Below are 115,079 nucleotides of genomic sequence, written 5' to 3'. Positions count from 1 at the left end.
AATTTTTCATTTTTTTAATGTTTATATTATTTTCATAACAAACCTGCCGCTAATATTTGTGATTCTTCAAGTTTTTCCAGTGATGAGGGGGAAATATAGATGAATATATAAGAAATATATATATGAAAGATGAAAGTTTTGATGTAGCAGTGCTATTGTTGTTAATTTCATGTTTTTGTAAAGTTTTGTAATGTTGCTGTTTTCTAAATTTACTTAATGTTTTAAAATCATAAGATATGTTTTTATTTTATTCAGTGTTACTATCAACAAACACTAACAGGTACATTAGTGTTAGTATTTTGAAGAATTAACTGTTCATACATTGCACTTTAAAAAGAATCTGTTGAGGCTCTTGTTGGTTAATAGAATATATTTTTCTTTGTATCCGTCAAAATAGTACAAGATTATCCTACAATGTGAGATATCAAATAAGGGTTAGCATTAAGTAATCTAAATGTAATCCAAAAGTAGTCAGATTATGTTACCAAACCTGCAATCTAAAAGATGATATTACGGATTACAAATTTTGTCATGTAATTTGTAATCAGTAACTGATTACAATTCATAAATAATCTACCCAGCTCTGGTTATAATGTAGATTCAGATTAGAAAAACAAGATGATCTTCTCTAACCTGTATGAATTCAGGCTACTATTTAGTGACACCTGGTGGATTAATCTTCAACATGTCAACAGATTCAGTCATTATTATTGATCAAACAAATCATTTTACGTAACTTAACTCACTGGTTACTTAATCCAAATAATTACACAACCTTGCATCAAAATCTTTCTCTCTGACCTCCAAAAACCACGAGGTTATGACGTAACACACATAAATCTTACACAAGCAGAATTGAGACAAAACAACTAGCAATAATATCAATGAGTGAAATATTTATTTAAAAACTGAAAAATTAAACAAACCCACACACAGTTTTAGTATATATCATACAAAGATATTCTCCAAAATGTTATTGAGCGGTCTTGTTTTTTTCCATTAACAAAAGTGAGAGGCAGTTTAGAGGCTGGCTGAGCTGGTAAGACTAGACAACCGAATCTAAATGGTGGATAAACCATTACTGGAGGTGATGATGACACTCCAAAAAACGGAAATTAAATACCCAGTGTCGCAACTTAACATAACAGCCGAAGCAGTGCAACAAGTGAAACAATATGAGGGTATTAAGACATAACAACATAAGGGATATACAGTATATATCATATCTCAGTCACACAGCATCCACACAAACACACACACATTATATTAGTATTAAAGAACACACACACACTCTCTCAAAGCATGTTCATACGGAGTCTACAGGACCCTAATGCAATCATTTTCTCTGTTGTAGTTGCTGACTGGTAGTTTGTGGAGAAGTTGAGGTAACCATGGTTTGTAGATGACTACAAGACTGCATGTCCCTGTGTCCGGCTGAGCGGAGGTTCAGCCGAGCCCTGTTGAGAGCTGTGCTGCTGGCAGACAGTGGTGGTCTACAAGGCTATGTGGTCTACATTGCTTTGACGGAGGTGGACAGGCCTCTTGAACCAAATACAATTTACTTCACATTTTTCATGCATCTCCATTTTGGTCTTATGAAAACTTTTTCAGAGCCCCTAGAGGAACATGGTGATAGGAAAAAATATATATTAAAACTTTGCATCCCCTCACAAAATGTTGGGTCCCCTTTGCGTTTGTTCATAAAACTTTTACTTCCCTGAAGAAACTTATGAGTTCACACAAAACTTTGGCGTCCCCAGAGAAACTTTGCATTTGCTCGCAAAACTTTTGTGATGGAAATAACATTTCAATGCCTCGTGAATGCAAAGTTTCTCAGGGGAACACAATACTCGTGCAAGATAATGCAACAAATTTGTGAGCAACTACAACGTTTCCTGTGGGAGCGCAACTCTATTGCGAAAAATCTCGTACTTTTTCCATCATCATGTTCTCTAAGGGCTTTCTTGTTTTCTTGTCATTTCTTGTTTCTTTTCGATATCCACCAAGTTGTAAAAGGGGAGCTCAAAAAACCAAACGAAACACACCAGAGTTGAACACAGGGATGGATATATCTGTTCTCACACCACACAGTTCTCTACTGATTTCATGATTTCAGTTCGCAATACCAAACTACAACTTTAAAACACTGTCCTAATGCTACTCAGATCACGATTTTAAAGGTCTCTTTGAGGGAATGTGATCCTTGACCCTTTTTTCCCTTTTGGAAGGCACGGATGTCTCTCCTCGCCTCGGTGTGAAGGGGTGCGCGTATGTGGAGCTAGAAGAAGACAACAGGAATTAACAGATACTGTCGTATTAACAGCGTGTAAACCGTACGGGACCGTTTTATGGACCGTTACTAATACAATACGGTGCATTATCTATCTGTGCTCAGGAAACCTAAATAGAGCTAATAAAACAAAACGATGAGCTCTAGCCCGACGTGAGGTCTCACAAAAACAGTCAGTTCATAGTCAGTCATGGACTTGAAATTGGTGAAACACATCAGGACACAGTTTTGTCGAAATATCATACGTTAGATGAGCTATTTAGCGGCTTGTTCCTAAAAGTGAACATGGTGAAACAATAAAAAGCCTGTGGATTAAATCTATTTAGGGTTTCTTATAAAATCAATGCCTCGGGAACATAAAAGAAAAAACTACATACAGAAAAAGCGAGTCTCTGTTGAGTTCGTTAGTGTTTTCAGCTGTTAGTCCACAGTGGTCATCATCTACTACATCCAATGCTCTCGTTTTAGTTCAGAGACCACTGCTAAGGGGACTGGGGAAGGGTGGACCCAGACGAGGGCGATCCTACACGACATTAAGGAATGCGTTTTATAGGTGGAAATCACACAGCTGCTGTTTGTAAAAGTTGAGTCAGGAAGGGTCACAGAACAGTGCTATTTCCTGCAAAATGGGGTGACTCGCCCTTGTGCAATGCATCATGGTATATTTCACGAGGAGACGGGATTGTTCTAAATGGTCGGGGGTGGGAGAAGATTCTCCATTCCATATGAGGAGGAAGAGGAAATGAAATACTCAGACAGTTCAGCGAGCCTGCACTTCCCTCTCTGTCCACTAGGTGGTGCCATCCACTTCCTGCCTTCCCCTCCCTCCCCCTTCGTCACACACTATCGTCACGCTCCTCACGTCTCCTGACTCCACGGGCAGGGGAGGGAGCAGGTTAGAAAAAAAGCACCTTTTATTTGGCTTAAAATATACAATAAAAGAAATCAGAAGAGTTAAAAAGTACAATAAAAAGGGAGAAGGGAAAGATAGTGTGTATATAAAGATGTCAAGCGCCCCGTCTGTAGGGCCGCTGCACAGAACACCACAAGTCTCAACCCGTTCCTGAAGAAAAACACAAAAGAAAGAGCGAATTATGAACAAGCAAACAAACCACACCCTTTACACCACCAATTAGCTTGTCACTCCACCCTAAAAATCTCCATCCACCCCACTTGCTAGGGAATTCTGGGATGTTTGAGGAATAAGCAGTTTTGGCTGATGGTCAGAGGGTATTGTGTTTTCATGTTTGTGGTGTTATTGGGGGTCTTACCCTCATCCTCCCCTCCCCAGCCCTCTGCGACGCCAGCGAGGGCGTAATGCTTCTTCCGCAGTTCACCCAGTCGCTCCCTCTCTTTCTGCAGCCGGGTCTCCAGCTCCAACACCAGCACCTGAGACACAATAAACGGTCAGATTTGTTCACATAATTGCACAAAGACCTGTACAACAGGATAACACTCGCTCACCTGTGCATCCATCTCTTGCCTCTTGATCTGAATGAGTGTCATCGCGGAAAAGTCCATAGTTTCTGAAATAAAAAGAGAATTCAGCATTAAATACCTATCAAATTTTATGACTTTCTAGTGCTGTCAAATCGAATCAATTAATTGCATCTAACATAAAAGTTTGTTTATCTGTGTATAATATTTACACATATGTGTACATACACACATAACAGACCTTCCTAATATTGTGTTGGTCCCCCTTTTTTGCTGCCAAAACAGCCCTGACCCGTCGAGGCATGGACTCCACTAGACCCCTGAAGGTGTGCTGTGGTATCTGGCACCAAGATGTTAGCAGCAGATCCTTTAAGTCCTGTAAGTTGTGAGGTGGAGCTTCCATGGATCGGACTTGTTTATCCAGCACATCCCACAGATGCTCGATTGGATTGAGATCTGGGGAATTTGGAGGCCAAGTCAACACCTCAAACTCATTGTTGTGCTCCTCAAACCATTCCTAAACCATTTTTCCTTTGTGGGAGGGCGCATTATCCTGCTGTAAGAGGCCACAGCCAGCAGGGAATACCGTTTTTATGAAGGGGTGTACAATGTCTGCAACAATGCTTAGGTTGTTGGTATGTGTCAAAGTAACATCCACATGGATTGCAGGACCCAAGGTTTCCCAGCAGAACATTGCCCAAAGCATCACACTGCCTCCACCGGCTTGCCTTCTTCCCATAGTGCATCCTGGTGCCATGTGTTCCCCAGGTAAGTGACGCACAGACCCAGCCATCCACGTGATTTAAAAAAAAAAAAAAAAAGTGATTCACCAGACCAGGCTAGTTCTGATGCTCACATGCCCACTGTGACAGGGGTCATCATGGGCACCCTGACTGGTCTGCGGCTATCCATCCCCATACACAACAAACTGTGATGCACTGTGTATTCTGACATCTTTCTATTAGAATCAGCATTAACTTCTTGAGCAATTTGAGCTACAGTAGCTCGTTGGATCGGACCACACAGGCCAGCCTTCACTCCCCACGTGCATCAATGAGCCTTGTCCACCCATGACCCTGTCGCCGGTTCACCGCTGCTCCTTCCTTGGACAACTTTTGATAGATACCGACCACTGCAGACCGGGAACACCCCACAAGAGCTGCAGTTTTGGAGATGCTCTGACCCAGTCGTCTAGCCATCACAATTTGGCTCTTGTCAAACTTGCTCAAATCCTTGTGCTTGCTCATTTTTCCTGCTTCTAACACATCAACTATGAGGACAAAATGTTCACTTGCTGCCTAATATATCCCACCCACTAACAGGTGCCGTGATGAGATATAAAATCGTGATTAATCTATTTGACAGCACTACTTTCAACTCATGTCTAACAGCTTTCAGGCTATTGAGAGTTTTTCTTGTTCACCTGTTTTTTGGCCAATAAAATTCTCTTTAGGATGAGAGTATGAATGTCTCTCAATTTTAAGAAAAAAAAAAAACATGATTTCACCAGGCTGTTATGTGAATTAAAGGCTACTGGCTATCAATATAGCATAGTATTTCAATATTTTGTGTGGGGATATTGTATTGATACACAGACGCCAAGTATCGTTCTTTTCAGGGCCTGAATTTCAGCTCGTGTTCACAAGTATTGTGCATAAATTTACCGTAAGCTCTGCACTTATAATGTAGGAAATGACAGTCATAATTCAAAATCTTTCTTTCAGACTGTAATTTCACAAACCGTGCAAATAAATCAACGCTGCTGCATCTCTCTTCATTCCATGTTTATATTAGCAAGGAGCTTCCAGTTATTATTTTGGAATTACATTTTGACTTTCAAAGAAAAAAAAAAAAAAAAAAAAAAAAAATAGCCAAGTGCATTGCCGTGTACTATAGTTGCATATTGTACATTTTAGTAAATGTATTAGGTTATCCATGTAGTCCATGCAAACAGAAAATTTGCAAACTGTACATTGAGTAGTATGTCATTTTGGACATAATGATCAATGAATCAAAAGCTTTTAATGAATCAAATGACACACAATGTCACTGACTCCATGTGACTGGTCAATGTTGTTTAAAAGTCTTTGCCTCCAGAGAAGAGCATCAGCACAAGAGCTTGTATGGAGAAAAGCCTGACTGTGTGTAGACTTGCTCATTCCTGTATCTCTGGAGAGCAGAGATAGTTTCCATGGCTAAAGTTAAATGTGAAATGGGGCAATGTGACTGTGGAGGTCAATGAGAAGCAAAATGAGGCTGCTGCCACTGTTAATACTTACTTTTAGCCCTTATTTAATGAATAATGGAGAAAGGACAAGAAATTGAGGAAATGTTGCAAGCTAGATTTGAACCTGAATTGCCCACATGAGCATCAAAATGTTGAGCCACTTAAACACAGGAGGATGTGCCTAACATGATCTCACCTGTATCCTCGATCTGAGACTTGCCGGACTTGGTTGATGCCACGACCCCTGCGGTGGCCTGGGTGACCCCTTTGGAGGCCTGCTGGAGGCGGGAAAGGTTTGTACTGCCCTTGTCTGCTTTTACCTGAAAAGATAAAAACAGATAATGTATCATTACATTGCTTTAAAGTTAATTCAAGTGAAAATGTTGCTGGCGATTTGTTGGCGCTGTACCTTAGATGCTGCAACTAGCTGAGCCGTGCTGGCAGCGATCTCGTGTGAACACACCATCAGCTCCTCAAACTTGCCTTTGCCTTGCACCACCTGATCAGCTGCATCACTGCAAGAAAAAAGAAATACTTTACTGGAGGCTGCACAATGGTGATGGTTCATATATCAGTCCACATATGATTCAAACCTTAGGGCACCTGGACACTACACGGACAGAATCATGGAATCTAGTCATTAAAATGGAATTTACGGTATAATGCAGAATCTCACGGAATTTGGCAAATTTTGAATTACGAATAGGGCTGTACACTTAATCAAATTCAAATTGCAATATGGACTAGTGTCTGCAATTATTAAACCGCAAAAAGAAATATGAAGTCTACACGTTCTGTGAGTCTCGGAGTGAATGAGTTTTGTCTACCTCACATACTCAAGCACGCGTGACACTGATGGTGTTTTCAATGCTATTTCTATTGTATTATAAAATGTACTTCTCAAAGTAATAATAAGCCCATTTACAAGAACATATGTTTTAATTTATACAGAAAAACTGTTGTACAGCACTTTATTTGACAAAAATGCAATGTTTTGTTGTAAAGGGATTGTTTTTTCAGTTGATAAGTTTTATGAATTCATTTGATTACCACAGTTTTGATGACAAATCTGTATTAAATCTTAAAACACAGATTATATAAAAGGTAAAAGCAAAATTTGTGAAATGCATAGGGCCCTATTATTGTTCAAATGTTTAAAAATATATTACAATTTTAAAGTTTTATGGATTCAATTGATTAGATATGCTATTGATTATTAAAATCTAATCAAACCATTAAAATGGAAAACACAGAAACTTGGAAAAAAACACAATGCATTTCATTGGGCCACTACACCACAGTATCCCCCAAAAATGACGAAAATCTTTATTTTCTCACTGTCTGCATTACTCACACCAACATGGTGGCACCCCAGCCCACAGCCTTAGAGGCAGAAATGAGACCTTCCGTCCATCTGGAATTCTTAGCGTAGAACTCCTTCATAGATGCTGCCCCCTGTGAACACAACAGAAACTCCATTAACATCTGTTTCTATCATTTTAAACTCTACAAAAGCAAGTTTTCAAAAAAACGTTCACTCACCCTGCCGCTCTCTACAATGTCCCTCTGCAGGTCTTTGGAGGACAACACCAGCACTTTGATGGCCTGCATAAGATCTGTACAGGACGCCAAGATCCTGCAGGGGGCGACAGAGAGCAACATTTAAATACTTCCAGACCTATTTTGTATGCACAGGTTGGTTGGCTAATGCATCTGGGTGATTGTAAACGTGCAATGCTATCCAAGGCAAATAAACTCCGCATTAAGACACTCACCCCCAGTTTCACAGACAAGGCTTAAGCTAGTCCAAGACTAAAATGCATGTTTGAGCTGTTTTAACTGAAAGCAACTTGTACTGACATATCTTAAAATATGTCAGTGCCATTGTTTTGTCTTAAGATGCACACCAGTAATGCTTTTTGTAGGGTACGTTTATAAAAACTACTTAAAGCTGCAGTTCGCAACTTTTTTTGTGTTAAAAATTTACAAATATTATATAATGATAATAATACAACATGAATCCATTTTCCAAACCGTGTTTTTGTCTTATCCTGAATCATTATGGTACACTTATAATAAGTGTTTATATTCAGACTATTTCAGACCGGACTGGTAGGACTCGCCGCAGAGTATCACAGTAACTGCGTGACTCGCCATAGACATACATGGAGAAAAGTAGCTCCGGCTAGAATGTTCCTCCGCAAGACACGTGCAGTTCTGTTTATTAACCGCTAGAGGGCCAAAAATCGCGGACAGCAGCTTTAAATATCCTAATTGAACTAAGGCCTAATCCCGACTTAATCTAAGCCCTGTCTGTGAAACCGGGCCTCAAATCCACTAAGGAATATCAACAAAATAAATTCAGTAAACTTTTTTTGTAACTGTAACAGTAATCATGAAAACATTATATGCATTACATGCGTAACACATGTGGCTCAGTCAGTCTGACCTTTCATTGACTTCCATTTTGATTCCCGTGTCAACCGCCCTGGACTTATTGAGCATTTCCTGTTGGAGAGCAAAGGGGAAAAACATTAGACAAGTAGACTGGAGCGCTTCATGTTTTATTAAGCATCTGTCTGTATAGAAGAAAAATCATACAGACTGATCACCTCAATCCTGGCGGCAGCCGACTCCACAGCTGCTGATGTGGCTGCCATCTCCTGCTCCACCAAATCTCCCAGCTCCCCTTGCTTCAGTTCCAGACCCCGAGGACGCAACTTCTGCTCGGAGAAAATAGAGGAATTAACTAAGAGGTTGCGTTCAAAATAACATAAGAACATACCACTCATCTATTTCTGAATAATGTATATGCATACTGGAACACCTGGATGACCTACATTTTGCCAAAATGTGCAGTATATATATATAAATTGAACACTGTGACCTTCTGTATTTATTTAGCATGACAAAAGAAGTAATATTAGCTGTGATATTCAGTATATATCTTTTTCAACTCTTAATTGATCAGATTGCCAAATATTACATTATTTAAAAAAAAGAAGCAAAATAACCATTTTAAACAAGTCGACTTGCGCCTCAAGAGTAACCCCTGATGCAATGTATGACGCAGGATGTAGGAGTATCGCAAGCTTAGACACCTCTTGCGGTTTAAACAAACAGGGCTGGGCAACAAACTCAAGCTCATCTTCGCTTATATCAAAATCCTCGGACATTTCTCTTTAAAATTTCTCGTTTTAGTCTTCTAATTCATGACCGGTGTTTTGTTTTGCTCTATCCTTGCGCTTCAGCGTTCCTCCTTGTATCATGCATAGGGTCAGAGGTCACTCTTCTGCCGCAAATCAATGACCGTCTGCCAGAAGCTAGTTATTTTAATATATAGTTTTAAATATGGATTTTTCTTACACAAACCCATCGCTTCCCTTCAGAAGGCCCTTATTAACCCCCTGGAGCTGTATGGATTATTCTTATGATGGATGGATGGATGCATTTTTTTGGGTTCAAAATCTCGACCCCCATTCACTACCATTATAAAGCTTGGAAGAGCCAGGTTAGTTATATATATATATATATGATTTTGTTTGTCTAAAAGAAGATAGTCATATATAAGTAACTCATGAGATGATTTTCATTTTTGGGTGAACTATCCCTTTAAATACCCCCTTCCTTGACTTTGATTGGATGGCCATTTGCAGAATAAGCAACAATGCAGCATGCTTCTCTTACAGATGTTTATTTTTGGTGCAGTTAACTGAAAGTACAACTATGACATTTTTTTTTGTTAACAAATAGTTGAAATAAAATAAATATCAGATAAAGAAACCCCCCCTTAAACTCAAAAAAAAAAACTTGCCTAAATTACTAAACCTAATATATATATATATATATAGAGAGAGAGAGAGAGAGAGAGAGAGAGAGAGAATACAAAAAAGAAAAAAAAAGGAAAGATAATAAAAAATATTAATAAATACTATAATAACCGATAAATAATATTAAAACAACACTAGGCATGCAGTATGCAGTTCCATACTACTCCATACTAGTCTTGGGATTATATAAATCATTCAAGAAAAGTGCTAAAAATGATTCTCTCTACCAATTACAAGCTGCTAATTTTTCAATCCACTGATTTACTATGCTAAAACAAGGGCTGACTCTCTGTGGCACACTCACCTCGCCCAAGGCCATTACGGTATCCAGTGCTGACGTCAGCTGGCTGCAGTCTGCCGTCCCCATAGACTTCTGCTCCTGAAGCTGGCAAAGCAGCGCCAGGGCCTCCGCGCCACACGCCTTCACATTGTCTGCCAAAGCTGCCCACAGACAGACAAAGACAGAAACCAGAGAGCAGTCAGACGAGCCATCTGTCACCTGCAGACTCTCCACATACGCTCGGGAAGACACACATTTGCTGCCATGAACAGTCATGACGTGATCGCTTGTGCACGTGGGAACTGCACATTAGCCGTTTTGAGTTATGTCATGTTCCTTCCTCTCCTGAAACAACCAGACCTCCGGCGACAGAGTTATTAACAGAACCGCACTGACACTAATGACCTTCATGATGTATGGAGACTGACTCAAACAGAAAAGTAATTTTCTTGGAGGTCTCTATATGTGGATACAGCGGTAATGTAAAATATTTAGCAGTTTATTAATAGAAATTACATTTATGCTGCCAAGATCAAACAGATAGCTCTGGTTCTGGATGCTGATTGGCCGATACAGTGTATTAAAGAACAATGAATGTTTCCTTAAGAAAGAATTTGCATAGAAATGCAACAGTTGTGCTGATGTGATTACAGAAGCTCATTTGAATATATTTTCATGGTGTCTGGGTGACTGACGTCTCATGCTCACCGTCAGCTTGTTCCACTGGCACCATGTGGGAGGTGGCGCTACCCTGCACGATGACATCGCCACCAGGTGAGCAAACTGAGTCACTGCCCGCACCAGTCCAGACACATCTAATACACAAATACATGAAAATCAGTGTGAAACAGTTACAACATGATCATACGAGTGCCTCTTATCTCAACAGACTAATTGAGTGTCATAAAAGTGATGAAATGCTGTCTGAATGCATTCATGGAGCACTGAAATCATTTTTAGTAATGGATTTATATAGGCATATCATTACTTGCATATTTTTTAAGCTTGTGTATGCTGAGTGGAGAAGAGTGATGGGGAGTAACAAAAGTTTTCAGTAGTGTGAAAGCAGCTCAACCGTCAATACTGAGAAATTTTCCAAAAGGTAGCAGCGTAGTATGACAAATCACTACATCACAGATGTGTCACAATGTATTGCACAGCTTTACTAGCAAGTGAGCCGGACAGAATGTTCTCCTCTGTCTCAAGTATTGCTGGGAAGGGATTCATGTCAAAGTTGATTCAGAGAGTTTGTTTCAGTAATAATAATAATACTGCTTGCCAATGCTTTTTTTTTTTTTTTACTTTAATTGTATTATTTTTTTAATTGCTTAAGTTTGATCAAGTCAAACTAAATGAGATAACTGTTTGTTTTTTTTATCTGAAAATTAAAAATTACATGTATATAATCCGAAAAAAAAAAAAAATGTTTTTTTTTAAACAAAATTTATACTTTTATTCACCAAGTATGTATTAAATTGATCAAAGGTGACATATAATATAAATTTAAGCAGCACAACAGCTGTCAACATTGATAATAATAAATGTTTCTTGAGCAGTGAATTATCATATTAAAATGATTTCTGAAGGATCATGTGACACTGAAGACTGAAGTAATGATGCTGATCATTCAGCTTTGCCATCACAGGAATAAATTAAATTTAAAATATATTTAAATAGAAAAAAGTAAATTGTAATAATATTTCACAATAATGTGGTTTTTACTGTATTTTTGATCAAATAAATGCAGCCTTGGTGAGCATAATAGACTTCTTTCAAAAACATTAAAAAATCTTACCAACCACAAAGTTTTAAACAGTAGTGTACAATGAGAATTATCTAAAAGACATTTGTCTCTTACCGCAGCTTAAAGGTAGCTAATTACCTTTTAGCAAATTACTATTTCAGTAAAGACTAACTTTACTGTTATTTAACGACTTTAAATGCTGTGTAACTTGTAACTTGGCAAGCTAAAGTTTCAAAGCAACTTTCCCAACACTACTGGAGTGAAGAGTACATTAATGAATGCTAGTTGAGAAGGAAAATGAGAGTGTATGTACATGTAATTTACCTGTGTTATCTGATACAAAGCCGTCTTTGGCCAACTGCAGCCGCTCCACACAGTCTAGAGCCACCTGGCACCTGGACACCAGGTAATCTACACACACAAGAAGGTCCTTTAATATTTATTACGCTCTCGTAGGGCAATTCCAGCTGTATGGTATAATCAGTGTGGGTTGTCAAGGTAATTTGAGCTAGTCACTGACCGGCTGAACTGGTGCAGCTGATGTGTGCGGGGTCCTCCAGCTGATTCAGGCTGTCCTGTACAATCCTCCCAGCCTCCTCTAGAGCTGCCCGAAGAGCCGCCCAGCGCAGAGACACCAACTCGCTCTCCAAAGCCTGCTCACGACTCTCCTACAGATAGAAAGACAATCAAAACAATTAGATAAAATCAGTTAATCCTTTTCTGTTATCTTTGAGACTAAGTCTATATGCTTGTGAGCTCCTAAAAGCTTCTGGTATAATGAATCTGAACTATTACAAAGCCACAATTATAACTGAACAAATAAAATCAATAGTAAACATACAATATCCCACCTTCTCATTGAGTTGGTTTTGCAGGGCCTCAGCAGCTTTCACACCACTCTCTCTCTCATTGGTCAGACTGCTCTGTACACGCTCTAACTCCACCCCCAAACCTGCCAACTCCGCCTCCTTCTGAGATACAGTCTCCAAAAGCCCCGCCTTCTCAGCCTCTAAAGTAGACAGCTGAGTACTGAGCTGCTCATTTGACTACATGAAGAGAGAGAATAAAGTTCAGTGAGAGCCGTCTATCATTACATGAATTACAAGATCTAAGGCCCTATTTTAACAATCTAAAGTGCCTGAATTTAGACCAGGGGCCCGTTTCAGAAAGGAGGTTCAACCAACTCTGAGTTAAAACTTGAACTCTGAGTTGACTTACTCTGAGATGGGAAACTGAGTTTTCTGTTTCAGAACAATTTAATTGAGTTAGTTCAGTCGACTCTAAGTAGGTTGACTCTGAGTTAAGCGCGTGCACCCCAACTATGAAAAGCCATCATCAATGGAGCTCCGATATTATGATTCACCACGGCAACAGCATGTGACAAAATGACGTCCGCATACTTCTGGGTCAATGCAAGTTTAATTCTTATCACTGTTATAATATCAAAGGTGAAAACTGGCAGAACGGTAAGTTATTGAACCAATATTCATCTTCATGGTATCCCACATGCAAAAAAGGAGGAGAAAATAATAATAATTTAACAGGATGCAATAATAAGAGTGTAAATTATTTTATTATTATTATTAAACAATCGTTAGGCAATTTACTTCCACTTTTAGAACATTTTCTTCATTTTCATTGAAATTAAATGCCAATGAAACGTGAGCCAATTTTAACCTGGTCTGACATTGGTGGGCGGAGCTACTGTAAATTTGTACTTAGTAATAGACACTCCGAATGATCTTGTTTTCCGTTTGCATTAAGATTATTTTTATTACCAAACTGGTAGATATTGATCATTGTACTTAAGTAAAATGCACTTAATTTAGATCCCCCAGGAAACAAGACTAAATATTTTATATCATTTTCATATATGCAAAATCCAATTTTTAGATATTTGTACTTGAAATAGGACAAAAATATACTCAGTAAGAAAAGCATTTTTGCAGTGTGAATGAATGAATGAACTAGTTAAACATCACTTGCACTTAAAAAAGGGGCAGGAGACCGAAGGAAACTCTGGGTTTACTGAAGAAAACCTGCTCCTGACCAGGTTAGGTTCACAGAATAAGTTACCATGGTAACTGACTCTGAGTATAAGTTACCTCTCTTTCAGAAACAGGCTTGACTTACCCTGCTTTCTCGGGTTTGACATACCTCCCATTCTGAAACGGAAAACCCAGAGTTTCCCTCATTTCAGGGTTAACATACTCAGAGTTTTCACTTAACCTCCTTTCTGAAACAGGCCCCAGGTTTCAGTTGCCTAAAAAAATAGCAACACGCCAACAATGCGCCTGAACACACCTTTTCAGACCAGCACACCCATGGCCGCACAAATGGGAGCGAGTGCATTTGCTATTTAAAAAACGAGGCACAGGACGTGAAAATGATAACTGCGTCGGGCTGAAACTAGCAAAAAACACTTGCCTCGCACCTGGCACCGCATTGCGCTGGGTGTATGATAGGGCTCCTAACAAGGATCTCAAAAAAAGTGTTTTTTGTTGTTAGCACCGGAAGTGAACAAGAAGTTAGAACATGAGGTGCTAAAATGCTAACTCGTTTCTGAGTTTTGGTTTACAAATAAAGCATTAATTATAAAGTGAACTGATACAGTCATGATAAAGATGTTAAATGTATCTTAATACATATTTGTCTTTAGTCGAGTCAACTGCCAGAGGCAGTGAGGCAGCTGTGGAGGTGCTGCAGCAGGTATGCAGGAGACAGAAGGAAGTAGGATGGGAGGGGGAAGCAGGGTGGCATATCAACTCCCACATGCAGTCTGGACATATCAACTTGGGTAATTCAGACCCCACATGCTAACACAGAATCACTATGTCAACCTGCGCTGGACTAATTGCAGAGACAGTGATATATGGATCCTGTGGTGGGTCGAGAGATAAACAGGGCTGTATGGAAGAGCGTGAAGTAGGGCTGCACGATATATCTAAATAAAAATCTATATGACAGTGCAATTTTCATCTTTATTTTTATAACTTTATGAATGATTATTTTAGGTTTAAATGGTGTGTGTAAGAAAAGCTACAGTTTCTAAAGCACATAGTTTTTAACAGCATATGGCACTAAGCTCAGAATCGATTCAAGAGAGGATCGTGAATCATTGTATCGTGAATCAAGAATCAATTTATTGTCCCAGCCCTAAGATGTACCATGAAGTTACTTTTATTAAATACTCGTATTATTAAATAATCTTGTACAGTACAAGAGTTACAAATCTTATTTTGTTTAATACAGTATATTCAATTATTTTATTTGTTTTTACTCTGTTCAATTCATGGTTACTGAAAGAGGTCTGTATTAGTTCCTGTAAAGAGTAAAATTAAAGTGTAAACACCCAAATTTCAAGAAAAAAAATATTCCCAAAATGTTTAGCCCAAAAAGGATGGTTCATACTCTTCACAAGTATATAAAAAAAAAAAAAAAAAAAAAAAAAAAATCGCATTTTTCAGCTTTTTAAATTGTTTTATTTACAAAATTACCCACTCATTCTAGAATGATTTATTTTTTCCCAAACAGAGCCATTCAAGTCATCTGGTGGATATTCCTGTAATTCTTCGATTCACGATATACGTTGCAGAAAAATTAAAAATCGCAACGTCAGTTTTTTCCAATTTTGTGCAGCTAAAGCATTAAGATGTGTCAAGAACTGCTTGACATTTTATTATGTTTCTTTAATTTTGGACAAGGAATGGAGAAAGGTTCATGACAGAGGTGAAGAGGAAGAGAACGATGGGTGAAGGAAGGTGAGGTCCCACCTGTTGGGAGGAGGTGACGGTACTCTTCAGGGTCTCTAGTTCTGTTCTGCTGGACATGAGCTCGGCTTGTAGAGCTTGAAGCTGCTCTAACTGAGCCTTTTCCTACTCGTGCACATACATAGGGAAGTGTAAGACAAGCATACTACAGATACATCGGGCAGAGGGAGTGTGTCTACGAAGAGGGTGTGCGTGTGGTTTGTGTCCAACCTGCTGATTGACAGAGTCCTGAGCGGCTTTCAATTTGTCCTGCATCTCTTTCTTCACATTCTCCACCTCGTCCTGGGCGGCACGGGCCACCGTCATCTGACGCGTCACCTCTGCGTTCTGAGAAACACATAGACATGTACAGTTTAGCACAGTCAAAACGCTTGACTGAACCAGTTCCTTTCCCAAGGACATGGCATGCACTGTTGGATGGCACTGCGGTGGGTTTAGAGCATGCTGCTGTATGAGAGCGAGAGTGATGACAGCTTAAGTGTGGCAGAGGAACACAGTGCCAAGTTTCATCTGAAATGGAGTCTGCTGGGAAAGGATTCTGGTGTAGGAGCAAAAACCACCTGCAGGTTTACTGACAGGCCTGATGCTGGAGCTTAAGCAAGCAGTATGCAGTGTGCACACTATGTGTGCAGTATGCAAATTCTCCATCTACATAGAAAACACAGATTATACAGATATTTTACTGTATTTATAATCAAATAACTGCAGCCTTGGTGAGCAAGAGACTTCTTTCAAAAACAAAATCCTACTGACCCCAAACTTTTGAACAATTTTATAAAACTTAATGTTAATGTGATTATTTAGCCCTATAAAAAATTAAATGCATCCATATACAGCCAGTGTGTGATCTGAATGGAGATGTAAGGACATTAATTTACCTTCCTCAGCAGGTCAGCGTGACTCTGGACCAGCTCTGTGTATTTCTCCTTCAGCTTGGTGTAGCGTTGCTCATTTGCTTGTGCTTTTCCTGCAAAAAACACAAACACAATAATTACTTAATATATCAAGTATCAAAAACACAAGCCACAGACTTTACTCTGTTTCTCAGAACAGTTGGCAGTTCGCACCACTGAGAGAGTCAACACAGGCCTTTGTATGTTTGTCTGCTGGTGAATTGGACTGTTGACTACATGGTTTATTAGCGTTTGATCAGTGGCTGCTGTGGACTTGAGTCCCTTCTGGCTGTGTTCCTCAGCTCCAGAGAGTAAACAGACTGTCTAAAAGGACATCCATCTCGGTCCTGCATTTGTACGGACTCAGAACGGCCCTTTAATATCCTGTAACACGGTGTTCAGTGGTGCTGAGGGTTCAGTCCATAAAATGTCCCACTTCTGTATATAGTGATTTTAAAAGAATTACTGACGTTCCAAAAAAAAAAAGCAACATTTTGGGGTAAACCAGTTACTGTAAATAAACCGAAGAGGAAGGAAAGCTTTTTTTTTTAACGAAAGAGGAACAGAACAATGGTTTGTGTTGAAGCCTTAAATTACTGATGACAGTCCAAGACCTTTGAATACTAACAGGGTCATTTAATAAAAATGTCTCATTTCAAGTACAATATTTGAAATAAATGTAATTTTTTCAGACAAAAATATTGTAACTTGAAGCATATGGTAACGGACACCAAACTCTTACTCTCGATTTCGCTCAGGCTGCGCTGCTCTTTCTCGGTGTCCTCTTTGACCCTGCGCAGGTCATCTAGCTCCGCCCTCAGGAACTCGCTCTCACCCAGCGCCTGCTGCTTCAGGTGAGTCTGCTCTGCAAGCTCCGCCTCCAGCTCGTTCACACGCCCACGTAGTGCTTGACAAAGACGGCCACTCTGAGAAAGACCAAAAGAATCATTATTGACACATCTCTCTCACTTTCATTTTCACTTCTCTTTGTACAATAGTGTACAGTCTTTAACTGTACACTACATTTACACTGATTTTTGTAAGAAAAATATCTATATTTAAAACTAAAATAACTAGCTTTCGGCAGACAGCAGTACGCATCGATTTGCAGCAGAAGAGTGACCTCTGACCCAATGCATGCAGGGTTCACACACATTTCTACCAATAAATTTCCATGACTTTTAGGCAAATATTCATGACCTAACGTATACCTAATGTATAAATTTAATATATCCTTGCTGAAAAAAAATATCTGACTGACCCTGAAACCTTAGAACGGTAATGTGTGGGTGTATATATTTTATTACATCCTCTCCTCTCATCTCCTGCTCATTACCTCCAATCTGAAGGACTCCAGCTCCTCTTTCAGGGCCTGTAGCTCTGCTGTGAGCTGCTCAATCAAACGGTCTCTAAGGTGAGAGATACGGATTCATATCATCAAAATCTGTATCATGTCATCATGGTCTTATAAACTCAAAGAGCTTCTTATAACTTATTATATTCCAGTATCTTCAAGTCTTACTTCTCATCTTTGCGCATGCCGTTCTGACTGTTGAAGTTGAACGGGTCGGTGGCAGCCGAGGTGCCGAAAAGGTCATCGAATTTGCTGTCCACAGCGCTCTAATGGAGATAAATCTTTAGATGCTCAAGTTTAAAGAAAGTATACATGAGAGCTTTCAATACTGAGATTGCGTGTGGTACCGGTAAAGGCGGGATGTCTGTGTCAACCAGGTCTTCTGTCTCTACTACATGTTCACTTTCAGGGGACGAAGACTCCACTGGAATCACCACCACTGGACTGATGTGCTCGGACAGGGCTGACGCCCGCAGGAAGTTTGGTGGATTCTGAAGAGAAAGGGAGAGCAATTGTAAGAAAGGAAGCCAGCTCCAGTTTGGATTAGGGTTGGGCAAAAAAACAGATATTTCGATTAATCGTTTTTTAAAATGTGGTCGATTCAATATTGATTCTCAAAAGCCAAGAATCATTTTTTTTTTTTCATAGCCTATTTATTTCCGCAATCACTGAACATTATATCTGATTGACGTTAATCTTATTACTAGTCTTCTCCACTAGATGTCATCTTCTTATTTACCTTGTGTGATGTTACAGCGGGTCGGGGACTCTCATTCATTCAGTGCTACTGCTAAACATGGCGGATTGTTTTCTCTTTTTACAGGTGCGCCCTTCAGCGTGAAAGACATTCCGGACAGTTGAAGGAACTGTGAGTGTCCCGATCGGGCAAGCGCTGCACGATCACGAAAGTTTATCATTTGCACGCATTTTCAAGCCTTGTCAATTTAAGCATTCAAGTGAAAGAGAACTCGCGTGTGCTGTGTGAGAAGTTTTGTGTGCGCGTCACACACACCCGAAGAGCTCAGTGAATCGAATCAGAAAATCGAATCAAGAATCGAGACATCTGAATCGATACCCAGCCCTAGTTTGGATCAAGCCTTTGCAAAGATTTCAGATAATGTCAACTCAGGATTGACATACAAAACTTTCAAATATTATCCTTAGATTGTAAAAGAGCTGTAACCACCATAGACATTGAGACATAGACAAATAATTAGAAATGGCCAAATCGTCCCGCCCAATATCTGAAATTCTTGCACTGCTCTGCAGCTATCTGTACAATATTGCAATATGTTGTTAGGATGACAAAAAGGTTTAAAAGTTACATTTTTAGTCTGGTGACTGGTCTGCCTCAGCAGTATAACAGTGCTCATCAATGTCAAAATGATTGAGAAGGCCAATCAAATCAAAGTAGGCGGGGTTTACAGTTCACATAAGCAGAGTGAATTCCGTGAAGCATCAGTTTAACTCTGAAAGAGAGTGAGGTAAGATGTAAATAGTGAAACATTTAGTACGTCAATAGATAGATAGATAGATAGAGCGATAAAAATGTTAAAAGATGGACATTAACATCCAGTGATGAAAACTACTCAACTTCTCTTTCTCAAATATATCCGTTTTGAATTGAAAATATGCATTTAGGATACATGATTCATGTAATTCCTAACGGAGTGTGACAAGACAAACATTTTGCGTTTATCAAAACTTGACAAATTAGGCATCAAATAAAAGTACATGCATGCATATTTTGATGCATGCATAGAGATAGATAGATAGATAGATAGATAGATAGATAGATAGATAGATAGATAGATAGATAGATAGATAGATAGATAGATAGATAGATAGATAGATAGATAGATAGATAGATAGATAGATAGATAGATAGATAGATAGATAGATAGATAGATAGATAGATTTTGCGATAGAAATGTTAAATTATGGACATGATTCATGTAATTCCTAACGGAGTGTGACAAGACAAACGTTTTACGTTTATCGTAATTTGACAAATTAGGCATCAAATAAAAGTACATGCATGCATATTTTAATGCAAATTAAAGCAAATATTATTTGCAAATAGTTCAAAAATGGTTATTTCCCAACTAGAATTAGACCTAGAATTTCCTTCACTGCTCTGTTTCTTTATGCTTTATTTAAAAAAAAAAAAAAAACATGGTTACGCCTTGAATTGTAATTCTTACACTCACAAGCTGTAATCATAGCCTAACATGTTCATTATGTCTGCTTAACTGAATATATGATGTTTCCTAACCACTAGGGCTGCACGATATATTGAAATTATCGAAATAGTGCAAATGTACATATCGTGATATGCATATCGCAGCGGCTTATGATAACTGAATGATTTTAATACTTTAAAAGATTATGAAAAGTTTTAGGTCGTCACAGACAGCAGGGAATAAGCATATCACAGGTATGTAACAGTCATGTGTCCAGTCTAATGTTATTAGGCGCAATAAGAGATGTACTCACGCACACAGGAAGCCGCCTCTCAGACAGCACGTAATTCCAATTTCAGTTCTCTTCTGCAGCTTATATGGCCAAATACACACAAAATTGTGTCAAAATGCTCGTCTTAGTGAGTATTCACGTAAACACAGTCAGTTATGTCTTAAGTGGACTAAACAGTTGAGAAAAAAAGCGCGCGTGTAACAATATATTGGATCCGTGCAGCTCTTAAAGTGACAGCAGCCAAATAAACCTGCTTCCGTCTGTGTGCTTAATGTTAATCAAACAACAATACACAGAGTAAATCACTCACTGCTCTTGACTGAATAACTTTTGTAGCTTTAATAAGAATCAGTATATTTAATTCATACTGTGAAGCCTAATCAGTGTGTTTTTTTTTTACATTTGATTATTCAATTTCTCTTGTTAAATAAACAATGGCCTATCTGAAACCCTAACGTTTACAATGACGCTAAAATGACACTTAATTTTTTATGAAATGCTACAGTAAAACACTGCTGTTCACTTTCAGAAGTTTTAGGGATGCCCTCTTCTCACAAAAAGAATGTGAAGCATGCAGGTTGGTTATATTATTTTCAGTATTTAAGTATATTTAAATATAATTTAAATTTAACACACTTAAAGCATTATCATATCGCAATGTAAACGAGTTATCGCATATCACATTTATCTTCAATATCGTGCAGCCCTACTAACCACATAACTTCTATTATCTTTAGGCTGTATATTGCTGCCAAATGGACATAATTTTCATAATTTTAGTTGAGCCAATGTCATTATGTAGGGCTGGTCAAAATGCTGAATGAAAAAAAAAGCTCACATTTTCTTCAATGTTACTTTAAATCATGAAAATTGTCATGAAAATTGAAGAAAACTCTATATACTGTTTTACAGGACCACCCGAAGCATTTTCATGGACTCCAGTTGAAACTAAGCAGGAAGATATGCAAATGAGTTACATAATTTCTTTCCACTAGCTGTATTTCTGGACTCAGGTCAGGCAGGAATCTGTTTGGTATGCAGGAGTCTCACCTCAGGAAGTTGTGGGATCTGAATCAGTCTCTTGAAATACTGCAGGTTACTGGAGCGATAGAACAGACTCTTCAGCCTGGAGAGAGAGAGAAACAGAGCGAGAGGAAAGATTGAGAGAGAGTGAGAAATGACAAAAGAATAAAATAGCGGCAGTCTGTGTGAAGTCAACTCAGCTGTATGATTGAATAGTGACTGATAGACTCACTTCTTAAACTGCTCCTGGAAGCGATCCCTGTGGCCCTGCAGAGTATCTGCTGGCAGACCTGGAGGACACAAGAGAGCGCTCAATGTCCAACACAACAAGAAAAAGCAAAAGAAAATTACCCTCCATTAAGTCCTACCCCATTAGTTACTAACTTGGTCACTTGGTTTTTCTATTTTTTATTAAATTCCGTTAATTAAAACTTTCAAACCCCAACATATTTAATAATTAAAATAAGAGAAAGATGTGGTTTATGGACTCACAGGAGTGGAGTTTGAAGAGCAGTTTGACGGTGTAGTCGTATAGATGACTAGAGTCCAGAATGACCTGTATAAGAGGGGCCAGACGACACTGACCCGCTGCCGTCACAGACACGGAACGAGACATATCCAACGAGCTGAACACTGAGAAGAAACAAACAAACTCCAATCATTTCACTGATACAAATTTTTTTTTTTTTTTAATAGAATAATTACCTTTCTCTCACTCTCAAACAATTATTATCATAAATTCTTTATACATACAGAATTTATTATTATTTATATCTTATTTTTTGGTTCTTTATGGTTTCACAGACAGGGTTTAGGATTAAGTCAGGATTAGGCCTCAGGATAAAGTATCTTTTAAAAACATGCCTTAGAAAAAAACATTACCGATGTGCATCCTTAGACAAAACAATTTGCACTGACAGATTTTAAGATATATGTCAGTGCAAGTTGCTTTCACTTAAAACAACTCAAACATGCATTTTAGTCCAGGACTAGGCTTAAGCCTTGTCTGTGAAACCAGGGGATACCCTACTACCTTAAAGTGCCAATTTTATGCTGTTTTACAGGTTCCTAATTTTGTTTTGGAGGCCTTCTACAATACGTTTACATGCATCCAAGGTCAAAAAAAAAAAAAAATGTAAACGCTGTTGATACTTGAAATCACCAAAACAAACACGCCTACCCAAAAGGATCACACTTCTATCTTGATGCCTCCATCCCCACATTTACATACACGCAATTCAACACAGGCAACATCTATGGAGGAATCTGCTGTGCCTGATGGCCGAGGGTATTATGTCATCAATAAGTAAAAGCAATTTCCTGCTCCATCATGAGTGTATACGCCCCTTACTGCTGATTGGCTACAAGTGTGTTTTGGTGCTCGGTCGGATCCACTTTTCAACAGCATTTTTCAAAAATCGCTAAATGCACATTTAATTTTCACATAATATACATTGCACACCACCTCATTTCTCAAAAAGCCTGAAAATGGTTCGTTCGAAGATTCTGTCCCTCTAATCCCCTCCTTTCAGCGAGCCTGCTCTGCTCTGATTGGTCAAATGGCCCAGTCAGTTGTAATTGGTCTACCACAAGGGTTCCCAAACACATTCCTGAAGCCTCCCCAGCACTGCACATTTTGCATGTCTCCTTTGTCTGACATATCCATTTCAGGTCTGAAGTCTCGACTAATAAGCTGCTGATCTGAATCAGGTGTGTTTGATTAAGGAGACATAGAAAACATGGTGTTGGGGAGGCTCCAGGAATGTGTGGGAACCCCTGGTCTACCACTTACAGCGTGAGCCAGAAACTAAACGCCTATTACCATATCTGAATTTCAGCTCCGGAGGATTCCTCAGCACTTGATACACAGTGATACGAACAGTAACGATGGTGTTGGTTTTACTGTACAATTCCAGAGCGAGTCCTCATCCTTTTTAAGTGCATGCAAAGTGGATTCACAGTGCAGAAAACGCCATCTACTTGACCTGTCGACAAAATGAACCAAACTCTTCCATGCCTCAGCTACAACTACAGTGTTTTAGGGCAGGTCAAACTAGACGTTGTTCGCGGGCAGGTGATGAAGACCATAAGCTGGCATTATATTGTTACATTGTAGTGCAGATATGTAACAGGAAGTGAGACTGGTATTGCTGATGACTCGTTTAGTCGTTTTCGTCAGTTCAGAATTGATTCTTTCTTTTAGAAAGTTGTTTTGCACTTTGACTTTTAAAACTTTGCAGATATTTTACATTCACAAACAGCGATTTTACACACTACAAGAAAGGTAATATTAAAAAAAAATAGGGGCAGTTTAAAACTACATTCAAAATACTCTAAACAGCCTCCATTCTCATTTGGTAAGTTACATTCTTTCATTTTATGAAATTTCATTCACTCCATTCCCTTCAACATGCTGTTTTTCTCAATTTATCCCTCTCATTGCCCATTTCCTCATTCACATTCATCCCCATGCTCCCTCCCTCCCTCCATCCATCTCTCTGGTGATCAGTGATGCAGGCTCCTGTGAGACCCTGTCTTCTCAGCACACAGAGGTGTGGTTTCCTGTGCCAGCGAGCTATGCAATTCAGCCAACAATACTCCCTAATGCTTCCAGCAGAGTACACTGACATCTATCAGTGTTCCAGCTAGATTTTACTGCATTTTCAGCAGATATATCTATACCAACAGAGATGTCACCCCTTTTTTTACTTTATTAGTGTGATCTAAAGGCTAGATTAAAAAAAAAGTCTAATTTTATTGCTTACTTGGCATGTTATTCAAACATAATCTTGACAGAGATTTCAGTCTTTCTCTATTCAAGTAGATTGAAGCTGTATTTGCCTGCCTACAACCTTCTCAGAAAATAGCCAAGTGAAAGGACTTTGCTGATGTTCAAACACCTGCTCTCCACCTTAAACTTACCGCCGAGGAAAAGATTCAGCTCACACTCCAAGTAATCAAACATCTCCACCGTCAATTGGAAGCTACACGTGTTGAGAGGAAAGGGAAACATGATTAAGTCCCATTCCATAATCAGACAGAGCAATTTTGGAGCTTTATTTAATAAAACAGACTGAGAGAACACAAAGCTTGTGAGAAACAAAACAATGCTCACAAATTATTGACGTCGTTCTCGCCTGCCTCATCAAGCTGTCTGTTTGACATCTGAAGGTTGCCTGGGAAACGAGGATTCTGGGAAAGCAAGTGGGATAAATGTAATATTTGTGAGAGTCTGACAGCATAGAGTTTTTATAATACCCAAGATATGGCTTGACAAATACAATTTTATTTCCTGCATTCCTGTAATGACACTGTATTGTATTGTTTTTGTGACATATCAGGACACAAATTTGTATAATGACATGGGTATGACATAGGTATTACAAGGAAAGGGTGACTTAAGAGGACATTACCCCATGTCCCCATTTTTCAAAAGGCTTATAAATCATACAGAATAAGTTTTTGTGAGAAAGTAAAAATGTGCAGTTTTCTGTGATGGGTAGGTTTTGGTGTAGGGCGATAGAAAATACGGTTTGTACAGTATAAAAACCATTACGCCTATGGAATGTCCCCACAATTCACAAAAACAAACCTGTGTGTGTGTGTAAGACTGAAATTATTAAAAATAATTTGTCATGGAGGCACAAAATATCTGTGAACTCTGAATAAAGACTTGAAATAGTCTGGGAATTAAAGAGAGGACATGTGAGCAGGAGAGTTGTTCTGCTGAAATCAACTTCAAGGCTTCAGTCACTCACTTTGATGTGAAACTCCATTTTGGTGATGAGCAGTTTGAGGTAGATGCTGCACAACTTCCCATAGCCTTCACTCAGATGACCCTGAGAAGTGAGAATGAAGTGTGAGAGCAAGAAAAACACTGACTGAACGCTTTAAAAGAAAATGATGTCATTGCCTTTCCAAAAAAGCAGTAGCAGCTAATGAGTCCTTGTCTCATTCTGAGCTCATCAGCTCACTTCACAACTCAAAGTATGAGTCATATGAGGCAGATTAAGGTCAGGATGTGTGTTTGTCTACATGTTTGGTGTACACACCATAATGCGGCCAGCTGCAAGTCAAGATAATGATCTCATTCTTTCACTTCCTGTTCCCTTCACCACTTACTGTGACATCATAACAGGAAGGGGACAGAGTTGTTCACAGGAAATGTTTCTCCTGAGTAATCCTGCAGTGTTTTATCAGAGGGATGCAACTAAAGGTCTTTCCAGTAAACAAAAGATGCTTCTCAGCATGTTCCATCTGACCCTTCCCGTTGGCTGGTGATACACAGCTGATCGTAAACTGCATCAGAAACACTTACATTGCTGACAATCAAGTTAAAATTATCATGAAACGGCATTCACAACCCACTGTATTAGGGATGCACAATTAATCGGAAAAAAGCTTTCAGAGTCTCAAAGCTGCTCGGTTCGCAGTACATGCAGCTCAACATGAACTTCATCTCTGCATCTGGGACATTTATAATGTGCATTTGGGAAAGCAAAATACTTCAACTATCTTCCCAAATTTGTAATAAGAAGTGCCTATAAACCAGCTGTTGTCAATAAAAGAGAAGCTTTAAGGGTCAGAATTGCGAGTTTACATCTCACAATTGGGAGTTGCAATGTCAGAATTGAGATATAAACTCACAATAGTGAAAAATAAAGCCAGAATCGTAAAGTTATAAACTAACAATAGCGCATTATAAACTTGCAATTCTGACTTTTTTTTCCTCTCGCAATTCTGACTTTATTCTCACAATTGCGAGATATAACCTTGCAATTCCGGCTTCTTTTCTCACAATTGTGGGATATAAACTCGCAATGGCAAGTTATAAAGTCCAATTATGAGGAAAAAAAAGATTTTTTTGAGTTTATATCTCACAATTCTGACTTTATATCCCGCAATTCTGAGTTTATAACTCGCAACTGTGACTTTATTCACACAATTCTGACTTTATATCGCAATTCTGACTTTATATCTCGGAATTCTGACTTTATTTCACGCAATTGTGCACTATAAAGTCAGAATTTAGAAATATAAACTCACAATTATGAGAAAAAAAGTCAGAAAATTTATCAGAAAAATTGCATTTAGATTTTCCACCAAATCATGCATCCCAACACGATATATCATATATCTGTAATGTGACAGCTTTTTTTATGCTATGTGAGAGAAATGGTAAACTGCTTAAATATATATTGGATTAAACGGAAAGAAAGATTTGGCATATATTGTCAGATCTATTAGATATAAACTTGAAGTGAGCTTTGCAAGATATCAGGAATGTTTGACTACCAGTCAAACATTCCTGATATCTTCCAAAGCTCACTTCACACTCACAACAAGTAAAGCTCTGTAAGCGTTCCTCCAGAGTGACAAATACGTGCTCGCGTCATCGTTAGCTAATTACAGATCATCTCTGTGCTGAGTTTATTGTGTCTGACTCATACACAGAATGCCAGCTATTCAGCTGTCAATCAGCAATAACGAAACGGCTTGCCGACCAACCCGCTGACAGTTTCCACAATGAGATGGAAACTCAAGGGAACTCGACAAGGCCACATTCAATAATGACAGAGAGTTATATTGAGCGAGCTTCTGTTTTAGAGGGGAATCATTAAAACCAGCAGCCACAACTTGTGTTCATGCACTTACCCACATCCTGCTCATGTCGTTCAGGTCCGCCTTGTGCCGCATGGAGTCCTTAATGACCTGAGGTGACAAAAATAGAGACAGGAAGAGTTGAGACAGCATTTTAAAAAAATAATTAAATAAATAAAATAAACCCCAAGATATTACCCTGAAATGAGATACCTCGAAATAACAGAAAAGAAAAAATAGATACCTCATGAAATTACCCTCAAATTAGATACCTAAAATAAAATAAAAGCAAGTTTAAAATTTCTTCAAGTTTAAAATAAAAAAGATGCCTCATGATATTACCCTCAAAATAATAAAATAAAATAAAATAAAATAAAATAAAATAAAATAAAATAAAATAAAATAAAATAAAATAAAATAAAATAAAATAAAATAAAATAAAATAAAAAACTGCTATTGGTATTTCCAAAAACCTCAAAGTAAACAGATTAATTTTTCTGTCTGACATATTGGTGCCTTAGATCTTAACCAATTTAATTTTACCAGGTTTAAATCCATTCTGCAGAGTTTTCCCAAAACTTAACACAAAAAACATGCGGAAAATCATCATATTCTGTCTGGCCTACTAATATGTAACTGAATTGGAACGCTTTATATACAGCTGCCAGACCTCCTCATGTGAGGTGCAAGGGAGACTTGACTTACAATTGATTCCAAGAATAGAGTTTGAAGTTAGCATGTTGCAAAGCTAACAGCGCAATAAACTAATAAACATACAAATACACAGCACACACAAATATTGGGTAAAACACTGTCTTTTTAATTAGACTGAACTATTTTTTTTAATAGTTCTCAGTATGAAAATTAGTTCTCAATATGAAAATTAAATATCACAATGCATTTTGGTGCTAACTACTTTGCATAGGTTATGTGCAGTGCTGCTTTGAAATTTGCCTGCTTTGAAATGGTCACACGATGTTGCTGCCTACCTTTTTGAACAGACTTTGAATCAGGGATGTGCCTATTATGCCTTAAAATGCTGTCTAAGACAGCTGATTAAATTTTTTGTAACAGAGCTGTGAGAGTCAATGTGGGATAGCTCAATATGGATTACACACACACATCACGTGTCACTGATGCATTCTGCATTTACTCTGGGGAGCTGTTTTGAGTGTGTGAGAAAAATAAATTAATCAAAGGGAGAGGCAGATATCAAGAGACTAACAGACTGAGAGAAAGTGAGAGTGAGGTGGAATTAGATGTGTAAGAGATAATAGGGCTGTATGTACTAGGGGTGGGACAGAATATCGATATGGCGATATATCGTCATCCTTCTCTGTGCGATACGAGAATCGTATCGCTGCGCCAAATATCGATATTTTAATTTAAAAAAAAATAAAGCGCTATATATAGATTTCTTTGCTCAAAGCGTCCTACTTCAAGGCGGCGCTCGACACATGAATGAGGGAAACGTGAACTTAAGTTAACTAACCTAAGAAAAAGAGGTTATTAACAGGATGGCGGACAGCAGTGTGAGTAAAATAGATGCCCCAGCCACGTTTAAGTTCAAAGTCTTGACGCACTTTTATACCATTGATGTGACAGTCGTAGACATCTTTGACGTTCTTCACCGAGCGCTTAGATATACACAGGAGCATTTGAAAGCATATATTAGGGATCCTCTGATAGACGCCTGCTTTCGAACGCTCCCGTGTATATCTAAGCGCTTGAAGAACGTCAAAGGGTCTGTTTGGACCTGGTGACTTCATGCATTTTCTCTGATCGGATAGCTATCCGATCGTGAAAAGACCAGGTCTAAATGCCTAAATACGCATTTGAGACGGATTTAAATCCGATCGCTCAAACCACTTCAGGAGATGGTCTGGGACGCATTCCAGTCAAAACTGTCTATGCTCAGTCTAAAGGCATCTGGTTGTTGAAACTACATATGTAAATTTTACTTCTCCCAAAAATACTAAAACTGAAACATGTGAGAGTCAGATATGACAACGCTACTGCATCACACATCGCCGCAGATCTCTTCAGCAAGCTGACGCGCAAACTGCCGCATGTGAAAGTGAAAGTAAGTCGCAGACGCATAACACACAATTATCTTCATTAAAAGTAATGAGACCTTATACCAGTGCTGTTGCCGCTCTCTCCTATTGCAGTCTTTGATTTTGAAATTAACTGATGGTCAATAAAATGCACCTCATATTTCTTGCTTTCGGTGACGTGAACTCTATTAAATGTACATATAAGATCGGATTTATCCGTTAACCTGCACTTAACCTTTTCACGTGCATTTTGTTTTCATATTAAGACCAATATCGCGATGTATCATTATAGGATTGTCTAGCGATATATCGATTATCGCAGAATCGCTGACTCGCGATATTATCGTTATCGTGAGCCATTTATCGTGATCGTATCGTATCGTGAGGTACCCTCCGATTCCCACCCCTAGTATGTACTCACGTTTGGATGGCCGTCCCTCAGCAGCTTGTGGAAGACGTGGCAAAATTTCCAGCAGAGCACTGCATTGCTGGAAAGGGGCAGGCGGTTGACTGCAAGCCAGAATGTGTGAGCCCCCTTCTCATGATGCGTGCCCAATATGCATGGTGAATACAGCAGTCAAGGACAAAAAGTCTGCATCTCTGAATCATCTTAATCAAATGCTTATAACCTCAAAGTGGCCAAATATTGGCAGATTAATTGGTCTGTCCAGTATACTGGTAGCAAATAAAATAAAATAAAATAAAATAAAATAAAAATAAAAATGAATAGGTCTGCTAGGTATATTTGTACCTAGCATCTTAGTATCTAAAAAGTAGGGAGTCCAATGTCCAAAAAATTATTAAATTAAATTAAATTAAATTAAATTAAATTAAATTAAATTAAATTAAATTAAATTAAAATGACCTCATATTACCCTCAAATTAGACACATTGAATAAAATAAAATAAACAATAAAATAAAATATATAAAATAAAAATACCTCATATTATTCTCAAATTAGACACTAAATTAAAATAAAATAATAACTATAAAGATTAATAGGTCTGCCAGGTATATTGGTATCTAGTATCATAGCTTGAGGTATCTAAAAAGTAGGGAGTTAAATTAAATTAATTGATAATAAAATAAAATACCTCATATTACTATCAAATCAGAGACCAAAATAAAATAAATAAAATAAATATATAGATTAATAGGTCTGCCAGGTATATTGGTACCTAGTATCTTAACTTGAGGTATCAAAAAATAGGGAGTTCTATGTCTTAAAAAATGTAGTTACATTAAAATAAAATAAAAATAATAAAAAAATATACCTCATATTACCCTCAAATTAGACCCCTTAAAATAAAATAAGTTTAAATGATCTTCAAGTTTATAAAATAAAATGCCTCATAGTAACCTCAAATTAGATAACTACAAATAAAATAATATTACATATAAAACATATAAAATAAAATTAATGAATTAAACTAAACAAAAGCAAGTTAAAATCCCTTCAAAATTATAAAATAAAATAAAATATATAAAAATGAGGTACCTCAAAATAAAATAATCAAATAAAAAAACATTAATTAAATTAAGAAACAAAAAAGGCTAGTTTAAAAAAAAAAGTTAAGTTTTCAGGTATATTGGTACCTATATCTTAGCTTGAGGTATCTAAACAGTAGGGCATTCAATGGACTAAATAAAATTATGGTTATTTGGTGATGCAGATAACCAATATATTGCGATTTGGCAATTTTGAGGTGGTGCTACCTGCTTATTCATCGTAAAACAAGCATTAATTCTCTTTTACCTCACATTCCTTAATACAGTATTTCTCTTTCAGGGTAACACAAACAAAAGGATATTCCTGGCATGCTTCTCTTTGACAGCAACCTCCTGTGTGTTGATGGCTTTGTTGATGCTCACTGCCTGTGGAAGAGAAAGAGAGAAGGAAATTTCATTTTTGGGCCTTTCGTTCAGGGTTAAAGATTAAAAACCAACTCATGGCAGAAGAGTGTTCCTGTGTACCGAGGGAAACAGTGAGTTTTAGTGTCTCACTAGAGCCTTATTGAGCAACTTTAACCACCGCTGCGCAACTGCCACTGAATACTAATGAAGTTCAGCTCAAGGAGGGTTTAACAGGCAGCATGACCTAAAACACCATTACCGCTTGGACTACATCCTCATAGTTTATGATTCATCTCTCAACCATATATACATGCTCACGTTGTTGAGAGCTCAGCAGCAGAACAAACTTGAGAGAGGTATTGAAATCACTCGCCATATGTTCCCTATGTAACTGTCATAGATGCCAAACCACCATCAGTTCTAGGTACCTTCACAACGTAAACAGTGTTCCTGTTTAAACAAGCATCACATATTCATCATGGTCAGCTGAATGTAATGAACCCTTATCGGCCCATCAGATAATGCACATGGTTGCACAAGCCAATTTAAGGTGTGGCAGTTAAGTCTCTCAGTCTTACTTCCTCTAACTGCCAGAATCTTTTTTTTAGAATTGAACAAATACTTTACTTCTAAAATAACAGTTCTTAAAGGCAGCACCAGTGTACTTTCAATGCAAAAGCTCTCTAAAAAGTATTTTGGCCAATTCTAATCGCATCACGTGTATCTGTGCATTGAGTTACCAGCACCAAGTCCAAGCCTATTCATGTACACCCCCAATATAATACCAAATTTAGAATTTTAATTAACTACATTTTTTGTTAAATATTATTGGAGTATGTCAATAGTAGTATCGTGATATGTATTGAATCGTGACATGAGGGTATCGTTACACCCCTAGTTTTTACTGTTAATAACATTTCTAGTACCGACCCCAAACTTTTGAAAGGGAGCATAGGTTTTGAAACAGAGAAATACTGTTATATTTATTGAAATACTGCATATTATGCTTTGGAGCAAAAATAAACCTAAAAAGTTTTTGTTGAAGAGGCCAGAGATCATCCTGACAGGAAAATTTGGCAAGGATGCTGAGAGAATGCTGTTGTAGTGCATATAAAAGTGGCGTCGTACACACACAGCGTTCAGTCTTCATCCCCTGTGCCGGCTTCTGCTGCCAGACACACTGTTATAGGTGACAAGGCATGGCTTTGTGTAGACAAGATGGATCTGTGGGATGAGCGTCTCATTAAGTCACAGCTGTGATCTCAAACATGAGGAAAAAGGATGAAGAAAAGACAGAAGGTTGGAAAAATCCTTCCAGGTTTCTCAAGGACCACCCCAGGGTGCGAATTACACAATGACCTTCGGGGGGGGTCAGAGAGTTGGGGGGGCTCTTTAATAATTTAAATTTAAGAGGGCAAATGATAAGCATTTTAAACACATTGGCTGCATTCAAAAATCGCATACTTCCCAACTATATAGTAGGCGAAAATCAGCATATGACAAAAGAAGTATGTCCGAATTCACAGTACTCATAAAAGTGGCAAAGAGTACCCGGATGACCTACTATTCCAGCGAGATTCTGAAGAGTGCATAGCATACGATGGACACTTTACTATCCCATGAGGCCACGGGAGAGGATCTGTGAATGGCAGAAGCGACATAACTGATCAATTATATGTCACATGATAATGATAGCATTATGTTCTTCATCCATGAAGCTACTCAAGTAATGTTAATGGTATGTCCCATTTAAGGGGTGGCCAAAATTATGATTTATAATCAGTCAGAGCTAGAAATGTGTCTTCATATTTAAAGGTAAAGCTTCATATTACGGGTAGACTACTTTCTTTGACGCCCTTACATTTTGTTTTGATGTCCATCAGGGCGGAACAAGCCTTCTTTAGGGCTTGATTTCCTCATAATTCGCTTCCTGGACCAACCCAACAGAAAGTTTTAGGCAATGCTTTTATGCTAAAAAGGCACTAGGTTTTTTCCATCCATCTCCAACAACCAATGATGCATTCAGAGCAGATAAACATATGACTAAAACGGTCCATGAGCCATGAAGTCTATAAAAAGGTGATCCGTAGAAATTACATCAACAAATTTCCATTAAAACCTTTAAAAATAAAGGATTAGATAAACATAACAGCTAAAGAGTCTAAGAGATGTAATGCTGCTAGTGTGAGGAGAGGTGTGACCTAATTTGTTCACACTGAGACTTTGTAGTCTGTGTGAATGAGTTGTGCCAGCTGCCCAGGCCTCTTGGCACTGGTGAGTGAATTTACTGGCATCCCGGACCCATTATCTCTCTCACAGGCACGGGCGAATGATAAGATGAAGTGATAACCACTTACTAACTAAAGTAACAGGGCTCAATGCTAAGGATTGTTTGGGCCATTGGTTCAAATTTTTACGTGCCCTACAAAAATTTACACTGGGCCAACCAAAAAAATTATAAATAAATAAATAAAAAGTTGTTGTTGTTGTTTTGACCCATGTAATGTCGTATTCTAACAAATAAGCAACCAAAATTCTAGATACTGGTGAAATTTCACAATTCTCGATTGATTCCAATTTCGATACCACTGCAAAAACTACTAGCCTATAACTAAAATAAAGTTCAAAAATGATTGAAGACAAGACAGTCTTCACTAATAAAATAAGAACAAGTTACAAGTAACAGCTCAAATAAATACAACAGAACAGAGGTACAACCATACAAATGAAATAAACAGTGTTACAGTCTAACAGTATTCAGGTAGCTTACAGAAATTGAATAATCAAATGTAAAATAACACTGCATAGTCTTCACAGTATAAATTTAATATAGATTAATCCTTGTTAAGGCTACAAAAGTTGTTCAGTCAATAATCACTGAGTATTTTCTTTCTTTTGTTGTTTGATTAACATTAATGACAGCAGAAATAGAAGGCTGCTAAGACCGATATTAGGTCACTAAGACAGAATGCACATGCGTTTTCTTTCTCATCTACTTACGTTCATATATAACCATCAATGTTTATGTTAATACTTGCCAAGAAGGGCATTTTGACATACTTTTGTTGTGTGTGTTTTTCCGTTCAAGCGAAAGAAGGTGCAAAAAAACTCAATTCAGTACTCGCCAGCTGTTTTCTGTGCACGTGCACACAGAGAGGTCTCAGAGAAAAGAGCGTGAGTACTGAATTGAGTTCTCTTTCATGTCTTCTTCTAGTCCTTAATGTCGGACACTGAGTAAGAAAAGAGAAATAATTTGGGAAATATTAAAAGGATAGATGAGCGTCATTTTATGTGATATTTAACCCTGTAAAGACTGACATGAAATAATAGTCCAAAAATACTAATAATTTAAATGGAAAAGTTTATTGAACCTTTAAACAAAATCTAAAAAAAAAGTATTTTTTTTGTTGAGTATCATATTTGATACATCAGCCTTTTATGGCTCATATAGTATGACAAAGTGACAATGGAGTTCATACTCAAGGAAAAAAAGCCAACCGATGACTTTTGCGTGAGGCTGCCTCCTTGTCATTTCTGACTTATAACAAAAAACAGAACAATGTCTAAACACTGCTATGTGACAGGGTGTACAGCAAATAACCTAAAAAACCCAGAGCTAAGTTTTTATAATCTACCGAACTATAAAAGCCAGCCTTTAAGGAGACGGATACAGTGGATACAGGCAATAAGACATGAAGCATCAGAAGGAAGAATGGGTACATTTTGGGATCCTGACACTCAGTATGCCTACATGTGCAGTAAACATTTTGTCACTGGTAAGTAAAATATCCAAAAGTCAGTTTTATATATTATACTTCCTGTTGCCGATTACGTTTCCCTGCAGTGGGCATAGTTCTCAGAGTAATATGACATGTTGCGCTCTGTCTCAATTGCCTGTATCCACTTTTGTGTCCTTAAACGCTCATTATTTGGGTCGCCAGCTTATAAAAACTTCAGTGTTTTTGGTTCTGGGTTTCTTAGCTTGTTTGCTGTACACCCTGTCACATAGCAGCTTTTAAACATTATTCTGTTTTTCGTTATAAGTAGGGGTGTGACGAGACGAGTATCTCACGAGACGAGACGAGACTCGAGATTGAGTTCACGAGACGAGACGAGACAAGATTTTTACACACTATTTTTAAGAAATCCTCAATGGCGAAATACATATTCTGCAGGTGTATTTGAAATGTTTTAACTAATCATCTTATAATGAATGTCATTCAGTTCTACTTTCTGAGACTGAATTATCATATGCAGTAAAAGACAACAATACTCAAGTACTGTAAAAGGTTTTGCCACAAACTCAACTGACTGACTTCTCTTCTGTATGATTTCAGTCTCTTCAGACCTCACTGTACATGATTTATGAGCTTCTACAACTTTTGACCTCCTAACTGAACTCCTTTCCACAAACTGATCATAAAAGCAGTATAAATAAAAATGGTAACACTTTACAATTAACCAACATCAACTAACAATGAGCAATATATTTGCTACAGTATTTATTTATCTTTGTTTATGTTAGTTAATAAAAATAGTCATTCATTGTTAGTTCATGATAGTTCACAGTGCATTAACTAATGTTAACAAATGAAACCTTACTGTTTGTGCTTAATAAGATTAAGAGAAAACTGTTATTCGTTTTTATAGTAACACTTTACAATAAGTGCAACCATAATCGCACTCTCAATATTCAAAGTGCAAATAAGACCAACTTTTTCTTTGATACAGAGCTAAGAGATGGTTACAACTACACTGCCCAGCCTAAAATAGCTTTCATATTGAGAGATATTTGCATGCATCAGGGAGCCGCTTTGAAAATGCGGGGTATTCGCGTTTGAATGCGCGCGCGCGCGTTTAGTTTCACTTTCAGCGATCGCGCGTACTCTTTAAATATGGAGCGGCGGCGACCGTTATCCAACTGAATTAAATGTTTTTTTTTTATTTAACACAAAGCAAAAGGACAGTGGAGGCGTAATGTAAACGTAGCGATGGCATATTCTTTCCTAATCATCCTAACACTCTGTCATGGCAACATCACGAGACTACTTTTCGCCTCGACGAGAAATCTCGTCACACTTTAGTCTCGCGAGATCTCGTGACACGACACCCCTAGTTATAAGTCAAGGAGGCTTGCTTCATGCATAATTGTATAATGACAAGGAGGCAGCTTCATGCAATACAAAGTCAATGGAGACGGTTGGATTGCTTCTGTAAGATACAGAGTGACAATTGATATTTATGCGCATTTTGAGTTTTTCTCAGAATCGTGATAAAAAAACAATTGTGAGGTATAAAGTCCAGTTCTGAGAAAAAAAGTCAGCTCAAAATTCTGACATTGTCTCATGATATCTCGCCATTCTGAGAAAAGTCAGAATTGTGAGAAAAAGTTGCAATGACCTTTTTTTTTCTCAGTGGCGGAAACAAGCATCCATAGTATCTTCCAATAATACATCTGATATTTAAATGGTTAGTTTTATGATCAAAAGCTCTGTAATTTTTATTTTAGGGGCAAAACATAATGTAGTCCAATGATGATTTATAGATGTACAAATAAACATTCCTCACAAGTCTAATGTATCATATTTGATACTCCCATTTTAACAAGACTTTACTAAAAAATGATGTATGGATAATTAGTAGACTTAAGTTGCTCCAGTGCATTAAGTGTTCATCTGGAAATATTAAAAGGTGCCGTAGAACGTCTTTTCAAAAGATGTAATATAAGTCTAAGGTGTCTCCTGAATGTGTCTGTGAAGTTTCAGCTCAAAATACCCCATAGATTTTTTTTTTTTATTAATTTTTTTAACTGCCTATTTTGGGGCATCATTAACTATGCACCGATTCAGGCTGCGGCCCCTTTAAATCTCTCGCTCCCTGCCCTCCCGAGCTCTAGACTATATGTGCAGTTATACAGTGCATAAACAAAGTTCACACAGCTAATATAACCCTCAAATGGATCTTTACATGATGTTCGTCATTCATGCTGCATGCATGCATCAGATCATGTGAGTATAGTATTTATTTGGATGTTTACATTTGATTCTGAATGAGTTTGAGGCTATATGCTCTGTAGCTAACAGGCTAATGCTACACTGTTGGAGAGATTTATAAAGAATGAAGTTGTGTTTATGAATTATACAGACTGCAAGGGTTTAAAAATGAAAATAGCGACGGCTCCTGTCTTCGTGAATACAGTAAGAAACGATGGTAACTTTAACCACATTTAACAGTACATTAGCAACATGCTAACTAAACATTTAGAAATACAATTTACAAATATCACTAAAAATATCATGATATCATGGATCATGTCAGTTATTATTGCTCCATCTGCCATTTTTCGCTATTGTCCTTGCTTGCTTACCTAGTCTGTTGATTCTGCTGTGCACATCCAGACGTTAATACTGGCTGCCAGGGCTTGACATTAACACCCGCCAACCCGCCAAATGCGGGTAGATTTCAGCTGTGGCGGGTAAGACAGCCACTCCCACTAGCCACTTTGGCGGGTTGAATATAATTTCAGCCTACAGCCAAATGAAAGGTAGCCAAGCTCTTCGTATCACAAAATTACAATTCAATCACAATTCTCTATTGATTAACTTGCAGTGAAGGCGGATAGGCGGAATTGCGCTGAACAGAAGCGATCTCTCGCGTGCGCACTCTCTCTGTTGCGCGCACTCAGTATTCCTTGCACCTGAATAGTCAAATATCCGCACACACAGATGTCAAAATGCACATCGTGTGGAGTATCTTGCGTGGATATAGTCGGTTATGACTTAAGTGGACGTAAACAGGTGGGTAAAAAACTGAATATATGTCAGTTTATTACGTACATGCATTCAGCAGCCCCCAAATAAATACCTGTCTGTCATTAATGTTATTTAACATCTTTTGTGATTAAATGTATACATGTTAAATAAACCTATGTATCTGAAAAAAGATTTTTTAAATTACTATTTGTAATTTGCTTTGTTGTTTTTATATAGCCAAACAAAAATAACTGTACATACCAGCTGATATACAATGTAGTCTTGATTTTGGTGGTCAATCTTTATTTGAAAGTTTAAAAGGGTTTTAAATCTTGTAAATCAAGTAAAATGACTCAAAATCAAGTAATTTAAGCATGCCAAAGTCAACTTTAATCATATAAAATGTAATTTTCCCAACAGCAAAATTGTGGCCAGTGAAAATGTTGAGTGGCTAGTAATTTTGGAAAAACACTAGCCACAGTGGCTGGTGAGCAAAAAAGTTAATGTCAAGCCCTGCTGGCTGCCCTTGTGTAATGCTTGAACATGAGCTGGCATATGCAAATATTGGGGTCATACATATTAATGATCCCGACTGTTACGTAACAGTCGGTGTTATGTTGAGATTCGCCTGTTTTCCGGAGGTCTTTTAAACAAATGAGATTTATATAAGAAGGAGGAAGCAATGGAGTTTGAAACTCAATGTATGTCTTTTCCATGTACTGAACTCTTGTTATTCAACTATGCCAAGGTAAATTAAATGTTTGATTCTAGGGCACCTTTAATATTAAGAATATAAAATTTATACTGTTTACTTATATTTTATATTACATTATATTTATACTACGTTTACAGCACAAAAACACGTGTGCCACGACCTGAAGAGGGAAGTTTTTACAATTATACTGAAAAAGACTTTTACTTGCTAAAGTATAAACGTTCACTCAGACAACAGAAGGCATGTAGAAGATTGTGTACAGAAAGTTTTTCATGTATTGATAATGTTGATAATTTAAAAGCCTTAGAAATGTGCATATCAAATATGATTCTGTACGACAGTTCAAAAAAAAAATCTGTCATAATTTACCTACACTTGTGCCATTCTGTATTACTTTCTTTATTCATTTTAAGTGGAAAGAAGAAAAACAATCATTTTGGGACACATGGGGGCCTGGCAGGTCCTTTATCATCTTTATATGACACTCAGATTTGCATTCAGAAATGCATCGTCATCCTACACAAAACGATCCAACCGCTTTATTATTTCTTCCCTTGAAACCAAACCATAATAACTAAATATCCTGCTTTTGCATTTCCAATCAAGCTCTCCAAACAGCCCGTTATGCCACAAGTAGTTTATTCAATTCCTCGCCTACAGCAATATCAACCCATTAGACACTTAATTACTGTAGCACTATTTCTATATGGAGAAGAAGCAAGCTTGTTAAGCAAAGCATGTGTGGCGGATGATCTGCAAACATCTGTGTTGTGGACCATTCTGACAGTCATATTGCACAGAACTGCCAAATGCACAATATCAATCAAATCAATAGGATCTTAGACAGGAGTAATGCACTACAGGGACATTAAGGCCAGCTGTCCTCACGTGACCCATCTGCCTGGATAGGAGACTGTAACGAAATAGCTCTCCTCATATTGAGCTTTATCCTTTAACCCATGATGCTCCACGATTATACAGGCTGGGATGTCATGAGAAATAAATTAGTGGATAACTAGTTTATTGATACAACAAATTGTGCAACTGAAATATTTGGGTCTGGGTGATAGTATGCTTGAATGTGAATAAGTGGTAATTAAGAGTGCCCAGAATTAAGAAAAGGAAATATGGTAAAAATAAATAAATGTAAAAAAAAAAAAAAAAAAAAAAAAAAAGTCATATGGTGCATCAGACATTTTCATTATTACACTCCTTCTTGAATAGATGTGAGTGTACACAATTTTATTATTTTCAAAAAAGTTTTTAAATATACACTACCATTCAAAAGTTTGGGGCGAGTAGGATTTTGTTTTGTTTTTTAAAAGAAATTAATATTATTCAGCAATGATGCATTAATTGACCAAAAGTGACAGTAAAGACATTTGTGTTACAAAATGTTCCAAAAGATTAACCGTATCGCGGTTTCCACAAAAGTATTAAGCAGCACAACTGTTTTCAATATTGATAATAATAAGAAATGTTTTTTGAGCAGCAAATCAGCATAGTAGAATAATTTCTGAAGGATCATGTGACACTGAAGAATGGAGTAATGATGCTGAAAATTCAGCTTTGCCGTCGGGAAGAAACTACATTTTAAAATTAAAATAGAAACAGGTATCTTAAACTGCAAAAAAATGTTATTTATTCTTTCTAATGTTATATCAGAGAATGTCCTCAAGCACTAATCAAATAAATATCATACCTTCTGTTCTCTTTATAAAGAAAGTCAAAAAAAAAAAAAAAATCTTTAAAATTAAATAATATATTAAAAGCTTAAAGTATACTTAAAGTAGTGCTGTATGACAGATGTATCGCTTTTATTTCGTTTTTCCTTTTTTATTCAAAATATTCACAAACTTGTTAACTATGATCTATCTGATATTCCAATCCTCAAATATGTGTAAGTGAATCTGTTTTTTCATTTAAAACCCTTTATAATGATCATGTTATTTGATATATAATGCGCGATGGGTGCAGCCATGTTAGTTTGCGCCGCAATTCAGAGAATCATCTCTGTCGGGTTTACATCACGTAAATTCATTCACTTCTCCCAAAATACAAGATAGTAAGTGAACGGTGAACTGGGAGAAGAATAGAGTAAACTATATAGTTACCTAAACAATGTGTATCTGATTATGAATAAATTATAATTGAGTCAAATTATAATTGAAAGAATTATTATTGCCGCTTCCATAGACATACAAACTATAAATGTATTTTTTGCTAGTACTTATGTGTATTTAAATGTCTGAAACCTTAAATAAACATTATGTGGTTGAAAACACTGAATAGTTTTGATATGTGACACGTGCTGAGCGCATCCGTCTCTGGCTCAGCGCCAGCCAAAGCGTGAAAGCATGTTTGAATTTAGCAGTTGATCACGTGAATATTTCAATCGACAGCTCAGACATTTAAGTAGCACCGAAATGAGAACCGAAATCTGTGTTCTGATTCGGTCTGGTACATACCAGTCATATAGATACCGGTGCCATATTGGTACCAGGTACCCAACCCTAGTTTTCTATGGTCTCTTATCTCAGAGGGGGTCTTGTGATGTCTCTTCTAGAGCTTCCTATCTTGGATCACCCAGACTTTCCCATATCCCGTTGACTGAAGAATGCAGACTCTACCCACAGTCCGCCAAAGGGCGTTGCGGCCAACCCAAACAACTTTCCCAGCTTCCCATTTTGGGTAATCTCACTACTTTGAGGTGGTTCAGAGAATAGGCTGCCAGTTTAAGAAGCACTGCTGATAGAGGTATTGGTCTGCAGCTACTCTTAAGCTTTTCCTGAGGCGTGGGTGTAAAACTAAAGTTGAAAGAACTAAAAATACCTCTCAACTTCCTGAGGTAGCCCTCGGCTCTCAGAATTAGGTCTGATCAGTGTAAAATACCAAAACTCTCTCACACACTACAAGAACATAAACAAGCTTCTCCTTTCTTGCCATGTTAATGAGTGTGGGATTGACGCTCACACTTAGCCACTAGTGTTTTTTCAGCTAAAGCAGTCTCCTGCAAACAACTCCACCCCTTTTAAAGGTCACTGCAGTGAAAGGCAACTGTGTACTGCATTACAAAAATACTTTTTCTTCCCTTTTAAAGACATTTTTAAATTTTTCTCATATATGACTCAAACTTCCTCTCACAGGGAACACTCAGTCAACACCTAGTTAGGACTCTGGAGTGGAAAAATCACATGAACAACTCTGACTGTGCTCGCTTCAGGTGCTGTCACAATTTTTGCACAAATGTAAAGGGGTTGTTGATATCACCTTAAGCTGCAATAATTGGCCAGTGGAACTGATTTTCAGGTCTATATTTATGAGGGTATAATTCGTCATCCAGTTGTCAAAATACTTCAATAAAAACATTTAATTTGAATAACTTTTCACTCTGACCAAATACAGCTGCTAACAACAAAAGCAAATCAACGACAAATACAAACTATTCCCCAATTAATGCACTATAATTCATAGGGATGCACAGATATGAAAATTTTGGCCAATACCGATAACCGATAATTCTTTATATTTGAAAGCCGATAAAAAAATAAATAAATAAAAAATTTATATTTATATATATATATATATATATATATATATATATATATATATATATATATATATATATATATGCCGATAAACCTAAATCCACATTTTTATCATTTGTGATATAATTATATATATATATATATATAATTATATATGTGATATAATTATTATATATATATATATATATATATATATATATATATATATATATATATATATATATATGAATTATAATTTCTGATTACAAAAACAAAAGTCTCACCATATAAAGCCATGTCCAAAGCACACAATTATTATGTTCTCATTATAATTTTATGTAGCCTACAGACTTACACATGCTGAACTTAACTGTATTTTCCTTTTTGAAGTTACTCCAATCATATTTCAAGCAATTCAAAACCATCATGGCAAACATTGCATATCTGAAGTATCTCAGCTAAAGGAAACAAGTCATTATTTATCGGCCAAATTTTCTTATCCGATAACATTAAAAATGAACATATCGGCCGATACCGATATGATGGCAATATATCATGCATCCCTAATAATTCATAACACAATTAATGCAACATAATCAACAATGCAATAAATCAACAACACTTGTCTTTGAGACAGCAAATATCTGACAGAGACTATACAACATCTGCAGAAACACTAAACCAGAAGTGCAGAAACTTTTTACAAGATCCAAAAATAATACATTTGATAGGGGGCAACAGTTTGAATATCAGATATATTCACTACAATATTAAATTGAACATTTTTTAAATAAAATTTATTTATATCCTCTGCATTTCAATGTAAAAATAAAACAAAAAATAATTAGATATGAAGATATGCATCAATGGCATGTTTTTTTTTTTTTTTTTCCTATTCCAAGGTCATGGGTTCGGTTCCCAGGGAATGCATGAACTGAAAAAAAGTATATCCATTGTAAGTTACTTTGGATAAAATCATCTGAAGGTCTGAAGAAAATAAATGAATGTGGTGACTAAATAGTAGACAGCAACAAGTCTCAGGTCCGTATTTTTTGTCACCTACTAAACACATCTGAGATGGACAAGTGGAGCAGGTTTCTAAAAGGGCCTCACTGGCCTTTCGGTTTCAAGACTGAAGAGCTGTAACAGCACTACTGAAATAAAACCTCAAGTTTTACGAGCTAGCTAACAAGAGGCCTTCTGAGGCCACATCAAAAACTCTCAGTAAACCCAGAGACACAGATCAAACCCAATCACTGCTCCTGCTTCTCTGCAAATTACATCAATCATTGACTTTCTATAAAGCTTGATTTAGCCTCGTTGTGCCCTGCACAAACACACACACACAAATCTCCAGTGGGGATCCCGGGACCCCAGTCAAGTAAAAACATGTTTTCATACCACTGTCAAGCAGAGCATGACATGAAGGATCTGAGAACAAGCAGATATCACACACAAAATGTTGATAGCAGGTTGGGAGTCAAAGCAAAGAGAGGGATGCAGTGATTCAAGTCAAAACAGTGAATCATGCGTCCAAAAAAGGTATCTAAAGAGCCACACATGAGTTAAAATCCATCATTTAAAGGATTAGTTCACTTTCAAATTAAAATTTCCTGATAATTTACTCACCCCCATGTCATCCAAGATGTTCATGTCTTTCTTTCTTCAGTCGAAAAGAAATTAAGGTTTTTGATGAAAACATTCCAGGATTTTTCTCCATATAGTGGACTTCAATGGAGCCCAAATGGTTGAAGGTCAAATTTTACAGTTTCAGTGCAGCTTCAAAGCGTTCTACATGATCCCAGATGAGGAATAAGGGTCTTATCTAGAGAAACAATCACTCATTTTCTAAAAAATAATTACAATTTTATACATTTTAACCATAAATGCTCATCTTGAACTAGCTCTCTTCTTCTTCTCTATTAGAATTACAGCAGTGTAGACACTGCTAAGTGTATTATGGCCCTCCACAGGTCAAAGTTTGAACTAACTGTTATATACTTACACTAGCATATTGTATATGACAATTTAGTTCAAACTTTGACCTGTGGAGGGCAGTAATACACTTATAAGCATCTACACTGCTGTAATTCTAATAGAGAAGAAGAAGAAAAGAGCTAGTTCAAGATGAGCATTTATGGTTAAAATGTATATAATTTTAATTACTTTTTAGAAAATGAGTGATGGTTTCTCTAGATAAGACCTTTATTCCTCGTCTGGTATCGTTTAAAGCCCTTTGAAGCTGCACTGAAACTGTACTTTTGACCTTCAACCGTCTGGAGGCCATTGAAGTCCACTATAAGGAGAAAAATCCTTGAATGTTTTCATCAAAAACCTTAATTTCTTTTTGACTGAAGAAAGACAGACATGAACATCTTGGATGACATGGGGGTGAGTAAATTATCAGGAAAATTTTATTTAAAAGTGGACTAATCCTTTAAATCTACACAACTGTAAGTTGTGTGACCCTCAAACACCAAAGTTTGTATTAGCTGCACATTTAAAAGGACAGTTCACCAAAAAAGAGAGAAAATGCTGTCATCGCTTCCTCAATGTAACAAACCTCCATCTTTCTTCGGCGAAACACAAAAGGTCATCACAAAAGGTCAGATTATTAAAGAATGCCAGTCTCAAAGTCTCAGTCACCATTTACGTTCATTGAGTATTTTTTCATACAATGAAAGTGAATGGTGACTCGTTCTGGCTAGCATCTGCTTTTGTATTGCGAAAAGAAAGAGTAATACAGACACAAGAAGGTAAGCAATTGATGACAGAATTTGTATTTTATGGTTAAACCATCCATTTAAGTAGATAAAAACGGATCGTGTGTTTCCTGTTGACTAAACGCTTAGACATTAGCGGTTCATTTAAACGCAATTTCCCACCGACAAGCCGTATTAGCACTTCCTAAAATCCTGGAATGTTTTGGGAATTACTTGATGCGCCCAAACAGCCCAATATTGGCTAAAATGCGCAAATTTCGCGACATCTCTGCAACTTGTAACGGTCCAAGGAGTGAACGCTCGCGACGGTCTAAATCTGAGGTAAACAAACACACAGGACTGTTACTCCAAACCATAAAATCCTCGATACAAAACAACCAGGCGCGAATCCCTCCCTCCCCACCCCCCAAAACGTGTAGATGCCCGCTAAACATCAACATTTCGTCGACCACCTACCATTTTATTCGAGTCCATAGTTCAAACGGGGTTATGGAAGGGAAGGTGAACCGGTTCCCAGCTCGGGAATCAAAAGCAGACTGCGAATCCGCTGAGGGAGGCGGAGGAAGCAGGAACGGTCCGTTAACTCAACATGTGTCCGGTTCAGTATCGAATAGTCCCTCTCTCTCCTTTTCTTTCCCGTGCCGTTCTCTTATTTCCCCATCGTCCTCCTCGCGCGCCGAAGATCCGATTGGCAGATGGCTGGACTCTCAAGAACGCTCTAGAAAAGCCACTGCCAGCAGAGACGCTTAATGGAAGCACTAGACTTAAATGGACTAAATATTATGTGACAGGTACGGACCCCAAAATACAGATTGTAACGCTAGAGGAGGAGTTCTTCATACACTGATCTCATTTACCACAGCTTTTGACTTAAAAGGACATAGAGGAGCGCGAGAGCGTCAAATATTACATCACTAAAAAGAAGCAGAAGAGGAAATGTTTGTATTGCAAGTCTGATGCAAGGTCTTACACATACTGAGACTAAAAAATAGCATTTACAGACCGCTAAAACTTAACTGCAATGATGCAAAAGACCCTCGAGACACACTGCAGGCATAATGCGTTATGCAATGAACAGATTTACAGATGCATTCTGTAGAATTGTTTGCCTACTAATAGAGTTGATGTAATCATCGATTTGCAGGATATGTGACGTGATTGATGGCATTCCAGGGAAATGCTGCTCCTGCACATGATGACGTGTGTATAGTTGGTGAATGGCGCCCCCTTCTGGTTACTTTTGATGCTCAGGTAAAGCAGAATGACAATGAGCAGATCCATACATTATTAATCCAACAGGTGCTCGTGTGTAACAGGAGAGCTGAACACTTTAATTAAGAATAGAATTATGTAAGAACATATAAATAATAAATCATTAGAAAATTAGTCACTACTGTAAAACATTTTCAGCTGGTTAAACTTAGAAATGAAAGTTCACCTGCTGCCTTAACCCTCTACTGCACGCATTATGATAGACCAATAGAAAAAAATATTTTTTTCTTAGAATGGCTTAACTTGAAGTGCTGTAAAAAAAATATTATTGTAAAGTACTTTATGATATGTTTCCATACGGCAACAACATACAATAGTGGAAATAACTTAGAACAAGTGTAAGTATATAGTTAATATTTTTCCTCAGAAATGTTTGTATTGAGTCAATTGGTGCTATTATAAGCTTTAGCAGTAATTAAACAACACCTTATACATATACATATATACATACTTGTGCTTTTATTTATTCCATTCTCTTTAAAAGAATATAAAGCATTATTCAGCAAAGTTCATTACGTTTTTCATGAATATTATTTAAAATGCAAATTTAGACAGTTAAAAACAAATATAATACTGTTCATCATGTATCATAAAACATTGACATAAAACCAAAAACATTGCAGTTCATGAAAATTCAACATTACGCAATCTTATAAGAGGAAGGTTATGAACATGAACCCCCCATAATCTTAAAAAATTGCATGTTATGTGACTTAACCAAAGCACATCATTAGCTAAACTAAGGTCTTCTCTTACCAACCAAAAAAACAAGAATGTTCTCTTCAAGAGACAGCGGCAAGGAAATGAACGCAAAGAGTATGTTATCATATGGCAACACCATGCGGTAGAGAGTTAAAAATGTGAGTTAATTCAACTTGAAAATCACCGGTTGTTTGAACTCAAATAGTCAAGACAATGCATTATTAAATTAAACTTAAATTAATGCATTGTCTTGACTATTTGTGAGTTGAAACAAAGATTATCTTCAAGTTGAGTTAACTTATGTTTAGTTGAATTAATTTTGAAGGCAGCAATATGCATTTCATTTAAGATGATCTAATGTTCCCATGGCTCATTTATATTACATTGAACTGAAATAAACATAATTTAACATAAAAAGCATGACAAACATTACAAAAAAATAAATATAGCTGCAAGCAGCATTTGGGGGCCAAGCATCGGCATTGAAAATAAGAAATAATGAGAAAAATGTTTGGGTTGTAGCGCAGTGCGGAGCTAGAAGAGAAAAAACAGCAGAAATTGAATGTGCATGAAAAAAGCTGGTTCACAAGTAGAGGTGAGAATGAAATGACAAAATGAACAGAATAAGAAATAAGAAAAATGTCTGGGTTGAGGCAAAGTCACATTCAGAGACAAATATCTCGGGAACGCGAAAAAAAATCAAAAATCCGTTCAGTCATGTCTCTGCGGCCCAGTCCAAAGATCATCGGAGACGAATTTGGACAACATTTTTAGGAGGAGCAGCGAAAAAAACGTTTTCATTTTCTTTAATTTGGCAGACAGGTACATTTAAGGAAAATGACAAATGATACATCATCAGAATCACCATTAGCCAGAGAATGAAATGACATAAAGCATATAAATTTTGGACAATGTTTTCAAAAGTTATACGCGTTTTTGCAAAGTTCCTTATATCTTTGGAACACTAGGTGGCGCTGTGTCCAATTTTCTTAGGTACCTTAAGGACATTCTGATGATGATACATAGCAATTTTTCGGGCAAATATGTCAAATTGTTTAAAAGATATTGCAATTTATGACAAAATTCAAAATGACGGACACGTGATTCATCCGATATTGACAAAATTGGTATCCTCGGATTCGGCATGAATCCACAGATACCAAGATCTTGATTTTCTGACAAAATGTTTAAAAGTTATTGGCCAAAGTAGACATTTGTCAGATCTCATGACTATAGGTGGCGCTATTCCCAAATTTGGTATAGACCCTCAGATCATGGCTCTGATGAAGCAGCTTTGGTGCTTGGCCCCTGATTAAAAACCCCATAAGAATACAGATGTATCTATTAGAATAAGACTTTTTTTTTAAAAGAAATTAATACTTACACATTAAATTGATCAAAGTGACAGTAAAGTTGTTCTTGTAAACTTTCTATTCATCAAAACATACTGAAATGTTTCTACACCAAATCAGCAGATTACAATTATTTCTGAAGGATCATGTGACACTGAATACTGGAGTAATGATACTGAAAATTCAGCTTTACCATCACAAGGATTAATTGCATTTTAAAATACATGAAATGAGAATGAATGTAAATATAAATGCAGCCTTGGTGAGCATAAGAGATTTCTTTAAAAAAAAAAAAATCTTACCAACACCAAACTTTTGAACTGATATTATATGCTAGAATTAAATGCTAGAATATATAAATATCTATCATATTCTCAGAGTTGCTGTTCTCTTACTTACATAAATCCCCAATATAAAATCTATTGCAAAAAAGCAATTGTTTAGAGACGTCCAAAAAAATAGTACAAGATCAGTTGAGCTTTTACCATAGGAGTTGCATTTGAATTGTGTTGTACTGAGTGCAATGACAACAACAAATCAAATCAAACTGATACCAGTCAATGTTTACATAACTATGCTACCCAAATCACTCATGGAGGAAAAAACGGAGGGGGTGGGGGGTCCAAACAAAGCGTGCTCTTTAAAGGGCAATCACTTCCTGGTACCGTGTGGTAGACCCATCGTGACAGTTTACACTGCTGTGCTTCATTGGTCAAGCACATTCAACACAGAGAGACGCTACGGCAGTGTAGTGTGACTGCCAATGAGTCACTGTCCACACACTGTCTATGTCTGTCCATCTCGCACTCACCACAAGCCTGGAAAACTGCTAACACTCCTTAGTAAATGACAAACAAGTTTCCTGCCCACTTTAGATAATGAATAAAAATGACAGTTACAGTGGATCTGAGTGCACTGTATCAGCCAACACTGTGTAACTGTGACCTTTGCTACTTCCCACAGGATTCCCACATCCTTAGACCAAGGAATTTTCATGTCTTCTCGAAGACTTCATAAAATGTAGTTTCTAGCAGCTGAATTATTTTATAGATAAGAATAGCATTAAAAAAAAAAAATAGAAAAAGAAATATCATTGTATGTTTTTATAGAAATTTCAATGACTGTTAACTTCCTTGACTGGAAAACAAAACTAATATACGGATATTTCTAGGATTTTTCCATAACTAGCCTAGGACAGGCTTTTCAAACTAGGGTCAACAAGAATATTTGGGAAAAATACAGTTTAAACAGTAAGAAATTAATACTTTTATTCAGCAAGGATCCATTAAATCGATCAAAAGTGACAGTAAATACATTTGTTACAAAAGATTATATTTCAAATAAACACTGTTCTTTTGAACTTTTTGTTCATCAAAGAATCCTGAAAAAAACTACTGTACACAAATATTTTGTACAATTGTACACAATAAATGTTTCTTGAGCAGCAAATCATCATATTAGAATGATTTCTGAAGGATCATGTGACACTGAAGTAATGATGCTGAAAATTCAGCTTTGCCAAGACAAGAATAAATGATATTTTCAAATAAAAAAGTTATTTTAAAAATTTTAGTAACTTTTCACAATATTACTGTTTTTACTGTATTTTTTTAATTAAATAAATGCAGCCTTCGTGAGCAGATGAAACATCTTTTAAAAACATTACAAAAATTTTACCGATCCCAAACCTTTGAACGGTAGTGTGTGTGTATATATATATATATATATATATATATATATATATATATATATATATATATATATATATATATATATATATATATACTGTTCTGTACACAAAATTTGTTAGAGAACTAAAATAATAATCAACAATCTGCAACTAATATGTCCACATTCCCTGCATTAGATGCATTAATGGTCTGTTTGACAGCAGCATGACCCGAACGCTGTTTCTGGCACAGACATCTGGCTGCATGCCAAACTGCATAGGATTTTTAATCCACAGCGAGCGAACGGAGGCCACAGGCCAGGGCCCGCGTGTTCTGCTGTCTCAGGGCTTTTCATACATGCCGATGACCCCAACAAACCCTCCTCACCCTCTAGGCCGCAGGAGGAGCTACAGTAAATCTCAACATACGAGATGGAAAGAGTGTGAAAACGTACTTTTAGCTTTTTAAAGCTAAAATATTTCACTATTTCTCAATCAGAAAAAGAAAGATACTAAAAAGATATTGCAACTACTGTAGATGGAGGAAGTAACACACTGACAGTAGAGATTGGCTGCTTATAGGGAGGTGAGATTATGACTGTCTGAGTCTGTGTGGGTGAGTCCTGGAAAAACAGAGTGGGGCAAGATTAGGCTCCTCCCGAGAATTCCTCCACAGGCACGGTACCAACACAGGAAGAAACACAAACACAAGAGATACAGGGTCATAAACTTAACTGCTTTAAAGTTGGAGGAGAAATGGGAATAACAGAAACAGAATTACCCAAGTTTGCATTAAAGTGACAAAAAAAAAACTTTAAGGGTACGTTCACACTTGGCAGGATTGATTAGATTAAAACGAACTCTGGTGCGATTGCTCTGTTAGTGCGGTTCATTTGAATAAGTGTGAACGCTGCCATCCGAACCTTGGTGCGCACCAAAAAAGCGGACCGAGAACCCACAAAGGTGGGTCTCGGTCCGCTTCCAAATGAACTCTGGTGCGGTTTGACTGAAATATGAACTCAACACGGACCAAAGACATCTAAACGAACCAAAAACAGGATGTGATGTCACAAGATGTGACCTTAAAAAGGAAAAAATACTCAACCATACCTGTTTTTTCTCATTGCCCATTACAGTTTGGTACAGTCGTTGGAAACGCTGTCCCAACGGAGGAATTCCTGACTCCTTTATGCATTTTATAAACTCTTCACGAGTTCTCAGCTGGTAAAAATACTATCATATGTATGCACATAGAAAGAGTGCGTCCCAGCACACAGTGTTGTTTTGGATGTCACAAAATATACGTCATAAAAGCCGTGTTTTTTTTGTTTTGTTTTGTTTTTTTGTATCTTAGGACTTAAAAATGAGCGTTTGAAGCTAAATGAACCAGGACTAAATGAATCATCTTCTTTTTTTGGTCTGAACTGAATTACAAGTGTGAACACACCCTAAAATATCACTGATAAATTGAATATTAAAGGTGCCCTAGAATTAAAAATTGAATTTATCTTTGCATAGTTGAATAACAAGAGTTCAGTACATGGAAGAGACATACAGTGAGTTTCAAACTCCATTGTTTCCTCCTTCTTATATAAATCTCATTTGTTTAAACGACCTCAGAAGAACAGGCGAATCTCAACATAATACCGACTGTTACGTAACAGTCGGGGTGTACGCCCCCAATATTTGCATATGCCAGCCCATGTTCCCAACATTATGAAAGGCAACGTCTGGATCTGTGCAGAGCTGAAACATCAGACTAGGTAAGCAAGCAATAACAACAGCGAAAAATGGCAGATGGAGCAATAATAACTGACATGATCCATGATAACATGATATTTTTAGTGATATTTGTAAATTGTCTTTCTAAATGTTTCGTTAGCATGTTGCTAATGTAGGCTACTGTTGGTTAAAGTTACCATCGTTTATTACTGTATTCACGGAGACAAGAGCCGTCGCTATTTTCATTTTTAAACACGTGCAGTCTGTATAATGCATAAACACAACTTCATTCTTTATAAATCTCTCCAATAGTGTGTAATGTTAGCTTTAGCCACGGAGCATAGCCTCAAACTCTTTCAGAATCAAATATAAACACCCAAATAAATACTATACTCACATGATCCGAAGCATGCATGCAGCATGCATGACGAACATCTTGTAAAGATCCATTTGAGGGTTATATTAGCTGTGTGAACTTTGTAAATGCACTGTATTATAGAGTCGCGAGCTCGATGGGCAGGGAGCATGAGATTTAAAGGGCCAGCAGCCCCTAAATCGGTGCATAGTTTATGATGCCCCAAAATAGGCAGTTAAAAAAATTAATTTAAAAAAAATCTATGAGGTATTTTGAGCTGAAACTTCAGAGACACATTCAGGGGACACCTTAGACTTATATTACATCTTGTAAAAAAATGTTCGATGGCACCTTTAAAGAAAAATTAGGGCTGTCCCCAACTAAAGATTTACCTAGTCGATTGTTAGTTGTTTATTTAAGCCATTAGTCAACTAGTCGCACGTTAATGATTTTATTTAATTACTTAAATGTATACTGGGGGGTGAATCAGAAAATGGTTTGAGTTTAAGGGCTGAGAAAGAATATTATACGTAACATTGCAAACACTTCTACATTACAGAGAAATACTGAATCATAATAATGATGAGCCTTAGTGACATCGGCAAAATTTATGAATATGAATGTGATGTAAAAACAGCAAGGATGCTGTCTGAACATTTAATTATTTATAAATGAACAAGTGTTTTCTGAGTCAGTGTCGGCTGCAAAGAGGAAGTTGGCGACGCTGACTCTATAAAGACAAATGCACGTTAACTTAAACATGTCATGCAGTAAGCGCGGTACTAATTTAGCCTTCACACTCTGCAAGAACACCTAATAATAGCTCACATTTATCTATGTTTGTATTTGCTGCCGGACATAATTACCATATGGACCAGCCGTGTTAACGATCTGTCCGTCACAGACTGCGTGTCATCGCCACTTCCTGTGGAGTTTTTTTTTTTTTCGGAGACTTATCAACCAATTCAAATTTGGTCGACAAGCCTCTATTCATCGACTAACATTTAGTCAACTATTAGGCGGCAGCCCTAAGAAAAATGTAATCATTTTATTTTACAGAGACAGTACAACTGTAAAATTATGATAGAAATTTATGTTAAACCATCAAGCTTTTATTTTGACAGAAAACAGCAAAAAAGTAGGTACTACATTCAAGAATTGAAGCAAACCTTTATGCAAGTTTGCTAAAACAACAGCTTTGGTTTTGCCTAAGTGACATCAGCAGAAAAGTGGAGTTGTTTCAGAGGAAAAGCAAATTAGTATTTATACTACAGGGCTGTTGAATGCTTGAATCTGATTGGTTGACGAACGTTATAAGGTGTGCAATTATTTTTAGGGAAACGCAGAGCTAAAGTAGTTACAGGCATGTCTTGACCAGATTACATGTCCATATCACTTTGCCAAATTATTTCAATAAGATCCTTACAGCCTACAAAAGCAAAAGAACCAAAACCAACGACGACACTGACCAAGCAAATAAATATAATAAACAATACACAAAATTACGTTTTATTATGTACGGAAAACAAACATACCGAACCGTCATTTTTGTGTACCATTACACCCCTAATTTTCACTAACGATTTTATTTTTAAAAACGTGCACCGGTGGACCAAAAGTAAATGTGATCAACTTTACTTTCATATTCACTATCTTGAACTTTGCCTGATACAAAATGTTCTGCAGGATGTTTACTATACTATGATTTGCAGAGGACTTATTTTGGCAACACATGCTTAACATGTTATTTCATCGCATAGATTCCGAGGCTGGCCGGATGTCCCTCTGCAAGACTCTGACCACAACAAAGGTCCCTGCTTAGATTCCCTCCATATAAACCCCAAGTTAAGTAGACGCTAGTCTTCTAACACCCAGCCACAAGGCAAACCATCCTCAAGTCATTACAGAGCACCACACTAACATCCTCTCATTTAAAATCAGGCTGAACTCACACCACAGAAGGCTCATTAATCTAAACATAGCGTTCCAGAAGCAGAACAGAGACAGGATATTATGGGATCAGACTTCCTCCAGGCAAACTAGCTGATAAGGTCTGCTCACAATAGCATTTCCTACTGAGACCTGATCAGTTTGCGCTGTTCGAAGTATTATTTTTAGATATGAATGTTCATTTTTGGCTTTATAGTTACCCTCTGAGGTGAAAATCAAGTTTTTCATGTTGTTTATGTGTCTGTGTGGTGCTTTAAGACAAACCATGTGCAAATTCATCAGTCAACACTGAGTATTTTCTCCTTAAAACTGCAGTGTACCAATGAGAGTTTCTAAAACGTGGTTTGAAACCACCCCTCTCTACTACATCACAAACTTGTAACCAATCCTGTCAACGTGTGGGGGCGGGGCTTTTCCTATCAATATTTCTAAGGATGTTGATTTTTAGAAGGCAGCTTTCTGACTCTGAGACGGCGAACAGGAACATGGATTGTGTAACATAACTGTTTGATAACTTAGTCAAGCCAAAGGGTAATCATATCAATTACCTTTATGCATCGACTTTTATTCAATTTCTATAGCCTAGAAAGTGCGCAAAGACAGCTCTCTTTATAATCACTAAAAAGCTGTCACTCATCTCAGTTCGCAATCTCACAAAATTACGTTATCAATAAAGCTGTCTACTACACAATGAATCTATTACAAAGGTGGAAATCGCGGGGGGGTCAGGACCCCCCATGTGAGGGTTGTTACCCCCTTAAAAATATAATTAAAAACAATGCTGTGTATTGTAAATAATATAATGATATATACTTAAAATAACTGTGTAAATAGTAAAACAATACAAATCCAAATGGGCAAAGTTTCACCCACAGCAGAGATTTTAAGGCTTTCACACAGTAGAATTGAACGCAACAACAGCCAAAGCATGTAGCTTATAAGTCTGTATGTTCTAGGGCTGTCAAACGATTAATCGCGATTAATCACATACATAATAAAAGTTTGAGTTTGCCTAATATATGTGGGTGTACTGTGTGTAATTATTATGTATATATAAATACACACAAATTAATGTATATATTTAAGAGAAATATGTTATTTATGTACAAAATATTTTTAATTACATATAATACAAATAATATAAAAATATAAATAAATACATATACTTGTAAATATTTCTCAAATATATACATGAATGTGTTTGTATTTATATATACATAATAATTACACACAGTACACCCACATATATTAGGCAAACTCAAACTTTTATTTTGTATGCGATTAATCGTTTGACAGCCCTAGTATGTTCTCCATGTCTCCGTGTGAATGAATGGCATTGTTTCGTCTAATACACAAATTCAAACGCATGTGATGCTTACTGTGTTACATGAACTTCAGTCACTTTAGAGCATTTTTCACCATTTCATTTGGAAAACTCCAGCAATTTAAGTGGTGAGTGGATTCTGACTATTAAACACCCCTGATTGGTCACTGCATTCAAGAGATCAACAAACATGTCTGTGACTAAGTTTACATGCACCCAAATAAACCATATGTAATCAGATTGACGCCTCAATCGGATTGATAAACGTTCATGTAAACACCTTAATCGATCCGATTGAGCTCGATCTGAATGAAATTTCAATCGGATTGGAAGGGGTGGTTTTTCCTTTTCTAATCCGATCCAGCAAAAAATGACCATGTAAACTCTTGAATCCGACTACTTTCTCATACCAACAGGATAAAAATAATGATGAGCTCTGTTGGTGTCACGTCCATGGTTGTCTCCGCAAGTGTGACTGATATGACGTCACACGCAGAGCGAGTGCGCAAAAGTTTTAATCGGAATGTATAACATATAAACGGATATTTGAATCAGATTACAATGTTTAGAGTACATGTAAACAGATCTGCAATTGGATTCAATTCATTCGGATTGACGAAAATTGGTGCATGTAAACATAGCCTGTGTTTGGCTACATCGCTCACCACTGCAAAAACACGTAGTAAATAGAAACATTTGACATTGTCCGAAGTGCAAACACAAATATATGCACTCTATTGTATTCCTGTATTCCTCTTCTAAATCAGTTTCTGGTTCAAAAATATATGGATGAATTAATCTAATATTTCCACTTGCCACTATGTAGCGTTTACTACAGTTGACCGAGTGGATCAGGTAAACCGAGGTCATGTGATTGAGTGGAGGCGGGGACTAATTTGCATATTCGCCACATATACTAAAACATGCAAGGGTAAAGTTACATTCAAGCTATTTTAGGCATGAAGAAATTATTTTCACTGAAAACAAAATGTATATATGTTTATGTTGATTATCAAAGATGAGTTTAAGCTTGTACAACACTTGGGGCCTCTTTTGGTTAAACTAAAAATCAAATTGATCAAATCAATTCTAAAATCAGGAAATGAACAACTGAACTCACGTTTCTGAGTCTGACCCAGAGAGCGGTCCTAAAGGAGTTCAAGAGCGCATGCGTCACATGACTCTTGCTAATCCATGTCACTGTCCTAGTTGTAAACAGGAGGACTGAATTATACACACTTGAATCAAACATTATGCTGCATATTGCAGACATTGTTATGAAACCAGAAATTAAGCAAATTTTAGTTGCCGCCACAAAGTCTGTCTCAAGAAATCTCTGCAAGAACGAGGTCATGCTGTTTTCAAACACTCTGAAACCCACCAGTAGGGCAGTCGGCTGCAGCTTCATTCATTTGACCTACTTTTCCTGATGGCTGTCTCTGGATGGGGAGGGCAAAGAAGACCCCCAGAGAAGTGAGAAGAGTGCAGGAACAATGAGAATGCATTTCTCCATACTTCACAACACACTTTCAGGCACGAGCACCCAGACACTGACTGCATAATTCAATGTGCACTTTAAAAAAAGGTCACGATAAACAAGATATTGTATATTTTTCTCTAATACACTATAGGCTAATGGCAAGAACCAAAATGCATGACCATCAAACTCAGCCCCCTGGTTTTAGTGCAGCATCTCTGAGCCACTAAAAGCTTTTACATCTGCTCAATACATGGGCATCCGCTTGGAAACGCAAGACTCAGTCACAGAGGATCCCTTCGATTTTGAAACGGACTCGTACGGAGTTAAACACATTATAATGCACATTAATATCATTTTATGAAAAATATTGAATTCTTAATGGAACTTTGAAAACCATTACCTATATTAACCTATACTGACGGAGGAGTACCAGGTAGAACTTTGTTCCCGTCCTAAATCAATGACACTAGAATGTGAACTGATAAAATGAAGGTGTGATATGGGCAAAGGTTCACTAAACTGAAAAAAGTTAATTTAAAAGGCCATCAATTATTGCTCTGTAAACATGCAATGTAAAGACAGCTTGCATGTTCGCAATAAATATTCATTTTATGATTTGGACAAACACACATTGGTAGGCAGCTTAAGGCATCAAAAGTTGTGCACCCTAACAAGTAAGCACTATGGGGTAAAGTCTGATTTTTTAACTCAAAGCGAGAAAACACACTTCTAAAAAGCTTCACATTTCAACATATCATATCAGAGAATGACCTCCTATAAAGCATGCAGATTAGCTTGATTTACTGATAATGCAATTTCCAACTTCCTACTTTGCTCCATAATATAAATTTGTTTTAGCTCACAGCCATATTTTTGCTATTTTGAGCAAATTTGTTATTAATACTTTTAATTATTAGCAATAGTCCAATAGTGACTAACACCTTTTTCAATTTATTAGATACAATAACACTGAAAAAACTGGTGTGAGATTTACACTGAGACCATTTTCACTCAGAAATTGCTAGTAAATTTCACAAAGAGTTCTGTTTTTCAAATAAATCATTTTTAACTTAATTCAGCTGTGAATGCGATTTCAATTTGCTGCTGGTACCACTTATTTCAGTTCCTGAATATACTATAAGTATATTACAATAGATAATTGTTAAAAGTTTAAAATCTTACTGCTAAGACTTTAAATTTAACTATAAAGTTCTGACCAGTAAACACCCAAATGTAACTATTGAGATAAGAATTGTTACTGCTAATTCTAAAATAGCTAGCTTTAATCTAATGACTAGTATGACTGGAATAGGGTGAATTCAGGTTGATTGGGACACATTTTTCCTTTCAGAAGACTGTTAAAAGTTGTGCCAACCAACCTGAATTCACCCCAACTACATATTATTGGAATACTAGTAATTCAAAAAAGACATAGTTCGATTAAAGGGATAATTGTGAAAAGGTGTTGCCATACAAAGAGCTCGTTGGCAGTGCATGAAAAAACTTGCCCAGCGGTGTTTACAGTTCCTTACCTGACTACGCTCGAAGTTTTCCTTTTCAACTTCCAAACTGTTGGCACCGCCAGTGCGACGGCTGAGCACTTTGGGAATCGGGTTGGGGACTTGCTGCATGGAACTCTTGACGCGGTCCATTCTGGAAATAAAATCCAAACAGCGCGAGCGACGGAGACTTCTTAAATCAACATAAATAGAGTGCAGTATAAAGAGATTGAATCTAGTGATGAGCACGAAAAATCCAAGCCCTCGTCGTTATCACAAAAGGTCATTTTCTACGTCCACCGCCCATGAATATCATTCCAGCGCTATCCGCTGTCTACTGTCGGGAGCGTGCAAAACATGCGTCTCTGCTCACAACCACAGATCTGTAAGCGAAAACACTGCAAGTTCGCACGATATATACTATACAAATCAAGTCAAGCAAAAGCAGCGACTGTCAAAGGCTCCTCCCAGCGATTCCACACACTGACTGGAGGAAAATCATTAGCTCCCGCCCTTCTAAACAGTTATCTGGATTCACACGTTTTACTTCATTGATTTTTTCTTAGTGAATTTGAATATTTCTCAGATTTGACTTTATTATTTTGATTTTATCTGCCATTAAATAGCATGTTTTTGGTGTAACAGTAAAACAATAACGAAACTCAAAAAATGTAGATCATAATTAAAGGGATAGTTCACCCAAAAATGAAAATTCTATCATCATTTATTCACCCTCAAGTTGTTAGGCTACATAGAGATCCCCGTACATGACATGCAAGGAAAAAAAGTAATTCGTTCCCTCGATTTACTAAATCATGTGCACGATTTATAAATTGACTTAGTAAAGCACGCGCACCATTTAGCCTACTATTTTTTTCCTGCATGTCATGTGCGGAGATCCGTAGTTCCAAACCTGTATGAATTTCTTTCTTCTGTTGAACACAAAGAAAGATATTTTTGAAGAATGTAGCCAAACAGATCTCGCCCCCCATTGACTACCATAGTAGGAAAAATAAATACTATGGCAGTCAACGGGGGGCGAGGTCTGTTTGGTTACTGACATTCTCCTCAAATATCTTCCTTTGTGTTCAGCAGAACAAAGAAATTCATACAGGTTTGGAACAACTTGAGGGTGAGTAAATGATGACAGAATTTTCATTTTTGGGTGAACTATCCCTTTAAGCACAGTAAAAAACATAGTCGCTCTGAACAATTTAAAGGGTTAGTTCACCCAAAAATGAAAATTCTGTCATTTATTACTCACCTTCATGCCGTTCCACACCCGTTAGACCTTCGTTAATCTTCGGAACGCAAATTAAGATATTTTTGTTGAAATCCGATGGCTCAGCGAGGCCTGCATAGCCAGCAATGACATTTCCTCTCAAGATCCATAAAGTTACTAAAAACATATTTAAATCAGTTCATGTGAGTACAGTGGTTCAATATTAATGTTATAAAATGACGAGAATATTTTTGTTGCGCCAAAAAAACTTAATAATGACTTATATAGTGATGGCTGATTTTAAAACACTGCTTCATGAAGCTTCAGAGCATAATGAATCAGTGTATCGAATCTGCTGTTCAGAGTGCCAAAGTCACGTGATTTCAGCAGTTTGACTCGTGATCCGAATCATGATTCGACACTTATTACTCACCCTCATGCCGTTCCACACCCGTAAGACCTTCGTTAATCTTCGGAACGCAAATTAAGATATTTTTGTTGAAATCTGATGGCTCAGTGAGGCCTCCATAGGGAGCAATGACATTTCCTCTCTCAAGATCCATAAAGGTACTAAAAACATATTTAAAAAAGTTAATGTGAGTACAGTGGTTCAATATTAATATTATAAAGTGACGAGAATATTGTTGGTGCGCCAAAAAAACTAAATAATGACTTATATAGTGATGGCCGATTTCAAAACACTGCTTCAGGAAGCTTCGGAGCATAATGAATCAGCGTGTCGAATCAGCGGTTCGGAGCGCCAAAGTCACTTGATTTCAGCAGTTTGGCGGTTTGACACGCAATCCGAATCATGATTCGATACACCTATTCATTTGTGCTCCAAATCTTCATGAAGCAGTGTTTTGAAACCGGCCGTCACTATATAAGTCGTTATTTTGGGGGTTTTTTGGCGCAACTCAAATATTCTCGTCGCTTTATAATATTAATATTGAACCACTGTACTCACATGAACCGATTTAAATATGTTTTTAATACATTAATGGATCTTGAGAGATGAAATGTCATTGCTGGCTATGGAGACCTCACTGAGCCATCGGATTTCAACGAAAATATCTTAATTTGTGTTCCGAAGATTAACAAAGGTCTTACGGGTGTGGAACGGCATGAGGGTGAGTAATAAATGACATTATTTTCATTTTTGGGTGAACTAACCCTTTAAAGAAAAAAAATTGCAAATAATAATAAGGTTTAAGCATCTCTCATATTTATCAAATATACATTTGAACTAATGCATGAAACAGGTCAAATATGTTGTAATATATGCTACAAAAAGATTAATAGTAGTGTTTTACTTTATATGATATGAAAAAATACAACATAGGCCTAAACAAACGAAATGTTTGTGCAAATACGTTCTTTTCAGAACAGTGTAACTTGCATATTTTTAGAGAACTGAAACAGAGCAAGGGGCCTTGTGTTAACCTCAACAATAATAATAATAAACCTTTCATACTTGACGTTCCTCTAAGTGAGGCCCATATCTATCTTTAACTTGTTTTTGTTCCATTAAGCAGATTTTATGGTCTTGCAGAAGCATTTATGCTATCATTTATGATGTAGTATCCATAGGCAGATGCTAGATTTGCCTGTCTGACTTATGTGATTTCATTTGTATTCTCTTTGTATTTGCTGCACCAATTAATCTCATTATTCCTTTATCAACAAATATCACTGTCAAACTTTTATTGTCTGCTGATTCCACTTGCATAACTCTATTAGATATCATCGGCACCTGCGTCCGCTAACTGTGTATTATCTCTAAGGCCAGATTCAATTTCCCTGCCAAGCAAATTCTATCAGATGGCCGAGTCAGAGTTTTGTTTCAATGATTCAGTAGAATGACAGTGTGAAGTCATTTTGGTCTGTGACCCGAGTGATTATTATCTTCTCTGCTGTCAGCACAAGATGCCAACTGCAGTCAACACCACTTTAATGTCAGCAGAGGAACCTTGAAAACTAAAAGATCTGAATATATGATTGCTTTACTTTATATGTGAGAAAAAAATCGATTTCCTTTTTATAACACTGCAATACAGTGCATTCATTGCAGTATTTATGCACACTGTCTAAATAGTGCTATTGTCCCACTTAATCTAGTGTCTTGTGTCTTATCCTGACACTATGACGTCTGACACTTTGAGTGTGTGTGTGTGTGTGTGTGTGTGTGTGTGTGTGTGTGTGTGGTGTGTGTGTGTGTGTGTTGTTCTTCTGCAAGATTCAATATCAGATGCATCAATGTAAACAAGCCCCACACTATTGACTTATATTAGTCTGATATGAATTTTAAGACCTACTCCATCATAATGAAAAATGTCAGTAATGGCAAAACGAATAAAATTTGTAAGAGTAGAAACCTCATATACTTCTTAACCATAAATACTAACCTTCAGTGTTCACCCTTGTTCGCTGTATTTTTATTATTTATTGTGTTGTCGGTATTGTGTTTCTTATTTTATCTTATTTGTGTTGGTATATTTGTATTTATCTTTATTTGCAAATTCAGTTGTTCATCTTTTCATTCTGTCAGTCTATCTGTATCACTGTCCTTGTGTGTTATTACTGTAACATCTTATTTTTATGTATATCTTATTTTGTGTTGTATTATAAAATAGATCCTAATTGTGTCAATCTGCCATCCAGTATAAATAATTTGACATGATGGTTTTGATGAATGAGGTTTAATTCCATGTGTTTTAGGATTTCTTGTAATTTTACCTTTACAAACCACTATGATTTTGGGACATGGGCCTGGTTGGCTGGCGCAGGGTTAATTACTGGTTCACTGGATGCTGTTACAAAAATAGAACCAATGTTGAGGGTAACGCATTACAAGTAACACAAGGTATGTAATCAGATTACTTTTTTCAAGTAACTACTAAAGTAACGCATTACTTTAAAATTACAACAAAATATCTTGAGTTACTTTTTCAACTGGTTGGTTGGCGCAGGGTTAATTACTGTTTCACTGGATGCTGTTACAAAAATAGAACCAATGTTGAAGGTAACGCATTACAAGTAACACAAGTTATGTAATCAGATTACTTTTTCAAGTAACTACTAAAGTAACGCATTACTTTAAAATTACAACAAAATATCTGAGTTACTTTTAACTGGTTGGTTGGCGCGGGGTTAATTACTGGATCACTGGATGCTGTTACAAAAATAGAACCAATGTTGGGGGTAACGCATTACAAGTAACACAAGTTATGAAATCAGATTACTGTTTCAAGTAACTACTAAAGTAACGCATTACTTTAAAATTACAACAAAATATCTGAGTTACGTTTTCAACTGGTTGGTTTGCGCAGGGTTAATTACTGGTTCACTGGATGCTGTTACAAAAATAGAACCATTGTTGGGGGTAACGCATTACAAATAACACAAGTTATGTAATCAGATTACTTTTTCAAGTAACTACTAAAGTAACGCATTACTTTAAAATTATAACAAAATACCTGAGTTACTTTTTCAACTGCTTGGTTGGCGCGAGGCTAATTACTGGTTCACTGGATGCTGTTACAAAAATATAACCAATGTTGGGGGTAACGCATTACAAGTAACACAAGTTATGTAATCAGATTACTTTTTTCAAGTAACTACTAAAGTAATGCATTACTTTAAAATTACAACAAAATATCTGAGTTACTTTTTCAAATAATTAACACAAGTTACTTTGTCACATTTATTGACTCTCTCTCCTGTCCCCATGTTGAGAGAAGGTGCAGAGGTGTTGTGTGCTTTGTATAAACATTATGGTTATTGTAGCTCTAGGAAAATGTGAGCAAGCATTTACTCATTTACTTGCATGCATTTACTTGCATGCATTTACTTGCACGAAAACAGATTCAGTATTCATCAAAATAAATAAAACTGTGAACTCACAAAACTCACAATATTATGCAAACATGCAATAATTAAATGTTAACAACACAAATAAATTAATGTCTTTACTGCTGTTTTGATGATCCAATTAAACCACATTAATAAGCTTTAGATAAACATACATTTGTGTTTAATTTTCTTGTTTTTATTGTTAAAGTAAGAGTGCTGAACTTTCTTTTCATGTGTCCTATTCCAGAATAGCAGCACAGCTGAAAGGTTTGTTTGAGCTGCGCCCTCTACTGTACAGGCGTGAATTTGCATTTCCTTCTCCTTGAGGCTTTCACTTTTGCCCTGCATCCCAATGTGCATACTATCCACCCTATCCGCCCTAAATAGTATTGAATATTACTAGTGTCACATACTATTTAGGATGGATAGTATGCACATTGAGACACAGGCTTGTTGTGAAAGGGCCTTTACATTTGCCAAGAATACAACTTCTTCTTTGTTGTTGTTGTTGTTAAAAAACAAACAAGCAAGCCCAGCACAGGTGAGAAAATGTAACGCAAAAGTAACGTAACTCATTACTTTCCATAAAAAATAACTAGTAGTATAATTTTTAGGGAGTAATGCAATATTGTAACACATTACTTTTCTAACTTTCCCCAACACTGAATTTTAACATCTGAATGTTTGCCCTCTTGCACATTAAAGCCTATCAAGGATCACAAATTAATCAAAGCCTATGTATCATAAAAATATATGAATACAAAATCTGGGGTTGGTTGGCACAATTACAGAACATAACTTTAGTCATAAATTAGTTCAGAATTTTTTTAACTCAAGCATTTAAGCTTTTATCTGCACTTAGTAAATATTCGTTCCACCTGAGATAATTATCAAAGAATGAAAATTGTCTAGCTTGCAGAATACATAAAGAAATGTTTCATTCAGAAATTAATTTTTTTATTTCTTTTAATTTAGCTACATCTAGTGGTTATATAACGCTACAACACGTGATATATGACATGACTACAACGCATGATAGACCTACAAATAAAGCAAATGACAGGTAGGCCTACAGTATGACCTTTTTTGTTGAAGTAAACATGATGTTCTTAAACGCTATATATATATATGTTGTGTAAATGTTACTTGGTTATGGGAAGGTTACTTTTGAATGTGTGAACGTCTTGAAACAAAGTAACATTTACACAACATATATATATATATATATATATATATATATATATATATATATATATATATATATATATATATATATATATATATATATATATATATATATATATATATATATATGTTGTGTAAATGTTACTTTGTTTCAAGACGTTCACACATTCAAATGTAACCTTCCCATAACCAAGATTTAGACAATTTAAACGTTCAGAGAACATTCAGAAATAAAGTTTTCATAGCCTAACTTAAAGGGAACGTTAGCAAAACGTTCTTAGAACATAATTTTGTTAGCTGGATGGAAGCTTGTTTCCTCCTCAGAATAATAATAATGAAAATGTAAGTGCGACTTCTGACTTTTTTTCCTCTGAATGCTGAGTTTACGTCTCTTCTTTTGTTTCTGCCATGGAATAAAAAAGGTAATTGCGACTTTTCATCTTACAATTCTGACTTTTTTTGCGAGTTAATCTCAATTCAGAGTTTATATCTCACAATTCTGAGTTTAGGCCAATCGCAGTTCTGTCAGAGTCAAAGTCAGAATTGCGAGAGGACAATTTCGCAATTAACCTACCTTTTTTTAATCCATGTCAGAAACAAGAACCGAATTGCGAGACGTAATAAGCATTCAGAGGGGAAAAAGTCTGAATTGTGAGACAAACTTGTAGGCTAATTGTGAGTGGAAAAAACGTGAGATAAAATTATTTTGTTTATTCTCTGGGAGAAACAAGCATTTATAGTAGGCTATTCTTATTTGCGCATGAATTTTAGTCACATGACATGACTTTCTATGATGATGATGTCAGTCAGATGAACACATCTTCAGGATGACAAAGTCCTTTATTGCGATGATCGATGACTGTTATATTTGAGCTTTTGATAAGTAGAGGGCAACATTGGGTCATTTAACTCATATGCCCCACTTCATCTGAACTCTACAGTATGTGTGAACTTTCACCCAGTCTCAGTTATTAGGTCAGCAAAACAGGAAGTTGCTGCAATATGTCAGATGCAAGTTGTCTGCAATCAAAAAACATGCTCTAGTCACAAGTTTAAGACGTGAAACGATTACTTTAAGCATGAATGTTTCTCACAGGCTCTTTTAAACGTTTGAGAACTACCAACATTGTGTTTAACCGTTGAATGATCTTTGTACACTGGTTTATGTCATTCATATCGTTCAGTGAAGTCCCCTCAGTACACGACCTTTGGACTACATCACTCGTCTCGACGTCATCCAGTCTGTCACCAGAATTCCTTCCTATAAAATCCGGGACATTCGCTCAATCCTCATTAGAGCAACTGAGAGTCGACTCGTGAATTTTGTTCAGACAGCACAACAGGTAAATAGTGCGCTTTTCTTTTTTCTTATGGTGATGTTTAAGCTCTTATTGTGTTTAGTGTCGTCTATCCTTTATAATTTGTTTCTGTGAGAGATGTTATTTATCAACTATGTTGATTAAAGTTTCAAGTAGAAGAAAGAAAGAAATCTCTATTGCTATGACAGATTGAATGATCTTTTGCAGATTTTCTGCTAATTACAGTGACATGGCTTCTGTGGACGTTGTGAATAACCAGGTGTGGCATTTTAAACCTCATTTATACCATTTAAATTTAATTTCAAATGAATAATGCTAATTATTAATACTATAAAAATATATAAGCTATATAAAAATATGTGAAGAACGTCACTTAATGTCTTCATCCCTGTCCGTTCCTTTCTAGAATGTGGTTGATCGAATAGTTCACCTTCCCTTGGTTATTTCCACCTATGGCATGGTGTCAAATGTGTACTGCAACACCAAGAACAACCATCCATACTTGAAGTCTGTGTGTGAGGTGGCTGAGAATGGTGTGAAATCCATAACCTCAGCTGCTTTTTACAGTGCTTTACCAATCATTGGCAAACTAGAGCCTCAGAGTAAGTTGACTGACTGATTTTCCAGTTGAAATCAGGGCTGATTACACTGAAAATGTATTTACTAAAAGTTATTGTGTCCCTCTGTAGTCTCTATTGCAAATGACCTGGCGTGCAAAGGACTGGATAAGATAGAGAAGACTCTGCCGATCCTACACAAGCCGTCTGATCAGGTATTTAGTAAACTCCACTTTAATATTGTCTAAATGTTAAGCATACTACATGTTTTAAGCACTGCTCTAATGCATTCTTCTCTTTCAGATTGTCGCCAATGCCAAAGAGGCAGTGCAGGACAGCATGGAAAAGACCAAGACGGTGGTTAGCAGTGGAGTCCAAACGATGATGGAGAGCAGGGCGGTCAAACTGATGAGCAGCAGAGTGGACACAGCGCTGAGCACATCTGAGACTCTGCTGGAGCAGTACTTACCTGAAGCTGAGGATGTGAAAGGTGAGGATAGATGGACCATGTTTATTTACTGTGACTTAAAGTTGCTCAGCTTTAGGGTTATTTCTAAAAGATGGCCTCTTTTCTTCCCTATTGTGATGTGAAATGGCTTCTCAAATAAGAAAAATGTAGACAAGAACTTGATTTTGCTCATTGGGAATTGATTGGGTGGTTGTGGTTCGCTATTGGTTGATCTCATGTGAGTGACAGGTTGTCCCGCCCTCGTGGCAGTAAACATGTCAGATGTTGCTGCAAGAGGGAGGGGAAGGTATTTTGATTAAAGATTATGAGGGCACATTAATTTAAAAAATAATAATAATGATGTGCACAGAAAAATGCTGAAATATTACATAAAATTAGATGCATAAGATTCATGGTGATGTTAAAACTTGCCACTAACACAGTCCTCATAAGGAAACGTCTGTCATCATTTATTCATTCTTATGTTGTTCTAAACTTGTATGACTTTCTTTCATCTGTGGAACACAAAGGAATATGTTTTATAAAAATTATCTCAGTAAAAGTCAGTGGGGTCAAAATGTTTTTTGGGGGGGTTTTTTGAGCCACTGATTTCCATTGTATGGACAAAAGTCGAAACATTCTTCAAATATCATTTGGAATGACATGAGTGTGACTAAATTATGATAAAATTTTCTTTTTTTTTGTGAACTATCCCCTTTATTTGTCTATAAAAGTCTCTTGCACTCTGAGAACAGCAAATGTACATATAAGATTGCTTATATCTTGTGATAGTCTTGTGATATGCTTCTTATAAAGTATGGCTTTTTAAATAACATTGAAACAATTTCCATACTGTATGCTCTGTCAAAAGACTGCATTTAGTCCCGGGAATTATGTTCCTGAATTCCATTTTCCAGAAAGAGAAGTATTAATCCTATTTATGTGTGGAACATCAGAATTAAGCACATCTCAAAGAGATTATTGACCTGGAATCTGAAATTAATTACCGTTTCAAGAGCCTTACTAATCATTTATAAAATGCTAATGGAAAATTATGAAATCTAACAATCGCTTCTTTGTCCTGTTTCTGTGGTTGTCCTTTCAAAATCAGAATGTGAAGTGAAGAACACTGAAGGATTTGAGAATAACAGTGAAGCATCCAGTTACTTCGTTCGACTGGGGTCTCTCTCCAGCAAAGTCAAGGACAGGGCTTACCAGAGAGCTGTTGAAAAGGTTCGTAATGCCATGCAACACAGCCAAGAGTCCAGATCTCCGCTAAACTACACCATGGATAAAAAGTCAAAATTATGACATGTCATAATTATGACATACTACTAAGTCATAATTATGAAATAATAAGTCAAAATGATGACTGTCATAATTATGAATACTAAAGATTAAAAAGTCGAAATTATGACAAAAAGTTGAAATTATGACACGACTGGCAGTCATTTTGACATTTTATGCAATAATTATGACAAAAAATTAAATATTTAGAAATTATGACCGTCATAAATATGATATTCCAAATCAGAATGAGATAAAAATATGAAATTTCGACATACTAAGTCATAATTGCAGGTGCTGGTCATATAATTAGAATATTGTGAAAAAGTTCATTTTTTTTATTGTAAATTATTTAAAAAAATGAAACTTTCATTTATACTAGATTTCCTACATGTAAAGTAAAACATTTCAAAAGTTTTTTTTTTTTTTAATTTGTTGATTAGAGCATACAGCTAATGAAAGTCCAAAATCCAGTATCTCAAAATATTAGAATATTTACATTTGAGTTTCATTAAATGACCATCCCTACAGTATAAATATCTCTTGTTCTTTGAAACCACACTAATGGGGGAAGACTGCTGATTTGGCAATGGTCCAGGAGACAATCATTGACACCCTCCACAAAGAGAGTAAGTCACAGATGGTCATTACTGAATGTGGTGGCTGTTTACAGAGTGATGTATCAAAGCATATTAAATGCAAAGTTGACTAGAAGGAAGAAATTGGGTAGGCAAAGGTGCACAAGCAACAAGGATGACCACAAGCTTGAGAATACTGTCAAGTAAAGCCAATTCAAACACTTGGGAGAGCTTCACAATGAGTAGAATGAAGCCGGAGTCAGCACATCAAGAGTCACCACACTCAGACATCTTCAGGAAAAGGACTACCAAGCCACTTCTGAAACAGAAACAACGTCAGAAGCATCTTACCTGGGCTAAGGAGAAAAAGAACTGGACAGTGAACAGTGGTCGAAAGTCCTCTTTTCAGATAAAAGTAAATTTTGCATTTCTTGTTGAAATCATGGTCCCAGAGTCTGAAGGAAGACTGGAGAGGCACAGAATCCAAGCTGCTTGAAGTCTAGTGGGAAGTTTCTGAAGTCAGTAATGATTTGGGGGGCCGTGACATCTGCTGGTGTTGGTCCATTGTGTTTTATCAAGTGCAAAGTCAATGCAGCCATCTTCCAGGAGATTTTGGAGCACTTTATGCTTCCATCTGCTGACAAGCTTTATGGAGATGCTGATTTCCTTTTCCAGCAGGACTTTAGCACCTGCCCACAGTGCAAAAACCTCCTCCAAGTGGTTTGCTGACCATGATATTACTGTGTTTTATTGGCCAGCCAACATGCCTGACCCCTGAATCTATGGGATATTTTCAAGAGAAAGATGAGAAACAGTCGATCCAACAATATACAGATGATCTGAAGGCTCAATAGTGCCTCAGCAGTGCCACAGGCTGATCACTTCCATGCCACACTTCACTGATGCTGTAATTTGTGCTAGGAGCAAGTCATTTGCTGTAATATGTGCTGCCGACCAAGTATTGAGTGTACAAATGAACATACTTTAAAGAACTTGAACTTTTCTGTTTTGAAAATCCATTTTTTGATTGATCTTAGGAAATATTCTAATATTTTGAGATACTGGATTTTGGACTTTCATGAGCTGTACGCTCTAATCATCAAAATTAAAAAAAATAAATAAACTTTTGAAATGTTTTACTTTACATGTAAGGAATCTAGAATATATGAAAGTTTCATTTTTAAAAATAATTTACAATAAAAAAAGGAACTTTTTCACGATATTCTAATTATATGACCAGCACCTGTATGTCATAATTATGATTTATTATGTCATAATTTCGACTTTTCAACTCATAAATGACTTAGCATGTCAGAATTCCTACTTTTTGTGTCACAATTTCATCTTTTTAATGTCATAATTGACTTTTAAAACCATAATTTTGACTTGGTATGTCTTAATTTTGACTTGTGTCATAATTATGATTTAGTATGTCATAATTTTTACTTTATCGCATTAATGACTTGGTATTCTTACTTTTTATGTCATAATTTTGACTTTTTAATCACAATTGATTTTTTTTAAGGCATAATATCATCTTAATTTTGACTTTGTCAATAATCATTTAGTATGTCATAATTCTGACTTTTCATAACTTAGTAATGTCATAATCTCAACTTTTTATCTCATAATCATTACTTAGTATGTCATTTTAAGTCAGAATTTCAACTTTTTATGGCACAATTCTGACTTTTTAAGCCATTATTTTGATTTTTATGTCATAATTATAATATAATGTCATATTTCCGACTTTTTATCTCATACAAATGACTTATTATCTCATAATTTTTACTTTTTCAATCTCATAATTATGATTTACTAAAGCATGTTTTTTTTCCTTATGTGGTGGAAATGGGCCTCCATACAAAAGACTGTCTCCTAATGTTATTTCCTTTCTTATTAGATTGAATATACCCGTTCACTGATGGGCTGGAAGACCGGGAGTCAAGATGAGAACGAGACAGTGACAGACAATGAAGCTGAGGTATCCAAGATATCATGTGACTGGAAATTATCTCAAAGATACAGTCTGAATATCATGTTTTTAGAGACTGAAGTTCAGTTAACATGGTTAAATACATGGATCTCATTTTCTCTTCTGCAAATGATTTTCAATCAGGAAACAGAATCACGCACACTGACCATTGCCTACAACCTCAGCCAGCAACTTCAGACCACATATCTGGTCTTGGTGTCCAGCCTCAAAGGTCTCCCTCAGCACGTCTCGGTCCAGGTCACCTCTGTCAGCCAGTCCGCCATAGAGATATACAGCAGCTTCAGAAAGACGGCCGCCATAGGAGATATGCCCAGTACCATACTCGTCATCAGTCGATCTCAGCTGAGCAGAATAGGAGAATCCATGGATAACGTCATGGACTACCTAGTCAACAATACACCTCTCAATTGGCTGGTAGGTCCGTTTTACCCACGCGTGCAGCGCAGTACTGCAAACGGCCCCAAAAGTAACAAACAAAGTACCCTTCAGCCTGAAGTGGAGATACAGTCAGTGAATGAAGACAGATGACATTTCAGAATATTACCATTTGTTTATATCTTACAAATATATGTACAATCACACATTCCTCCCAGTAAAATTCAGTAAAACATTTTCTGTGAAAACAATCATATTAAATAAACAGCATTTTACTGAATAATATTTCGGAAGTATCTATACTTTACTATTCTAAGCCTGCATATGTCTAATCCAGTTAGGCATAAATAGTGCCTTTTACACACTATTTAATCTGCTGTCTTTTTATTGTTTTTGTACATTTCTAATAAAAAATACACTTACAATATTTATTTTTGTGGTCTGTGTTGTTTGATGATGGAAATTTCACCTCAACAATGGTATTTTTATTTAAAATTTTCACTAGGACAATGCAGTGTTTTTTGCTGAAAAAAAAAAAAGATAAATGTGATACAAATAAATAATAAAAATGTCATAATAGGTACAATAAGCATCATATAAATATAGCAAGTCATATACAGTGGTATGATTTAAATGTTAGCCATTTTAATAGATTAAAATAAATGAAGTTATTTATTTTTTGTCAAAGGGATTTACTTAAAGGGATATTTCACTGAAAAATTAAAATTCTGTCATCATTTACTCACCCTCAAATTGTTCTAAATCTGTATGAGTTTCTATGTTCTGTTGAAGAAGATATTTTGATAATGTGGGTAACTTAACTGCTGGTCTCCATTAACTTCCACAGTATGTAAAAACATATTATGGAAGTGAATGGGGACCAGAAACTGTTTGGTTACTATCACTCTTTAAAATATCTTCTTTTGTGTTCAGCAGAACAAAGAAACTTGTACAGGTTTGGAATGACATGAGGGTGAGTAAATGATGACATTTCATTGACATTTCAATGACATTTCATTTTTGGGTGAACTATCCATTTAAGTTTTCAAGGCTATTGTCTTCAGGTTGTTTTCAGGTACCTCTCATGGTATGAATTTGGTGGAATAATAAAAGTGTAAAGGCTGATAACCTTTTTTGTAAGTTTCTTTGCAAGTATATGTAACCAATCATACAACAAATGTCTTGCTATTAGTTAAAAAAGGTGTCATTAGTCCAGTGTGATATGACCTGGCATGCTATGAAACAGGTGTTTCCCGAAACCATAGTTCTAACGAACATTCGCAAACGGCATCACAAGGTTGTGTGGTTGGAACGACAGCTTTCCACCTGTGGTTAAGCATAGTTTCTTGTTTGCATGACATGTGGACTTAATAAATCCTTATCTTGAGCAAAATAAGCAAACTGACATTCAGTAAAGTCTTTTATTTCAAATAAATACAAATGTCATTAACTTCTTTTAGATTTTCAAGAGATTTAAAACGCCATTTTTGAAGAGTGCGCAATTTGTGACAATAAAGTTTCGGGAAACAGTCATGACTAGCTAGTTGATTTCTTCAACAATGCCATTGTACTATGGCAAAGTTACGTCATTGTACGGGAAACACACCCCTGCAATTGATGTGAGGGTTTGCCCCTTTATACCTGTCGGATTCTGAGGATTATAGGCATTGCAATATTTTACATATTGTTACATTGATTATATATATACATATATTAATTCTCTCTTTATTTAAATGTATTTTAACAATTCATTGTACAGTACAGTAAAACAACCACTACAAAAGTATCCACACAGGTTTCACGTAATCACACACTACTTCATACTTTTTGGCCCGGTTTCACAGACAGGGTTTAGCCTAAGCCAGGATTAAACCTTAGTTCAATTAGGGCATTTATGTGGCTTTTATAAATGTTCACTAGAAAAAACATTACTAGTGTGCATATTGAGACAAAACAATGCCACTGACATATTTTACGATATATCAGTATATGTTGCTTTCAGTTAAAACAGCTCAAACATGCATTTTAGTCTAGGACTAGCTTAAGCCTTGTCTGTGAAACCGGGGAATAGTGAGCTTACAATAAGGTTCCATTTGTTAACATTAATTAACTACATCAGTTAAGATGAACTAACAGTGAAAAATATGAACTAAGATTGAACAGTTGTATTTTAATTAACTAATGTTAACAAAGTTGATGTGCTAACAAAGTTGTTAGTTGATGTTAGTTAATGCATTAAATAATGTTAACTAATGGGACCTTATTGCAAAGTGCTACCATTAAAATGAAAAGAAAAAAAACAATTAAAATGAGAATGATTTCAATTCATTTGAAGCATTAGGTGAAATAAGAGGAAAAGAATAATGAGGCTTAAAGGAGGCATACTCATTGTAGCTTTACCTAAAATAAGTGAGAGTGAAAGAAAGAAAGAAATAAAGAACAAAATGGTTAGAAACAGGAATGTCTTTCTTTCCAATCAAGGTGTTTAATTAAAAAAAATATTCTCCTTAGCTTGTCAAGTAACACTATTTTTGTACAGCTTACCTAATACAGAATGTATTCGAAGAGATTCTGTTTCTTTTGCTAGCACATGTTCTACAATTGAGAAAAATACTAAGATTAACACAGTCTTGCAACTGACTATAACAGGTAAATACTCTCTTAAAAATATGTCCCAAAGGGGGTTTATCGCAGTGAAGCCATAGATGAACCATTTTTGGATTGAACAGTTCTTAAAAAGAACCATTTGTTTTCTTCATGTGAAGAAAATTTTAATAATCTAAAGAAACATTTTTGTTAAAGGTTCTTCATGGAACCATAAAACCACTTTATTTTAAGGGTGTAGTAATGTACTCAATAAAAGTTACCTACCTTTAACTGTGACCTTCACTGTGCTGAGCGCCAAACCCTGTGAGTCTAGAACTTTGTATGTTCCGGCACTGCTGGCCGTAACCCTCCTAAAAACCAACTTGTTGTCTTTCTCTTTTGGATAGCCTTTCTTGCTTATGTCTGCACCTCTTTCCCACAAGACTGTCCATCTGGTTTCATTTTTGTTTTGAAAAATCACTTGCTCAGCTTGATTCGTGTACAGATCCAGGATCAGGTCTGATCCAGTCTCCACAGGCTTGATGATCCTGTGATCTACCGTGGGAAGAGACAAGCCAGATGGAGGTAAAAGTAAGCATCAATTTAGGTTTCCGCTATATAGAAACAGTGAGTATGTAGATTGGCCGCATTCTCTTCAATTTGAAAGGGTTAGTTCACCCAAAAATTAAATTTCTGTCATTAATTACTCACCATCATGTTGTTCCAAACCTGTAAGACCTTTGTTCATCTTCAGAACACAAATTAAGATATATTTGATGAAATCCAAGATACAAAGCACGTAACCAAATTCAAGGTCCAAAAAAGTAGTAAAGACATCGCTAAAATAGTCAGCGGTTCAAACTTAATGTTATGAAGGGACAAGAATACTTTTTGTGTGCAAAAACAAAACAAAATAACTTTATTTAGCAATTTCTTGTCTTTCTGGTCAGTCTCCTACGCTGTTGAAGTTGTAAACACAGTGCAGCGCTTCCGGGTTCTAACGCCAGAACACTGACTCATTATTGGCCAACGCTGTTCACGTGAGCACCATGACGCATGTGTGTGATGCTGACGCAGGAGCCGTCCAATAATGAATCAGCATTCTGGCGTAGAACCCGGAAGCGCTGCACTGTGTTTACAACTTCAACAGCGTAGGAGACTGACCAGAAAGACAAGAAATTGTTAAATAAAGTTGTTATTTTTGTTTTGTTTTTGCGCACAAAAAGTATTCTCGCCACTTCATAACATTAAGGTTGAACCACTGTAGTCACATGGACTATTTTAATGATGTCTTTAGTACCTTTCTGGGCCTTGAAATTGTTTATGACGTTGCTGTGTATGTGGAGGTCTGAAAGCTCTCAGATTTCATCAAAAATATCTTAATTTGTGCTCTGAAGATGAACGAAGGTCTTACAGGTTTAGAACGACATGAGGGTAAATAATTAGTGAGAGAAATTTCATTTTTGGGTAAACTAACCCTTTAAATGTTTCACTGCAACCCAGATTTTTGCTCTTTTTTGTAAGTAAGGAAAGGAGGGACAAGTCAAAATTAATTTTTGTGGTAATAAATATATTACATCACATGTGATGTCAGTTGATCTTAACTGGCACTAAACTGGTCTATTCCTTTAAAACTGTACATTTTTAGATCTTTGCATTTTCTAAACATTTTTGTGAAAGTTTTGCCTTTGATACACTTTAAGGTATATGTTTCAGTGTTAAGTGTTAAACTCTCACCAACAACTGCAAGATGAACACTCTGAATGAAAATTCGGTTCTTGATACTTGATTCACCAACCACCAGGTAACTCCGTAAACACCTGCATCGCTGAATCTGACATCCCGCAAGAACAGAGAGCAGTTTCCCCTCATAAGCATTTCCTCAGGCACATCCGCCCGGTCTCTGTAAGCCTCTCCCTGAAAGAGTTCCTCTCCCATTCGCTCCAACACTGAATTGGTTATGGTCTGCCACTGAATGTGAGGCGTTTGACCAGAGTCCAGGTGTGATCCCACAGCACATGGCAGCACAGCTGGCAGACCAACCTTCGATGAGGTGTAGACAACCATTGAGAGGGGAGAGGAGCCTATAGGGATAAATTATTATTAAACTACATAAAAAGCAAAAATGCTTATAAATAGCCTAATAAAGTTGGCCTACTATTGTCATTATCTACTTACCAACACAAATGAGCAGCCATTGCATTAGAAAGGCCGAAACCCTGTGAAGAAATGTTATAAAGGTTAAATTATAATTACAGAGACTTGAACCATATCTACTTTACAAATGACCCCAGCAAACAAGGGAACGTTCTGGCAAGGTTCTTTCAAAGTTATGAACAAACAGTATTCCAGTAACGTTAATAGAATGTTCGTTCACAGTTAGGCTATTTGTAGCCAGTTGCATAAACTGCTTAGACTAGTCTTAAAAGTTAGTCATCTCATTTTTTTCTTCAAGACTGGTCCTCACGTTTTAAAGTCAATTACATAAAAAGGTAGATTGATCTAATTTGAACTGGAAAGGTAAGACTGATTACCTCTTATAACTGATAGTTGGTCAAACTAGTTCTTAAGACACATAGTGGCTAATTTTATGTAACTGGCCCCTGGTCTTTAACATTAGCACAAAAACATTAGGCTATTTACGTTTTATTAACTAAAATTTAGTTGGATGTTCGTTTGTTGTCAGGTTTTTTTCGCAGTGATGCCATTGATGAACCATTTTTGGATTGAACAGTTCTTAAAAAGAACTTTTTAGAGAACATTCTAACGGAACGGAACCGTAATGTTTGCAGAAGTAGGCTATAAAATAAAATGTTCCCTTAAACTAACCAAGAAATCGTTCAGAATCATTCAGAATAATGTTTTCATTACTCAATGGGAACTAACGTTTTTAGAACATATTTTTGCTAGCTAGGATGGTCATCTAAACCAATTAGTCAATTAGGTTATCCAGATGTTTTCTTTTGTTTATAGGCTATTCTGCCGGAAAAATCATTTGAAATCATCTTTTTTCCCCCTAGGCATTTTCAAGTTTAAAATATTCCAACGCGTTTTGAGTGCATTCTTGTGTTCTATTACATTCTGCTCCATCTGTTTTTTTGAACGCTTCTTGCTCTCTCAGTTTCGGATTCCTGTTTAAAAGGCCGCAGCAGTGTTGACGCTGTTCGGTGAAACGAAACTTAAACTCAATCTAGCTGGTAGGATCCTGCAATACCGGAGGCTGCAGTTTCAGGACAGCAGTTCTAGGACCACATAGGTTTTTTTATGTAGCTATTACTGCTATTTTATATCACCTATTCAATTTTGTATTTTGGATTAGGCTATGCTAGCTTACTCAGTCAAGCGACAAACTTTAAAAACAACAAAAACAACAACAAGCTCCGAATGTTGATTCGAATCATTACATTTTAAGAACGTGTCAATATTCTCTTAATATCACCTAGTCTTCTATTGAGTTGGTATTAAAGAGGTTTCTCACCAGTTACTTCTGTCCATGTCGCATTTGTGATCGGCTCCTGTTCCTGCCAGATATGCTATGACTGTAAAGAGCTCAGCAGCAGCGTTATCTACTACAGTCTTTCTCCATTTCTCTAAAACGAAACTTTCATTAAGGGATTAGCCGTTACCTCAGCGTGGACTATTTATTAACCAGAGTGACATGTTTTTCCACAGGTGGTGACCCTAGTTTGGGATGACATAACAAGAGTGTGTGCTCAATGTTTCAAGATGAATGGTTTATTTGGTCAAAGATAAAGCAAATTTACAAAATTTTCAACAAGTCCCTGGTTGTTGTTTCTATCATGTTGGATGTCAATCTAGCACTAGTAGACCGATGTGTAATCTGGACAGAAAAAAAATAATTTAAACAACATTACACAAAGTTGTCCCCTGCCAAATAATTTACTCATGTGTGTTAAATGAAATAGAAATAAAAATATAAACTAAATATAGGTGTAATGAGTCCTCTGAGGCAAGTTGCAGAAGACCCAAAAGCAGTTTATTAATTTCCCAACATGAACAAACCACAAAAGAATCAACTTGACTTGAAACAGGAACATAGCACTTTACCAACTGTACGCATGCATGAGGGCTTAATGCCGCATTCACGTGCTATCAGAATTATCCGATATATGAGTTTCCTAGGTGTAAAATTGCACATGAACACCCTCGCAAGTCTAAACTTGAATGTGATGACCTCGTAATTACGACGTCAGATGTGAGAAGTACAAAATTTCTGATAGCATGTAAAGGCAGCATACATACAGACTAATGACTAAACAGACACACCTAAACATGATTAAGACAATTAACCACTGACAACATATAGGACACATGACAAAGGGAGCACATGGCAGAATCACATGACAAAAAAGGGAAGCACATGGCAAAAAGGAAACATGACTATTTACAAAATAATCATAAAAACAGAGACATGAAAACAAGATCATGAAGAAAAAAAACTAGACATGACAATAAGCTACTTATAGACAAAAATAAAAAAAAAGATTTATCATTGGGGTCCAAGCACAAATGGCTTATGTGAATTATTGATCCACTTGAAACCAATATATCTTGTGTCATGTGGTTTATAGTAAAGTCCATCTTGAATCTTCACTATAAGTTTGAGAATGTGTTTAGATGAATCACATGTCACAAGATGCCACAATTTCAAATGAATGTGAAGATTTCATTTGCAGCTCAAAACCTTATAGTATCTGAAGTATTTATCTTAATGCCCTTTTCATTTTTATAATTTATTTCTATTTATAAAACCTTATGCTTGCAGTTTAACATATAAGTGTTTGTTTTATTATTCATACCACAACCATAAATGTTTTTTATAGAAATGTTATAATATATATAAAATTGTCTCTTCATTTTAAATGGAGCATTGAAACTGTGTCTGGTTTTATTGGGATCTAGAAAGGTTAAATATTTAGGGGCAGTTTCAGAGATTAAGCCTAGTCCTTGATCAAAATGGCTCTTTAAACCAGATTAACAAAAATCTACTTTCTCTGTCATGGTTTTAAATAATAGTCCAGAGTTTAATAAACTGATTTCCTGGAGGAAGACTAGAGCTACTCCAGGACTAAATTGAGGCTTAAATTAAACCTACCAGGAGGCAGGTTTAACTTCAGATTAATGTCGTGTTTCAAAGAAGACACGTGTATTACTTGGATATATAAATATTGATATATTATGTATGATTTTTTGATGCTGTTCACTTAATTTAAACAATTTATTTTGATTTAACACCATTGTTTCTGGTTCAAATGTGATTTCTTCATGTTAAATTGACTTGAAATGGTTACTAGAACTCACTTGATGTTTTCATTTTGAAATAACATGTTTCAGTCAAGTAACCCAATCAAACAGGACTTTCACTTCCCATCATGCTTTACACTGGGCTGAAGTGGGAGAGTAAATGTTGAAAAAGTGTTATTTTATGCATTTTTTAAAAAGATGAAAATATGGAGAGACTTCTTACTGTTTAATGTTCTATTATGTAAATGTTTTTGTTATGCTTGTGTTTTTTGGGGATTACCGTTGTGGTGAAGTTTTGAGCTTGTGCATGGGTTGAGGACCTGCTAACAATAATTGCCTTTTTAATATAATGAAGCAACCACTATGATAGTGCTTTGGATCAAATCAGTCTCATTTCTAGACTGCCAACACAGATTATCACATGTGTGAATAGTTACATTTAGTTTGTTGCTATGTAAAGGACAAAACAAAACCATTAGTAATCATATGATTATTATATATAGAATTCATCTTTTTAAAAAGAATTCATTACAAACAGATTTTACTAGGCATTTCTTTTTTCTTCTTTTTTTTTTTTTACAGCTGATGTATTTTGCTTGCTTTAAAATAAATGTCTCTTGTCTAGATAAGTTTCATGCAATTTTAAGCTTTTGGTTCATTCCATGTTTTATAGGCAACTTCTCTCATGATAATTCAGATTTGCACAGTTGGTTTTAAATTAATCTGGTTTATTTTAATTCAAGACTCCATAGTCCAGGTTTTAGTAATCTGTACTTAAAGGGATAGTTCACCCAAAAATGAAAATTTGATGTTTATCTGCTTACCCCCAGAGCATCCAAGATGTAGGCGACTTTGTTTCGATGATGATTTTTAACTCCAACCGTTGCCGTCTGTCAGTCAAATAATGCTAGTGGATGGGAACTTCTATAAAACAGTAAATAAAACTTGCTTAGACAAGTCCAAATTAAACCCTGCAGCTCGTGACAACACATTGATGTCCTAAGACACGAAACGATCGGTTTGTGCGAGAAAGCGAACAGTATTTATATCATTTTTTACCTCTAATACACCACTATGTCCAACGGCATTCATCACTCGATTCGTTTGGTCTGATCGCGCTCTGACAACGGCAGTGATGTCTCGCTTTCATTGAAGTATATGCGCGAGACATCACTGCCGTTGTCAGAGCGCGATCAGACCAAACGAATCGAGTGATGAATGCCGTTGGACATAGTGGTGTATTAGAGGTAAAAATGATATAAATACTGTTCGGTTTCTCGCACAAACCGATCGTTTCGTGTCTTAAGACATCAATGTGTCGTCACGAGCCGCAGGGTTTAATTTGGATTTGTCTGTCGTGTTTTATTTACTCTTATAGTCCAAGTTCCCGCTGACTTGCATTATACCACTGACAGACGGCAGCGGTTGCAGTTAAAAATCATCATTTGTGTTCTACTGAAGAAACAAAGACACCTACATCTTGGATTGGCTGGGGGTAAGCAGATAAACATCAAATTTTAAATTTTTTGGGTGAACTATCCCTTTAATCTGTGTTTCCGAAAGCCTTTTTTTAAACCAAGATGAACTATTCTAAGGCCTATCCTGGCTTAATCTAAACCCATGTCTGGGAAACTGCCCCTAAAAGTTTCTGTTATGTTAGTGTTTTTTGGGGATTACCTTTGTGGTGAAGTGTTGAGCTTGTGCTTGGATTGAGGACCTGCTAACAAGATTTGTAGCTGTTTTAATAATAAATCAGTCTCATTTAAATGTTTTCTGTTGCTTCTGAAGGGCAGTACTAAATGAAAAAAAAATGTGGACATCTTTATCCTGTTCAAAAGTTTTTGTATTCCTCACCTTTGCGACACCATACAGTTTTGAAGCATTCAGCTCCATTTTTCTTGGTCTCATCACTCCAGAGTATAGAGTCCCAGTAGTCTTCATCTTTGTCAGCATGGGCCCTGCAAACTCTAGGTGGGCTTTTTTTGTGCCTGGGCTTTAGGAGAGACTTCACCCATGCATGCCATTCCTCTGCAGTGTATGCCGTATTGTGTCATGGGAAATAGTCACCCCAGTTTGGCTTTCTACTTCTTTAGATAATTGCAGTGAAATTGCATGCCGATTTTCTTTAGCCCTTCTCATCAGAAGATGCTTCTGTCGAGGTGTTAACTTCCATGGACAACCTGGACGTCTCTGTGAGATGGTTGCAGTTCCATCTTTTTTAAATGTTTGTACCACTTTTGCTACAGTATTCTGACTAATAAGTAAAGCTTTGCTGTAGCCTTCACCTTTCTGGCGTAAAGAAATTATTTTCTTTCTCAGGTCTTGTGACATTTTTCTTCCATGTGGTGCCATTGCTGACAGCATGAAATGGGAAGGGGTTTTAACACCCTTTTATAGTCACCTGTCTGCTGGTCACCTGTGTAATGAATAATTAGACTCACCTGTGGTTGAATTCTTGTTAAATTAGACATTTGTAGTCTAAAATTTAGCTTTGCTCCAGAGACTTTCAGTGGGGTGTACTCATTTTTACATCACCCTAATTTGAGTAAAACTGAAAATTTTGTTCTCCAAGTTATATTATTAACCGTACTTTCATGTTATAAGTTAAACAGATGTTATATAAAACTTAGTCTTGTCAATATTTTGGAAATAGTTTTTGTGTTCATTGTGATATTGTTTAAAAAATTTTACTTTTCAAAGGGGGTGTACTCATTTACGCTGAGCATAGGGCTGGGCCGTAATTCACTGATAAGCCACGCAAAATCGGGTTCATTATCGAAGTCGATTCATCTTCGATACTGAACGCGATTTTGCGTGGCTTGTCCGTGAACTACGGCTTTGTCTATTAAAAGGCGCTCCATTTGAAAGCAGGTGATGGCGATTTAGTGGTAATCAGGGAACCGGCTTTACTGACGAAATGCGCGTGAGAATCGCATGCGATATATCGCCCAGCCCTAATATATATATATATATATATATATATATATATATATATATATATATATATTCATTACAAACAGATTGTCACAGACACGTCAGGTTCCAACGTCACCCAATCACAGCGCGCACCTTCTCCAGAGTACTGATCACCGCCACCTGCACCTCATCACTCTTCTCATCAACAGCACCATAAAACACACACACACACAGCACTCCACGTCCGGTCTCGTTCGCATACGCTCAATGCTATGCTTACCTCAAGGACTCCTCTTCGTATGCTCACCTGTCTCCAGCGTGTCCCTTCCTTCTGTGTGCCTCGTCTGCTGTGTGAGTGTGTCTCCGTCAGCTCCCAAGTTCTCCAGCGATCTCAAAGCTCCAGCGTGTATCTACCTGCAAAGAAAAGGACAGTAAATATACCTCACATTACCTGCTCAAGTCTATCTGCAACCAGTTCACTCACCTGTGTGATTCACCCTGCTCTACTGTGGTCAAATAAACAAACTGTTACCCGTTACATCTGTGTCTGTCTCCAGTCTACTGTAACAGAAGACCGGACCAACACCGCAGACCCAGTATGAGCCAGCCCGACCCCTTTCAGGATTTGGTGGATGCGCTTCGGCGCACCTTATCCACCCATTCACCGCCATCATCTTCAGTTACTGTCCCCTCACCTGCACCAGCACCAGCGAACATCACCGCGGATGTCAACAGTCCTCCTTCACTGCCGCCGTACGCCAGTCCCATGGCCAAACCGGCGCCCTACTCTGGATCGGCGGAGGATTGCAGCGGGTTTCTGCTGCAATGCACACTGGTCCTGGAGATGCAGCCACACCTGTACCCGAGTGATACCTCAAAGATAGCGTTCATCATCTCTCAGCTCAGCGGCAAAGCATTGAAGTGGGCCGATTCCATCTGGTCCCAGCGGGGCGCTGTAACCCAATCCTACTCGGCGTTTATTTCCCACTTCCGGGAAGTGTTCGGGAAACCGATCACGGACTCTTCAGCTGGTGAGAAACTTTACAATTTAAGACAAGGATCAATGTCCATTTATGATTATGCTTTGCAATTCAGAACGCTTGCAGCACTCAGCGGATGGAACGAACAAGCCCTGATAACCAACTATCGTCAAGGATTAGAACCTCGGGTGCGGCTGCAGCTCTCTGCATGCGAGGACTCCATCGGCCTTGAAAAGTTCATCCAGCTCTCCATCCGCTGCGCCACTTGCATGCAGGCGTGCCTCCAAGAGCACCAGGACCAGTCCCTCTCCAACGTGCCACTCTGCCGATCCGAACCCGTCAGCACTCCAGAAACAGCCCAGCAACCCATGGAAGTAGAAAACTCTCGTCTATCCCCTGAAGAATGCCGTCGCTGGCTGACCCTTCATCTCTGTCTCTACTGTGGTGAACCGGGGCATGTGATTGCTGCATGCCCCACACGACCGCCGCGACCCCTGGTGAGTGCCATTATTCCTGCTACTCGCAAAATGAAACCACTCACTACTGTCGTCAATCTTACTGCCGCCAATGTCTCCCTTACAGTGGTCGCGCTCATCGACTCGGGGTCCGCCGGCAACTTCGTCTCAGGTGCCATCTGTCGCCAGCTACGTATCAAGACCACTCCGACTCCGACCATCTACAAGATCTGCTCCATAACCGGCCGACCCCTGAGCCGTAAGCGTGTCCGCACCGTGGCTGGACCTGTAACCCTCCAAGTTGGCCTGCTTCATCAAGAGGAAGTTCATCTGCTGGTTCTGGAGGACTCCACCGCTGACGTGGTTCTGGGGCGCCCCTGGTTGGAGCAGCACAACCCGACCATCTCCTGGAAGACGGGCGAAATCCTGAAGTGGGGCGACACTTGCTTCTCCAGCTGTTTGATGGACCTGCCAGTTCCACCATCTCCATCACCAGACCTCTCTCTCTGCGCCACGTCCATCGAAAGTCCTGTTGAACCACGCTCCGTCGAAATCCCTAAGTGTTACGCCCCCTTCAGCAGCGATGTATTTTGCCCGCAACGGGCTTCCAAGCTGCCTCCACACCGGCCATGGGACTGTGCCATTGACCTGCTTCCGGGTGAACCAGTGCCAAAAGGAAAGATATACCCTCTTTCCATCCCGGAGGAGAAGGCCATGGAGGATTACATCAAGGAAGCCCTCGCCCAAGGTTACATCAGGCCGTCTACTTCCCCTGCTGCTTCCAGTTTCTTCTTTGTGGCCAAAAAGGACGGAGGCTTGCGGCCCTGTATAGACTACCGTGCACTCAACAAGATCACAGTGAAATTCCGGTACCCCCTTCCTCTCGTCCCAGCGGCCCTGGAACATCTCCGTGGTGCCACTGTGTTCACGAAGCTGGACCTCCGCAGCGCATACAACCTCATCCGGATACGTGAGGGGGACGAGTGGAAGACCGCCTTCATTACTCCTACTGGCCACTACGAATACTTGGTCATGCCGTATGGACTAGTCAACGCCCCCTCCGTATTCCAGGACTTTATACATGAGGTGCTCGTGACATACTCATATACTCCCGGAGCCAGGCCGAACATCGCCAGCACGTTGCGGAGGTCCTCACCCGTCTACGCCAATACCACCTGTTCCTCAAGGCCGAGAAATGTTCATTCCACCAACCATCCGTCTCATTCCTGGGTTACAACATCGACCACAGTGGCATCCGGATGGACGAGAGGAAGGTGGAATCTATCACCAACTGGCCAGAACCCACCTCCATAAAAGAACTCCAGCGTTTCCTCGGTTTCTCCAATTTCTACAGACGATTCATCAAAGGTTACAGTTCCATCGCCCATCCACTCACCAGCCTGCTCCGCAATAAGCCCAAGTCTCTGTCCTGGACCCCGGCGGCCACCAACACCTTCAACCAGCTCAAGGAAGCCTTCACCACCGCTCCCTTACTCGTACATCCAGACCCAGAAAAACAGTTCATCATTGAAGTGGACGCGTCTACTACTGGAGTGGGAGCGGTGTTGTCGCAGCAGCAGGGGACGCCAAGTAGACTCCATCCATGTGCCTTCTTCTCCCGCAAGCTCAGCCCGGCGGAAGTCAACTACTCCATCGGTGACAGGGAACTTCTTGCTATCAAGCTTGCCTTGGAAGAGTGGAGGCATTGGCTGGAGGGAGCCAAACACGCGTTCCTGGTACTGACGGATCACAAAAACCTGGAATACCTCCGTTCAGCAAAGAGATTAAATCCTCGACAAGCTCGCTGGGCCATGTTCTTCTCCCGCTTCAACTATACTATCTCCTTCCGCCCTGGTACAAAGAATGTAAAGGCAGACGCTCTTTCCCGCCTACATGCTCCGGAGGAAAAAATCGAGGAACCAGAACCCATCATACCCAGCTCACTCATCGTAAACCCCATCTCCTCAACTCAAGACCATTCCCTCCTCCAATGCCTCCACGAACCCTCCGCCGGGCTGTCCACCTGGCTTGCTCTACCTTCCACGGACACAACGCACTCCCACCATTCACTCGGCTCACACGTCACTTGGCACTGGTCACCCGGGGGTCAATGAGACCCTCTCGTTGCTAAAAGAACGCTTCTGGTGGCCAGGGATGGCAGCAGATGTCAGAAGGTACGTGCAGGGCTGTAGGGAGTGTGCCATCTCCAAGTCTCCTCGTCATCTGCCAGCTGGGAAACTCCTTCCGCTGCCCGTTCCTGATCGCCCATGGTCACACCTAGGAGTGGACTTCATTACTGATCTCCCTGTCTCCGAAGGAAACACCACCATCCTAGTTGTTGTTGACCGCTTCTCAAAGTCATGCCGTTTAATTCCACTTCCTGGACTGCCCACTGCTATGGAGACCGCCGAACTACTCTTTAACCAAGTCTTCAGATACTTCGGAATTCCAGAGGATATTGTCTCCGACCGAGGGCCTCAGTTCATATCCAGAGTATGGAAGTCCTTCTACTCCCTCCTAGGAGTGGCCGTTAGCCTGACTTCCGGATACCACCCCCAGTCGAACGGGCAGACGGAGAGGAAGGTACAGGAGATTGGCCGCTTCCTCCGTACCTTCTGTCATGACCACCAGGACTCTTGGAACCAGTTCCTGGGTTGGGCCGAGTACGCCCAAAACTCTCTCCGCCAGTCTACTACAGGGCTTACACCGTTCCAATGCGTACTCGGTTACCAACCCCCACTGTTCCCCTGGGATGGGGAACCCTCCAACGTTCCAGCAGTGGATTACTGGTTCCGAGAGAGCGAGAGGGTATGGGACTCAGCCCACCATCAGCTGCAACGAGCCCTGCGCAGACGCAGGATGGTAGCCGACCTCCGACGTTCTGACACCCCAGTCTTCCAGCCTGGTCAGATGGTCTGGCTATCCACTCGCGACATCAGACTGCGTCTGCCCTGCAGAAAGCTGAGTCCCAGGTTCATTGGCCCATTCCCCATCGTCAAGCAGGTCAACCCAGTCACCTACCAACTCCGTCTTCCACCTGGGTATCGTATACACCCCACTTTCCATGTGTCACTCCTCAAAGCTCACCATCCCTCTGTTCTTCCCACAGGACCTGACGTGGCTCCCGCCGAACCCCCCCCTTCCACTCATCCTGGAGGACGGAGCTGCGTACGAGGTTCGGGAAATCTTGGACTCCAGACGTCGTGGTGGCCAACTTGAATATCTGGTGGATTGGGAAGGATACGGCCCCGAGGAACGCTCATGGGTCCCAAAGAACGACATCCTAGACCCCAGCTTACTCCAGAACTTCCACAACAGTCACCCTGAGAGACCGGCACCGCGGGGAAGAGGACGACCACCACGGTGTCGGGGTCCTCGGCCCTCTGGAGCGGGCCGTGGAGGGGGGGTACTGTCACAGACACGTCAGGTTCCAACGTCACCCAATCACAGCGCGCACCTTCTCCAGCGTACTGATCACCGCCACCTGCACCTCATCACTCTTCTCATCAACAGCACCATAAAACACACACGCACACAGCACTCCACGTCCGGTCTCGTTCGCATACCCTCAATGCTATGCTTACCTCAAGGACTCCTCTTCGTATACTCACCTGTCTCCAGCGTGTCCCTTCCTTCTGTGTGCCTCGTCTGCTGTGTGAGTGTGTCTCCGTCAGCTCCCAAGTTCTCCAGCGATCTCAAAGCTCCAGCGTGTATCTACCTGCAAAGAAAAGGACAGTAAATATACCTCACATTACCTGCTCTATCTGCAACCAGTTCACTCACCTGTGTGATTCACCCTGCTCTACTGTGGTCAAATAAACAAACTGTTACCCGTTACATCTGTGTCTGTCTCCAGTCTACTGTAACACAGATTTCCAAGCATTTTTTTTTCCACAGCTGATGTATTTTGCCTTGCTTTAAAAGTACTGTCTGGTTTAGTAAAGTTTTTTTTTTTTTTTTTAATTGCAGTCTGATTTGCTTCTCAGTTCCATGCAATTTTAAGCTTTTCTTGGTTCATTCCATGTTTTATAGGCAACTTCTCTCATGCTAATTCACATTTGCACAGTTGGTTTTAAATAAATCTGGTTTATTTTAATTCAGGACTCGATAGTCCAGGTTTTAGTAATCTGTACTTAATCTGTGTTTCAGAAAGTCATTTTTAAACCATAATCAACTATTCTAGATTAAGGCCTACTCCTGGTTTAATTTAAACCCTGTCCAGGAAATCACCCCTTAATGATCTAAAAGCATTCCACAGATTTTTATGAACACTAATTATCTAAAACTATACTGTCAGTACATCATAGTTATACAAATGAACTAGAGCATTTATTTACATTCAAAAGGATGGAAACTGGCAGAAAACGATTGGACTTAAAAGATTCCATATTCTGTGGCTCCTCTAGTGGGCAACATTAATATTACATCCTTCATCTTTCAGTTGAACTGGCTGATAGTTTCTCAGAACAAATTGTTCTACACATGTTTTCTCCATACAAGTTTTGAGAAGTTTTGGATTTTGTGCACACAATAGACAATAGTAAAAATACTAACATATATAAAAAATTGTATCTCCCAGTTTAATAGATAACATTTCTTTTGATAACTTTTTGTCAGCATGATCTAGCTGATATTTGCATTGTTTGGTGAAGGTCTGACAAATGCCTTTTTTTTTTTTTTTTTTTGAAGTTTTTAGATAATCATAAAAGTTACTTTTACTATTGTTGGGTCTAAAAGGATTCCAAAGAAATAATAATTTTAATTCTGTCACACACGATTGCAGAGTTATTAGCTAAAATGTAAAGTTGCTTATTGTAGCACCACCATGTGGCTGATTTTCACAAAAATCACAAAAATACACATATTCATTTTCAAAAGATTTAGAAATATTTGCATTTTTGTAATGGTAGGCCATTCAGATTTGATGTTGTTATCCGCTGAAAATTGATTGACTGCTATCCAAATCATATTAGAGGATATGTTAGGATGTCCACCATACTACAGAGCCCCGCACATGACACGCAGGAAAAATAAGTAAATTGTGTGCACAGTTTACTAATTCATTCCCTCGATTTACTAAATCGCATGCACAAATGATTTAGTTCCCTCGATTTGCTAAATCGTGCGTACAATTTACTATTTCGTTCCCTTGATTTGCTAAATCGTGCACACAATTTACTATTTCGTTCCCTCGATTTGCTAAATTCAAAAATCGCTTTCCTGTAGCTCAGTGGTTAGAGCATGGCACTAGCAATGCCAAGGTCACGGGTTCGATCCCAGGGATTGCAAATACAAATGTATAGTATCATGCAATGTAAGTTGCTTTGGATAAAAGCGTCTGCCAAATGTAAATGTAAACTGTGCGCACAATTTACTATTTCGTTCCCTCAATTTGCTAAATCATGCACACAATTTACTGTTTCGTTCCCTCGATTTGCTAAATCGTGCACACAATTTACTGTTTCATTACCTCGATTTACAAAATTGTGCGCACAATTTATTATTCCGTTCCCTCGATTTACTAAATCGTGCACACAATTTATTATTTCGTTCCCTCGATTTACTAAATTGTGCAAACAATTTCTTGTTTAGTTCCCTTGATTTGCTAAATCGCGCACACAATTTACTGTTTCGTTCCCTCGATTTGCTAAATCGTGTGCATAATTTATTATTCAGTTCCCTCGATTTACTAAATTGTGCACACAATTTCTTGTTTCGTTCCCTCGATTTGCTAAATCACGCATACAATTTACTGTTTCATTCCCTCGATTTGCTAAATCATGCGCACAATTTACTATTTTGTTCCCTCTATCAAGGGAACGAAGTAGTAAATCGTGTGCACTATTTAGCCTACTGTTTTTTTCCTGCATGTCATGTGCGGGGCTCCATAGCATATTTCAAGTTCATGAATTATTTGGTTGTGGAGTTATAATTGTTTATTAGTTGTACTGTTGTAGTGCCCCCTATTGGTAGGATGTTCTATGTGTGTCAAGTTGTTACGCCTGGACTCTGCGTTCAGCAGCCTTGGAATTATAAGATTCTATTTGCATTTTTGAGCTTCAAAGTTTTTCTATCCATATAGCAAAAGTTATATGGGCAACAAGTTTCTTTCATACATGAAAATACAGACCTAAATGTATTCTAACTCTTCAATATCAAAATCCTTTCAAATTTGTTATGGGGATTTTTGGAATGGGTCAAATGCAGATAGAACCTAGTTCTAAAAAGTCACTTTTCGCAAATTGAACTGGGACATATAAAATTACAACAAACAGCTTTATTAACAAAGCTCAATAAACAGTTGTACGGATTTTTAAAAACGTTTTGGAGCTTGAAATATGCTCTCATGCATGACGTTTTTTGAACCGGTTCTTTGACACGAACTGTTCGAAAGAACCGATTCGTGGAAATTGGTACTTCGCGGACAGAAAATCTCGCGATATAGCAGATTACATACCACCACATTACAGTGTGCGATAGAGACAGGTAAGATGGCGGCGCAGGAGACTCAAGCAACACAGCAGTCGTCCGTGAGCAACGGAGAGGTAAGAATAGTCGAAATGATAAAGTGTAGCCGTCAGATGGATTTGTCAACGAACAGCTTTCATATAGTCCACAAGTTTACGAGAGTAAAGACTTGCTTCCTGTCCGTTTTAAAGAAGAAATCCAGATTGCCGGTCTGAATCAGCGACCCCTTTAATTCAACATGCAGTGGGGGAGAAATACTGTCTGAGTCACGAAGGGTCTGTCCGATTGTGTGACTTATTTCTTATTTCTCATTTTTAACAAAGCTCTATTTATACCATTTATCTGTCTCACATGCTATATTTCAAAGACTAGTAAGCTACAGCTGCTTCCTTTGACAGCTTTTTTTTTTTGCATCATCACGTTTGAACGCGCATTTGATGCCCTCAGACGCTGTCTAGGTAGACAGCTGACTAAGCTTTAAGAAACAGCCTATATTGTATATGTTTTTTCAGAAACTGCACGATATAGTGTTATGAGCTGATGTCTATGAGTTGTTCTGTCTTAGCATGCTGGCTAACTAGCTGCCTAGCTCTTATGTTAGCTTCACATGTCAAAGCAGTTTAAAGATGGCAGTATTGTGCAATCCTGGTCATTAATCCTCCAGTTAGACCGTTTTGTGATACATTAGCACGTGTCTTGGCTGTAGATAGAGGAACTGTAGTGGTGGTTAGAAGTTTTTGTAATGATTATAGTATTGCGTGCAGTCAGCTACTTGAGTAAGTGGTTTAAGTCAGGGATGATCAGCCCTGCTCACAGAGATCTGCTTTCATACAGAGATTTCATTCTGTTATTTTCTAATGAACACAAAGACTTTGGTTGTCCATTTCTGGTGGGAGACCTAAACTCTCAGGACAGCAGATCAGGAGGCCTGCTACTGAATAAAGTAGCCTTGATAGCAAGGTTAGCTTCACTCACTGGATGAATAACCCTATGGTTACTGATTACACAGGTTATAAAAGGTCATATAGGTGTTATGAATCATAGACATTACTCAGGTTCACAAACCTTTTTTCCAAAACAAATGTGGGTGGTCAAATGTAAACAAGTGGATAACAGTTTCTCAGTATTTCTGTGAACTTCTCAAGCTTGTTAATTTTATTGGAAACAAAGAAAACTGGCCTGATGTCTTTTATCTTATCTTTTATCTTTTTGTGTTTAATTAATCTTGCTTGTTTCATTATTATTTTTTTGTGCATTTTTTTTTCCATCAGCACTAACCAAGCTTCAGTTCTGGGGGTATCTGTAAATACTACTTCAGTTGACAGTATTGACAAAATTACCATGACAAGCAGCGTTAGGGTCTCCACCTTCTCCAGATAGGCCATATCATCAGAAAGCTACAATGGACTTTGTTTTGGATGTATAATGAGAACAATAGAGGTCTCAGGACTTAGCCCTGGGGATGCCGTATTCAGAAAGAGGGTTGGCAATGATTGGCTGCCCATGTTCATTGCCTGAGGCCTGTCAAGAAGAACAGTAAGTCCAGGACCCACTAATAGAGAGTTTTAGGCCGAAAATATACTCTACACAAGTGCATAAATGTAAACGTTAATAGCAACCGAAGCTTGATTTCACATGTTGGTTTTGCGTTCAAACCACAAGTTTTTTTTCCGGATGTTTTTTTATTCTGTATATCTCTGGTCTGAACTTGATGACAAGCCTTTTGGGATGGATTATTATGTCAGAGCTGTTACCTTTATTCTTCAGACATCTGAATTGTTAACAGAATCATTGTAAATTAGATCCTTTTCTTCTGCCTCCATTTCGTTGACCTAAATCCAGTCAGAAGCAAATCTATGCTCAGCCTGGTGTTAAATGTTTAATATTTACCCTGTTCAGTAGTGTGTCAAATCTAAATCATTTTCCAAGGCAAATTGCTTTTAGCTGATCAAAAATAAAAGAAACCGGAATGATGGGAATACAGAGCTAGATGAAGGCTACAATAGTCACTTTATGAGCTTGTGAAAAAAATAAATTTGTGGTAATTATAATATCTTTCCTTCTAGGTCATGGTTGAAACTGGTCACGCTTTGTTTTCTTTAGATTGAGTTGATGGCAGACTTCTATCAGGCTTTCTCATCAGCCTCTATTCTCAGACTTGGTCTGATTTCTGAAGAATGATTTCCTTCATTTTTCATCCAAATTTGCAGAAAGCATTTTTTTCTTTTATTTAGTAGTAGGTTATACTAGCATAGTTGGTTTCATGGTCAGAGAGATCTGTTTTTGGAAATATGACTTGGCAATAAAATGTCTGTGGCTTTGTGTGCACCAATTAATATTTCCTGTTTTGTCAGTACAGGTTTTTAGTTTGCACCCTACCAAAAAATATCACATAGAGTTAAGGAAAGTAATTGTAATCTTGTATGAAGTAAATATATAGTTGTGATATTTGGGCTTTTGTTTCTCTTTTTAATTATCAATTATATAACCAAAAAACAAAACAACAACCTGTTGTTAAGGGCACAATAATGAAACATTTGTTCCATATTTTTGTCTACATCTTTATCACGACGTGTACTAAATGTTCATAGATTGCTATTGTGTTAATCTCTGAATGTTCTGTGCAGGTGAGCAGTAATGGGGCAGCTGCCTCAGGTCAGGTAGCTCAGACAGGTGCGACTGCAGAGGACCCCCAACAACAACAGCAGCAACAGCAGCCCAATGCCTGGCAGGTGATTAAAGGTGTCCTCTTCAGGTGAGTCCTTAATGTTGTGAACCCTGTGTACTTTCAGAACATCCTGATTCCTGCACTTTGGTCTTTATTTGGTCTGTGATGTGGATGGTAACATATTATAGATCATATGGTAATGTTTTAGCTTGATATGCCATCATTTTTCAGTGCACTTGAACAGTTTAATTTGGTAATATTTATACAAATAAATGACCAGGGTTGATGTGGTATCAACATTATTTTTTTTGAGAATCGTCAACTTTCACTGGTATTGCCAGGTGAAGATACTGTAACAGCCCCAGTGTGAGCCCAGAGGGCCCGTTTTACTCAATGGACGTCCCGTGAGGGGAAAGCAACTGAACCTCAGAGTTGTTCTGAGTGCTCTAATTGATGTCAGGGGGTTTACGTACTTATGTTAACATTTCATACTTATGCAATATATCGTTTATTGTCACAGTATATTTATATTTATTGTCGCAGGTACAGTAATTACCTTCTCCAGTGGTATTTATTCAAATTTACTTTACTCATATTTAAGGTGGGTTGAAATGGACTGTTTTTATGGTGGGAAAAACACTATTTTTTTACTTTTTCAAATCATGGCTGACAGTATAAGGCAATGGTGTTGCATCATGAGTTTTGGGATTACACTTCCTGAATATAACTAAAGCCTCGTCTGCTCTTGTGTTTGTGTATTACTCAGGATTTTTATCATCTGGGCTATAAGTAGCTGGTTTCGCAGAGGTCCATCAACTCCAGATCCCAACACTCCAGCTGGAGCTCCACGAGTGCCCAGCCGAAACCTTTTCCCCAAGGACACCCTTATGGTATTCATAATCAAGACCTTTCCTATCTGCATTTTTTATATGTATAACAACATACAAGCAGGATATCTAATCAACCACCTAACCAAATCCTTATTAGGGTCAGGTTTGTAGCTGCATTGATAACATGATGTTCTATGTTACCTGTCTTTTTACAGGATTTATATATATATCTCTCTGAGGATGAGGTATTTACAGATTTTAACAATACAGAAGCGTTGTTCTGGTACCAGCAAGACCTGGTATATGGAGACTGGACCACAGGGGACTCAGGGGATGGCTGCTATGAGCATTACCAAGAGCTGGACCTCTCTGAGGTGGGAATGTGAATACTTGCTGTAAATGTGAATGCAATAGATTTGAGACATGCATGGTATTAAAACAAGTGACTTTCGTTTTTAAATGTATAATTGTTTAGTGGGCACTGTAAAAAGCCAATAATATAATTGTTGAGTGACTGTTGCTCGCCTCTTTTTGTTCGTACAGAATTTGAAGCAGAATGGCTCTATATACATCCACATTTACTTCACTAAGAGTGGCTTCCACCCAGACCCCAAACGCAAGGGCCAGTACCGCAGGCTATCCACGGTCCATGCCACTCGAAGTGAGTTTGTCCAGCTTTCGTTTCTTGCACTCTCTCACTCACCTCTGTGACACGTGTGTTTTTGCTGCTCACACGGTTGGCTGTGTCAGCAGGCCTGTAATAACGCATTATCAGTGCATGGGTGAACCCACTTTAAAGCCTAGAGCCCGTTTTCACACACTTCCACTTCAACAGTGCTAAACAAGTACAAGAGGAGGAAGTTCCTCAAGACCAAGAACCTGTTGACTGGAGAAACGGAAGCTGATCCAGAAATGATCAAGGTAAGTTTGAGACACAAGCTCTTTTCCAAAACCTTGTGAGCTGCCTCATTGAAATAAGTTGCTCTTAGATCTTCCACCATCCATTTTCCCCATACTATGCATTCTAGGATGTGAAGTTTTGCTATGTTTGTGCATTCTCAGCGAGCTGAGAGTCATGGGCCTGTGGAGATCATATCCCATTGGCATCCCAACCTCACTATTAACATGGTGGACGATCACACAGCTTGGGTGAAAGGCTCCGTCCCCCCTCCCCTTGACCAGCGTAAGTTTTATTTGGTGCTGAACTGCCTCATATTATTGAAACTATTTATTGACCAAAGCTGTAGATTAATCTAGAATCACCTCTGGTTAACCTGAGCATTTCTGTCTCTCTCAGATGTGAAGTTTGATGCCGTGAGTGGAGACTACTATCCCATTGTTTATTTCAATGACTACTGGAACCTGCAGAAGGACTATTACCCCATAAATGAGACTCTGGAGAATCTGCCCCTTCGGCTCACCTACTGCCCCCTGTCCTTGTGGCGCTGGCAGTTATATGCCGCCCAGAATGCCCGCTCCCCCTGGAACTTCCTGGGAGAGGACACTTACGAGCAGTCGGATGAAGACCAGGATTCTGTTAAGGTCTGCACTGCACTCAAGAGATTATTAGTTTTATTGGTTTAAAGAACCACATGTCCAGCTGAGAGATTTTCTTACCATATACATGTTTGAGATCAAAAGATAGATCAGCAATGTCATTTGTAGCTGATCATTTCTGATGTTTGATATGTATGGGATAGAGCAGCACGATTAATCGTTAAAAGATTGCAATCTCGATTCAAATACCCACGCAATCTTATTCCTAAACGATTCGCCTGTGTCTATTAAACCTTTGACAAAATCGCACTGCAACACTCAAATCGGCATTTGCGATGCTGCGATGAGAGAACCGTTATGTTTGGGTATGAGACATCTTTACAAGCAGTCTTTTTGTATCATTATTTCTGTGTTACAAATATTTGTATTATGACAGAAGAACTGGGTTTATATTTTGGATATAAACACAGATGTGTACAGAAGCGATCAAAATCGAGTAAATCACCTTTTGAAAGTAACGTGCTTCAAATAACAATTTTATCAATTACGTTGTTACACCACTAGATGGTGACAAGTGACTATTAAAAATGTATTTGACATTGAATCATTCATTCAAGAGATTTGTTCAAAAACACAGATTCATCCAGTAATGAAACAAGTGATGTATTTATGAGTGAGTCATTGAATCATTCATTCAAAACTATATATATATATATATATTTAGAAATAATTCATTCAGTGTAATTAAATATTCTAAATAGACTGCAGCAATTAATATTTTGTCAGAACTTCTAGTAAATTATGTGTTATTTTGTTTAGTTGTCAGAATCGTGGGAGAATCGTGATCTCTGTTTGAAAGTCCAGAATTGTGCAGCTCTAGTATGGGATATTAGAAAATGTGAATGTGGTTTTGATTTTTTTTTTCATACTTCTAAAGGTAAACATTAAATATTAATTAGAAAATTGACATATATATATATATATATATATATATATATATATATATATATATATATATATATATATATATGTGTGTGTGTGTGTGTGTATATATATATATATATATATATATATATATATATATATATATATATATATATATATATATATATATATATATATATATATGGTTTTTATTTATTTAATTTTTTGTAATCAATACAGATAAATGGCATAATTTGTTGGGTATCTAAAGAATACTACCCATTATTTGAGTAATGTAATGTTAAAATTACAAGCAGAGTAACAACTTTGAGAAACGCCATTAAAAGATCTTGTGCTAATATGCTTGCTTATTGCCTGAACAGGTGGCTCTGCTTGAGACCAACCCATACCTTCTGGGCCTGACCATCGTTGTTTCCATTGTCCACAGCATTTTTGAGTTCTTGGCCTTCAAGAATGGTAAATAAATACCGACGTGTACGTGTGGTAATTGACCGAGACTTGTGGGTTCTAGTGTCTGAGCTGTGCGGTGTCTCTCATTTCACTTTCTCTGCAGATATCCAGTTCTGGAACAGCCGTCAGTCTCTCGAGGGGCTGTCTGTGCGCTCCATCATATTCGGGGTGTTCCAGTCTCTGGTAGTGCTGCTCTATATCCTGGACAACGAGACCAACTTTGTCGTCCAGGTCAGCGTATTCATCGGCCTGCTCATCGATTTCTGGAAGATTACCAAAGTCATGGATGTCAGGGTGAGATGATGCCACTGCCAGGGATTTCTGATGACTTCAGTTAAACGCCAAGGCCTGAATTGTTATATCTCGTTGTTGATTCTTATTTTTCTTTCTCTAGCTGGACAGAGAGAACAGGATTGCTGGAATTTTCCCACGATTGATATTTAAAGACAAGTCCACATATGTGGATTCTTCAACCAAAATCTATGATGACGTAAGAGACTTTTCAGCTGCAGTTTAGAGATGATTCATCAAATCCACATTATTTATATAGTTTTATGATGAATATTTGTTCATTTTTTCCCCCCTCCCAGATGGCGTTTAAATACCTGTCCTGGCTGTTATACCCTCTCTTTGGGTGCTATGCAGTTTATAGCTTATTATATGTGGAACACAAAGGCTGGTACTCATGGGTGCTCAGTATGCTTTATGGGTTCTTGTTAACCTTTGGTAAGTGTGGCTTCACTTCATGTATGTAATGGCCTAATTTGATCGCATTACTAATAATTGCTAATAATAGTCTGTGCTAACATCAAATCAGAAACAGTGATTAGATGCTGGAGGAAAAAGCTCACAAAGGGGAATTCCACTTTTTACCCTTCAAAGCCCAAAGGATTTTCTACAGTTCTGTAAATAGAATAAGAGAGCGCTGTCCACAGGGACACACTGTAATGTGTGAAATCCAGTAGTTAGCCTGTAGACCGTGATGCATGTTGACACATTCATATATAATGATTTCAAAATGAAAGTAATAGGACAACTTTCTTTTTTTTTTTTAACACTCCGATGTAGCTTTTTGATGTTTATATGGGATTGAGTTTGTTTGTACTTCTTGTACTTTACGTCTGCATTTGGCAAGCGCTTTTATCCAAAGAGACTTCAGTTGCATTCAAGATTTACATTTTTTTTTTAGGCATTTCCTGGGAATCAAACCCATGACCCTAGCGTCACTTATTTCTGTTGCTAATGGCATTTTGTAATTCTGTTTGGTGATGCTTGTAATTGAAAAATTACACATTTCAGCATTAAGAAATTACAAAACTTGTCATGTAAAAATATATTTAGAAGTACTTTCTGACCATTCAATCAAGTGTTTTGTGGATGCTTCACAATGGTTAACTAATTAACTAATGCTTAAATTAGTGTGTTGACAGCATGTTTTGCTTGAGATTTTAGAATGTTAGGCGGTAAAAACTTTTTTGGTAAAATGTGTGCATTTAAATTTAAGCACAGCTGTTAAAGCTTTGAAATGTGTATATTCAGATTGGCCTTTGCCTTTGTTTTTTTTATTAATTTTATTTTTAGCTTCTCACCACTCACATTGCATTTGTTTTGTTGGTGTGTCATGTTAAATAGTCTAGATATTTAAAAAAAAAAAAAAAAAAAGCATCTTAAGAACTCTAAATCTTTAAGACCGTCTAGTTAAAGAGAACCTATTATGCTTTTTTTACATTTTCAACTTTCTTTAGTGTGTAATGTTGCTGTTTGAGCATGAAATGGCTCTGCAAAGTTACAAAGCAACAGGTCCACTCCAAAGGGAGTTATTCTCTATATCAGTAAGCACTTTCTGAACTCTCTGAAAGGCCTCGATTGTGGTCTTGAGTTCTTAAGGTAACACACATCACAATATTCCGCATTTAAATAATTCCCGCCTAAAGGCCCATTTACACCAAGAACAGTAACTATAAAGATAACTATATTTGCGTTCACACTAACGAACGATAACAGTCTGTTTATTCTAAGCTCACACGCTGTGGTTTCAAGTGTGTACAACGTGTTTTTTCTGTTCTTGTTGCATTTACATGGCTTTAACCAGCAGATGTCCTCAGCATGCAAGTGGATAGCTAGTGTAATCGATCTAATCTTACAGTGAATTTAGCTGATGAAGTCAATATAGTGGAATAAAAACAACACCTATAGTCTTTTTCACTGCAACTTCAAAGGAAGCAAGACAATGTTGTCAAAACTAGCGCTGGATACCTGAGGTACCATTTATTCCGAGGGTACCATATATCTGTTTTCTTTTAAGTATTTTTGAAAAGGGGGTTTGAATTGTCAAACAGTGGTGGCTTTTTCTGGACCTCGGCGATTAACTTGTCTGCAATGTCGTCTGCCATTTTAAATGCGCGAGCCCTCAAATTAGAATGGATTCTGATTGGCTGTCAGTGTTTTATCATTCAACAGCTGGAAAAAAAAAATTCTAAAAGTGATCCCAATGATATAATTTCTCTATATTGCTATAGCTGTGGTGTGGACATTGCTATTCTTTTATATTTAAAACGATTTCTAGAACTACATCTTTATTGTTATTTTTATAGTATCGTCCTTGGCGTGAATGGGCCCTAAGGCATGTGCAAAAAAATGGGTGATGCCTGGTTGAGGTGTTAGTGTTGTGTTGAAACTTATGGTAAGGGGCATGGCATTTTGAAATGCGCTTGAAGCGGTTGACCAATCACAAGACACTGGTCCAGCCGACCAATCAGAGCACATTGTGCTTTTTGGAAGGAGGGGCTTCATAGAAACAAGATCTAAAAAGTGTTACTGACAGACTTAGAAGAAAAGTTCTGCAACAATGTAAACTACGTGAAAAATAATGTGCTTTTTGAGCATTCAAGCATGAAAACTTATTCTAGACCTCAAAAACAAGGCATCCAACTTGATATAGTTTCATACATCACTATTACTTTTTATTTGTTCTTACAACATGTGCAACTAAATTCCATGTCCATGTTTTGAACTGTACCTGCATCATGTTTCCTACAGGTTTCATTACCATGACACCGCAGCTCTTCATCAACTACAAAATGAAGTCAGTAGCTCATCTTCCCTGGAGGATGCTCACCTACAAGGCCCTGAATACCTTTATAGATGACTTGTTTGCCTTTGTCATCAAGATGCCAATGATGTACAGAATAGGTTGTCTCAGAGATGGTACGATATGATTCAGTGTTATGTTGAATATCGTCTTATTGCTGCTAGTATTTTTCATTCTATAATTGGCTGTGCCACCATTTCTCCACAGACGTCGTCTTCTTCATCTACCTGTACCAGCGCTGGATTTACAGAGTGGATCCCAACCGTGTCAACGAGTTCGGGACCAGCGGAGTTGACCAGAGCAGGGACAGCTCAGCCCAGCCAGCAGCTGCCGACACAACCGCTGCCATCACAGATAAACCAGAAGGGGAGAAGAAAAATGATTAACCCCTTTTAACCCCCTCCCTTGCCCTCTGGTCTTGCGATAAGGCATCTGCAAGGCTAAATTTATGTTTAATTGTCAGGGAAGGGAACTGGATTAATGGTATTACGTAAAAGACTGCTGGAAAAAAGTTCAGTTCAACGTTCCTCCTTTGTGTGGAATCCACAGGAAAAGAAATATTTAATGTAGAGTTCCTAAAATCATTCTTTTTCAATCTCCCATATTTTTGCAGTCAAAGTGAAGTAAAATGTGATGTACTGTATTGTATATTTTTGGGTTGGTAACACTAATAATTTGAAGGGTTAGGTGGTCCATAATTAAATCTTATTGGCTGGAGTGAATAGGGCGATTGCAGTACATATCATTTTGTTTTTTTGAAGTATAAGAGCGAGGAAAAGAGGCCAATCTCTCTGTTCTCCTGATTCTGTGTACTTATTTTCTGTTCATTCCATGTGTGAAGGGATACCAGGAAGCGGTTGTGTAGTGTAGGATAGAGGTGGCCAAGAAAAAAAAAGAAGCCAATTCTGTTCAGACGCTACTCGTGTGAGACAGAGACTTTCCACGTTTTTAAAACAAGAATTGATGTTGCAAACTTGAACAAAAAATAAAGAAATAACAGCCTTGTAGGTATTAATATATAATGATATATTAATATTATTAATAACTGATCATGATTTTTTTCTAAGCCTCTGAATTTTCTTTTGTATGTCCTAAAACTGTACAGCATCTCAGCTTGTAAAACGTAATCATGCTGACGTCAAACATCTAGCAATAGCTGAAGTGCCAGTTTTCTAACTGAGAACTAGTTACATTCACACTCCACAGCTGGACCATCACATGTCACGTTTGGTTCGGCTCGACACATAGCACAGTTCAAGAATGCGTGAGACGCAATGCCTGGTTTGTCTTTTTTTGGTGCAGTAATTCTGAATTGATTAAGCTTTTATTTTGGTACGTTCCAAAATTTCATCACTCATGTTTATAGTAAAGCGTAAGTGCAGTTTAAAGTGGACATTGTTTCATTCATGTCTCAAGACTTGGGTATTTGCATTGTGGTTTTTTAAAAGGTGTGACACTGAGCTCATAAAAACATTAAATATATCCAAGGAACATGGTATATTTTGCAAAGATTTTAAAATGAAACCACTTCATAATAAACCTAGAAAAAATTTTAAAGGTTTAGTTGCACCATATGAAGTGCATACTTGCTCTTTGGGTTTGGCATGAATCTCTTTTGCTTGAAAAAATGTTTTGTGGTTTCCAATGCAAAGACTTTTGCCCCCATTTCTTCTTTTTAAAAAAAATATATTTAAGTAATATTAAATATGTCATAATATATTAAAAATTAAAATAGAAATTATTGCTTAAATTCACATGGCCATGTTGGTTTTAGCATAAAAACTAATATGGTAGATTCTGAGTAGCACATTTTGATTTAACAAGTTGTGAATTAATTGGCTATATATATATATATATATATATATATATATATATATATATATATATATATATATATACATACATATTTATATATACAATAAATCAGTATGAAAATAGGCCCTAAAAGATGAAAGTATTACCTTCTTGGCATATTTACACTTTTGGGAGCCTCAAATGTATGGAATATTTTCTGTTTAGAACGATCTGATTTAGAACGATCTCTGTAAAGATTGGCAGAATTCTGGATGATACAAATTGTCAACAATCTAAATTTATTTTGAAGATTTTTTTTTCTTACCTACTGTACATTATAATCCAAGAATGGTCCAGGGAGCTGCAAGAAAGCAAATTAATATTTTTGAGCTATATGATCGTAAATGTAATCGCACTGAATATGCACAATATTTGAATGTGCTGACACCTAGCGACGTAGATGCAGCATCACTAAAAAGCTTTTGAAGAGAAATTCTCTATTCGCCATGATTAATTTATTCTGCCATAAAGTGGTCCAATAACAAAGCAATTCCCGAGATAAAGTGAGTAAAGTCCCTTTAAGAGTTATTCTATAGTCTTTAGTAATATTCAGTTGCTCATGTGACCTCAACATGGCGGCCATCATAAGGCGACCCGCTCCATGTAAAATCAGTCGTCATATATTTTTCATGAATGTGCGTAAAACGAGTTAAATTAGGAACATAATGAATTAGAAACATCAATTTTACAAAAGTAAAACTAATTCCCAAACATCCACCTCCTCACATTTATTTATAAATATAAAATATGAAGCAAATATCACTTCATACATTTATATTCAGAAATACAACAAATCACAAAAGGCTTACTTTAAACAAGAAAACATTTAATTAAAGCTCTTTAGATGTTAAAAATAATTGCCTCACAATAAAAAAGGTAAACATTTACAATATTAAACTTACAAAACATCAATTATTACAATAATATTAATAAAAAAAACATTTCAAATTAATATATTTTGTGAACCTGTGGTGCAAATTCACAGTAAGATCAAAGAGAGTTCACTGACGAGCTGATCTGCGGTCGGTCGGATGTTAGGGTCGCCGTCCCAACACCGGCTGATCAGCTTTTGACATGTCTGTCCAGAAAAAGACTGGATAAAAACATCCCTAGTGATGTTTGGGCGCAGATTATACGCCACAACAGCGTACAGAATATACTGTCTGTCCCCCTCATACGGCGGCTCTCGGTGAGCAGCTGCCACATTGTGATGCCAAAAGAATAAATGTCCACGCGCGTAGAAACCTCCTCGCCTTTCAGCAGCTCGGGCGCGCGGTGCGTGAACGTGCCACCGATTTCACTCAGATGCGTCACGGTGTCGCTTTTGCTCGACAGTTTAAAAGAGCACCCAAAATCTGCGAGCTTACAAACACCCTGTTCTGATACTAAAACATTGGCAGGTTTCACATCCAAGTGGACTATGCCGTGCGCATGCAAGTGCTGGAGCGCGCGCGCGATGTCTATTGAATATTTCACGCACTTGTTCATAGGCAACGGGTCTGCGAGTCCGTAAATGACCTGATGTAGGTTTAGGGCGCCTGCGAACTCCATTACAATCGTGCCGATGTTGTCTTTGGTGTTGAGGTGCGCAGGCGTGCACGTGGTAGCCGCAATCACGCGCACAATGTTTTGATGGTGCAAGTGCGCTGCATTGAGTTCCGCCCAGAAGCTCTGCCTCGAAGCCAGTTTGTTTTTCACACATCTCACTTTTTTCATAGCAACAGTCTCGCCAAAGTATGTGCCTCTGAACACCATGCCGAATCCTCCGCTGCCGATGGGCTCCAGAGCCTGCAGTTCTCGCCAGTGGATCACAGAAGACCACAGTCTGTGGGCGATTTTACCGTGAAACGTGCTTGTGGGAACTCGCAGAGTAGATCCACTCGCAGTTTTGGTCAGCGGGCTACTGCACGCGCCAAACTCGAGCCCAAAATCCTTTGGCAATAGTCGGGTGATTGGGATTGGTGACGGCATGGTTCATGGTAACCGTGAACTCAAATAGCTGTTCTCTAAATTTAGGGTTTTGCTTCGCGTGGGCGAGTTCACGTGATCGTTTTATGCACGTCTGTCATATGACCATCACTAGCCGAGGGTAAATGTCAAGACTCAAGAGATATAATTTGAATGTTGTATGAAACTATGTTCTCTGTGTGTAGGCGGAAATTTAACAGGCTATCGATAAATAAAAAAAAATATGTAAAACAACTCTATAAATCTCACGTGTTATATTTCCCTTTTTTTTGCCTTAAAGGGATAACGTTAGTTCACCCAAAAATAAAATTCTGTCAGCATTTATTCACCCTCAAGTTATGAGTTTCTTTCTTCTGAACTAAAAAGAAGATACTTTGAAGAATGTCTTTAACCAGTTAACGGTAGCCATTGACTTGCATAGTATTTTTTTCCTACTATGGAAGTCAGTCGCTACTCTTAAAGGGATAACGTTAGTTCACCCAAAATAAAATTCTGTCATCATTTACTCACTCTCAAGTTATGAGTTTATTTCTTCTGCTGAGCTAAAAAGAAGATATTTTGAAGAATGTCTTTAACTAAACAGTTAACGGTAGCCATTGACTTGCATAGTATTTTTTTTTCCTACTATGGAAGTCAATCGCCACTCTTAAAGAGATAGTTCACCCAAAAATAAAAATTCTGTCATCATTTACTCACCCTCAAGTTGTTCAAAATCTGTATGAATTTCTTTCATCTGCTGAACATAAAGGAAGATAGTTTGAAGAAAGTTTGTAACCAGGCTTCTTTGGGGCACCATTGACTTCCATAGTAGGGAAAAAAAACAGTCAATGGTGCCCCAGAACAGATTCTTCAAATATATATTTCTTTATGTCCAGCAGAAGAAAGAAATGTATACAAATTTGGAACAACTTGAGGGTGAGTACATGATGACAGAATTTTCATTTTTGGGTGAACTATCCCTTTAACAATGTGGTTTCCAACGTTCTTCAAAATATATTATTTTGTGTTCAACAGAGGACAGAAACTCATACAGGTTTGGAAAAACTTGAGGGTGAGTAAATGATGAAAATTTTAATTTTGGGGTGAACTATGCCTTTAACTAATCCTGTTTTTTTTTTTTTTTTTTTTTTTACAGTCTGTGGTATTACACAATGATAAAAACAACAGGCGCATATGTGCCCTCATTACACCCATCTCTGTTATTCTGCAATATTTACTGTAGATCACGTGACTATCAGCACTCTCACTCCGAGCTACTACTTGAAAGAAAGGTGATCTATTAGCTTAATAATCAAATCAATTTAAATATTTATATTGATTATTATTTATATAAAATATTAATTAATTATTATTTATATACATTAAATAAGTAATTTAATATTTTTTTGATTATTTAAAATTTTATTTTTAAATAGTTGTTGTGTATATCGGCTATAATATATAGTAAATACATTATTATTATTTATTACATGACGTATGGAAAACTATACGTGCATTTAGGGTATTTTAGCACAATGTTTATTATTCATTTAAGACCTGATAATATCTCCGAAGCGCTTTCTTGAAAGAAACTCACCTGTTGTTAGTCGTTGTCATGGCAACGAATCTTGGGGGTTTCCCTAATTGTGACGTAAGGGGATTTCCACCCACCAGACAGGACCACTAGAAATCAAGAGAAAAGTGAAAGAAGTACGACAGCGAGTTGTTTGTCATGTCACAATCGTTAGCGAACGAGCCAGAGATAAAGCGGTCTCCATCTTTCTCTCGAGATTTCTTTCCCAAAGGCTTCCGTTAACTTCAGAGCTTCCAAAAAAAAAAAAAAAACAGGCGAAGCACCCGGAAATGAGTCCATAACGCGAGTTTGATGATCTGGACGCAGTTTCGGTGGATTTTCACGCGCTGAGATTCAACACAATAACGACGTACGAGTGCGTGTAGAAACCAAAGAGACTCTTTTATTCTTTACTGGGCTTGCGATGAGAGACATGAGCATTCAAAACGGCACAGCGGAAAATGGAGGTCAGTTCACTTTCTTACACTTCGGCCCTGTTGTCACTCTGATTCAGCATGTTTTAGGAATATTTGCTCTGCTTTGTGACTAATATTGCATATGATGCATTGAACTTGAACTAAGGATAACAATCGCGATATCACGTTATATTACGTTTTATGACACTAAAGTATCATAGAAAGTGAGTTGTTTTCTAAGAGAAGTGGGTGTTTCCAAAGTTATAGGCCTGTATCGAAACAATAACACAGGCCCGCGAATGTCTTTCCTGTTTTATTGTCTCGAAGGGTTATAATGGTTTAGTATGTTTCTGCTGTAATGCGATCGAAAAGCGTGTTTATCATCTGATGTGTGTTTTTTTGACTCATTGTAGCGGGTTTGTTTATTACCTGATAATAAAGACGAGCTGTTGCAGACACGTTTTTTTTTAAATGACATTGTTTGTCCTTAACTGGTAGTTTTATGTTATATAAATAAATAAGTTGCTTTCAGTTTCGTTTTCCGGAAATGCGCATGTTTAACCGTTTTTGTCTTGTTTTTCTCTCCCGTCTCCCTGTGCAGCTTTGGATCTAGGTGAGTACAGATGTGACGTCATTGTGAGGTGACCTTGGTTGCCCGCTTTTCTGTCCTTTTCCTTAATATGCTGCTTGTTTTATGGTTTAAAGGGATAGTTCAACAAAAAATTCAACTTGTGTCATTATTTATTCACACTCATGTCTTTTCGACCCAATGACTTTCCATGGAACACAAAAGGAGATGTCATCCAGCATGACAGCCTCAGTTACCATCTTTTTCCATACAGTGAAAGCACGAGACTATCATCTGCTTTTGTGTTCCATGAAAGAAGAAAAAAAAAGTGAATGATGAATTTTACTTTCTAAGTGATCTCTTGATCTACAGCTTGTGTTTATATTTATCAAAACTCTCTCTGAACAGACCTTATAAATGAGTATCTTTTGGAGAAAACAACCAAAGCGCCAAGTCAGCCGACGCTCCCTGGTCCTCCTCCTCCTCCACCTGAGGACCAAGACATCCAGCCAGCTGATCCTCCACCTAGAAGCAGGAGAAGCGCTCCAGTGTTGGTCTCCAGAGGAGCAGCGCCACACACGAGTCTTTCTGCTGTAAAAGTGAAACCAACAGTAAGTGTGGTTGTCTTATCAGTTGCTATAGCAGGCATTACTATTATTATTTTTCATACTTTTTTGAAACCCTTAAGGAATAGTTCACCCCATAACGTTTACTCAGGATCTTTGCCAGGATTTTACAACAAAACCCACCAATTGCTACTCAAAACTAGCCCAAAACCAGCCCAATTGCATTTCAGGGGGCCCCCTCCCAGTAAAAATTGTGTTCCAGGGGGTAAAATCTGCTTTTTTGGTGGGGTTTCCCTGGTAAAATTAGCATTCCAGGGGCTAAATATTATGTTATTTGGGGTCGCTTCATCCACGGGCATGAAAAACAGCCAGTGGCAACAGTGTAAAAGTAGCCCAATGGCAACACTTGGCAACACTGACCCTTATGTCAATTTGTACGACTTTATTTAATCTGCGAAACACAAATTTTGAAGAATGTTAACCAAATAGATTTGGTGACCATTGACTTTCATTGTATGGGAAAGAAAAAAAATGGATCAAAAAAAAAAAAAGTTGTTGCGCTCTCAGTTGGAAAAATTATTTTTTCCTTCAGGTGCGTAGAACCAAAAAAGATATACTTGAGCAAAACAGAAAAAATGGCTGACCGCACACTGAATCCAAAAAAGACTTCTTTTGTTAATTGCATGATGCAATAAAGTGCAATGAAAAAAATAGACATTTCTCAAAATATCTTCTTTATGTTCCTCAGAAAAAGATACTGGTTTAGAACAAAATAATGACAATTTTAATTTCTGGGTGAACTTCCCCTTTAACCCTAACATTAAGTAAATTTGGTGCATAACTCACTCCACATGGACATGAATGATGCTTCAAATTCTGTGGCTTACTGAGTAGCTCATTTAGTGACTTAGTCACTTGCCATACGTGCTGTCTTGCATTTATTGGTAGATATCGAAACTTGTACATGACAGCAAGCTTTATTACCCTCAGATGGGTGCCTGTAATTCGATGCCTACTTTCAGTTAGCGTTCTCTCCACTCATGCTTCTCTCCCCCATACAAAGGCAGACAGGCACATACCCTCCTCTCTGCTTCTCACTTTCTCATTGGCTGGTTTTTCGATCAGCTATGTGAGCTTCCTGTTTCTTCACCATGCTCCTTCTGGCTCTTCTCAGCGGTTCTTTGTGTAAGCGATCTGAGTCCATTATCAGGCATGTCCAGACTTGGTGTTTGTCTGTTGTTTCCTCAAAAATTCAGTATTCTGAAGCTTGTTGCTATATTTGTTTTTATAATCATGCTCTTTGTGTTCTTTATCTTTGAATGTCCTGCATGTGTCAAACAAACTGTTAAACACTCTCGTTTTTTCTCCCTCTGTCTTTTGCACACTCACTTTCTCTTTCTCTCTCTCACTGTTGTTTGACATTAGTTTAATTTTTTTTTTAGTGCAGATAGTGATCTGTATGTGTATTGTTTGTCTTTCCATTAATGATTTCAAATATTGGAAAGTCCGAACAGGAACATGTGATTTCAATGTGGCAGTAAAACAAGCTGGTTTTCAGTGTGTGGTTTTCTGAACCCTTTGTGTTGCTGATTCATTGTGCAGGTGTTTGAAAATAAATTATTCAGCGATTGGCTGGCCATTTTTTTATCCAAATAAGTAAACCCTTTTGGCATTGCTTAATTTATCCATTTGTTTAAATATTTTATCTCTTGCTTTATTTGTTTGTTATTTTATTTGATATCAGGAAATCTAGTGGTAAATGACCATGCACATCAAAGACAGTCTATTATAATAACGATAAAGTTTTAGTAATCTTTCAAATTCTATAAGAATAGGAATGTCCACAACGCAATTATGAAACGACACTGAGGAACAGTAGCACTGGAATCACTTTCAGAGCGTTTTTTTTTTTTTTTTTTTTTTTTAGCTGATGAGCGATAACTTTTACAGCCAATCAGAATCCACCCGACTTTAAAAAGCATTTAAAGTGTCAGATGACAAAACTCCATTGCATTCTTACAATAAACAGTGTAATCATGCATTGGTGTGGACACTAATCAAGTGTTTGGCGTAACGCATTACAAGTAACTCGAGTTACGTAATCAGATTACTTTTTCAAGTAACTAGTAAAGTAATGCATTAAAAAATTTACACCAAAATTTCTGAGTTACTTTTTCAAATGAGTAACACAATTTACTTTGTTTTCCCATTTATTGACTGACATCTCTCCTGTCCCCATGCTGATAAAAATCAGTAAGTGCAGAGGCGTCATGTGTGCTGTGTAAACATGATAATTATTGTAGTTCTAGACTAAATGTGAGCATGCATTTACTCATCTCACTTGCACAAAAATAGATTCACTGTTATTCAGAATGAATAAAATCAGTGAAATGCAAGTCAGAATATTAGGCAAAACTCCAATAATTAAATGTTAAAATATTTTTATGCATTTAATCTCACTTTATTGACCAATGTACTTGCTGCTGACCTTCGATGATTCAGTTAAACCATAAGCAAAAATTACTTTTGATTTTTTGTTTTTTATTGGTGAAGTGTTGCACTTTCTTATCCTGAATCCTATTCTTCTGCGGTCCAGAATGGCAGCACAGCTGAAAGGTTTGTTTGAGCTGTGCCCTCTACTGTACACATGTGAATTTGCTTCAGCCTTATTATGTCAATTTAGGTGTGAAAACGTCTTTACATTTGCCCAAAAATATATATTTTTTTTTTGTTATATAAAAAAAAAAAAAGTAATGCAAAAGTAATGTAACACATTACTTTTCTTAAAATGTAGTTACATTTTAAGGGAGTAACACAATATTGGGTTACACTTTATTTTACAGTGCTGTAGTTACATTGTAATTACTCAAATAAGTACTGAATAACTATGAATTAAGTACTTGTACTTACTATAGAATTACGGTCAGGGTTAGTTACTTTAAATTATGCATAATTTACTGTTATTACTATAGTAAGTACATGTAGTAACGTGTCACTATGGCACTGTAAAATAAAGTGTTACCCAATATTGTAATGCATTACTTTTCAAAATAACTTTCCCCACCACTACTAATAAAATTACCATCATAGTTATCTTTATAGTTATTGTTCTTGGTGTGATCAAGCCTTTAATCTGTTAAAAATGGTTTAGAACACATTAGCAACCGCATAGCAGCACCCTGAACCACTCGGAACACCTGCATAGTAACACCTTGGCAACCACCTGTAAAATTCTAGTAACCCATAGTGACACGATAAAAACTACACAGAACACTTTAGCAATATAGCAACACTTTAGCCATATGGCAAAAAAACTGGCAACCTTTCAGGACATCCTAGCAACTGTATAGTAACATTCAGAAACCTTATAGCAATGTCCTGGCAACCACCTAGAACAACTTTTGTGAATATGTTCAATGAATAGAAGTGCTATTCATTTTCTTCAAATGCAAAAATTTAGTTTGATATGTCTTTTTTCACAGAATCCATACAGCTTTGACCAGACACCAACCACGCAGACTGATGGTATGGCATCAATGCATCCCATACGAGGCCACAAAGGGCCATCTCAGCGACGTGGACAGGCGTTACCGCCCCAGTGTCTTCATCCTCAACAGTCGGGAACAGAACTCCTGGAGCGCTTCCTGGAAAAGCCAGAGCTGGTGGTGGTGGAGCAGCCAAAGGAGCGTGGCATGCGATTTCGTTATGAGTGCGAAGGACGATCAGCGGGCAGCATCCTTGGAGCCTCCAGCACTGACTCCAGCAAAACCTTACCTGCTATTGAAGTAAGTCAAAGGAAGAACTTTTGACAAGGGTGCTAATGAATGAGCTGGAGCTGGATTTTTATCATCTTGTTATCATCAGTTAGACCATGTGAACCTCTCATTTAATTTCCATTGTCCATTCATATTTTTCCATTTACATGAATTTGAAATGAATTTGAGCACCTTATTTGATGTAGTGGGTGCGTCTGGAATGCACCGACTATCCCAAGACACTGGGGCTTCCCCCATTATGGTTTTGTGGTGTTATATGTGAAATCAAGTTAAACTTGTCAGTGCAGTTAAAAATGAAATCTCCCTGGAGAGGTGTGCGATGCGTGGGCTCTGACGGAGGGAATTACCTTTAAACCACACAAATAAACATATTCACCAGTCATTTTTGCCATTGACAAAATGTCCATACATGGGTACTTTCAACAAAGGAGCCTGTGCCAACAATGCAAGCACAAAGAACCCATGCAACCAGTGTTCTGAAAACAAAAGTAAAACTTTATTTCATCTTTTTATCTATTTTTAGATTCAAGGCCCAATTGATAATATCAAGAAAGTGATGGTCACAGTGTCTCTTGTGACAAAGGATATCCCATACCGCCCACACCCACACTGCTTGGTTGGCAAAGACTGTTCAGATGGCATCTGTGTCATCCACATCAATCCCCACAATGCTCGTCGACACAGGTATTTTTCTGCTATCCTCAATTTTTTGGGCGAATGCATGCTTAGCAGAACGTGATCTGAGTGTAAAAACGTTATTTCCTGCCTGAGTATGTTGGTGTTTTCCAGCTTTGCCAATCTGGGCATCCAGTGCGTGCGGAGGAAGGAACTTGATGCCTCACTGAAGAGGAGGAGGGAAAAGAAAATCGATCCTTTTAACAGTGAGTTGTTGAATTATATTGCAGGCTCGCTAGCTGGGTTTCCATTACAGATTTGTGCAATACTTTTGCAATATTTTAGTATGCAATATGTAGACAAAAAAAAAAAAAAAACTATTGTGAAATGACAGCATTTCCATTAACGGATGTTATTCGATCTCTCGTGATAAGTCATTCCAAAAATCATGGCAACGGATGTTAGTAGGTTTAAGTATATCGCAGCCACTGCACTAGCCATTATGTTTAACCAAAGAAGACGTAGGTGTGTTATCCAAGCATTTATGGCAAGGAAATCCCCTTATACTTGGCAGTGGCCACGTATGAGGGATTTCTGGGTGTTTCTCCCTCCTATCTTGATAAATTGTTGCCTGTATTTGTTGTTTAGAATCCAGTATTCCCGTAATTCTTTTGTCTTTTGTGAATTTAACAAAGAACTTTGTCTCGTCTTCTGTTCAGACATACCGCGCCATCTTTAAAGAATGATCGACTTTTACATACGCCAGGTGACCTGTAAATATGGGAGTTTTTGCCAAATTGACGTTTCTATTGGGCGTATTTTTAATTCGCAATTTCAATTTGCGCAGTTTGAAGGGTATTGGAAACGCAGAAATGGAACGTCATATACAAGTAGCAACTCTCTAGTGCACTTGACCATCATGTTGCTAAGCTAACAGCACAGTACTCTAAGCATAAAATACATATTCAGTTCAAGTTTATTTGTATAGTGCTTTCACAATACATCTTGTTTCAAGCAGCTTTACAGAAAACGCTTGTTGACTATACGTATTAGGTAAAATAGCTCATTTTTTTAATTAGCAATTTTTGTCACTGAGGTCAATACCATATTCTCATTAGGTTTTAGAACAGGTTCTAATAATACTCTTCCGCTGTAGCGGAGTATGAACATCTGTTGAATGTTTTTGTCTTGTTCTCCCCCAGCGGGCCACTCTAAGAGCATTGAGGACATGGACATGAACGTGGTGAGATTGTGTTTCCAATGTGAGCTGGAACGAAAGGACGGAGACAGGATGCCCCTTGCCCCTGTGGTTTCCAACCCCATCTACGACAAGAGTAAGAGCATGATATATGTTAGGCCAAAAACATACTCTTACCTAATTGCTTAGTTTGGTTCCTGGGAGATAATGTTTGGTTTGGTTTTTTTTGTCTGATTAGAGGCGACCACAACAGCAGAGCTGAAAATCAATCGGCTTAATGTGGTCAGAGGCCCCTGCACAGGAAAAACTGAAATTTACATGCTCTGTGACAAAGTGCAGAAAGGTAACTGGACTTGAAAGGCACATTTAATTGCTCAAATTCCTATTACATCTCACTTGATGCTATTTTTTACGTAACTAAAAGGACTAATTTGTATATCTGGAAACCTCCATAGATGACATTGAGATAATCTTCAGCACGGAGGACTGGGAGGGCAAGGCTGAGTTTGCTCAGACAGATGTCCACAGACAAATCGCCATTGTCTTCAAGTCTCCACCATTCAGGGAGCAGAATATATCCGAAGAGGTGGAGGTCAACGTGTGTCTACGCCGCATGTCTGACCGGATGGACAGCGAGCCTGTCAAGTTTACCTATGTTCCAGACAACGCAGGTGAGTTATCAGACATGGGTGAATGTTGTGAGGAATTTATCCTCAAAATCAAAAGATAAAAATATTATTATTAAATTAATGTTATCCTGTTAAAGACGCCGGGATAGGCTCCAGCATCCTTAACCGCATAAGCGGTTTAGAGAATGAATGGATGACTATTTATATTAAATCTTTTAGAGGTTTTTCTTCTTCTATTAAGATAAACAAATATAAAAAGAATCTACCACAATATATACACTACTGTTCAAAAGTTTGGGGTCAGTAAGATTTTTGAGAGAAGTCTCTTTTGCTCAACAAGGCTGCATTTATTTGATCAAAATGCAGTCTTTTTGTGAAAAATTATTACAATTTAAAATAACTGTTTTTTATTTTAATATGTTTTAAAATGTAATTTATACCTGTGATGCAAAGCTGAATTTTCAGCATCATTACTCCAGTCTTCAGTGTCACATGATCCTTCAGAAATCATTCTAATATGCTGATTTGCTGCTCAAGATACATTTGTTATCATTGTTGAAAAAACATTTATTTTGAAATTTAACAATTTTAACATTTATTTGAAATAAAAATTGAAATCTTTATTATCATTTTTGATCAATTTAATGAATTCTTTCAGAATAAAAAACAATTTACTGATCGCAAGCTTTTGAACTTTTTTTTTTTTTTGCATTATGATAGAGATTTTAGCTGAGTCATATGGTAGAAAAGATTTTCAAAAGTCCTAAAAATGTTCGTTATGTGGGGCTTTTAAGGTGCTTGTGTTTAAAAGTAGTAGCATACAAAAGCAGACCAGTAGGATGGATAACTGAAGCCAAAAGCCTCAGATTGAGATATGAATCACCTCCTCTCTGTCTAGTTTCTAAAATATTGCAAAAGAAGGCGTGTCACCATGTCAGTTATTCAAGGGGATTTATAAATAGGCAGCATTATGCTAGTTTAAACTGAAAGTATGCATGAGGAAACTCTAATGCTTCATAAAAGTTCTTCTAATGTCTACAGAACACAAATGATTCTTTTATAATCTCGGCCTTTTTATCCAGTGCCATCACATGCTCATGTCACCCTATAACGCTGAAGGGAGGTTAATTTGATTTACACTTTTGGTCTGCAGATCCCTACGGAGTGAACCGCAAGAGGAAAATAAAATCTGACACAGCGTTCAGCGAGCCGTGCAGCGTTCCTCAAAGTAAGGATGTTTTTGAAAGGAAACGGACACCTTAATATCATTCTCTGAAACTTTGTTGACTACATCAGTGTTTTATCTTCCCTGCTTCCTCAGGTCAAGACATCATCGTGAACGAACCCAGCATGCCACAGCATTTTGACCCGTTCTACGCTCTTCCCGATTGTAACATTCCCAATGCTTCCATGCCAATCGCCGTTCCAGATGGAGGCATCCACATGCAATCCCAGGGCATGGAGGAAATTCACTATAATGAAGACTTTAAACAAGAGGACAGTTGTATTAGCATGGACCCAGAGGCTTTGGAAACCTTCTTCCAAGGCATTTCCCAGTGCTTGATTCAGCCAGGTTCAGAGCAGCTTCTAAGTCAGATCCTTGATTTCAACTTAAGTTTTGATGGCACAGATACAAACTCAAACGTCAACCAAACTATGATAAACATGGCGTCTATAAATGACGCACACTTCAGTCAGATGGTGAATGAGAATCAGGCCTATCCAGCAGATCTGGAGAACATCGAAGGCCTCATTTTCTCCCCTGTGAAGAGCGAGAATGACCTAGATCATTGAAAACCACTGTGGACTGACTATTGAGACTTTGGACATACAGTCACTGCTGACTATAAAATCATTTCGGACCAGGAAAAGACTAAGTCAAACTTGTTACTGACTGCCAAACCTGTTCAGCTGGTACTATGACTTCCAGTTTTGGTAATCTGTGCATACTAATGAAGTAAATCACCTGCTCAGCAGCTGGTCTTGAGAATGGACAGTAAACCGAGGCTGATGAAAGGCAGGAGAAGCATGTAGCCATCGCATTTCTAGTAAAAAGGGAGCAACTAATGCTGCTCAAACTGCTTGTAATGTGCCAGTTATGAAATGTGTCTGTCATTTGCTAATTTATTGCTTGGGTTTCAGAGCAGAAGCCATTAGTATCGAGTAGATGGTCCCAGACCCTAAATTCACTAAAATATTTAAGTGTTATATATGTAACAAGATATTTGTTTTGAACATTTCTGAGCAGTTCAACCATAGAGGAATTTCATTGAACAGCATTAAGGGGACAAAATTAGACATTATTCTGAAGTAGCAGTCGGATTCATTCATGTAGGTCATACCAATCTGGCACCATGTTCAAGCTAGATGTGATGCGGCAAAGTGATTAAAAGCCTTTTTTTTCATCTAATCATCCACAATTAAAATCCCCCACCAAATCCTCTGCCCATTGCTGGCCATTTGTAGTTCCTAATCAAAAGCATAGTGTGTTACCGTGATATCTGGTTGACCAGTCAGCACTATGCTAAGCTGTAAGTAAGTGTCCATTCACACAAAATGTGTTTTTGCATTCTTATGAGTTGCTTTTCCATTGTTGTTCTCTGTAAACATGCGATAGATTGACGTTTGATTGTTGCGTTCGCAGCTTGCTTCTTTTGGAGCATCTTGTGCATGGCAAAAATGCATTCTGTGTGAAAGTCTCCTTGACTTGCTAACTGAAATTTTACTTTTCTTACTGAAACCGCAAAGAAAGGGAAATGTTTCATTTGAATTTGTTTGGCTTTGGTTGTATAGTGTCATATGTAATGTGAAATACATTATGTTCATGACATCTCTAATCAGGCACCAAATAGAGTAACCATTAAAAATGGTTTCAGCCAATGGAATTACTTTGGTGTATAAGGGGATTGGATTCTGTTGGGGACTAGTATTTTGCACGACTACAATGTTCCTAACACAATTAGGTACTTTAATCAAACAGTCAGCTGCTATCATGCAAACAGTTTAAACAAGATTCATTCAATCGATGTCAATGTGAACACACCTTAAGATTTGTGAACAGCAATTTTGAGTGTTATTGCGATTTTTGG

The 115,079-nt window shown here is 37.6% G+C and overlaps 6 protein-coding genes across 6 annotated transcripts in view; 3 read left to right on the top strand and 3 right to left on the bottom strand.

The window, feature by feature from the left end:
* Positions 1-876: 876 nt before the first annotated feature.
* Positions 877-58,275, bottom strand: hip1 (huntingtin interacting protein 1). Its single transcript, XM_048161141.1, is given in 32 exon segments — positions 877-3,353; positions 3,562-3,679; positions 3,755-3,816; positions 6,151-6,274; positions 6,364-6,469; positions 7,309-7,409; positions 7,497-7,590; positions 8,404-8,462; positions 8,567-8,677; positions 10,089-10,225; positions 10,773-10,835; positions 10,838-10,879; positions 12,133-12,219; positions 12,329-12,476; positions 12,660-12,854; positions 15,582-15,683; positions 15,789-15,905; positions 16,457-16,545; positions 17,214-17,397; positions 17,808-17,880; positions 17,994-18,091; positions 18,173-18,316; positions 21,351-21,426; positions 21,556-21,613; positions 21,816-21,956; positions 24,246-24,307; positions 24,439-24,515; positions 25,082-25,162; positions 26,979-27,035; positions 29,403-29,545; positions 30,794-30,857; positions 57,912-58,275. Coding segments are annotated over 32 exon segments (3,144 nt in total). The 5' UTR covers positions 58,032-58,275; the 3' UTR covers positions 877-3,342.
* Positions 58,276-65,188: 6,913 nt separating this feature from the next.
* plin2 (perilipin 2) lies at positions 65,189-71,124 on the top strand. The gene is made up of 8 exons (XM_048161142.1): positions 65,189-65,480; positions 65,664-65,715; positions 65,863-66,058; positions 66,146-66,228; positions 66,317-66,503; positions 67,573-67,694; positions 70,230-70,310; positions 70,446-71,124. The coding sequence occupies exons 2-8, from the start codon at positions 65,686-65,688 to the stop codon at positions 70,848-70,850; spliced, it is 1,104 nt and encodes a 367-aa protein (XP_048017099.1). The 5' UTR covers positions 65,189-65,480; positions 65,664-65,685; the 3' UTR covers positions 70,851-71,124.
* Positions 71,125-72,104: 980 nt separating this feature from the next.
* Positions 72,105-76,919, bottom strand: lgals17 (galectin 17). The gene is given in 7 exon segments (XM_048161143.1): positions 72,105-73,097; positions 73,242-73,292; positions 73,569-73,838; positions 75,021-75,095; positions 75,098-75,367; positions 75,462-75,502; positions 76,762-76,919. Coding segments are annotated over 7 exon segments (804 nt in total). The 5' UTR covers positions 76,779-76,919; the 3' UTR covers positions 72,105-73,017.
* A 12,372-nt stretch (positions 76,920-89,291) lies between these two features.
* Positions 89,292-100,241, top strand: clptm1 (CLPTM1 regulator of GABA type A receptor forward trafficking). The gene is made up of 14 exons (XM_048160888.1): positions 89,292-89,444; positions 91,995-92,122; positions 92,802-92,925; positions 93,081-93,239; positions 93,409-93,526; positions 93,701-93,786; positions 93,928-94,048; positions 94,163-94,407; positions 95,670-95,763; positions 95,861-96,051; positions 96,152-96,247; positions 96,348-96,483; positions 98,797-98,964; positions 99,056-100,241. Exons 1-14 carry the CDS (start codon positions 89,391-89,393, stop codon positions 99,232-99,234), a joined length of 1,899 nt encoding a protein of 632 aa, XP_048016845.1. The 5' UTR covers positions 89,292-89,390; the 3' UTR covers positions 99,235-100,241.
* Positions 100,242-101,415: 1,174 nt separating this feature from the next.
* Positions 101,416-103,030, bottom strand: mos (v-mos Moloney murine sarcoma viral oncogene homolog). The gene is given in 2 exon segments (XM_048160890.1): positions 101,416-101,893; positions 101,896-103,030. Coding segments are annotated over 2 exon segments (990 nt in total). The 5' UTR covers positions 102,674-103,030; the 3' UTR covers positions 101,416-101,681.
* Positions 103,031-104,364: 1,334 nt separating this feature from the next.
* relb (v-rel avian reticuloendotheliosis viral oncogene homolog B) overlaps positions 104,365-115,079 on the top strand; it is an 11,132-nt gene continuing 417 nt past the window's right edge. Inside the window, exons 1-11 of the mRNA XM_048160889.1 lie at positions 104,365-104,689; positions 105,240-105,251; positions 105,615-105,817; positions 109,255-109,557; positions 110,072-110,232; positions 110,338-110,429; positions 111,366-111,497; positions 111,600-111,704; positions 111,817-112,032; positions 113,144-113,218; positions 113,312-115,079. The exon at positions 113,312-115,079 is cut by the window's right edge and continues 417 nt beyond it. Coding sequence (XP_048016846.1) covers positions 104,647-104,689; positions 105,240-105,251; positions 105,615-105,817; positions 109,255-109,557; positions 110,072-110,232; positions 110,338-110,429; positions 111,366-111,497; positions 111,600-111,704; positions 111,817-112,032; positions 113,144-113,218; positions 113,312-113,784 — 1,815 coding nt within the window. The 5' untranslated portion in view covers positions 104,365-104,646 and the 3' untranslated portion in view covers positions 113,785-115,079. The remainder of the gene's footprint in view (positions 104,690-105,239; positions 105,252-105,614; positions 105,818-109,254; positions 109,558-110,071; positions 110,233-110,337; positions 110,430-111,365; positions 111,498-111,599; positions 111,705-111,816; positions 112,033-113,143; positions 113,219-113,311) is intronic.

This window comes from Megalobrama amblycephala, linkage group LG16, assembly GCF_018812025.1.
Source record: "Megalobrama amblycephala isolate DHTTF-2021 linkage group LG16, ASM1881202v1, whole genome shotgun sequence".
Lineage (NCBI taxonomy): Eukaryota > Metazoa > Chordata > Actinopteri > Cypriniformes > Xenocyprididae > Megalobrama > Megalobrama amblycephala.
Note: the sequence above shows the minus strand (reverse complement) of the source record. Positions and strands in the feature narration are given on the sequence as shown.

Coding starts and splice junctions, on each gene's coding strand:
- plin2 (XM_048161142.1), top strand. CDS start 65,686: ATGGCTTCTGTGGACGTTGTGAATAACCAG. Junction 65,716..65,862: donor TGGACGTTGTGAATAACCAG/GTGTGGCATTTT, acceptor GTTCCTTTCTAG/AATGTGGTTGATCGAATAGT. Junction 66,059..66,145: donor TGGCAAACTAGAGCCTCAGA/GTAAGTTGACTG, acceptor GTCCCTCTGTAG/TCTCTATTGCAAATGACCTG.
- clptm1 (XM_048160888.1), top strand. CDS start 89,391: ATGGCGGCGCAGGAGACTCAAGCAACACAGCAGTCGTCCGTGAGCAAC. Junction 93,240..93,408: donor AAGAGCTGGACCTCTCTGAG/GTGGGAATGTGA, acceptor TTGTTCGTACAG/AATTTGAAGCAGAATGGCTC. Junction 96,248..96,347: donor CAACCAAAATCTATGATGAC/GTAAGAGACTTT, acceptor CCCCCCTCCCAG/ATGGCGTTTAAATACCTGTC.